A 144,179-nucleotide genomic window follows, 5' to 3' on the forward strand; every position below is an offset into this window, starting at 1 on the left:
TTCGGATCGGGAATCGGGTGAATCGGTCATAATAAAGCTTAAAAAAAATTGGAAAAAATTATTAAAATTCATTATAAATATTATTTTTTAGGAATTCAATAAGAAATGAGGGTACTCCATTAAGAATTTTCATGTTTTTGAATGAATATGCGAATATTGATATGTTATTTCCCTACATGAACCGTCATTTAGCATTTAATTTACATCACACAAAGGATAAACATATAATTATCATAGAATAAGTATATCAACATACATGGACTACAATAAAGCATAAAATTAGTAACATATGATCTAAAAATAAAATGATAGACGACGTTATTGTTCTTCTTGGTCACGCTGGTGCCATTGATTGAATTCGTTTAACAATTCATTGATTCGATCTAAAAACGAATTATCAATATTAGCAGGCGTCTAACGATTCCCAAATCCCTGAGTGTTAGTGTTTTGTTGTGTTCCCAATCTAAAATCCCCGAAGATTGTCCATCCTTCATGCTCACCTGCACTGTCGTGCTCATCCCTACACTGTTGCTGTTGGGACTCGATATGTGAATAATATGGCTGGGATAGGGTAGGCTCAGAATCATCATCTCTCTCATTTTCTCTTTGAATAATATGGATTAAAAAAAAAAAACAAAATTTCAAAAAAATCGATCATGGATTAAAAAAAAAAAATCACAAATTTTCAAAAAATTCTATCATGGATTACAAAAAAAAATTCAATCATGGATTAAAAAAAAAAATCACAAATTTTCAAAAAATTCTATCATGGATTACAAAAAAAAATTCGATCATGGATTAAAAAAAAAAAATCACAAATTTTCAAAAAATTCAATCATGGATTACAAAAAATTCGATCATGGATTACATAAAATTCGATCATGGATTACATAAATTCAATCATGGATTACAAAAAAAAACAAAAAATTAAATCGTGGATTAAAAAAACAGAAAAAAACAATTCGATCATGGATTACAAAAAATTCAATCATGGATTACAAAAAACTCTATCATGGGTTACAAAAAAAGTAAAAAACAAAAAATTCGATCATAGATTACAAAAAAAAAAACAAACATTTCGATCATGGATTACAAAAAAAAACAAACATTTCGATCATGTATTACAAAACATTCGATCATGGATTACAAAAAATTCTATCATGGGTTACAAAAAAAAAAAAAAACAAAAAATTCGATCATGGATTACAAGAAAAGAAAACAAACATTTGGATCATGGATTACAAAAAATTCAATCATGGATTACAAAAAATTCTATCATGGGTTACAAAAAAAAAAAAAAACAAAAAATTCGATCTTGGATTACAAAAAAAAAAAAAAACAATTCAATCATGGATTACAAAAAAATCGATCAAGTATTACAAAAAAATCTATCATGGATTACCACAAAAAAAAAAAAAAAAAAAAAAAAAAAAAAAAAAAAAAAAAAAAACCCTACGGGACTCGCCGATTCACTGTACGGGGCTCGCCGATTCCATACAGTGAATCGGTGAGTCACTGTACAGAATCGTCTGGTTCTCTCTAGAACCGAACGATTCTCGTTTTTTTTGCCGATTCGATCCGTCCATGGCGATTCTCGAGTCGAACAGGGCGAATCCGGTTCGACTCGGCGTTTTTTTGAACACTGGTTGCAACCATAAACAAGCCAATTAGGATGCACCTCAAAATTTAACCATATATGTAATTTTGGTATAAAAAATTATTATGATTATTTAAAAATTTATTTTTATTTTTAATTATAAAATTTGAAACGTTAAAAATAATTAAAATCAAATAGATCTATAAACTTATGAAAATCTTGAAAATAAACGGTGTAGATAATGTGTTTGCAAGATTTTAGAGATCATTTTTTTTTTTCATATTCATACATTTAGAATTAAAAAATTTGTTAACATTAAAATAATATTTTCCGATGGATTTTTGAGATGCATGTTTAATTCTACATTTTTAAAACTGCAACCTTATATAAACTTTTCCTCAGAAGGGTTTGTCCTAAACGAAACTAAAACCCATTTTTCAATGTTTAGCCAACTCTTTTGGAAGCTTAAGAAAGGAATGGGGTTCAGAGCTCGGACGTTTTAGAGAGAGAAAGGGTTGATGCCTTTGCCGCGGGACAGACAGAGAAGAACCTGCGGTCCTCACTAGAGGAGAGAGAATGTAAGGTGTAGCCCTAAGCAGATATAGAGAGAGAGAGAGAGAGAGAGAGAGAGAGAGAGGAATGGTGAGCAAGAATCAGAGATCAGCTCGTAAACGCTTCAGGGAAGCTCACCCGGAGCTTCCCCAAAAACCCACTGTTCCGACAGAACCCAAAACCAGTAAGAAGAAGAAGCAGATTCAGAAGAAGAAGAAGGAGAAAGTTCAGTCTGATAAAGGAGCAGATAATGGGTTGGGAAAGCCAAGAAAATCGAAGGTTTTGCGCAAGCACCCACTTAGAGTTCCTGGTATGAAACCAGGAGAAAGCTGCTTCATCTGCAAATCCCAAGATCACATAGCCAAGTTTTGCCCATCGAAGGCTCAATGGGAAAGGAAAAAGGTTAACTTTTATCTCCTTTTGAGTTTTCTGCTTAATTTGTGTTATTTGTATCTGTCACTGGTGATTCACAGTGGTTTTTGCCTTTTTTTTCGTTCTCTCTCTCTAAACTGTTTTCTCTTCTTTGAAGGGTTGAACTCCTCGTTTTTAAATTGTTTTATTATGTGGGTTCAATCTCTCTCTGCTCTCTCTTTCTCTCTCTCTCTCTCTCACTCTTTCCTTTAATTTATGTATTATGTATTATAGTCTAATATGAGTTTTTTTGTTATGCATTGTTATGCTGTATGCCATTTATTTGTTGATGCTTGTTAATTCTATATATAGTTCTAATTTCTAAATAATAACATTTGGTAATTGGATTTGGCAAAAGGGTTTGAGTTTGTGGGTTTTTTCTTGGAAGGAAAATAACAATGTTAAATCATGATGTAACAAGGAAAATAACAATTTTAAATCATGATGTAACAAAAAATAACAATTTTAAATCATGATGTAACAAAAATAGCAATGAATCGAAGTTTCAAGATGTTATACAGTTAGGTATTCTTTTTTTATTTTTTATGTTGTTTGAAATCATTTTTAGGAATGGTGGATGTATATTCGGGGTCGGTGGTTTATAAGAAGGACTCAGGTCGGGGCTTGCCAGGGTCCAGAACTCTGAGTTATGTCCAATACAGTTGGTCTAGTATTTCAGAGGCTCGGTTGCATCCTTAAAAAAAGTATTTGATTATTGGGAAGGCAGCCTGCCAGGTCCGAGTTACTCATACCCAGTTGGGGGTGGTGCTTGTTCGACCATTTCTAGAGGTTTCTCTTCAAGTTAGGAGCTCACTTCTACAATTTTCTTAAGATTTTCTTGGTCCTAAGTGGCAGTTATGATGCTTCTTCTATAAATGGCCGTGCATGTGATGTTTTATGCTGTCTAGATGTGGCAATGGTCATCAGTGTGTCATCAATATTTTGTGTTTACTACATTCTTCACAAGTACTGAACATGATATGGCACCCTATTGCCAGTGTCGGATCAAGCATGCAACTTTCATCCTCTTGTGACCTAATTCAAGCAAGTTGGGCAGCACTGATATTGATTTCTCTCCATTTCTTTGTTTCAACAGTGAACTGAAATTCACCATTGTATGTAACTGGCGAAATAGGCATTCACCATTGTAGGTAAACCTCTATATAATTTGTTTAATTGGTAGATAGGTACCCGAGATTTAATGTGATCATTTACATTCTCTGGAATTCGTAATCTGTTGAGCCTATGTGTTCATGTCAGCTTCTAAGTGCTCATGAATCGAGAGGTCCTTTATTCAATGTTTCATGATATTAACTATGAATAAAATAAGTTATTAGAAGATTGTTAAAGGGAAAACTGATTACTTGGGACTTGCACAACCCTATTTAACCATGAAAGCTAGCAAGTCATTCTTGGGATACCATATATTCAAAACCCATATCAGTTTCTTGAATGGGAATGGAATTGCAGTTCCTCATTTTTGTCAATAGTTTTTTTTTTTTGAATGAAGGTGGCATTGTATTAGATATCAACTACTATATGCAAAAGACTCACAAGGTGTGAGTAAAGCAGCGAACAGGTCCGGTGCTCACAAAAAGAAAACAAAGCAAAAGATAAATAAGAATTTGTCAATTGTTATGTGGTGCTTTTGAATATCTATTAAAATATTTGATGTCCTACTTTTGGGTTTCTCAAAATATCTACCAGTCTTGGATGCAGGCTCTCCTTGAATATTGGGGTTTCCATTGGGCAGACAGTAGTAGAGCTAAAGCTCTTGAATTAGGATAAAAAAAATGATTTTAGCATGATGCATGTTCATTAAGTGTTTCGTAGTAACACAATATCATGTTCCCAAAATTTTAGAAGTTACAAAGATCATGGGACATCATGCTTCACCATGGTCTCAACATGAAGAAGCGTTCCTTGATGGATCTACAGAATCCCCACCATGGGATCGTTCTATTATTTTGCAGTTATGGAAGTCAATGCTTGAAAGATTGAAACTGACATTCCAAAGGGTGTCACTTAGGAAGCCAGTTTCCCACCGATGGCAAATATTTATTTCTTCAAGGGTTAAAACTTTGAAACTGGCAATCTTCATAGTTTGACCCTAGTCCATGTCAAAAAAATGAATCCATCCTTGTAAAACAGATTGAACTAAAATGTTAATGTTATCCCACTAGTATCTATTATGATAGTTGAAGTCTTGGGGCTCCCAAAACTCCAATCTGGGAACAGTACTCTGCATTTGCATCATTGACTTATAACCAAGTATGTTGGATGCTTTCTTCTCATTTAAACTTAAGGGATCCTTGCCGATGGCTAGTTTTTTATTCTCAGGACGAATGCTCTCTTAACAATTTCTAATGTTTCATGAACTTTCACTCATTACTTATAAAAAAGAAACATGTCTTCACCCATTCTCGGTTCTTCTTCCAAATGGTTCCTAGGCATTTCTGGTAACTAAATGCCAATAGTTTAAATCAGTAACGTAATTATTGAATCATTCATATATCTGATGGGCATGGACTAATTGTGGTGTTTCGATTGTAGGTTCCACGTGCATGTTTTCAATAGGTGGAATGCTTATGAAGGCTAAAAATGTGAAGCAAAGCACTTGAATTCTTTCTCATTCTCATGTTTGACAATATTAATTCTTTAGACCATGGCCACAACTCTAAGCACGTTACGACAATTTTTCATTTCTTTTTGTTTCTTGTTGGTAAAAGTGTGAATCTAACTCACAAAAGATAGCAACCATGCTTGCAATGATATCATAATGCTAGGATTTTCTGGAGACAAATGATACCATTGTTGTTAGGACTGAATCAGTGTTTGCACCAGTGAAGGGACTGGCTGGTAGGACTTTGACTATCGGTCCAGACCCGTGAACCAAACCAGTTCATCGGTTGGACCTGTGAGGCATTAAAAATAAAAAAAATTACAAAAAATAAGGAAATTTCCATAATAGGAAATATGGAAAGTTATAGAAAAACTTTAAAATAAATTTTTTTACAAGCAAAACAAATATTTTAAAGAATCTACTTGGAGAAGCCCTTAAAATTTAACACCGAAAACGCAAAAACATAAAATAGTTTTTTTTGGCATTTTCGGATATATTTTAAGGACACTTACAAATTCAAAAACCCTGAAAATTCAAAACAAAAAAATAAAAAAAATTGCAAGCAATAAATTTTATTTATTTATTTATTTTCAGTTTTACTTTTAAGGGCTTTTACAAATTGTAAAAGCCCTGAAAATTTAAAACCTAAAATGCAAAAACAATTGCACAAAATACATTTATGTTTTTGTGTTTTTGCATTTTGAGGACTTTTACAAATTGCCAAAAATGCAAATAAATTGCAAATTTTTTTTTGTATTTTTAATTTTCACATTTCGTTTTCACGTTAATTCTCTTCAAGAAACAATAAATGAAACCTGAAATAGAAAATTTGCACAAATAATTTTTCTATAAAAGCTCTAAACTGAAAACCCAAAAAGTTTTTTTTTTCCTTCTTTAAATGCAAAAAAATAACTTAACATAAACCGCTCACACTTGGAGCTTGAAGAAGTCCTTCTTTTGGCCAGATTGATTGGAAAAGTGGCTGGCTTTTGCCCTCAGGTCCTTGGTTCTTTAGGTTGATTTTTGTGTGTGTGTGTGTGTGTGTGTGCACGTGTGTGCACGTGCGCACTTGTGTGTGTGTGTGTGTGAGAGAGAGAGAGAGAGAGAGAGAGAGAGAGAGAGACTCTCTCTTACCCCAAATAAAACCCTAATCCCTTTCTTTTGCCAAAACGGCAACATACAAAACTGAAAAGTTTGAAAGAAAACCCTCCTTAAACTATTTTTTGATAAAGAACAAAAAAAAGCAAAAATAACTTGACGTTTTTTGGGACCAGCCTGTTCGGTTATGGACTGGTTCAATGGTCCAGGTGGTCTAAGGACCCGACTGGACAGATAAGGGCCCTAGTTTGCCTGTTCATAGTTTGACCATAGTTCGCCCCTTCCTAGTTTGAATTGGCCGGTCCTGTCTGGTTCTTACATTATTGGAGCTACAGTTCATAATATGTCAATTATTTCATTTTTCCTCCTGGAGAATATTCTGTCATGATTGGCTAGCTGATGACAGATGTTGTACTTGAATTATTCACATATAATATCTGGCTCTCTGTGATTACTTATTCTCTTTTCAGAGAAGTGTGCATGTTGTGGCAATTATGCCTAGTTGGCAATTATGCCTAGTTGTTTGGTTTCTTCTACACAACCTTAGTTGCAATCTCATGTTTACGATTGTACATATGAATATGATACTAATTGGGTATTGTTCTTCTCTAGATATGTTTGCTTTGCCGACAACGCGGACATAGCCTTAAACATTGTCCAAACAATAGTGGAATTCATGAAAATAAATTTTGTTACAACTGTGGAGAAGTTGGGCATTCACTTTCGAAGTGCCCTAAACCTCTTCAAGATGGTACGTTCTAACCAATGTGATCAAGTGCTTAAAATTGCTTATTTTTTATCTCAATGCGAATTGGAGTCTATCTTTTAAATGTCAACTTATCCTTCTTCTCTTCTTCTCCCGCCTCACCTAGAAAGGCCTTTAATATCCAAAGAATGCTTCACATGATATTCAAACAATGGTTAATATAATCCACCCACTTTCCTAGAAAACTCACTAGGACATAAGATGGTCAGTGTCTTGCTCTTCTATTCAGTGAAGATTATGCATAGTTAGATTGATACCATTTTTTTTTTCCCCCTCATTCTTTTACCTTCTTTTGGTAATTGGTTTTGTTTGCTTATTGTTAGATGCTTGCTTTGTGGTGTTTATTGCTAGGATATCTAGCATGCTTTTGGTGGCCTTGTTTATTCAGAAGGGATGAAAGATAGAGGGACTTGGGAGTTAAAGAGAGCTGGTGATTTTGTGAATGCAATTGATTTATAGAGGGATAGAGGTGCGTCTTAGGAGTTTTAGAGGAGTAGGGTGGCCGTGGGGCTAAATGAGATAACAAGCGAGGAATAAGATGGTGGAGATAATAGGTTGGGTTATCTTGACGAATGGTTTCCCTTAAAAGTTTCTGACCTTTAATAATAAAAAACGGAATTCTGACTTCTAATGTATTTTTCTCACCTTTTATGTCATATCTAAGTATTGGATACATCTGTTGGGACCATTTTCCAAAAAATGCAAGTGGCTTCACATCTGGTGACATCCATACTCTAAATGGCCTTATGGCTTTTGCAAGTTTTGAGGCATGTATTTGGCTATCCATGTGAATCAACATCTTGCAAAAGATTTGGCTCACCGCACACATTAAAACCCTTATTTTGCATGAGAAACAAGAATTTGGCCTTGTGTTTGCAACATGATCAATTTTGCATGGAGTGACCTTGCGAACTGTAGTTTCCATCTTCTTCGAAGCTTATTAGGCTTCGATGTGCATGGGAACCATGAAAAGTGATCAACTTGGAAATTTTTTCTAGGTCGAGAAGTATGGACCTGAGAGTCGGGTTTGGTCGGGCTGGGACCTAATAGGGACAGTTTGTGTATATAAATTTATATTTGATATTATGACCTGACAAGTTGGGTCCAAGTCCAATCGGTATGGACCTGGCCTTGGCCTTATCCCAGACTCAACCCGGACTCGGATCTGACCTGTTTGTATCCTAGAGTAATGCAGTAATTTTTAAAAGATTTTAGATTAGAGAAAAAAAAGTTACCAGAGGCACTAGGCAAAGTAAAATAGAGAGGCAATCAAGTGAGTAGATGGGTTGATAAAATTGCTTGAACATGGGGAGTCTCAGTTTGGTTAGAGCTGCCTTCTGCTAATGCAAGCCTGGCTTAGTACCCAGGTGTTTTCCCTATCATAAACTTGTCTCTGTGATTCTCTCTTTGTAATTGTTTTTTCTTTTATTATCAATCAAAAGAAAGTGAAAAAAGGAGGGGTGGTTCTTGGATGACTTTTTACTGATTCTTGTATATTCAGTGCATGATAAAATTCCTGGAATGTCAGTGATAAAATAAATAATGCATTGATTTATTGAATCTTTCTATATTATGCTGTTTGTGGTAACCTTTGATGTGTTCTATTGTATGCAGGGGGCACTAAATTTGCAGAGTGCTTCCTATGTAATGGTCATGGGCACCTGAGCAAGAATTGCCCTAAAAACACACATGGAATTTATCCAAAGGTATATGAGAGTGTCCTGCTTGAAAGTCACTAAGAAGAAAAACACAGGGTCTTCTTTTTCTAAGGACTCCGATGTTAAAATGAAAAGAATCCCTTGATTTCTTTGAATGTCTAGCAACTTTAACATCATGTTAGGTGGTTCATGGTTGCTTCTAGTTCAAGTTTTAGAATTTATTTTTCATTTTTTCAGTTTTATCTGTTTCTATATTATCTTTTGGCTTCTTTAGATGAAACTGGCCAATTTTCATTTTGGTGCTCCAAACACTTTTTTGGTGCCAGGGTGGTTCCTGTAAATTATGTGGAGGCGTCACACATTTGGCTAAAGATTGTCTGAGTAAGCACGATAAGAAGCCAGTAGAAGTTGCAGAGACAGAGTACCCCAATGCGCGTAAGTTTATCATAACTGTCTTCACTATTTGAAAATTCGGCCGCCCGACCGCCTAGGCGAAAAAATTCAAAAAACGCCTAGTCCCTGTCTGGGTGGGGTCATTATGCGGCCTGTCTCTAGGCGGCCGCCTAGGCACTACTATCTGGGCTCCCGCCTAGGCGCCGCCCTGTGACACTTTGCGGACGGGCAGAAAAAAAACTTCGGTGAGGATCAAAAAATTTAATTTTTTAAGGGGAAAAGGGTTTTGGGGGGTATTCTGAACCTCCAAAACATAAACTGTGGCCTTTAGGGTGAGAACACCCTCCAAAAACCACTCTTTTGTGATTTAACGAAGGATCGATAAATTTTTTTATTTATTTTTATTTCTTTTATGAATAGTTGATTCCTTCTTTGTACAATATATCTTTTTGATTTCTTTTATGAATAGTTGATTCCTTCTTTGTACAATATATCATGTTTCGTTATTCTATTATTTTTGTTTTTCTTTATTTGATAATAATTGATTATGTATTTATGTGATATCTTAATGAATTAAGTCTTAATTCTTAAAGTGAAACTAAGATCTTATAGTTTCATTTATTGTAAAGTAATATTAAGTCATACTGTTTTGAAACTAAAATCTTAGTGATATCATATCATATATCTTAATTTTTAAATTCTTAAATTATATGATATCTTAATGAGTAAAGTCTTATTGTAAAACTAACATAGTGACGTCTTAATCTTATATATTCATTTAAAACTCATATCAAGGGGGAGAGGGGGGGTTTCAATTTTTTTGAGGATTGTGAGGGTACCCCAGCCAGACACCCAAAACGCCGAGGCGCCTTAATCCGTAGTTTTGAACATTGACTGCGATATGTTTTTGCCAAATATGCTGCTTGTACCATGTGTTGTTGCTTTGGAATATTGATTGGATACTTTCTTTTTGATAAGTAAAGAATTGTTTTGTATTGCTTATGCAAAATTGCTATCTTTAAGATCATGGATGTCTTAGTGAAACATACAAAAATATATCATTTAGTGAAATTAATGATACAGTTATACAGGAATTTATTCTTTTGGTGAATTTGCCTATTTTCTTTCCACTATTTAGATATGGAAAAAGTTTATATAAGTGCGAGGCTCTAAACAATCAAATTAGGGTGCAACTCAAAAAATTCACTAGAAAAAGTTGTTTGATGCCCAAATATCCTGAAATTGATCATCTCAACCTCAAGATGCATGGACATGAGAAAAAAATGGATTTCAAATTTTGGAAATAGTGTATCTTGTAATGCATTTTTAGACCGTGAATTTTCAGGTTTTTCAAGTTTTCATATATCTGCTCAATCTACATTATTTTTGAAGCTTTAAATTTTATAGTTAGTGATGAAAATATATTTTAAAACTATCACAAATATTTCCAGCATTGAAACCACATTTCTCGATACTATTTGAAGGTGCAATTTACTTTGATTGTTTAGAGCCTCGACCCTATACATTGTTTAGAACCTCGACCCTATACGAACCGCACCCGATAGATATTCATAGTTAAAATTGAATTAATGTACTATTTTGAGTCGAATTGAAAACCTGACCTCATTTACTTCAAAGGTAAATAGAATCTTGCTTTGCTATCCTATGTGATGACAACAAATGGTAATCCACCTTTTTAACTTTTTTGCTTTCCTTGTTTATACAGGCCAGCAAGGAAAAAGGAAAGCATTTGCAAGTGGGGATGATCTTGATGATGAGTTTGCTTTAGAAGAAGAGAAGACCAAACAGAAAAATAGTGATAAAAGTTCGGTTGTTGATACTGGTCCTTTGGGAATAAAAGTCGAAAAGAGCTCGAATGTGAAGCCTAAGAAAGATAGATCAAAAATTGTAAATTTTACTGGTTGATATTGACATTTACATAAAGGTTTTATGTGAACGAATACTTTTGGTAGTTTTTGTTTCTTTTGAAATTTAAGTTAGCAATCTCATATGCTCATTTAGATTTTATAAAGAAAATGTATATAATGAGATCATTTATTGTTGATACAGGGATGGCACAATCATCATTGACCGTTGGATTTGAAATCAGATGGTTAAGGATATGTCATTGTTTGAGCACAAATACCAAAATAAAATTTTTTGAATGTCGTGACACTTTCATCTATAGGATTTTGTATCCAATAAGCTAAAAAGGATTGTGGTGTCTTTGTACCAAAAATAAATGGTCATAGTATACAATCCCATTTACTATTTCGTGGTGCTTTATGTTTGTATTCCTTGGTTTCGGAGAATAAACATGCATTCACAAATATTTTCATGATCAATGTTGCATGAGAAACAAGGATTTGGCCTTGTGTTGCAAACATGATCAATGTTGCATGGAGCAACCATGCCAACTGTAGCTTTCCATCTTCTTCGAGGCTTATTAGGCTTCGATTTGCGTGGGAACCATGGAAGTGATCAACTTGTGAGTTGGGTCTGGGTCCAGAATTATGGACATGAGAGTCGGGTCTGGTCGGGCCAGGACCTAATAGGGTCTGATTGCGTGTATAAGCTTATATGTGATATTATGACCTGTAAGGTTGGGTCCAAGCCCAATCAATTTGGGTCTGACCAGTCTGAAACTAGCCTGGCCTTATAGCAGACCCAACCTAGACTCGGATCCGATTGTTTATATCCTAGAGTTATGCAATAATCTTTAAAAGACTTTGGATAGAAAAAGATAGTTATCAGAGGCACTAGGCAAAGTACAACAGAGAGGCAATCAGGTGAGCAGATGGGTTGATAAAATTGCTTGAACATGGGGAGTCTCAGGTTGGTTAGAGCTGCTTTTCTGCAAATGCAAGCCTGGCTTAGTATCTGGATGTTCTACCTATCTTATACTTGTCTCTGTGAATCTTTTTTTTTAATTTGTTTTTTCTTTTAACTTTTTACTGATTCATGTATATTCAGTGCAGGATAAAATTCTTGGATTGCAGAATTTATATAATTATTGAATCTTTCCATATTCTACTGTTCGTAGCAGCCCTTTGATTTGTTATGTTGTATATAATGGTCAATAAACACTCTGAAATAAAACATGTTACTCAGTATTTATGTATTTACAGTGAAATAATGGAAATACATAATGCAAGACCCCATTTTTGGAAACTTGAAAAAGCTAGACTTTTAATTTTTTTTTTTTTCAGTTTTTTGAGATTTATTCAAGGTCGGATTGGCTTGAGCTGGTTGATCCACTGATTTGGATCGTTGATTCATTGATCCAGAATGGTTTTCTAGATGACTGATACAACTAGCCAATCTAGGCTTTCAAACACTAGGTTCACCACTTCATATCAATTTAAAATGTAATTTAAAATGTAGGGCAAGGCATACTTTGTTTGCATATAGTGGGGGTGGAGCCATCTCAAAGAGATGAGATTGGTAAATAAGAAAGAAAAAATAATAGTAATAAATAAAATATCATCGGCTTATTATCCATATATGAAATGATGAAACCAATGGTTATCGAGATGTAGGAATATGAAAAGAACAAAAATATTTCGAGTTCTAAAATAGTTTATCTCGCCACACATTATCTGGATTGTCTATTTTTAAGATTTTAAAGGTTTATAGATCTATTTGATTTGAACCATATCTTGAGTTTACAATTTTGTAACTAGAGATAAAAATAGATTCCCAAGCCATCCTAAAAAGTTTTTGATACCAAAATTATATCTATGATAATTTTGAAGTGCGTCTTAATTTGATTGTTTAAGATTGCAACCTTATACAAACCACGGCTTTATGTGATTATTTGAAAATAACCACTTGTTTGCGACTAACATTTAATCTTAATTTTTCATTTTCTCTTTTCTTCTCCAGGTGGATAAGCCACCAGGCTACAACCCTTGTGCTTTAACCACTCAAGTCAAGAGAGGACTCTAAAAGAATATCAGTTCAAAAAATGGAAAGCAAATAAATAGGGAAGCATATTCTTTTTGCTCTCCCTAAAGGGGGACAAGGCATTTTATTCAAGAACTATACCAAGATTTTGGGATCCACTTAGGAAACATGAAAGGATGTAAGATGTCCATTTAAAATATGGGAAAAGTGTTGGTTTCCTTAATTTGGCTTGGAGACTTTTGGGTGCAAAATTTGTTATCATTGTGATCATTGAGCATGCAAAATATAGTGTTCATTTTTCCTTCCTTTTGTATTTCATTCACTTTTTATTTGCCATGTTTTTTTGTGAGCTGGGAAGATAAACTTTTGTTTTTAACAAGAACAAGTTCTTATTTTATACAAGCATATGCCATTCTATAAGAGAATGCTCTTTGCATGATTGGGAGTTTGGACATCTCCATAAAAGGGAAAACTTATCTAAAATATAGATGCTATAATAAACATAAAGTGCGTAAGCTTGAACACAAAAAAATTGGTATAAAAGTAACTACTTTTTTATTTTTTTGTGTGGAAATAAACAAAATTTAATATGCATATTTAAAAATTTTAATTCGTTTTATGTAAAATACGAAGTTAAGCTCATCATAGTTGATGCTTGTTGGGAGTCCACAAAATTATGCAATAAAGAAAAAAGGTTCCCAATTAAACTGTCTGGTTGAGGATTGCTTAGCCTCTAAATCTACTGGTTTTGAAGTAATGCCAAATTTTAATCAAAGAATAAAATGGGGGCTACTACCGTATTTTTGCAAAATACAAGAGGGTTGCAATATTTAAGGAGAATGTATGAATGAATGGTATCAAACAAACTAACCAACTTCACAAGAGTATGTGAATCGCAAAAACATACAAATGCGAATCCTATTTTTTCAAATAGTTTAAGAGTTAGTTTTTTTTTTTTAAAGTATTAGACGGTGGTGTCAGTGAGAATAGAAACCATAAAAACCATAACGCGGTGACTAGATTGTGGGGGTGCTACGACCACGACCCCAACCCCAATCCCAACCCTTTTTCCTAAACAAACTATAGTTACTTTTGTAGTATCGTATGTTACCTGCATAAGGTCATGTGTTAGCAGTCATTAATTTCATTTTGGTATATTAGACACCATTAATTTTGCAATGTCACACTTGTAAATATTAATTTCACTTTGGTATTTTGGGCACCACATATCTATACACCATTCAGAAAAAGGGGAGGGTTAGAGATTTTAAGTGACGACATTAGGTGGATTTATAGTATTAGTTCAAGAAAAAATATTTAAAAGTGTCTAAACTTCGAAAGTGTTTGACACAAATGTCATGTCTCGTACATACGCATGCTTTCATGTTGAATAGTGAATATGATAAACATTATAATAGTCAGTAATTTAAATGTCACAAGCAATACTATGTTCAGCTATGGAAGATCCCATAGATACATGCATTTTTTAGGGGTGGCAATGGGTTGGGTCGGGTCGGGCTAGGGTCTGGCCGGACCCAAACCCCGACCGGATAAACTATTATGGGACCCCAACCTGAAAATATAATGTGGGGCTCGGATCCGGACCTGAACCTGAATGGACTTGGTTGGACTCGACCAAAAAATTAAAATATCTATATATTTAAATTATTTAAATATATTTTCATAAATTGAAAAATGTGAGACCCAGACTTGGACTCATACCCAAATAGTTTAAGTCCAAGATTTAGACCCGGACCCGACTGCCAAGTCCAATTCTTTGACCCATACCCAGACTTGGGTCAGGTTTGGGTCCATTGCCACCTCCAGTATTGTCTTTAGGAAATTAGATTGTATACTACTAGACCATTTACATTTGATAAAATATGATCACAATCACCTTTTGCCTTTAGATGTGTGCATCAAAGGGTTTGAGAAATTTTTGTTACTTTGAACCGGCAGATTCTCCGTTGCTGGATTTCACACCTGTGTTACTGGTGATTGTGCATAAAAAGGAGATTACTGCCGCACAAAAGGAAGAGTGTATAATACACCATAGAATTATATCTCCTTTTCTTTATAGAAAAAGTTTATATAAAGATGCTACTTTATAGTGTAGAACACGGATGCCCTAAAAAATTCATTGGAAAAGGTAGTTTTAATGCTGAAAACCATTTGGTTGATCATCTCAATATCGAGATGTATGATTATGAAAAATAAAAAGATTTTAAGTATCAGAAATAGTGCATTTTACAATATATTATCTACACCGTCCATTTTCAAAATTTTTATATGTTTATAGATCTACTTGATTTTAACCATTTTTTAAATTTAAAATTTTATAATTAGATATACAAATAGATTTTGAGATAATCCTAATAACATTTTACATCAAAATTATATACCATGATAAAATTTGATGGGCACCGTACCTCTACACATACGGAGGCATCTGTATGGAAACTACACCTTTTCTTTATTAGTCCATTATTATTATATATTCTTGAATGTGGCTGTATTGGATAAATATAATAGGCAAAAAATTTTATAGAACGGAGGCTCTAAACAATTAAATTAAAACCCACATCAAGAATTTTACTAGAAGATGTTGTTTTGATGCCCAAATATCTTTAAATTGATCAGCTCAACATCAAGATGTATGAACATGAGAAAAAAAATGGATTTCAAGTTTTGAAAATGATGCATCTTGTGATGCATTTTTGGATCGTCAATTTTCAAGATTTTCAAGTTATCATATATCTGCTCGATCTAACTATTTTTGAAGCTTTATATTTTATAATTAAATATGAAAATATATTTTACGGCTATCATAAAGATTTCTAGTATTGAAACCACATTTCTCGATACTATTTGAAGGTGCGCTTTACTTTGATTGTTTAGAGCCTCGGCTCTATACAAACCGTACCCAATATAATATGATCCGTATCCGCATTATATAAGAAGAGATTTTTCTATATTACTATTATAAATGTCTTGATATTTTCATGATGACTACCAAACGAGAACATGCATCCATTACCTTCAATTTTACAAGAAAATAACAAATTGAAGCACTGAAAGCAATACCCTTTACGTTTTATTCTATTGTAGAAAGGCAATTGAATCACTCAAAATTCTACCTCTGCCCTTCATTTTATAATAAAATATATAACTTGAAGCACAATGCTTTTGGACAATGAAAGGTTGTGGTCCTCAAAACGTTGAATAGGGGGATAATTAAAAAATAAACAAATAAAAACGTAATCTAGAAGTACTGGGACTGGAGGGAATTAGTGGGGATGACTGGATTTCCTTGAAAAAGTAAAAAAACAAAAAGAAAAGGAATAAAATGTTCTTGAAGAACTTGGATTAAAAGCGTTTGTGGGGTTGAGGGATATCTATTACAAACACAACCTGCATTTTTCACCAGGGGCCCTAAAATTTGCTTATGATATAAGCATTGCCATGAGCAAAGTGGGCCTAGAAGAAACTATTTTTTGAGGGAATCGATGGAATCATAATCATCCTTAGTTGTTCGATGAAACTGGGCAATTACAGATGTGCTATTGATTGATGTTAAACCCCAAGAAATTTTTATGGACCCTGGAACAACTTCTCATAAATTAGTTTATAAAGATGTTCAATTTCTCTTTTTTTGGGTTAGCAACTTGGAACAAGTAGGATATTTACATCTTTTGATTGGAGTGACTGGGATTGAATCGCCTAAATTCCCCTGTTCAATCGGGTTTCAAACCTATAACAAGATTTTTTAATGGAAAAAACATGTTTTCAATTTGGTAACTGAATCAAGCAGTTCATGTGGATCAAGCGACTTAAGTGGCTCAAATTGATACAATGCCCTTACGTATTTAGGGCTACAAACACAACACAACGGCAATTTGGGCATTTCTAATAAATTATTTGAGAAGGTACCTAAATAAAGCGATTTTAAATACAACCACTTTGTTGGTAAATTTTTTTGTTTAACCACTTCATTGATTTTTTAAAGTGGTTTGATCAATATAATAATATTTTCCCAAAAAATAATTGAAGTTTTTGACAATCTATAATTTGCAAAGAGACTCTACTACAATGAAGAAGGTCTATTTAGACAAATTTTCACATGATTGATTAGTTTCCAAGTAATTTAGATATTTCAATGAAGTTCTAAGAATTAAAGATAGTGGGGTAGGAAAGTGTTTTTTGTGATAGACTGCCTTTGAATTAACATTCTCCAAGTTGGGACAAAATGTCTTCCATGGAGGTTAAGCTAGTGATTCAACCTAGGTTTTTGCAACCTCTTTGATCAAGGAAAAGCATGAAATTTCTATCCTTGTTTGTAAGTGTTGCCTGGCTTTACTCCTTTGTAGATTATTTTTCTTTACATTTACTTGTCCCCTTTGAAGTTACAATTAAGTGGTTGATCATGTAATTGCATAAAGCAAGGTAAAATCTCAAAACAAGCCATGTAGGAAGACCAAATAAAATCTTACTAAAGTTGCAAACTTATAGCTAAACCTAGCCCAATCACCTCTCAAACAAACCAGCTTAGATATTTACAGATGTTGCAAGATCCTTTTCATAGATGTGTAAGTCCCTAGAACTGCAATAATGGAGCTCATGATCATAATCCCCACTATGATCCCCATCTCCACCTTTCCATGCTTTGAATTCTTTGTGATCTTCAAGTAAAAAAGGCATGGCAAGAGGAAATTCAAAGTACTATTAAGAGCTGATCCACCCAAGGCAACCAAATACCCAAAGAATGGAACTGTGAGAGCCACTATCACAGTGCTAGCCACCAACATTGTTCTAAACAGAAGGCTCATGACTATTCTCTTGCAAATGGGGACTGCATCTTCTACTGCAACTACAATTGGGGTCACAACTATTGCATATTTCACAATGGGAATTGTGATGATGGTGTATATAGCTATCTTGGAGCTGATCTTTCCTTTTGGAAGATTCAAAGTGATTTGAGACTTTACATTTTGTCCATACATTAGGTACCCAGATACTGCCATTATTGAATAGGTCAAAGCAGCAGTTGCAAAACAAACAATGATCATCTGCATCAATAAAAGGAAAGTTTGTTTATGATGTATTTTCTCTTTTCTCGCACTTAAATACGAAACCAAAAACTTAAATGTTGAGTTCATGTAAGCTTACTTTCATGGCCTTGCTCCTGTCTTTCATTGAGGAGGTAATGGTGGGCAGAACTCCATGTCCTGATAAGCAAAATGCAAAAATACTAGCAGTTGTGGGCAAACCTTTGTAACTAAAAAGCCTTTTACTTGGATGGAAAGCAACCCCATCAAACAAGCCAACCCAAACAACTGATCCCACTATAAGAATAGGGGCCAAAACCCCACAAGCTGAGACATAAGCTAGAGGCCCCAAACCTCTTAGCCAAACAGTGGGTAATATTATCGAGGAAGATATGAAGACAAAAGCTTTTCTCCCTTCTATTTTAAACCCTCCAAGTCTTAAACTCATATTGGGAAACATTTTTTCCAAATTGTCACCTTCTATTATCAGTTGCTCCACTGCAATCATGTACATTGAGAGGCATAGAGCTACTGATACAAAGATTTTTCCTTTACGACCAAAGGCTAAGTTGGCGATTTCGGGGTACGCTCGAATTTTTGGATCCGTTTGCATGCATCGGATGAGAAGTGAAGCAGTATAGCAAGCTACGATCGCCACAAGAATGAGCAACAGTAAGCTCATCCACCCAGTTTCTGATACTGCATATGAAACTGCTACTATCCCAATTCCTGATTAAGCAAATAGAGTTATGATATTAGAGCCTCATCAAAAAATTGCAATGAAAGAGATACGAAACACACACACACATATGGGATTGTATACAATGTGACCATTTACCATTAGTACAAGGAGGTCACATTTACTTAATGACCATCCGATGTGAAATCTGATAGCCTGTGGGTGTCATAAAATTCAAGAAAATTTCTTTTGAACCTTAGACTTGGTCAATGAAATAAATGCAACCACCTAATTCCATATCCAATGGTTAAGATTAATTGTGACCACCTTGTACCAAAGGTAAATGGTCACAGTGCATGCTTTTCCTATATGTATATATGATGCATATTTTTCTTTCTCTTTCAAGTATTATAGATTTTATATAAGATTGTAACCTTACTTGTAGAAGTAAGGTTGTAGTAATATGCACCGTCTATTTTATTTGGATTGTTTAGATTTGATACTATCTTAAAAGATATGTTACTTTTTGACCGTCTTCAAAGACATATCAAATCTATACCATATTAAATGGACGGTGTAGAATAACGCAACCTTACTTTTGAAAGTGAAGTTACAATCTTAAAAAAACCACACTCTTCAGATAATAACTTAACAAGAAATAAGAGAGTTTTCATAAGTCTAGACTAAAAATTATGGTCAAAAGATTATCTGATCCACTAGAGCATATCAGTCATTCACTCCCTTTAGTAAAACCGTACTTTTCAATTATTTCTTGGGCTTCAAATTTTGGGGATGTAACCTAAACAAATTAACCAAACCCCAGTCAAAAGGAAAAAAAAAGAAAAAAAGAAAAATCCATACTCCCTGGTGCTTGAAAAAATAACGTCCTACGTTTGAACTAAGGTTGTCTATATTTCACTAGTCAGAACCAAGTATTCAGGCTCTTAAAATTCAACTTTTTCTGTGAAAAAGCTATTTACATGGCGATTCTCATCCAAAACTCTATATGTAAAAAAATTCATCATGAGATACTCTAACTGTACAGTGTGCTCTCATGGGAGTAGGGCTGCCATCCCGGTAAGGCCCAGAAATGCTCAGGAAAGGAGGCCCGCACAGAAGGACCTTATTGGGCTGGGATTCCGCCAGGCCCATTAAGAAGCCTTCTTAAATTTTTTTCTCCGTGAGCACAGACAATTACGTCTTGGATTCCCACTAACAAAAAAAAAAAGGCAAAAAATAAAAAGGAGAAAGCAATAACATTAAAAAAAATAATAAAAAGGAAAAATCAATGGGAGAGATATAGAAATTATCACGAATATGCGGTGTTCGAGCCATCAAAGGGAGTCAACATAACAAGTCATGGTCGCCATCAATGTATCAAGTAAAATGTCGACAAAGGCCTTAAGAAATGGAGAATCCATCGTTCATCCTCCTCCACGGACGATGAAGATGAAGCCTTCAGTTCAATTAGAAGCTGTTACGGTCTGTTACAAAACCAACGCTTCATATCCATCGTACATTCGGGAGATTACAGACAGTGAATGCCCCTTCATGAATAGTAGACTATGAGCCATGTTAATTTGCTTTCTGTTGCAAAATGAAGGCTAGCAAATGTCGGCGTGGCGTGGCGGCGCGGCGGGTCGGGTTGGGTCTGGGTTCGGGTCAGCAGACACATACTGTAGGGGTGGCGACAGGTGGGGTCGGGTCCAATTAGAGTGCACCTCAAAAATTTCACTAGAAGAGGTTGTTTTGAAAGCCCAAATATCTTCAAATTGATACATCCGGATAGATGGACATAAGACAAAAATAGATTTCAAGCTTTGGAAATAGTGCATCTTATGATGCATTTTTGTACTGTCAATATTCATGATTTTTAAGTTTTCATAAATCCACTCGATCTGCACAATTTTTGAAAGTTTAAATTTTATAATTAAAGATAAAAATATATTTTAAAACTATCACAAAGATTTCCAGTACTGAAACCACATTTCTTGCCCTCTACTTTGATTGTATAGAGCCTTGGCTTTATACCAACTACACCCATACTTAAATATTATAGCTGAAAATACATATTTATATTTAAATAAAATTTAATATTATATATTAAATATTATTAAATAATAGCATGTCGGGTCGGGGTCAGGGTCCAACTCAAATAGTATTTGGGTCCAATATTTAAACCCTAGCCCGATCCTGCGGGTACCAATTTTTGAACCCATACCCAGCCCCAAGTCGGATCCGGTTCCATTGCCATCCCTAGCTAGCACCATATTTTGAGAGAGCACCTGAACACACACACAGACTAGAGAGAGGCGATTGGGATCAAGATCTTTTATGTTCATGTTGGAGAGAGAGAAAGGGAGAGATAGAGAGAGAGAGAGAGAGGTTTTCGAGCATCAATGAGAAAAAGCTGGAATTGCAAAATTGAAAAGACAAAAGAAACATTTGACAGGACACGAGAGAATTCCAATCCATAAGAGAAGAGAGAGTTGAAAGAACCTGACAAAACGTTTAACAGATTGAAACAAGCCTTGGCGAAGGTTATGCCGCCATTCGCATCAGACTGAGAATGCTGGGACTCCTTCTCACCTCTCTCGGCATCCATGGCTCCTGCTTGGTTTTTATGAATGCCTTGCTTTGCTTCCTATCTCATGCTTGATATATGAAGAAGGGCATGCCTTTTGAAAGCTACAGGCTCTCTCTCTCTCTCTGGTTCTTAAGTACCATGCTGAAAAAACAATTCAACAAAGCTAACTGTTTTTTTAATTTCGTTTCATGAATTTCTTAAGGAGGGCATGGCTAATTAGGTAGACGCGTTTATTGAAAGCTAATGGAGTCTCTCTGGAGGCAGTAGGTCAATGGGCGACAGGATCCCTTTGTCTCTCTCTTTCTTAACTCTTTGGTACAGTTTCTCTCTCTAAAAGTCTTTCTATATAGCCATTGACGTACAGTCTCTCTCTCTCTCTTTTTCTTGGTTTCTCTGGAACCTCACTGCCCTGTGCATCACAAAAATTAAGATCACAATGCTGCAAAAGAAATTTAAGAAAAAGATTCTTTCAGAAAAATATTCTTTCTTCTTTGATTGTTCCCTATTCCCATTGAAACCTAACTTTCGTCATTACTACGAAAGAAAAGTATATTGAGAGACCATTAACATTTTAACTTTCGTCATTACTACGAACGAAATTAAAGTATATTAAAAAACCATTTACATTTTGTACAAGGCGGTTATAATTAATCTTGACTATTGGATGTGAAATTAAGTGACTATATTTATTTTATTGGTCAAGCTTAAAGTTCATTTTTTTTTTTTCATACTTTGTAACATCTCCAAGCTTTCAAATTTTACGTCAGATGGTTATAAATAATTATGACATTGTAAATGATCTCATTGTATACAATCTCTACCACAAAATTAAAATTGTCTTCTTTAATTTTTATTTTGAGAAGATTGCATATGAATCTTATTTGTTTTTGTAAAAATTTAAAACTCATCTCGTATATTTAATTTTTTTTGTAAGGAGTCTCATTTTTTGTATATAATATATTTTATTTTATTATTATTTTTATATAATAGATTAAGCTCGAATTTGGTATGTTCATACTTCTCAACATTAAGTATTTATAAAAATATTGAAAAATAATTTAAAGCAAATAAAATTATCTAAATACCACTAAATGGTCATTTATTATTTTTGAATTATATTTTAAATAATTTGTAAAAGTATAGGATAAAAATATGGACTTATTAAATTTGTGCTTAATCCAATTCATAGGGAAAAAAAAAAGGTAAAAAATTCAAATAGGTTTTATGCTCTCAGAAAGTGGGACTATACGAAACATATAAAACAATTTATATGTATTGAAAATGAAATAGGATTTTTCTAAAAATTTTCCTTTTATTTTGAGCACAAATGGCCATTTTGCCTGTAGCTTTCAAAGTTGGAAAGAAGATTTCAAATATTTTCATATGTGTCAAAATCATGGTCAGATTAATTTCTCATGCCGAGGGTCAGATTAATCTCTCATGCTAAAAAGTACCCCAAGGCATTCAAAGGATGTTTCCCCTATTTTAAAGATCTAATATATAAAGCGCATGAAGGGAATGCTCTCTATGATTCCACTACAACATAAAATTTATATACTCTGAATGGAGGGCTAATATTGTCCCAATCTGAATGGAGGGCTACATTGTTTTATTTTTAATCATTTTTATATAAATTATTTTAGCACCAAATTTTGGGCGTCCAATCCTCTAATAAACATGCACACTTAAAAACTATTAAAAAGTGTTTCCAATAAAATAAAATGATAAAAAACCCCTACAATTTTCAGTGGCATTTTGGTTATTATATTTTATTGATATTTTTTACAAGTGTGCTCCAATGAGAAGATGGCACGTACCAAATTTTATATTTATATAATTTGTATAAAAAATTAAAAATAAATACTCTGAAGCGTTTGATCTAAGATCAAACGGTGTGTGGCTCACTTGATCAAAATTGGGCGTTTGGATAGTAGGGAAAGCATAGATCTTCTATGTTGTAGGGGAAGTATAGAACTTTTTCCATATATAAATTAAAGAAAAATAGAGAATGAGATCATTTACCTTTGGTACAAGGTAGTCACATTAATCTTGACCATTGAGTGTAAAATTGGATGGCTGCAATTATTCCATTGACCAAGTTCAAACTTCAAAAGAAATTTTTTCAAACTCTTGAAACATCCAAGCTATCAAATTTAACATCGGATGGTTGTAAATAATTGTGACCACCTTGTATCAAAGGTAAATGGTCTCACTGTATATAATCCCATAAATTAATTTGGAGAGCGTTTATATAAAAGGTGCGGTTTGCATAAGGTTGCAACCTTAAACAATCTAATTAAGGTGCACCTCTAAATTTTGCTGTAAATATAATTTTGATATCAAAATTTTTTAGGATGGCTTGAGAATCTATTTTCATCTCTGATTATAAGATTTTAGACTTAAAAAATTGTTCGAATCAAGTAGATTTATAAGCATATGAAAATCTTGAAAATGGACAATCGAGATAATGTGTTGTAAGATACACTATTTCGTAGATCCGAAATATTTTTTCTTTTTATATTCATATATCTTGATGTCAAGATGATCAATTAGAGAGTTTTCCAACATCGAAACAACCTTTTATGATGAATTTTTGATGTGCACTTTTAATTCTACATTTTAAGGTTGCAACCTTCTATATAAACTTTTTCCTTATATAAATACTGAGATTTATGATAAAAAATAAAGCTGCACCTCAAAACTCTACCAAAAAATTGCAGTTTCAATGTCATAAAACCCGCAAATTAATTATATCAACATCAATAAATGTAGATTTGGAAAACTAACGAATTTCAAGCCTTAAGAATAATATATTTTATAGCATATTATTTATTTCATCAATTGTTCACAAATCCACAAGGGCTCCACTATTTGTGGAGCTTCAAATTTTGTAATCAAGATCTAAAGTAAATTTTCTCGGCATCATAAGAATTTCAAACATAGGAACTGCTTGTTTTCTTTTTTGTGTGTGTGTTTTTAAGGTGGGACTTTTCCTTTTTAATATAAAGCCTAGGCCCCTTGTAAGAAGCACCAAATCAAATCACACAGAGTCTCAAAGTAATGTCTTATGAAAGACAATGCTTTCATGAAAGATTGATGTAATCCTTTTTTGACTTTAAATTGTACGGAGGTGATCATATTTTAAGGAAAAAATATGAATGATGTGAATTGGAATCCTTGCAGGAGCCATTGAAGAAAGTCCATGCCAACTCAACTAACCAAGAATATTTTATTTTGTGCAAGCCATTAACCTCTTTAGGGATATGATGAAGGAAAAAGTTTTTATAAGGTTGCGACCTTGGAAATGTAGAATTAAAGACGCACATTAAAATTCATTATAAAAGGTTGTTTGGATGTTGTAAACCCCTCTAATTGATCCTCTCGACTTTGAGATATGTGAATATAAAAAGGAAAAGATACTTCGAGTCTACAATATATTCTATCTACAACATATTCTATCTTACAACACATTATGTGGACGGTCCATTTTCGAAATTTTCATGTGTTTATAGATCTTCTTAATTTAAAGCATTTTTAGAGTTCAAAATTTTATAATTAGAGATGAAAATAGATTCTCAAGCTATCTTAAGAATTTTTTATATCAAAATTATATTTATGATAAAATTTAGAGGTGCGCTTTAATTGGATTGCTTAAGGTCGCAACCTAATGCAAACCACACCTTAAGATGAAAATACAATTCATTGTCCTACATAGAAGGGTAAGTATAACCATAGGGCACATTAACAATGTTATCTCGGAGGGAAGCATAGATTCTAGTGATCAACAAAACAATCCAATCATCTTAAAAAATCATTGAGGTAGTTAAGATAATTAATTTTGTAGCAAAACGGTTATTTTTTTATATTCATTTCAATTAGGTATCTCTTCAATTACTTTGTCAGTAAATGCCCAAATTGCTCTGCTCTGGGTTTGGAACCTAAACGAGGCATTTTAGTACTATTCCATTTAAGTTACTTTAGCTAGATGGTCTAAGTGCCTTTGGTTGTTCCAGGTTTGAAACTTGGAACAAAAATAGTATCGAAAGATATTGCTTCAAATACTGGGAATTTTTGTGATAGCTTGAGAATTTATTTTCATCTCTAATTATAAAATTTAAAGCTTAAAAAATAGCGTAGATTGAGAGGATCTATGAACACTTAAAATCTTGAAAATTGACAGTCCGAAAATTCATTACAAGATGTACTATTTTCAAAACATGAAATCCATTTTATCTCATGTCCATATATCTTGAGGTCAAGATGATCAATTTGAGGATTTTTGGATATCGAAACAACCTCTTCTAGTGACTTTTCAAAGTGCACCTTAATTTGATTGTTTAAGGCCTCACCCTTATATAAACTTTTTTCCTTTATTAAAATGCAATCCCTCATTCAAAGATTTTTAAGCAAAATCCATGAGGAGTTATGTATATGAAAATTTTAAAGAGTAAGCATTATGTTGATAAAATTGTTAGAGTTGTTGCTTTGTTGATGTGGTTTGACAGTTCTGATGATGTCTTTGCTACATCCTCCATCATCTCTCACGGATGAAAGGATCAAGAATATCTAGCGTTTGTCAAAGGACCTGGTTTCTATGCGGCCCAGCCCGTATATGTAGAAACGAAGCCTCTTAATAAGTATATTTTTGAGATGGATTTTAAGACCTAATTTTTAAGGTTATGTAATATCTAACATGGAGATCATGAATATGAAAAAATAAATAATTTTTAAAATTGAAAATAATAATTCTAGTAAAAAAGCATTTGGACAGCTAGTTTCCATTGTTTTTAGATGAAACACCTACTTGCATCAATATTTAAGATGGATGACTTACACTTTCTGGACCGCATAAGTAGAAATGCGGTCCAACCCGCATGAAACAATTTTCCTTTATCAAAAGAAAAGAAAGAAAGAAAGAAAATGAATAATTGCCCAATATTATTAGGAACTCTAGATGGATGTAGTTTTGGGTTTGAACAATAAAGTTTATTGTTGAAAAACTTGAATTAGGCCTTGAATCGCTAGTGGTTCATTTCCTATTCACCTCGCAATTCCCAAATAAAATTGGGCTACAATTAAAAAATAAACTGAAAATAAAAGACACCACTTTCCCTTATCTCTCTCATGCATATCTCCATAGTTCCTCTTTCACGCTTATCTCCTTATTTCCTCTCCCCTATCTCTTTATTTTCTCTAATGGGATTCTATCCACTCGCAATTTCTTTCTAAAAAATATTTTTTAATCTATTTTTCAAAATCCTTCCACTTAGCAACTCACGCACCAAAATCCTCCCTCCTCCCTCTTACTTTATCTTAGCGCAATTCTTATTTTCTTAAAAAATAACAAATTACAATTTTAAATTTGTTCTAAGACTAATAAACTGAATTAAGAGTTATAATCCTAGTTATACGAGTGAGCAACCTTATGATAAAAGGAAAAAAAAAAAGAAAAAATTGTGCAAATGAAGGTTTCATCATGCTTAACAAATCAGAAAAATGTATCTATTCTTTCCATACGATTGATATAGTGATTGTTTCCAATTATTACAAATAAGTTATTTCAAAAGAATGGTACAGCCTATTCTGCCTAAGAAAATATTAACCAAGGAAATAGAATGAATTTTTAAGCTTTAAAATATATAACTAAAGATAAAATTATAAATTAAGGCTATCACAAAACCTTTTAGTATTGAAACCAAAATTTTTTCTTGAGACTATTTGAAGGTAGGCTATAATTTGATTGTTTAGAGCCTTGGCTCTATACAAACTTCACCCAACAATAAATAGACTTCAAGTCTTAAAAATAGTGCAAATGTATTATCTAAATCGTCAATTTTTGATATTTTCAAATGTTCATAAATATGTTTGATTTACATTATTTTAAAACTTTTAATTTTATAATTAGAGAGTACTTTTAAACTTCAACATACAAGGCTTCCATGCGGTTGCTTTTCTCTTTCGGTTTTTGGAAGTTTCTCAACCTCTGATTTTCTAAAGGAAAATTGTTTCATGCTAACTGGACAGTATTTCTACAATAAGAGGTTAAGACGTATAAATCATCCATTCTAAACATGAATGTAAATAGGTGGTCCATCTAAACACAAATGTAATTAATGGTCCGAATTTTTTTAATATAAATATTATTTTTAACTTTCAATATTTTTTTTTTTGATCTCCGTGTTAAAGATTATATACTGTCTATATATTAGGATCAAGTTATATTTAAAAAATATATTTATTGCTAAACTCGCTTTCCTACAATATGAGGGCTGGCCATATAGAAACCGTATACTTCTCTAAATAATAAGTACTTTTCCATGGTTCCCACCCCAAACTAAATAATTATTTATGTTTGCTTTTATATGGAAAAACAAGAAATATAAGGCACTTATTGGTTAATGGAAAAAAAAAAAAAAAAATTCCGAAAACCAGCACATTAAGTCCCTTTCCTTGTTCTAATATCCGAGAAACATAGGAGTGTCTTGTTAAAAAAAGTTTATATAAAGCCCAGGCTCTAAACAATCAAATTAGAGCTTACCTCAAAAATTTCACTAGAAGAAGTTGTTTTGATGCTCAAATCGATCGTCTCGATTGATTTTTGGACCGTCAATTTTCAAGATTTTTAAGTTTTCATAGATCTGTCGATCTAAACTAATGTTAAAGCATTAAACTTTATAAATAAAAATAAAAATAAAAATATATTTTAAGACTATCATAAATATTTTTAATAATAAAACCATGTTTCTCGATACTATTTAAAAGTAGGCTCTAATTTGATTGGTTAGGGCCTAAGCTCTATCCAAACCGCACCCTAGATTCACAACAACTACACAGGAGACAAAGAAGGGGTGGGCCAGTAAGAAGAAACTTTGAATAGCGTAGAGAGAGAAAGAGAGAAGAGAGAGATGGTGAAAGTGAGAGGAGTGGAAAAATGAGGCGACCAAATCATTAGGCCAAGAAGCCCTTACCGTTTCTACGAGGCATCGAAGCCTCACCACAAATTCATGACTCCGCTAATTCCACGCTCCAATCACTCCGTGATTCGAACATGGATGCCATCCAAGACTTTGACCCAAAAAGTGTGTGGGATCACAAGTTGAAAGAGTGAGGTTTGCTTTTAAAATTAAAAAAAATAAAAATTATTTATTTATTTATTTATTTTGCCTTTTTAGTTAGGAAAAGTTTTTTCCCTTGGTCTCACTTTAGAGATTATTTAGTAAATTCTAGAACATACTACTGTTCAAAAAGTCGCCCAAGTTCGGTCTTTGTCGAGCCCCGAGTGGTCTCGGTTTCGAGGACCAACTTGGGGATGTTAATAAAAACGGAAAGTATTTTGACTGTGTTGTTTCAATTTTTTTAAAAATTGAAAATACCCCCAACCCAAACTCATTTTTCAAAATTTATTTTCTTGCTATTTTTTTTTAATGATAATTAGTTGTGTTTTATTAAATTTTACTTTGAATATTTTCCAATATTTTTGTATTTTTATTTTTTAATAGTTTTTAGCTGCTATGGGCCGAGTAGTAGGATTGAGTCGACTTTTCGAACATTGGAACATACTATTGTGAAAATCAAATGTACAAAATTGAAACAAACTATACTATTTATTTTTGCCGGCAACTGGAGGCGTGGTAGTAGTACCTCCACACCCTAGTGACTACGTTGTGGGTTTCATTCCCACCACTAACACCACCCCGCTAATTCTTTCAAAAAACTAACTCGTTCCTCATTGAGTTAAGAAAAAAAAAACCAACCAACACAAATTTGACGGCATAGTTGATAACTTGGTATCATCTCGTTTGCACTTTCTTTACCAAAACTCTATAAAAAAGCAACAAGTTCATTTTTGAAAACGCTGACTTTAACTCGAGACTCACACGAGTTCGAATAGGGTGAAAACTCATGTTTCGGGCCCGAGAGAGAGAGTGAAAAAAGGATCAAGAGAATTTCATTTCCTTTAATAATGCACAATATGCATGACGGGTGAAAATGTTTTTTTAATCATTTTGACAAAGATTTGAAAATGTTTTAGCATTTTTCATCTTTATTAGAAAATTTCTAAAATACCCTTAAACACAAAAGACTTTTTAAAATCTATTTTCCATTAATATTCAACTTCATTAGGATGTGTTTTGTTTAATCATTATTTAAATATACTTTTCATGTTTTATTAGATTTTATTTTATATTTTTTAACACTTTTTTGACTGCCCAGGACTTGCCCCGTTAGGCCAGTTGAACCGACCGATTTACCGGTTAGTCCGGTTAAACCGCTTCCAGCATCATGTCCAGTTAAAATAGGACTTTTGAGTTCCATCGTATTATTCCAAAAGCTGATATATTTTTGGTCAGTTTGGTTTTAATTTGGGTTTAACATTCAATGTTATTTATTTTGTTTTATTATTATTATATATTTGTAGACACCCATTTTAAATTTGACAAATTCAGTGGTCTTTTGAACCCTTAGGATCACACTTAACCTAATAAACCCATTTTTTTGGATAATATGTGTAGGTTATGTGAGTATATCCTCCCCAGCGGATTTTGATCCCTATAAACCCTCTTTTCGTGGACATTTAGAAAAAGGACGAAGATAGACGAAACCCTAGGAGAGAGGAGACCTTAGAAACTGCTTCTTGAACCCAAGCCTCATGAGAGAAAACCTAAGTATGTGAAAACCTAGACCTAGGGCACAACCGCCCTAGATCTACCCTTAGGGGAGAGAGCAGATAGAGATCTGAGAGAAAAAACTAGAGATAGTTACACAAAAGAAGATAAAACCTTAGAAACTGTTTTAGGAACCCAAGCCTCTTGAGAGAAAACCTAAGTCTAGGAAAACCTAGACCTAGGGCACAACCACCCTAGATCTACCCTTAGGGCACAACCACCCCTCTTCAACCAGAGACTTGTTGGTGAATATCCGACTCAGCCCAAGTCCATACCCAGGTCCGAACCTAGGCCTCCTTTTGGTCCTAAACAAACCTTGATCTAGTCCGGGTCCACCCGATCTGATCTTTAGAACCCTCTTGGTCCAAGCCCAGGCTTGCACCCAGCTCAGTCCAGGTCCGAACCAGACTCACATCCAGGTCCGAACCTAGACCCACTCTTGGTTCGAGCCAAGACTCGTACCTATCTAGTCTAGATCTCAATCTAGGTCTTAGCATAGGTCTTAGCTTAGAATTGCTTCTAGAGCTAGACTAGGCTTACCCTAGTTTAGGGTCAAAACTGAAACCCACCGAGTTTAATCAATTTCATTCAGTTTAGGTTCTAGCCTAGGTCTTAGTTAGGGTTTTGCCCCTAGAATCAGACTAGGTCTACCTTGAGGCGTCGAGTCTAGATCTCACTGAGTTTAGAAATCATAACGCAGGATCATAGCAGAGCAAGGTCCAACCCTATGCCCCCAGCTCAGTTTAGATCCAGAGAACCTAGTCAGTCCGAGAGATACCGTCACAGTGCTCCCTCACAAATCATTCATAGCACTCGTGTCAATGAGCCGACTCTCGAACCACATGGAACCAAACCTTCAAGGCTACCAAAAAAGAAGTTACGAGCCAACAAGTTGATAAGGTTAGTAACACCTTGAACAATCAAGGGGTCAAGTTGGGGGCAATCCTCCAAGACATAGGGGTTAAACGCAAATCCAGTCATCACGACAAGAATAAGGCCCTGGCCCAAATCTTTGAGTCAGCTAATCTCAACCGTATGAATCTTGATAGTCAATTAGCAGCCCAACATTCCAATCTTGACAATTAGCCAGTTAATTGGTGATTGGGTTCACATACAATTAGGGAAAGTCTATGTAAGCAACCCATCACCAGTAAAGATCAGGGTTTTGACCTAACCCGATATAAAGACAATCCTACGGTGCATGCTTACTTTCAAGACCTCCTCAATAGAAGATACACCATCCAACACACTCAATCTAGGAAAGTCAGATCACAAGCTCAAGCCATAAGCCAAGACCAACATTCTGACTCAAACCAAAATAATCCTAAGGCTGTTAGCTGCCAATCCAACCCAATATGGGCTAGGGGTCTAGTTCTAATCATCACTCGAGCCCAAGACTACATAGAGGGTAGACTCCCTCTGGCAGTAGTTATGGCATTCCTTCACTCTTTTAGTCCAGTGCTGAGGCAAGAGAGTAGCCTAACCCTAGGGATAAATAATCCAATCAAAGTTAGGGTCAAGTAGACCTAGCCACCTAAGGTCAGAGGTCTAGTCGTCATAGCAACTTGAATCGTCTATCCCAGTTAAGTGGTGATTCTATAATGAAGGCCTCCTTATATGGCCAAGTTGTGCAACCTCCGAATGGGTATTGTCACACCCTGAGATGTGACAGACAAGACATATATATATCACACCCTGAGATGTGACAGACAAGACATATATATATATATATCTATTGATAGGACAAATTTACAGTGGCGAGGTCTTACAAAGTAACAAAAGAAGGTTTAAGCAAAACTACAATATCTTCCCAAAGTTGATCTTGACGAGGAACAAATGAAACCGCAGTTATCCTGAAAAATGTTTACCATAGTTTGATGAGTTTGGCTACTCAGTAAGTGATCATCATAATCCTAAAAATAATCATGATTGAAAGATATCAATATTTTTCAAAATGAGATCTATTAACAGAAATGCATCAACAGTTTCACTTTCAATAAATGCATAATTAAGTCTAAAAATGCATAATTAAGTACAATTCGAATAATTGAAATGCTTATAACACTTTTAACGGCAGTACATAATTCAAAGGATTTCACAAAATACCCTACTGGCGTCCCAAGTAGGTCACCTATATACCCCATCAGCGTCCTGATGGGTCCACTTAATCCCTATCGGTGTCCCAGATAGGTCCACTTAATCCCTGCAGGTCCACTTATACCTCACCGGCGTACCGGATGAGTCTACTTAATCCCTACCGGCGTCCCAGATAGGTCCACTTATACCTCACCGGCGAACCGGATGAGTCCACTTGCATACTTAAATTATTTCTAAATCTCTTTAAGCATTCGAAAGCAGCAATATCATGTACTCAACATATCACTGAAATCATTAATATGAATTTCACTTAAACCATTAATAACAGTCACTTTCTATAACATTTCAAAAATAACCAATCAAATATTTTGGGCTCAAATTTAGAAAGGTACAGTTTGTAAAGGCATTCTAGCATAATTGCCAATTTAATATGTATAGAAAAACTCTTATAGAAATTCAAGAATACGGAATTATCACAATTTATGGGATATCAATCCACAAATAAACATTTCACAATAATACTATAATCAATTGCAAAAATGTCAATTTTTAAATAATAAGGCAGTCATTTGCACATGAATTTTACAATGTCTAAATATTCAAAACAGTAGAAAGAAATATCACAATTTTTATTAAAAAGATTATTTTTCAAGATAATGAGGTCACGTGCGCATAAAATTTATCGCGCCTAAAATTCATGATAATAAGCAGAAATAATTATTTCATTTTATTTTTAAAAAGAATGGATTATTTTTCGAGACAATGAGGTCACTTACACACAAAACTGATAAAATAAAGATCCTAGACGGAAATATCACTATTTATTAAAAATAGACTATTTTTCAGAAAGACGTTGTCACTTACCCACAAATACTTAAGAAGGAGCTTCCGATAAAAATTCGGCTAGAGAGAGGAGTTCACTGTGTTTCGACCAGAGAGAAAAATCTCATAAGTTTTCTAAGGTAGGAGTTCTCATCTCTCTGAATTTAAATTCTACTAATATATTATTTTATTCTTTTATTACGTTACAGGTGTGAGCGTTAGGTTACGCTTTAAACGACTAAAGCCCACATCCTGTAGTGGACGTGGCAAGCGCAAAGAAGCATTAACGCCTAATGTGTAACATGAAGTACTCCATTAATGGGAAAGCCGTGATGACCCTATCCATCCATACAAAAGGCTAAGGGATTTGGAAACTGTGAGTGATTTTTAGTCTCAAAATCAAGGTTCAAGTGGAGCAGTTTAAAAGAAAAGTTCAACAGAAATTCAACAACCATTGTCAAAGAGATTTTGGATGCCAACCTAGGTTAAGGGAAATTAGAGGAAGATCGATATTAGGACCTCCCTGCCACTTGGAGGAGGGAAAGATGATTAAATTCTTACATGATCTTAAGATGAATTGCTAAAAAAAAAAAAGGGGGGGCACATTTGACTCTTCTCCTCTTCCTTTGTCATTGTTCTCTTCTTAAAAAAAAAAAAATTCGCTGGGCTGAAAATTGAAAAGGAACCCCAAGAGTTGGAAAAAGACTATCGGGCTGAAAACCCTAAAGGGACCTCGGAGCGATGAATATATATATATATATATATATATATATATCCGTTAAGCTGAAAATCCGAAAGGAACCCCAAGCATTGAAAAATAGGCTACCAGGCTGAACACCCGAAAGGGACCCTGGGGCGACGAAAAAAGTAGAAGTTCTCTCATTCCTTTTAATCTCCAAATTCTTTTCTCTCTAAACATCTTCTTTTTCTCCCACGAGTCAAATTGGTGTTCAAAGAAAAATCAATAATATTAGCTTGACGGAACCTAGATCGTCTGAAACTTCGAAAGGTGGGTGGTGGAGGAACGAAATCGAAAATCCAAAGAGATTATGAACACCTGGGGGCAGTATCATGTATTTTCAAGACTCTGTTTCGCTCAAACCTCCAGAAAATTCTATTTGAATTCCAACACAAGAGCTGGGGTTGGAAGATAAATAAATACTTGATGATTCTTCTTCCCGAAGATTCAAGCAAGGACCTAATACGCTCACATGGGTCCACCAAAAGGGTCACAAGTGGTTAAACTATAAGACCTACACTAAAAGAAAACCACCCGCCAATAGGGGCAACAAAAAAAAAAAAACTCCATGGTCATATGAGTATAACTGCCAACTACATCGTTCATCGCTGCATGACGTTAAACTGCTTAGAGGGCCTTATGGTTGCTGGAGTTTAAACTGCTAACCAACCTTATTTTTCGAAATATCTTTCACTTTTCAAAATTTTCACTATATGTCTTGTGTTTTCAAAAACTTTAATTTCTTTGTTAAAATCGTAACTTGTCCCTGCTCTGGGTTCTATTCAAATCTCCCCCAATCTTCAAAATTTCTAAAACATTTTTTAAAACGAAGGAGCTTGGACACCCGTACATGATGAGTATCGTGCACGATTGTTGCGTTGCTGCCTTGTCTCTTCCTTCGGATTCGGTCAGACAAGTCTCTTCTTATAAAAAGCCTTTCCTATAGACAGCCTTAGGAAACCCTAAGGAGATCAAAGAAGATGTCATGGTTAAAAATTTTCGAACTGTAAAACCCCTGAAGTTAAGTGGCATGATCAAAAAATCCAACTCGGGTTTCAAGCTTGTGTAACTCATCGACATCTCATGCCAAAAATCCTAAGAGGAAAAATGCCCTAGGTGGGTGAGCTCGATGAGCACAATGACTTGGAGGGATAGTTGGTGAGCCATTTGACCACGTGACCTCAGGAAGAAATCTTTGACGTTCACCTGCCCCTCGAAGGACAGGGAACGCTAGAGTGTCTACTTATTTGCCACTCACCTATCCCTCGAAGGAAGAGGAGTGTCAAAGAGGGGCAACTGTAGACACCCCATTTTAAATCTGATAAATTCTGTGGTTTCCTGAACCTTTAGGATCACACTTAACCTAGTAAACCCATTTGTTTAGATAAGTACATGTAGGTTATGTGAGTATATCCTTCCCAGTGGATTTTGACCCCTATAAACCATTTTTTTCTGATCATTTGAAAAAACGACAGAGAGAGACAAAACCCTAAGAGAGAGGAGATAGAGGTCAAAATTCTAAGAGACCAAAACTCTAGGGGAGAGAATAGATAGAGAAAACCTAGAAATTGTTTCAAGAACCCAAGCCTCCTGAGAGAAAACCTAAGTCTGGGAAAACCTAGACCTAGGGCGCAACCACTCTAGATCTATTATTAGGGCACAACCACATTTCTTTAACCAGAGACTTGCTGATGAACATCAGACTCAGAGAGACAAAAAAGGATCGGTTCTGATACGGGCGAGCCCTAGAAGGCTCGGGAGTTCCGGGCAATCTGGTCCGATTTGGTATCGTTTCTTACTCTTTTATTATTCATTTTCTGCTTTTATTTCTTTTTAATTAGATTATATTAGTTTTTATTTCTTTTTATTTCGTGTTTCATATTTGGATCAATGCTGGTGCTGCCACTGATCTGAAAACAGATCTGCTCGTTTCTCGACGGATCTAGCCTTAGATCAGAATTCGATTTTCCACACATTCTCTATCATGTTCTTTTAAAATCAGTTTGTGGTGTTCAGATCTGAGGGATCTTCCTCTGAAGATCTATCTGATTTTGCACAATAAACAATATTAACCACAAAATTTCATTGCAATAAAGAGAACTATAGATAGAATACAATTATATCAAAGATGAAATCACCAAAGATAATTGGTGAACCCCTTTTTAGCTAAGGCATTGGCCTCAAGGTTACCCTCTCTGTAACAATGCAACATATCAAAAGAGCAAATAAGTGACAGAGAGTGAATTTTCATCAAATAGACTCCTTAATCTCCATTATGGCTTCACCTCCTCTCCTGCCCATGCAATAACATTTAAAGAATTCTTTTCAATTGTCTTATATCCGTCTATTTCAATTAGTAGTTTTATAACCCCTGGTAAGCCTCTCGATTCAACGTCATTTACTATAATTGTGTTATCACACGTGCTTGAAAAAGTCTTTAACACACGCCCATTTTCTCTGATTATCCCTCCGAAGCCAGCTGGTCGTCCTAGATTTCCAATAAGGCTACCATCAATGTCAAGTTTAAGGCCTTCCTTCCAATGGTGGTGGTTTCCATATAGCATACAGAAAGGTCTTAACTTTGCCACCTGTAAAGGATTCTAGATGTTATTTACTTTGTTGTTCCTTATTGTTTGATTGAAATTGAATTATTTGGCCTAATTCAGTGAAAATTGTATTAATTTCATCGACATAGAAACATATGTTTTCATGTCAAATTTGGTGGGAGATTTGGCCTTTGAATTTTTTTTGTTTTTGTTTTTATTTTATTTTTTTGACAAAAGATTTGTCCCTTTAAGTTTTTATGGAAAACTCTAGTGATGCGTCATTGTTCACGGAGAGTGAGTTGCACCTCACTTACCATTGTTGAAAACTTGTTACATTTACATTTATAAACTACAATATGCATCAATGCGTTTGATTGTATTTAGGAATGTGCCATTGACCTGGGTTCATTGCCATCGATTCATAATGCATTTCAAGAGCTCCATCGTCTAGAGCGAATTATGTCTGGTGATCAGGCGACCATCATCCATTGCCTTGGCTCGATCAGGATTTACCATGTTGTTCCTGTGACACATTGACGGCGTGTCAGGATTGGACCTCACCATCACCCAAAGCGAACTACATTAGAGAGGGAGGCAGGCTTTCATCTGCTGCAATGGTTGGGCCATATAACGTCGGGGACGCGACCGCTAACACCTAGTAGTAAGCAACTTATTCAAAACAGAAGAAGCGTTCGCATAAGCCAAACCACAAGCATCGATAGCCCTAATCAGGTGGAATACATGACATATAACATGGATATGCTCTAAGGCCCAGCCATGCAAGACAATTAAAACTAGAGAACTAAAAATCAGAAAACAAATAATTAGAACACCTTGGGAGCTAATTGTAGTAGCTCTTAAACTAGAGAACTAAAAATCAGAACATAAATCATTAGAATACCTTGGGAGCTAATAGTAGCAGCATTATAGTTTTTTAAGAGCTGATGATACTATCTTAGTGAAATTCAAATGTCTTAATTCCCAGCGATCGAACCTATATATATATATATATATATATATGAAAAATTCTTCCCATCGCCTATAAGCGAAAATAAACATTGATTTCGCCTACCCTCATCACTGTCCAAAGTTTCACCATTTATAATAATTTGTAAATTTAGAATGAAAGTAGGCGAATTATTCTAATTTATTCTAATTCATTTTAAAGTTACAAATTATTCTAATTTATTCTAAATTTTCAGATTATTCTAATTTTAGATCCGGTACGATCGAGAACCCCTATGGGTCAAGTTCCGACTTAATCAGGCACTCCCAGACAAAGTTATGGGTAAAATACTGAAAATGGGTAGGCTGCACACTATTCCTGTGTGGCCATCTTGCATCAAAACACCATTAAAGGTGGTTGTTTTCACCATTAAAGGTGAGCGTGTTCGTCTCATCAAGACGAGCGTTTTGATATGTGGTATGCCACGTGACAACCAGCGTTTTGATATATGGTATGCCCCGTGACGACGAGCGTTTTGATATGTGGTATGCCCCGTGACAACACCCGAGCAGGGAGAAGAATTAGAGGGAAGTTGTTGATCCATGAAGGAAGTTGTAGAAAATTTAGCAGCAGCAAGCCCCACTCCCGTGGCCGAATCATGATGCTCACATACCCGATTGACATGAAACCAATTGCACTATGTGTGTGAGGTCTGTGGCTATCTTTGGTTTGAACCCCGAGTACAATGAACGGTTGGATTTCACACACGGAGGCGTCTAAGCTGCTGTAAATTTCGGTCGTTGGATTTCGAGATTCCGGCCAACAACTCAAGACAATGAAATCCTCATCCAGACACGAAATCAAGCTGTATTTGTTGCAATGTGATCGTGACAGCATGCTCAGTGTGATTCAATGAAGAAATCACGAAGACATATTAAGGAACGAGCACACAATCGATCCAAAGTTTTCAAGATTTATTCAAAATTCAAGTCTCATGATCATGGCTCAAAAGAATGATTCATGGCTCGAAGTTGGTATCAAAATGATCGCCATGTTGGGCCTTACAAGAAAAAATAATCTTTCGATCAAACGGTCATCAGAATAACCTCGGGTCAGTCATAGAAGATCACACAAGTTCTCGAGCAACAGTAAGGACTGTTAGAATTTTACACATTGTTAGGCAGGGGAAAAACAATCATTTTGCGTCCATTTTTAGAATTTATTTTAATTCAATTAAATTGTAATTATCTTCATTTTTAGGTAGGTTTTGGGAGTACACCCATGTTTTAGCCTAATTCTATATAAACAGGCAAAGCCTCATTGTACAAAGGACTCCGATTCATTCTTCAATATCGAATAAAGATTTCAATTTTTGCTTGAGTTTGTGGGTACGTATTGGAGAGAGAGAGAGGAGAGAAGAAAATGGTGGTACCCTTCGAGAATGTAACTTTCTCTCTCCTCCCCTCTTTTTGTATCCTCCCCTCTTTCTCTCTCCTCCCCTCTTTCTCATCTCCATCTCTCTTTCTATCTCTTCTTCTCGTCTCTATCTCTTTCTCTCTCTTATTCTCATCTCTATCTATCTCTTTCTCTCTCTTATTCTCATCTCTATCTCTCTTTCTCTCTCTTCTTCTCGTATCTATCTCTTTCTCTTTCTTCTTCTCATCTTTATCTCTCTCTTCTTATCATCTTTATCCCTTTCTCTCTCTTCTTCTCATCACTATCTATCTCTTTCTCTCTCTTCTTCTCATCTCTATCTCCCTTCCGTTCTTCGTCTAATACAGTCGCGAAGCCCATCGCCGGCTAGGTTTCTCTCTCTCATTCTTCTGTTACAACCGACGCAAGCCTAATGTCAGTTATATTTCTCTCTCTTTCTTCTCTTCTGTCACAACCGGCACAAGCCTAACGCCGACTGGGTTTTTCTCTCTTTCTTCTATCACAACCGGCGCAAGCCTAGCACCGACTGGATTTCTCTCTCTTTCTTCTGTCACAACCGGTGCAAGCCTAACGCCGGTTAGGTTTTTCTCTCTCTCTCTCTTTCTTTTGTCACAACTGACGCAAGCCTAGTGTCGGCTGGGTTGCTCTCCTTTCTTCTCTTTTGACACAGTCGGCGAAGCCTAGCACCGACTTATCTCCTCTCTCTTCTCTATCTAATACAGTCAGTGAAGCCTAACACTGACTGCATCTCCTCTCTCTTCTCTATCTAATACAGTCAGTGAAGCCTAGCGCCGACTGGATCTTCTCTGTCTAACACAGTAGGCGAAGCTTAGTGGCGACTGCATTTTCTCTCTCTTCCTTCTAACACAGTCGGCAATGCCTAGTGCTGACTGCGTCTTTCTCCTTCCTCTCTCCCTTATTCTCTCGTCTCTCACACTCTTATCTTCCTTTCTTCCCCGTCCTTCCTTCGGTTCCTGTAACAATCCTAAACTTTTGAAAAAAAAAAAAAGAAAAAAAAAGAAGAAAATAAACTTTTAATACATGATGATTCGTTTGAACATGATGGTCCTTAGGGACCATCTCTACTTTTCAAAGCTTTTCGTTTAAAAGCTTTGTTGCTTCTTTGCGCTTGCCACGTCCACTACAGGACGTGGGCTTTAGTCGTTTAAAGCGTAACCTAACGCTCACACCTGTAACGTAATAAAAAAATAAAATAATATATTAGTAGAATTTAAATTCAGAGAGATGAGAACTCCTACCTTAGAAAACTTATGAGATTTTTCTCTCTGGTCGAAACACAGTGAACTCCTCTCTCTAGCCGAATTTTTATCGGAAGCTCCTTCTCAAGTATTTGTGGGTAAGTGACAACGTCTTTCTGAAAAATAGTCTATTTTTAATAAATAGTGATATTTCCGTCTAGGATCTTTATTTTATCAGTTTTGTGTGTAAGTGACCTCATTGTCTCGAAAAATAATCCATTCTTTTTAAAAATAAAATGAAATAATTATTTCTGCTTATTATCATGAATTTTAGGCGCGATAAATTTTATGCGCACGTGACCTCATTATCTTGAAAAATAATCTTTTTAATAAAAATTGTGATATTTCTTTCTACTGTTTTGAATATTTAGACATTGTAAAATTCATGTGCAAATAACTGTCTTATTATTTAAAAATTGACATTTTTGCAATTGATTATAGTATTATTGTGAAATGTTTATTTGTGGATTGATATCCCATAAATTGTGATAATTCCGTATTCTTGAATTTCTATAAGAGTTTTTCTATACATATTAAATTGGCAATTATGCTAGAATGCCTTTACAAACTGCTACCTTTCTAAATTTGAGCCCAAAATATTTGATTGGTTATTTTTGAAATGTTATAGAAAGTGACTGTTATTAATGGTTTAAGTGAAATTCATATTAATGATTTCAATGATATGTTGAGTACATGATATTGTTGCTTTCGAATGCTTAAAGAGATTTAGAAATAATTTAAGTATGCAAGTGGACTCATCCGGTTTGCCGGTGAGGTATAAGTGGACCTATCTGGGACGCCGGTAGGGATTAAGTAGACTCATCCGGTACGCCGGTGAGGTATAAGTGGACCTGCAGGGATTAAGTGGACCTATCTGGGACGCCGATAGGGATTAAGTGGACCCATCAGGACGCTGATGGGGTATATAGGTGATCTACTTGGGACGCCAGTAGGGTATTTTGTGAAATCCTTTGAATTATGTACTGCCGTTAAAAGTGTTATAAGCATTTCAATTATTCGAATTGTACTTAATTATGCATTTTTAGACTTAATTATGCATTTATTGAAAGTGAAACTGTTGATGCATTTCTGTTAATAGATCTCATTTTGGAAAATATTGATATCTTTCAATCATGATTATTTTTAGGATTATGATGATCACTTACTGAGTAGCCAAACTCATCAAACTATGGTAAATATTTTTCAGGATAACTGCGGTTTCATTTGTGTCCTCGTCAAGATCAACTTTGGGAAGATATTGTAGTTTTGCTTAAACATTCTTTTGTTACTTTGTAAGACCTCGCCACTGTAAATTTGTCCTATCAATAGATATATATATATATGTCTTGTCTGTCACATCTCAAGGTGTGATATATATATGTCTTGTCTGTCACATCTCAGGGTGTGACAGTTCCCTTCTTCTCTTATTTCATTTCTTATTCTTTCCTTATGGCCTTCATTACGTTATTCTTTCATTCGATTAAGAGGGATCGACGTTAGCCTATCATGGTAATCCTGATGTCTAGCCGTAATATTGTTGTGCCAGAATTACTGTGCTCGCTTTATTGCCACGACAGACTAACCATCGTGCCTAGCTACTCGGTATTGGTAATGACGTCCAGTAGTAATCCAGTGAGCCGGTCTGAGTTACCGAGCCCGTTTTGCTACCATGTTAGGCCAGTTATTCACCAGCTTAGTCACTGTGTTGATCTTCCCTCTCAGTCGAATTCTTCTCTCCCCCATCTTTCTTCTCTTATTCCTCCCTTCTTCTTTTGAATGTGCATGCTCGTGTACGTTCACCAAAGAGAAAATGGTGAGGTCTGACCCACCTGTCTTATAACCTTTTCCATATGTGTGTGATTGTAGAAAACAGGAGAATACAAGCCAAGGGAGACGATTCTGAACCAGTTTTATTACTGGGGGGCTTTCTTCGTGATTTAATAGGGCGCCCACACGAGCTAGCTCGCGTAAGTCCCAAACCCACCTTAAATTCCTCTCTCATGGATTGGTAATACCTACCCCCGTTCTCGAATGAGGTTCCCGAGAGAGCGATCTCAAAAAAGTCTCGGGTCTTCCTTCGAAACCCGAGACGCGTGCTTCTCGATTGTCAAAAGATCCAGAGGACGAGATCGAGGCACCTAACCATAGCCGTTTTGTAGTATATATATATATATATATATATATAGCATCGTGTATTGAGGGATGGGTACGCCAACAGACATGATAAAACCTATCCAAAATGGGCGGCTCGCATTTCTCCCACTGCCCCAATAGAATTCCTAAAAACCCTCTCCCTCTCCATTGATCTCGCCCACACAAAGATAGAAGCCCACACAAAGATAGAAGCCCTCTCCCTCTCCATTGATCTCGCCATTAGCATCTCAGCCATAGCCGTACTAGAGAGAGTCATAGCTATACGAGAGAGAGAGAGAGAGATTAGCTAGAACTAAAAAAACGAGTAGAGAGAGAAAGGGAAGAGTTTAACAGTCACATAAAAGATGCAGAAAATAAGAAAGAAAGTGTCCAGTTAAAGAGAGAGAAAGAGAGAGAGAGAGAGTGTGTGTCCTATTAGAAATAAAGATGCACTTAAAAAATCTATCAGAAAAGGTTATTTTAATGCTGAAAATCCCTCTAATTGATCATCTCGACATCTTGAAACACGTTATCTAGAAGGTCCATTTTCAAGATTTTCGTATGTTTATAGATCTACTTGATTTTAACTATTTTTTGAGTTTAAAATTTTATAATTAGAATCAAAAATAGATTTTCAGATGATCCTAAGAATTTTTTACACCAAAATTGCATGTTATGATAAAATTTGGAGGTGCGCCTTAATTTGATTCTTTAAGTAATATATGGAAAGGTTGTTAGCCCACTAGCTCACAACTATATATGAGCCCAACGACTCAGATTGAATTTGGGCCGATTTGATGGTCACAACCACATTTCATATTTAAATTTTATTTTATTTTATTTTTATGAATCCAAATCACTTGAAATTTTGAGCAAGTATTCTTTAAAATTAGAAGAATCTAATAAAAACCTCAACAAAAATAATTTGTAAAACTCAAATTGACCAAAATACCTCAAAATATTTTAGGGGTATTTTGATCAATTTATTTTTGTAAATTATTTTTGTAATATTTTAGTAGGTGCGTCTTGATGAGAAGAATGTGCGTCTAAAATTTCAAGTGATTTGGATTCGTACAAATAAAAAATTAAAAGTAAAATACAATATTACAACCCTTCAAAATGTAAAAGTTAATTCTAGAATGGGTTGTGAATTGTGGATTTACTAACTGCATAATTTTTTTTTTTTTAAATTACTTTTTATAATATTTCGCTCATCAAGTAAGAGTATATTTGTAGATACTATTAAAGGACAAGAGGTACTTTTGTTATCTTCACTAGGGGCAATGATGAATTTTTTTACTCAAAGGCAATAATATTTATAAATAATGTCTTAGGATACTAACTGCCAAAACGTCATTATATTTTTTAAAGTTTGCCCTAATTTACTACGTATCCCTGTTTGAGAATGGAGTAAAGCATGGAAACACATAGCCCTCATTGCTTCGTATTTCCATGTTTTCTCACAATTTTGGAGCAAACTGCACAGTGCACCCTTTGCCGATATCTTAGGAAAAGGGGAAATGCGAGAACCGTACCATCCCCTTTTATTTCTCTAACCTGACGATCTCTCTCCCCTCTCAATCTCTCTTTGACCAAGCTCTAGCTTGAGTTTTATCAGATTTTTTCATATACAAGTTTCCAAACAAGGGTTTTCAGCTTCCATCCCTAGTTTTCTACTTATATCATTTTTTCAGGCTTCCAGGTTCTTCAATATTCTCTAGAACTTCTCAGTTACCAAACAGAGCCTTATTTTTATTTATAAATCTATTTAGTTTCCTTGTTTACTTTTTTCCTTGTTTAAAATTCGTGTGGTGCCACTTTATGGTTTTTGTTTTTTTTTGTAGAATTATTTATCTTGGAAATCATACTCACATTGCTCCAAGTACAAAAAATTACGTAAATGTATAGTATCAATATAGAAAAATTATATATGAAATTTGGATGTATTTCACAATGATTTGTGAGTTTTTACTTTTATAAGCCCTATTCTATATAATTTTTTTGGATTTTCCTGAATCCATATTTTCATTATTAGTTTTAGCTTATTTCTATTTCTTGTGTTAATATTTTGTTTTGTTTCAATTTTGAAGTTCATATTTTATTTTTTAGCGTCTTTTTTGAGTTTTTTTTTTAGGCTCCATACATAAGCCCTATTCTATTATTTGTTTTTTGGATTTTTCTGAATCCATATTTTCTCCATTAGTTTTAGGTTATTTCGATTTCTTGTGTTAGTATTTCGTTTGGTCTCAATTTTGAAGTTTGTATTTTATTTTTTAGCTTTTGTTTGTTTTGTCTTCACATTTATCATGTCATATTACAGTCCGAAGACCCAATTCAGAGGAAAGACTTATGTAAATCTAAAGTCAGAACAATTCCAAAACACCAAGTCCACAGCAAAGTGGACTACATATATATCCCACAACCACCGACCTCCTAAGTCAACAAATAACGCTATCAACACTTGGATGGAGGCGCCGAAGAAAAATGACAAAACATTGACCTGTCAAATTTCACACTAGAAACGACTCCCATAAGAACAAGCATGCCTGTCGTATTTTCAAAATTGATGTAATCAAGACAGTTGATGAGATTGACATTTTAGCATCCTCGGTGCCTTTTTTCAATATCATAAATTCATCTTTGAAAAAGGGCGGGGTTGAGATCGTGATGGTAGCACCCCCACACTCTAATCACCTCATTTTTTGATGAAATGAACACGCAAAAGAAAAATGTTCATTTTAGCATCCTCGGTTTCAATATCATAAATTCATCTTTGAAAAAGGGCCGGAGTTGAGATCGTGATGGTAGCACCCCCACAATCTAATCATCTCATTTTTTTATGCAATGAATACGCAAAAGAAAAATGTCAAAACAATGACTTTGACCAATTCCACACTACAAAGGACTTCGATAAGAACGATGATGTCGTATTTCAAAATTGATGCGATCAAGACTTTTAATGAAAATGTCATTTTAGCATCCTCAATGGGCCCCAAGAAAACAAGTACAATTTGATGGATATGGTTAAATTCATGTAGTCCGCCCTTCTTTCTCCAAGAATCTACAAATTTGAAATACAATCATAATAACAAATGCACTTCTTCAAATATTGTGAAGTTTTTCATGCCATGAGAATGGAAGTGGAAGTGAGATCTGCATCCCTTATCTTCATCTTCCCATTGATTTTAGGTCTTTTGATTCAATCCTCTGGTTACTCAAAGGTTGAATTAGAAGATGAAGATGAAGCTGAAGCGTTGCTGAACTGGAAAGCCAGGCTAACACACCACACTTTGGGTTCTTGGCTTCTCGAAACCAACAACTCGACCTGTCATTGCAGCTGGATTGGGATCAAATGCAACGATGGCGGCAGTGTAATTGAGTTGAACATCTCAAATTTCAGTTTGAAAGGTACTCTAAATCAATTGAATTTCTTCGCGTTGCCTAGTTTGACCCATCTCGATCTCAGCTATAACAATCTTGAAGGAAAAATCCCGAGCAGTATCGGCTCACTATCAAACCTCAGTTTCTTGGATTTGGGACAAAATTACTTCACAGGATCAGTGCCTGAGGAGATTGGCAATCTCACCGAGCTTCACTTCGTTTCTCTGCGGCGGAACTTCCTCACGGGCTCCCTACCTTATCAGTTGGGTCTTCTACAAAAGGTACAATACTTGGAACTTGGTAAAAACCACTTGAACTTTGCTGACTCGTCGAGATTTCCAGGCATGGAGTCTCTTGTTCACCTCTCCCTGTATGCCAACTCCTTAAAAGATTTCCCAATGTTTGTTTTCCAAAGCAAAAAATTGGCATACCTGGATTTGTCACAAAATGCATTAACTGGTGCAATCCCAATTCAAATGGTTTCCAGTCTAAAAAACCTACAGTTCCTCAACCTGAGTAAGAATTCATTTCAAGGGCCCATTCCAACTGAACTTCAAAATCTAAAAAGCCTTCTAGAACTTCAACTTCATGAGAACAACCTCACAGGTTCTATTCCTCATGAGATCGGCCTCATTTTAGGCCTCCGAAAACTTTCCCTAGGTGTAAACCCATTACTTGGTGGATCCATCCCTAGATCACTTGGGCAACTTCGGGCTCTTGAAGAACTCAACCTCCGCAAATGTGGATTGAACTCTAGCATCCCAGCACACTTATTTACCTATTGGACTAATCTCACTTTTTTGGACCTCAGTAATAACTTTCTCATAGGATCAATCCCCTCTGAAATCAGCCTTCTCAAAAAGCTTGAGCATTTGGACCTTTATAATAACATGCTTGTTGGTTGGGTCCCCACCTCAATTGGAAATCTTTTCATGCTCGAATATTTAGACCTATCCAATAACCATCTCACCGGATCCCTCCCTTCCTCCATTGGAAACCTTCCCGTGCTAAGGTATTTATACCTATCTGATAACTCTTTCATGGGATTGCTTCCTCCAGAGACATGGAACATTGGGACCTTGAAGTACTTGGTTTTGAGTTCAAATAGATTTCAAGGCCCTTTAATAGCCAAAGGCCTTGAAGTTTTCTACAGCTATGGTAACTTTTCTGGGAATGCTACGGTAGATTTGGGACAAAGACAAACAATGGACGGTTCTTCGACTGATCTACGCCGACAGATTTGTGAAGGCATGAAATTAGTGCCAAGATTCTTGGAACATTGTATCAGCACAGTGACAATTCGAGTGGAAACTGAGAGTAAATGCCATGCTAATGTCAAGCTTCCTAATTTGCAAGTCTTAGATGTCTCGAACAATCAATTTTCTGATTGTATTCCAGAGAACATAGGAGAAGTCATGCCGATACTGTTCTACTTGCGTGCTTCGAATAACAGTATTTCTGGAACAATTCCCACCTCCATGGGAGACATGAGAGGCTTGCACGTTCTAGATCTTTCTAAAAATAAATTCATGGGTCATATTCCTGCCACCTTGGGAAATTTGAATGTTCTGAAATCTTTGTTCCTGGGACGGAATACATTATCAGGCGTGATCTCATCATCGTTAAGAAGGTGCACCAGTCTAGAGCTTTTGGATCTCAGTGAAAATCAATTCTCAGGGTATATCCCATCATGGATCGGCACAAGTCTCACCTCTCTTCGTGCAATTTGTGTAAGATCTAACAAGCTTGAAGGGACAATTCCTAAGACTATGTCAAGTCTATACTCTCTTCAAGTTTTGGATTTAGCAGAAAATTACTTCTCGGGTGATATCCCCGACATTTTCAGAAACTACACAGCAATGACAATTACAGAGAAGATGTCTTACAATAACTATGATGGCTTCGACTATCCAAGAATTGATATAGTGGCAAAAGGGGCATTGAGAGATTACACCGAATTTCTTTTTCTTGTAATTTGCATAGATCTTTCAAGCAATAATCTCTCAGGATTGATTCCCGAATCACTGATGAAGCTGATTGGCTTGCGTGTGTTGAACTTATCCAGCAACCACTTGATTGGGGAGATACCTCTGAATATTAATAGATTGAGAGAGTTAGAGTCAATGGATTTATCAGAAAATCGCTTCTCCGGTGGCATTCCTATGAGCATGTCAGCTATGGCATCTTTGGGAGTTTTGAACTTGTCCTACAACAAATTTTCAGGACCAATTCCCTATGCTGGCCATATGACTACATTCGAGGCTCCTACATATTATGGAAACCAAGATCTTTGTGGTCCTCCTCTTTCTAAAGAGTGTGATGGTGATGACAAAGATCCAGTATTAAATGTTGATGTGCATTTGAGAAGTAGTTTGCTGGAGTTTCCGCCGTTTTGGATGGGCATGAGCTTGGGGTTTGGGATGGGATTTGGAGGCTTGTTCTCAGCTCTAGCCATTAAAAGGAAATGGAGAAGTGCATTCCTCATGGTCATGGACCTCATAGCTGAGACTTTGATCACAAAATTGCAACGTTTGTTTGGAAGAAGAAGGCATCAATTAATTTATAAAACCATTTGATGAAGATTAGAGCGCGAAGATACAAATAATAACTGTACTGGGCGAGAAATTGTATTGCGTGCTTGTTTGTTTGGAGGTAAGTTTGCTATCCGATATGCTCATGCAATTTTTGTCGAGTGTAATTCATATGTGAAACATGTTTAATTTAATATTTTTTATGCTTTGGTGTGGAGAGAGAGAGTGTGTGTTTTTTTTAAAAAGCATTTGGAAGCTTCACTCTCTAAAGTCTACAATTTGAATCAATGGCAAAACTCTCTCTCTCTCTTTTGAATCAATGGCAAAATTCTCTCTCTCTCTCTGCAATTGGAGTCATAGCAGATTCTTAACTCTTATGTTATTGCTTTGCTGAGCTCAGATGTAACAGCCTCGGTGTTCCATTATGCTTTGACAAGTTTGATATGTGACAGACATCATACGCCAGAGGGCATGGGCTGGAGGGGGCAGGGAAAGCCACAAAAGATCAATATGGAACCAGTATTATCTTGAAGACGAACTTGAAGATACCTTATTTTAATTGGTATTTTAGAAGTTGTCGACAAAAAGTCTTAAAACTATTGAACTGTGTTTTCTAGAAATCATATTATTTTTTTTTTTTTTTTTTTGAGTAATGTAGTGAGGTTATATTTGTAATTAATGGAAAATTATGGAACTAATACATGGTTAGTAGTTATTGCTTTGAGGGTAGTTATTTTCTTAAATTTGTTTGTAAAAACCTCTATTTAAAGAAATGTATGTAATGGTAAAGTGAGTCTTATATATCAAATTTGTAATGCTTTTGTGTAGATTTCTCATCTAGCTCACATTGGTTATTCATTTTCTATCTCTTTGGTGGTGAGTCTTGGGCTAATGTGACGTTGTTAAAGTAATTAAGAAGTCAATTGTTTCGGTATTGTAGCATGCGTCTTTCTCCACATGGTATCAGATAAGGATGGGGATATTGGTTTGACAACCTTAGTGAAGAAGATCGATTCTTTTTTTCTTTTTTTTGTTATTATTTTAAAGATGGATTCAAATGAAAGCTTAATTAAACTTAAGGTGATCTTTGTATGAAGAATATTTGTTTGGAGATCTCTATTCTTGATCTGGAAGAACTCATTTTTGAGACACGAATGAAGCGACACATCATTTATGGGTTAAAGTGGGAGTATATTCCCCGTATTACTCCTAGTGAAGGGTGGGTTATGCAGCCATCCTTGGTGGCATTTCAGAATCTTCTTACTTTACAAGAAGCTTTGGAGATGGAGTTTTATTGCATTTACTAGTTTTTCTTTTCTTGATGTTGCAATTTTTTTTTTTTTGATAAGTCACATAGAAATGGAACTTGAGATGTTGTGCTATGAAAACTCAGCCTCTACCGTCTTCCCCCAAGCCTGATTCCTAAAATGAACTAACTTCGTAGCCACAAGAAATTCATTCAATTCCCTTACAAGAGTGAATCCATTTAAGAGTTCACATGGAAGATGCGATGAGGATTTTTTTTGAAAGTTCCAAATATATCATCTCATTTTTAATAGCATCAATAAAAAGCTGTCCGGAAACCCCACTCCCACTCCCATTTCCATGAAAAGCATGACTTCAAGATTGGCATGCAGCAAAAAAGCATGAATTTCACACCCAATTACTCTAATGATGTTTTGTTAACCATAAAGTCAGGACTCATGAGAAAGTGATTAGCTTAGAGAGATAGATGATTAGCTCTAAAAAAGATGAAAGATATTAAAATTGTTACTCTTCAACCAAATCAATTGTCCATCAATAACTTAGAATGATAAAGCACACAAGCTGCGAACATTTTTTAACTCTTTTTTGCACCAACATTTTCTCCCTTTTCACATTATATCCATGGATCACGCACAAGCATTTCACACTGCACTGCCAATTCCACAATATGAAGTCTTGCAAATTCATGTCAGGAAATGAGACTTCCCGTGCTGCTTACTTTCAACTTTCAAAGACTGAAGTCCCACAAAGAAAAGAGAGAAAGGGTATTCTCAAAATTATTTGACAAAAAACCACAAGCTTGTGGCTTACATGTAAATTTCTCATTGAAAAGATTGATAAGGATTAATTTGAAGTCACCGTTGATTTCACCCAAGAAAACAACTACAATTTGATTGCCATTATTAAATTCCACACTTCCTCCTCCAGGAATCTATAAATTCGAAATCCAATCGTAATAGCAAATGCACAAGCAAATATTGTGAATGTTTGCAGGCCATGAGAATGGAAGTGGTGCTGAGATCTCCATTCCTTATGTTCATCTTCCCATTCAATTTAGGTCTTTTGATTCAAACATTTGGTTACTCAAAGGTTGAATTAGAGGATGAAGCTGAAGCGTTGCTGAACTGGAAAATCACTCTAAAATACCACTCTTTGGGTTCTTGGTTTCTTAAAACTGACAACTCGACCTGCCATTGCAGCTGGATTGGAGTCAAATTGCAATTGAGATGAACCTCTCAAATTTCTGGTAGGCACTCTAAATCAATTGAATTTCTTCATGTTGCCTAGTTTGACCCATCTCAATCTCAGCTATAACGATCTTGAAGGAAAAATCCCAAGGAGTATCGGCTCACTTTCAAACCTCAGTTTCTTGGATCTGGGAGCGAATCACTTCACAGGACCAATGCCTGAGGAGATTGGCAACCTCACCGAGCTTCGCTTTGTTTCTCTGCTGTCAAACTTCCTCACCCGCTCCATCCCCTATCAGTTGGGTGATTTACAAAAGGTACAATTCTTAGAACTTGGTGGAAATTGCTTGGACCCTACTGACTCGTCGAGGTTTCCAGGCATGGAGTCTCTTGTTCACCTCTCCCTACATGACAACTCCTTAAAAGATTTCCCAACCTTTGTTTTCCAATGTAAAAAATTGGTATACTTGGATTTGTAACAAAATGCATTAACCGGTGAAATCCCAATTCAAATGGTTTCCGGTCTCAAAAATGTACAGTTCCTCAACCTGGGTGGGAATTCATTTCAAGGGCCCATTCCTACTGAACTTGAAAATCTAGAGAGTCTTCGAGAACTTTGACTTGATTGGAACAATCTGACAGGTTCTATTCCTCGTGAGATCGGCTTCATCTTAGGCCTCCGAAAAGTTTCCCTGGATGAAAACCCATTACTTGGCGGACCCATCCCGTGACCTGTTGGGCAACTTTGGGCTCGTGAGGAACTCAGCCTCCACAAATGTGGATTGACCTCTACCAACCCAGCACACTTATTTACCAATTGGACTAATATCACTTATTTGGACCTCAGTAGTAAGTTCTCATAGGACCAATCCCCTCTGAAATCAGCCTTCTCAAAAAGCTTGACCTTTCTAGTAACTGGCTTGTTGGTTGGCTCCCCACCTCAGTTAGAAACCTTTCCATGCTTGAATACATGGATGTATCCGCCAACCATTTCACAGGTTCCATCCCTTCCAGTATCGAAAAACTTTCCATGGTTCGTGTTTTGGACCTATCCGTTAACTCTTTCATGGGACTGCTTCCTCCAGAGACATGGAACATTGTGAACTTATGGTACTTGGACTTGAGTTCAAATAGATTTCATGGCCCCTTAATATGCAATAGTTCTTATACCAAGGGCCTTAAAAGTATTTTATAGCTATGGTAACTCTTCCGGGAATGCTACGGTAGATTTGGGACAAACAATGGACAGTTCTTCGACTGATCTACGACAACAGATTTGTGAAGGCATAAAATTAGTGCGGAGATTCTTGGAACATTGTGTTTGTTAGCACAATGACATTCCGAGTGGAAACTGAGAATAAATGCCATGGTAATGTCAAGCTTTCTAGTTTGGAACACTTGGATGTCTCGAACAATCAATTTTCTGGTTGTATTCCAGAGAACATTGGAGAAGTGATGCCAATACTGTCTTTCTTGAGTGCTTCTAATAACAGTATTTCAGGAACAATTCCTACCTCCATAGGAGACATGACAAGCTTGCAAGTTCTAGATCTTTCTACAAATAAATTCATGGGTCATATTCCTGCAACCTTGGGAAATTTGAATGATCTTATATCATTACGCCTGAGAAAGAATACATCATGGATTGACAAAAATCTCACCTCGCTTCTCTTTATTTGTCTAAGATCGAACAAGCTTGAAGGGACAATTCCTAAGACTATGTCAATTCTAAACTCTCTTCAAGTTTTCGATGCAGCGGGAAACTTACATTTCGGGTGATATCCCTGACATTTTCAGAAACTTCGCTGCAATGACAATTACAGAGAAGATGTCTTACTCCACCTATGATCACTATGCCCCCTTCGACTATTCAAGAATTGATATAGTTGAAAAAGGGGCATTGAGAGATTACACCAAGTTTCTTTTTCTTGTAACTTGCATAGTCCTTTCAAGCAATAGTCTCACAGTAAAGATTCCTGAATCACTGACGAAGCTGATTGGCTTGCGCGTGTTGAATTTATCCAGAAACCACTTGATCCGGGAGATTCCTCTGAATATTAATAGATTGAGAGAGTTAGAGTCGATGGATCTATCAAACAGTCTCCTTTCCGGTGGCATTCCTATGAGCATGCCAGATGTGGCATCTTTGGGAGCTTTGAACTTGTCCTACAACAATTTTTCAGGACCAATTCCATATTCTGGCCATATGAGGCTTCTTCATATTATGGAAATCAAGATCTTTGTGGTCCGTCCTCCTCTTCCTAAAAAGTGCGATGGTGATAACAAAGTTCCAATATTGAATGGTGAAGGGCATTTGAGAAGTAGTTCGCCATTTCCATCGTTTTGGATGGGCATGAGCATGAGCATGAGCATGGGGTTTCGAATGGGATTCGGATGTTTGTTCTCAGTTCTAGCAATTAAAAGGAAATGGAAAAATGCAGTCCTCATGGTAATGGACCTCATAGCTGAGACTTTGATCACAAGATTGCAACGTTTGTTTGGAAAAAGAAAGCATCGATGATTTTATAAAACCAGTTGATGAAGATTAGAGAGTGCAGATATGAATAGCAACAGTATTGGGCGTGAAATTTTATCGCCTGCCTGCATGTTTGTTTGGAGGTAAGCTTGCTATCCGATATGCTCATGCAATTTCTGTTTTGAGTGTAATTCTTATGTGAAACTTGTTTAGTTTAATATCTTTTAAGCATTGGTGTGGAAAGAGAGAGAGAGAGTTTTCAAAACATTTGGAAGCTTTACTCTCTAAACTCTTCAATTTGAATCAATGGCAAAACTCTCTCTTTTGAATCAATGGCAAAACACACACACTCTTTCTCTCTCTCGCTGTGCAGTTGGAGTCATAGCAGATTCATAATTGTTACATTATTGCTTTGCTGAGCTCAGATGTAACAGCCATGATGTCCCATTATACTTTGACAAGTTTGATATGTGACATGCATCATACGCCGCAGGACATGGGCTGGTGGGGCAGGGAAAGCCTCAAAATTTCAACATGGAATGAGTATTATCTTGAGGATGAACTAGTAAATACCTTATTTTTATTGCCATTTTAGGAGTTACCAATTGAAAGTGTTTAAACTATTGAAATGTATTTTCTAGAATTCATATTAGCATTGTTTTTTTTTATTGTATTTCGAGTGATGTAGTAAGGTTATATTTATAATTAATGGAAAGTCATGGAACTAATACGTCGTTAGTAATTATTATTATGACAGTTGTTATTATAGTAAATTTGTTTGTAAAAACCCTATTTAAAGAGTGTGTGGTGGTAGAGTGAGTTTCATGTAGAGTGAGTTTCATGTATCAAATTTAAAGAGTGTGTGGTGGTAGAGTGAGTTTCATGTTTTTGAGTATCTTTTTTTCTTCGAACTCACCTTTATTATTCATCTTTTATCTCTTTAAATGGTGAGTCTTCGGCTAATGTGATATTGTTAAACTAAGTAAAAAGGATATTGTTTCGGTATTGTAGTGTGCGTCTTTCTCCACATGGTATCAGACAAGGGTGGTGATGATATTTTTTGACTCCTTTGGTGAAGAAGATCGATTAGTTTTTCTTAAAAAAAGATAGATTCGAATGAGAGTTTTGGCTAACTGATCTTTGTAGCAAGAATACTTGTTCGGAGATCTCTATTCTTGATCTGGAAGAATTCATTTCGGTGCCACGAATGAAGTGACACATCATTTATGGGTTAAAGAGGGAGTATATTCCCTATATTACTTCTAGTTAAGGGTAGGTTATACAGCCATCCTTGGTGGCATTTGAGAATCTTCTTATTTCACAAGAATCTTTGACCTGTCAAAGGGCTAGATTTTCAATTTGGAGAAGTGACGGAGATAATCGCATCACACTTAATAGCTAAGCTTTTTCTCGCTTTCAGAAAATTACTTTTAAGGGGGAGTATTAAAATGATTAATAGTTTTTATTTTATTTTCAGTGATGCAGGTGATTATTGTACAATAGGAAATTATGGAACTAATAGGTGATTATTGTACAATAGGAAATTATAATTGTACAATAAGAAATTATGGAACTAATAGGTGATTATTAGTTATTGTTGTAAAAAAATAATTATTGTTGTAAGTTGGTTGTTATTGTAGTTAGTTAGGTTGTAAAAACCACTATTTAAATATATGTGTGTGGTGAGAAAAGTGAGTCTTATGTATCAAGTTTATAATGCTTTTTTTTTACGATACAAATCGGAGAGATCGTTATATGAAGATCCCTCAGATCCGTAGTACAAATTGATTTTAAAAGTGATAGAAATTGGGGAAAATCAAATTCTTATATGAAGCTAGATCTATTAAAAAACAAATAGATCCGCTCTCAAGTCCTTGCCGAGCCCGAGTTGTCTCTGGTTAGAGGTCCAACTTGGGGATCTTAACAAACATAGAAAGTATTTTGGCCATGAATATTTTGGCCATGAATATTTATATATATATATATAAAATTTTTTTTTTTGTTTGAAAAACCTGTTGGTATAAGACTTGGGCAAGTACTCAGCTGGGGCATGGGCCAAGTTTCCGCTAGCAACTGGGGTCATGGTGGTAGCACTTCCATATGCTAGTTACCACATTGTGTTTCCATTCCCAACATTAACACAATGCTAACTCTTAATTTACTTGAAAAACATGCTAGTCACCGCATTGTGTTTCCATTCCCAACATTAACACAATGCTAACTCTTAATTTACTTGAAAAAAACGGACAAAAGCTTGTCTTCCCTACTAAATTGCCAAAAAAAATTTAAAAAGAAAAAAACAACCAACAACCGTCTTCCCTACTAAATTGAAAAAAAGAAAAAAAAAAGAAAAAGGAAAAAAAAAAACCAACACCAATATGACGGTGATAGTTGATAACTTGGCATCATCTTGTTTGCACCTCCTTGACTAAAATTCTATAAAAACCAAGAAATTCTTTTTGAAAACATAGACTCTCACTTGAGGCTCACCCGAGTCGATCAGGGTGACGACTCAATGGCATAGTATAAAATTATCGACGAACAATATCCCCCAAACATAATTGCATTTTAGAGAGATAAATAAAAATCATGAAGGAAATCATAAGAAAAAAGAACAAACACGTGGATACAAGTATTTCGGCACAAGCCGACAAACAAAGAAGAAGAAAAAACAACCACAAAGAGCTCGCTCTCTCTACAAAATAACTTTCTTTTTCATTTAATCAAAATCAATCCTATTACAACCCACGTGCTCCTTTTTAAAGGAGTTTTGCTTTCACAAACTTATAGATAATTACTAAAAAAAAATATCTTCTAAAAGATTTTTACTTATTCCAAAACTAATGCAACTCGTACCACGTTACTTTTCAAAAAATAAACCTTACCTTTCTATAAATAAAAGATAACTACCTTGTCATAAGATTTTCCATTATCTCACATCCTTCTGAGCTTCCTTCAATTAAGGGGCTCGCATTCTAAACCTCCTAAAATATCTCCCTACTAAATAACTAAAATAATATAAAACAAAACTATCTTATATGCTTCTATTCATCTAAAGGCGCCACCTCTTTGTAAAGAAGGAACCTACCAAGTACTAACTAATATCTCCAAAGAAAAAATATGTATATCTTTTTATTTTAAAAAGAGGCTCCAAAAGAAAGACCAACTTTCTAAATAAATCCCCACCTAAAAAATATAGATACTTCCTTAAAATATAACTTTATAAAAAAAATCCCTATTAATCCTATTTCTAAAAATTGATCCTAATAAAATAAAGATAAAAACACCAATAAATTCTCAAAATAAAATTAACAAAATAAAAATAAAATTTTGTAGGAATCAGATCTAAAATCAAATAGAGGTGCATGGGAAGTTAAGTATAAAGAGAATTTCATTTCTTTTAATAATGCACAATATGCATGACGGATGCAAAGAGAGAGAAGGTGGAGAAGGTTGGGGGTGTGGGTGTTCTATATTAAAGTAGGACTTTTGAGTTCCATTGTAATAGTTCAAAAGTTGATATTTTTTTGGTCAGAGTTTGGTTTTAATTTGGGCCTAACGTTCGAATTTTATTTACTTTTTTATTTTTTTAATATTAACCAACCACAATTTGATTGCAACGTGTCCTTAAAAATTAAGTTAAAAAATCTATCTCAAAAATAGATTTATTAATAGACCCTGGCTGCATAGAAATGGGTCCAAAAGAATTACAGAGAGAGAATACAATTGCATGAAAGATGAAATCAAAAGTCAGCTTCGAGCATTATTGGGTGGTCCATCCCTGAATCATTAGGTCAGCTTCGAGCTCTTGAGGATCTGAGACTCCGCGATTGTGTGTTGAATTCTAGTTTCTATGTACACTTCTTTCCCAAATGGACAGGTCTCACTTATTTGGATCTCAATAGGAACTTAGTCAGAGGACATAGCCCCTATGAAATTGCACTTCTCAAAAAGCTTCAGTTTCAGTGGCTACAACTTGATTCAAATCATATTCCCGGATTCTCCCTTCTCAAAAATGGAATCTGTCTTCTATCGATCTTTCTAGAAAAAAAATCATGGGATCATTCCCACTTCCTTAGGATATTTGAAAGATCTACGATCATTGTTCATGAGAGACAATCGATTATCTGGCGAGATCCCATCATCATTAAAAAATTATTCCTGCTCAGAGATTATAGATCTTAGTGAGAATCAAATGTCTGGGTATATCACGTCATGGATCGGCCGATGTCTTACCTCAGTTCATGTTCTTTGTCCGAGAACTAACAATCTCACGGGGACCAGTTCTGTTCTCTCTTCAAGTTTTAGATGCTGCTGAAAATTGCCTTTTAAGCACTATTCCTGACATTTTCAGAAACTTCACAACAATAACTACGATTGAGAAGATGGCTAACTATAATTATGATCGCAATCAGAGCTTCGACTATGTGGTGAGCATTGTTATAGTTGAAAGTGTCAATAATGGATCACATCAACTTTCTTTCTCGTGTGACATGCATAGATCTTTCAATAAATAATTTCTCGGAAAGTATTCCAGAATCATTGACCAAAGCAATAGGGTTTCATGGGTTAAACCTAGCGAAAACCAAATGATTAGGAAGATCCCTCAAAAGATTAATCAATTGCAAAGCTAGAATCAATGGACGTCTCAAACAAATCTACTTTTTGGTGGCATTCTTCTTAGCATGTCATCATTAAATTCCGTGGTGGCATCGAACTTGTCCTACAACAATTTGTCTGTAGGAATTCCTTATGGTGGCCACATGATCACATTCAATGTCTCAACATATTGTGGAAACCAAGATCTTTGTGGTCCTCCTCTTCCCAACAAGTGTGATGGTTATGAGCTAGTGCCAAGATTTAACAATGTTGGGATTTGAGTAGTGGGCCACTAGAGGTCCCATAGTTTTGGATGAGTGTGGGCTTGGGGTTGGGGATTGGATCTGGAGGATGGTTCTATGTTCTAGCCATTAAAAGGGAATGCAACCCTTAAGGTCATGATCTTCATCTCTGAGATTATGATCATGAGATCGCAACATTTGTTTGGCAAAAGAAAGTGACGATGAGTTTATAAAATCTTATCATGTGTTTGTATTGTTTGGAGATGAGTCTATCTGTCCAATATATCCATGCCATCTTTGTTTTGGATGTATAAGGTTGACACCTTATACAAAGTACAAACCTCACCCTTTTTGTTATATATGTTCAGTGTAAGTTTTTTCTTCACATGGAGAGAGATAGAGAGATGCACTGAGAAATTTGAAATTCATAAGAATAGCATTCTAAGATAAAAGAAAATCATCTACTAGAATGTAGGTTTTTAGTTTTGGCCAAGCTTTCTGATCTACAACATAAGACTTATATACTTCCCTTTATCCAATCGTCCATCCTGAATGGACCGCTGGGATGGCCCCAATTACAATGTCACGTCTTTACACTATTTTATTTTCAATTTTTTAACAAAAATTATTTGAGGGTGCCCACTCCTCTCTTAAACTCACACCTATAAAAAAAATATAAAGAACAATATTTCCAATAAAATAAAATAATTAAAATACTTCTGAAATGCACGTTTCCCTTCGGTTTTTCATGGTCCAAATGCACGTTTGAGTACGAGGGACTGAAATTTCTTATTGTCTTTTCTAGGAATAAGAATTTCAAAATATTTTTGTAAGTTCTTGTGCTTTTTGCTGGTACGTGTTCATAGATCATCACATCAAAGCAGCTCGACTTAGTATAAGATTGTTTATGAAGATAGGTAGCCACTGGATGGTGATATTTTTCCTGCATGTCTAAACAAACCTTTCTTTGTAACATTTCCTGAAACACTGAAAAGAGATTTGCCATTCATTCCAATATTTAAGAAAGGGAAGGGTTGCCATTCCATTCAAACTCTTGGTTATAAAACCTAAAATTCTCTCTCTCCAACACAGAGGCAGAGTTTAGAGGTCAATGCCTCTTTCTATTTATTAAGAGACATTTGTTGGTTTACTTCTTCTTTATGCATATACCTCTTCATTAGAAGAGAGAGTTCCTTCAAGAAGAAGAGGAGAGAGAAATGTGGGAGAGAAGCCCTAACTCTTCTTAAGCCTTATCTTTGTGTTGGATGGTCAGAGAGAGAGAGACAGAGGCCTTATCTTTGTGTGGGAAGGTGAGAGAGAGAGAGAGAGAGATTCTATGGGTAGATCTAGATCCTTAGAGAATAGAGAGAGAAAAACATCTAAAAAAAATCGTAGAGATTTGCAGCCAAGGGAAAGCTTGCCTCTTGGAAGAAACTGACCTCCATTAGAGTAGATCATTTATGGGGATGATTAGGAAGAAACTGACCTCCATTAGAGTAGATCATTTATGGGGAAAAAATCATCAATGGAGTTGTGCAGCCCCCACTTGCATGCATGTATGCTGAGGTGTTTGTTTTTTCTTTTTATTTTTTGAGAGGGTAACATAGGAATGGAATTTGAGACATGGTGCTTTCGAGGTCTTTGGTTTTTTTTAAAAGAGAAGCATAAGAATGGAACTTGAGACATGATGTTATAAAAACCTAGCTGCTACCTCTTGGACCCAGGTCTGATTCAAAACTAACGAAGACAACCCAGGAAAAACACACAAATGACAAACATAATTTTAATTTAATATTGTGCAAGTACTTTCAAATCGGGGTTCGGTCGATCCTCTTAGACTAAGGGTGGCAACTATACTGAGCCTTAGCCTTGACCCTGCCTTTGTTCCCTTAGAGTCGGGTCGGGCCAAGCCAAAAGCAAAAGAAAAAAGAATAAAAGAAAAACAATAAAAAAAAAAAGAGGGCCTAACCGGTTTGGATTTACTAAAAATTGGCTTGAGCTACCAAAAATTGATCATTTTAGAAGGGCCAAAAAAACTTCGAAAAATTTCATGCACTCACCAAACAATCTCCTTAATAATTTTGCAAAAATAAAATAATTTAACCTTTTAATTAAGAAAAATATCTTGATAGAGGGCTGTAACCCTATCCCAATAAAGAAAGCCTCAAATTCAAAACCCACTGAAAAATGCCACTTCTAAAACTTCATCTTAATGGAAAAAGTTTCCACAGTAAGAGTCCTCCTCGCTAAAAGCCTACACCGTGCACTACAACAACCAGTGAGTACAACCAAAATCCACCGTCCTTTCTTTCAGGTGGTGGAGATGGCTACCTGTCACCTGCTAACTCAAAGCGGTTTTAAAAGTAAAAGATGATGCATCTTTGCCGTCCATAAATAAGTACGGACGGTGGAAACTGGATGTTCGCATCACGAGTATTCTCGCACCTACCTCCCTCCCTCCCTCCCTCTCTAAACGCATTCTCTTGCATATTCTCTTCCATTGCCGCAGGTTTTTAAATAACTCCCTTTCTCTCTCTCTAAAGAGCCTCGATAGCAATGGTTGCAGGCGCAGAAGCTCAGCTGCAGCACGGGTACGCCATTTTCACTTTATTCCTATTTCTCAAAATTGTGATTTTGGATTTCTCTAGGTCACCTTTTTTTTTTGTTTTCTTCCGTCTCTAACATATACATATGTTGCGGTTGTGTTTCTTCATAGCTTCAAATTCCGCCGTATTTACTTTGTCATGCGTTTTATTTTGAATTTTAGCGCCATTTTCTTTTGAAGAGCATGGTTCATATGATTTTCACTGTAAAGAGTTGAAATTAATCCATTTTCGAAAGGTTTATTCGTTTGTCAAATACCGTTATTTCTTACGGTGTTCATATTTATAGTAACTGAAGATTAGGCTTTTATGGATCGTGTAACAGTCAGATTCTGTAATTTGTAATGCACTGATTTCACGGTTATATTTTCTGGTATATTTAATTTCCTATTTGTCTTTAATCTGTTGATGTGTAGTTGAAGTTAGGGTTTGTATTTCGCATATCGTAGGAGTTCTCTCTTCATGATCTATTCTGATGGAGGGATGAAATTGGGGGTTTCATTTTCTGTGAAGTTCTGGTTCTTTATGCAGTCATATAAGAAGGTTTCATTACTTGGGTTTTATTTTCGTAATTGGAGAATAGTATTTTCTTATCTTCTATTGATTGGTAAATTTAATTTTCTCTTATTATTAATCCAGTGGTAATCTGTTGCTTGACCAGATGGCAATTTAAATTCAATTCTTATTCGAAGTGATTTTGGGTTTTTATCATTGAATATTATGATCCCTTTAGGTCTCGTATATGCGTAAAAAATTTGCCTAAATATGTGACTGAGGATCGGCTTCGAGAGTTATTTTCTCAGAAAGGGGAGATCACAGATGCCAAATTAATGCGTACCAAGTTAGTATTTTCTTTGTTCAATGATTTTTCTTTTGCTTATACTTTTCTTTCTGCACTCTCTTCCATATATCTCGTAAAAGTGACAAGTTTTTCCCGATAAGTATGCGGTTTTAGTTATTTTGGTGTTATGTAGAGATGGTAAAAGCCGGCAATTTGCTTTCATTGGTTTTCGCACTGAGGAAGAAGCAAAAGAAGCAATAAAATACTTCCACAATTCATATTTGGACACCAGCAGAATAACATGTGAGGTTGATTTCGTATTTCTATTGTTTTTCTGGAAAATTCATTTCAAATTTCTATTCTTCTGCAAACTTACTGTTTTGTATGCGTATATCAAGAAGATATATTATTCAGATGAGTTGTATTTGCTGGTCATATCTTCTGTTTATGTTTGGTTTCATGTATCTCCACGTACTTGGAGCCCTTGATTCATATGTGATAGTGAACCTGTCCGTTATGTTTTGTTAGATCTTTATTTGTTATGCGATAATTGTAAGAAATAATTGAATGCATGGCTCATTATAATTTTTATATGTTAGGCTTTGTGGTTTTTCATATTCAAGCTAGTGCTTGAGTATCCTCGTAATATGGGCTTTGTGTCTTTCATATTCAAGTGGGTGTAGTTTTATGTTTTAGGATGAACGATTAATGCTGTTTAACATGTACCTACTTTGTGGGTACCTTCACTCATGTATAATGAATATCTACCTGCATAAGAAAGGAAACAAATAGGCACATGCATATCTGCATACATCCATTTAGTCACTGAAACATGCATATATGAAAAAGGGAAACATGCATTCATAGACAAACACATACCTGTCTATCTAGATATGCTTGCATGCATCACACTTGAATTCTTTTTTTTTCTTTGCAAGTAATAGAAAGGATGCAAAAGTTACATGTACCTTTCAGGAGCCCCTATAGTGGAAATCCCGTATCTTTTAGTTATCCAGCTCGATATCCAACATAGCCATCTCATATATCATCACTTTCCTTCCTCAGTTAATTAACAATATTTATCCATGAATATTCATAAGACATATATATATCTGAGAAGATTGTGTGCTGTCTTCGAGGAAATAGATTATTTGTTTAGAGCCATTTAATTCTGTTTTTGAGGATCACTAATTTCCCTAGTCAAAATCAGAAGACTTTCTAGCTCCATGTGCAGTGCTACATGGACACTGACACTGGTGTCAGTAAGATAGTAAACAGGTGTCAAGGGTGTCCAATCCTGAAAGTTAAAATAACGTGACCATCGGATCGAGTGATATCTCTCAGAGTGTAGCTATTGAAGTTGAAATTGACCTTATACTATGTGAACCTTCCCTTGTGATTGGCTGGAGATTTAGATTTTTAGGACATCAGCATGATTTGTAATATACATCTACATTTTATTGAATAACTAATTAAGACGAGATCAAATCATTGCAGGATTGAGTTGGGAATTTGGTTCTTTTTCTTAACAATGAGAGCGATACATGGCTAATTATTCCAAAAGGAAATAGAAGCTAGAAAGAGATGCATGAATGTCTTAGACCTGCATTTTGGAACCACATTGAAGTTTCCATTAACTAACAAAAAGTGAAGTTTCCAGTAACTAACAAAAAGTGAAATAGACAGAGTCCAAGTGACTGCATTACTTTTTCCTATAAGTACCTAACTAACCAGTTTTTTATGAACAGAAGTCTAAAGAAAGTGACTGAGGCATATATGTTTATGTCCATGAATTTATAATCTTCTTCTGTTTTTTTCTTTCTTATTGTTTCTTTTGGGTAGGTCACTTTGGGTTTTGAACCTTGGATGTAAGGTTGTCACTTGCAAGACCTAAGTAATAAAGCCAAGCCAGAAAGAGATAAATTTTATGTTTAATATATATATACATCAATGTTCAAAAATTCGCCACCCAGGTGGCCAGGCAGAAAATTTTCAAAAATGCCTAGGCACTAGGTAGGTGGGACTACCCAAAAACCTCTCTTTTGTGATTTATCGAAAGATTGATAAATTTTTTATTTTTTTGATTTCTTCCCAAAACAAAGGCAATAGTTCATGGTGTTTTTGGAGCTTCTAGTAGTCCATTTTGAGGACTTTTGGCGACCCTATAAGACGAGGTTTGCACCGACATCAATTTGATTTTGATATTTTTAAAGTATTATCATATTTGAAAAAAGGGTTTTGATATGATTTTGCTATAACGTATTATGTTGTGAATCATTTGTTCTTTCTTTTATTTTTATTTTTCTTTTACGATATATTTAAATGTTTGTAGTTAAAAATTGAATTATTTTGTGATTAATTGAATTTTTTCACATTTGGAGCATGAAATTGGGCATATATCGTATTCTTTTATGAATAGTTGATTCATGTTTTGATATTCTATTATTTTTGTTTTACTTTATTTGATAAATTAATAATTATGTGATATGTTAATGAGTTAAGTCTTATGTGAAACTAAGATCTTATATATTTATTTAAGTCTTACTGTAAAATTAAATCTTACTGTTTTAAAACTAACATCTTAATGATGATACTTATATATCTTAATTATGTGAGGGTACCCTGTGCTGGGCGGGTGCCTGAGCGCCTAGGCGGCCAGGCCCCCAAAACACCTTGGCGGGCGCCTGCGCTTTCCTGAACATTGATATACTTATTCACTATACACAGTGATTCATTCACATATACTGATAGGAGGAAAACTCATATGCCTATACTAGCCTTTCTATTTGTGATCCTTGTTAGTTAAATAAGATGGGTTCTTTCGAATTTCTATTTATTTAATGACTTAATTTTTTTAATATAAATGCTAACTACAAAAATGTCCTTTTTCTCCTTCATTTTCAAAGAGTACTACCATCAAGTTCACTAACCAATTGGTTTCCATCCTGTAAACTGTTAGGTTGCTCGTAAAATTGGTGATCCTGATATTCCACGGCCATGGAGTCAACATTCTGCTAACAAAAAAGGCTCAAATGCAGGAGACAATGGCAAAAATTCAAGCAGTAAGAGTTCAGAAGGCAAACATGAAAAGATTAAATCTGCTAAACACAGTGAAGAGAACAGAGAGACCAGGGATCCTCAGCTTCAAGAATTTCTTGAAGTTATGCAGCCACGGAGCAAGTCAAAACTATGGGCAAATGATACCATCATATCTGATGAACATCATACATCTAATAGAAAAGAAATTCATCCAAGTAAGGGAAAGAGTAAGGAAACGAATAAAATGGAGGATGAGGTTGGAGCTGAAATAATTGATGGAGAGAAATTACCAAATGAGGGGAGTTTATCAAGGTCTTTGCCAAGAGAGTCTAATGATGTGGCTGGAAACCCTGCTGTCTCTGACATGGATTATTTCAAAAGTAGAGTGAGAAAGGATTGGTCTGATTCTGAAGCAGATGAGAGAGAGAGTTCAGATAAATGTCCTAGTGATAATGAAGATACTGGGATTGATAGTGAGCTTTACGAGGGTGAGAATCTCTCTTCCAAAGCTGGGGAATTGCATGAGAAAACTGGGGAGGACAACCTCCCTGAAGTTCCAGATGGCGAGGTTTTTGAAGATGGTGACAACCCATCATCTTCTCTGATTTCAGATGAACAAGCACAGGTCCTTGAGACTGGGCGTCTCTTTGTACGCAATCTTCCATACACTGCAACGTATGTGCAGTCTTTGTTCGTTTTCCTCTTTCATCTCCCTTAAAGTATGCAGTCTTTGAATGAATCATTGTGAATGGCGCCGCAACCTAAATGTTCCATCCATTCACACTAAAGGATGGCCAAATATTAATTGTATCAGAGTGAATGTTTCCGTGGGGCTCAACTCCAGTCAGCCATCCGTCTTTGGAAATAGATGGCCAATGTAGCCTCGGATTGTCATGTACCATAGTTGAGTGCACTATGGCATGATTTCCTTGTTCTCCTCCTTTCTTTTTGTCTTGTTCTAGTTTATTGAGCACAAATATTTGATATTCATGAAGCCAGATAAATGAGTTGCTCCTTTAGCTTGGCAGTGAGGCATGTTTCATGTCTACTCTTAAATGACTTCCTTTGTAATTTCGTTTATTACCACATCAGGGAAGATGAACTAGCTGAGCTCTTCAAGAAGTATGGTGACATCTCACAAGTCCATCTTGTGGTTGATAAGGATACTAGACGCTCGAAAGGATTTGGTTATGTGCTTTATACACTCCCAGAATCTGCAGTGAGGTAATAATTTCCTTGAACAAATTTTTTGTTTATTTTATTGAAGTCTTTTGCTATAGTAATCTTTCCTTAATGGTATACCCAGTTTGATATCTAGAGTGTTTCTAACTTAATAAACATTTTATGAAGAATTTAAGTGTGATTATTGTGTGCTTGTGTATGCAAGTGCTGGATATAACAAGATAATTTGGTGGTTTTATTTTTTAATTGACGCCCACCGCATAATAGTGTGCTGTGCTTCTAGTATAGTGCTTGTCTCAGATAGTTCAGATTCCTGATGTGGAAGCATTGATGTACTCCCTGTGAAGAACTGATGACCTTATGTGCTTTGATTGCATTATTATAACATACAGGCAGTTACTCGTCTGATTTAAGTTTGAACGCTTCCTTTATGTACTCATAAGTCATATTGTTGAATTTTAAAGATGAGACTTTTAACCAGCACAGAAAGCATTAGGTGGGCCCTAAGTGGATTAGCCTAGTCCAGCTTATAGATTCTTTTCAAGAACTGACAACATATCTAAATTGACTGGAATTTTATAAAATACAGGCAATTTTAGGTATTTTAAGTTTGATCATTTTCTTTACCTTCTCATAAATTGTAATATATTATTGGACTTTAAAATTCAAACTATTAACCAGAGACATAGAAAGCTCAGGTGGGCCCCAAGTGGAATAGTCTAGTGCTAGCAATAGTTGCTGGGTGACTAGGCAACTTCATGTGTGTGTCTATCTCCTGAGACAAGCATGAGTGAGATCTGCTTGCCTTGGCTGGCTTTCTAGTGAGTGTTTATGTACAGGTGGGCCCCAAGTGGAATAGTCTAGTGCTAACAATAGTTGCTGGGTGACTAGGCAAGTTCATGTGTGTGTCTATCTCCTGAGACAAGCATGAGTGAGATCTGCTTGCCTTAGCTGGCTTTCTAGTTATGAGTGTTTATGTACATATGTTTGCCGTATAAATAAGAGTCATATTTTGTACTGATATGCTTAATACTGCTCCATTGTTGTATGCCTCTCTACACATTACGCCCATATACTAATGCGAAATATTGTCAGCTTTACGTCAAATTTCAAGGGAAAACCACCGGCAGGGCTCTTGTCTTGTTCTATGTTAATAGAAAACGTTATTGTACTTTCTGCCATGTAACTGGATTTGTACTTGTGTACATTGACTTATAAGGAAAAAGAGAAGTTTACTGTTTCTGTAATTTTTTGTGACTTATGTTGCAAGTAGGATTTCTATTTTTTCTCTCTGTTTTGGTTATTTACAGGGCCCTAAAAGAACTGGACAAATCAATTTTCCAGGGAAGACTATTACATGTTCTACCAGCAAAGCAACAGAATGCCCCTGAGAAACCTCAGTAAGCTCTTCTAACCTGCTAGAGTTTACGTTTTTATTAGTTATAAGGTCACATATATATCCTTGGTACTATATAGTAATAAGGAGTATGTGTACTAGCTATTGTGTTGTTATTATGTGAGTCATTATAATCATGATTTTTTCTATTTTCTCCAGGCATGATCTTCCCATGATCCAGGGTTCAAACAAATTTAAACAGAAAAGGGAAGAGCAGAGAAAAGCTTCTGAAGGTAGTGGAGACACAAGGGCATGGAATGCTTTGTTCATGCACTCAGATACTGTACGTTACAAATTTTTAACTTTGATTGACCTTTTGTGCTTTATATTGATAACAAAATGTTTTTCGCAAGTTATAAAGAAGTCACATCATAATGTGTTTTATTCCTATTTTGTGGTCTATTAGGTTGCTGAAAATATTGCGAGGAAGTATGGGGTCAGCAAAAGTGAGCTGCTCAATCCAGAAGCTGATGATCTTGCAGTCCGTTTGGCCTTAGGAGAAACCCAAGTAATTGCAGAGACAAAGAAAGCTTTCACAAGTGCAGGGGTCAATATAACTGTTCTAGAGGAATTGGCTTCTGGAAGGGTTGAAAATGTGAAAAGAAGCAACCATGTCCTCCTGGTCAAGAACTTGCCATATGGTTCATCTGAAGCAGATCTTACAAAAATGTTCAGTAAATTTGGAAGTTTGGATAAAATCATCCTTCCACCAACAAAAGCTATGGCATTGGTATGCATGCCTGTATTTACCTTTGCGAAATAGTTTTATTCTTTATTTCTATTTTCATTTCATTTTTATGTTTTGTTTATGCTTTCCTTTTTACTATTGCTATGTAGTTTACTTGTTTTCTATTCTGTGGTTTTTGGGATTTGCCTTGTTTGTTGGAATTCACTCTTCACTACTGCTATATCCATTTTCTTTGATACTGAAGTCAATGTTGTAAGACACCTTGCAATCCATGGTGGCTTGCCGATTCTTGAGTCATATTACTGATCCAGGGTGATCCAACTCAAAATGATGAAATGAATATCGTAAAGATTTTTTAGAAGTGGGTAGAAGCTTGTGAAAAAAAAATCCACTTGTACAGAACTAGTTACAACCTGCAAATCAGAGAGATTGGAGTTCAAAATAAACAAAAAATTGATTCTGCAAAAATAGGGCTTCAATTTGAAAAATGGAGCTTTAGATCTTCCTCATCTCACAAAAGTGACTATATTGAAGAAATTCTGCAAATAAAATGGCTCAAAATGAGCCAAAGATTTGAGAAAAGATGGAAAATGCCTTTTTTCGAAGAAAATAAGTCTTCACATGGGAACATTGTCAGTTTTGGGTGATTTTAAAAAAATCGTTGAAAAATCAGGAATAGCCTGAGCCCGACGATCGAATCACCCTGTTCATTGCTGTGAACTGTGCGATTCGTGTTGCATCAGGGACGAATCTCTGGTTCGTAGGTGTCTGTAACTAGAGGACCCCCAGTGCAATTCTGATTGGTCAATTGTGATCAGAATCGGAGATTTTCTCTGCGCTGCTGAAAAGGTCATTATGTTGTGTCTTCTTTCTAGCCTTCACAGCTATGCTTTTTCGTCTTAGAAATATTCCCTGGTAAGTAATTGGCATGTTCCATTTGCATGTTTTTTTCTTTTCTGGAATGAGATAGGTCACTTGCACCAATATCTCGTTGTATAGAATTTGTGTTATAAATGTTGTCCTTTGTTTGAGAAAACTGATTTCCTTTTGGTTTCTTCAGGTTAGCTACCTTGAAGCTGCTGAAGCTCGTGCAGCTTTTAAAGGCTTGGCATATAAGCGATACAAGTAAGTTGACTCCAAGTTGGGTTTGTATAGAAGATTTATTTGTGTGCAAATTTTTATCATTATTTGGAAACTATCATGTATGAGAGTTTCTTTACTAATGGATGCCTTGTAACAATTGCTATGAACTTATACAATCTCTCTCCTCAAAAAGAGAACATTCCTTTTGCAAGTTGGAAGTGGATTACCGAATGAGGTTTCATACGTCACTTAATTGACTTAGGGTTTGTTATATTTGATTAAGATCTTTGCATGTTTCTGCTAACATAGCAAGACATTTCTAGAGTATAAGTGTAGAATATGTTCTTCTTCTTTCTAATACAAAGCTATTCATGCAATGATTAAAGGATGTTCAATCATGCTGACCTCAAAATAAAGACTTTAGAGATATGTACAATGGTTTTGAAGGCAAAGCATACAGAAAAGCTGAAGATGTAAGTTAAACTTGGAGATGGGTGTAAGATTTGGCTGTAGAAAGGCATACATTTATTTCGTCTCCCTGTTTGGCGAGCCTATCAGCCATCCATTTGCCAGCAAAAGAGCGTTGACTGAGTATACCTCTACTATTGCAGCCTGTAATAGAAGATATTGGATAACAAGAGACGATTAATACGTTAGAGATTGGCCATATACATTGTAAGGGAAGCGAGTCAAGTGGCGGATGGAATGGCAAACAGAGGGATTGCTGTGAAAAAAGATCAGCTAGTGGGATAAAACTGACTGAGCTCATAATATTTTTACTTTCATAATAGTACTTTACTTTTTTGTCTTAAGGGATTGTATACAATGAGACCATTTCACAATTATTTACAGTCATCCGATGTGAAATCTGATAGCTTGGGTATGTCACGAAGTTCGAAATTTTTTTTTTTAAGTTTGAGCTTAGTCAATAGAATAAATGCAGCCATCTAATTTCATATCTAATGGTCAAGATTAATTGTGACCACCTTGTACCAAAGATAAATGGTCTCATTGTATACTTTTTCTTTTCTCAACCATGTTTGCTGTTCGTTTGTTTTGTTTGGGGTCTAATTACAGTGAAGACCTTAACCTGTCCCAAGCCCCCGGTTAAAGGAGGTGGGTTGCGTTATGTAGGCAGGCAACATAAAAGTTTGCCACATCTTATGATGAATCCTGAACTTGTGTTATAGTTTTGGTCTTATTAGGGTATGACCCTTGATAGATAAGAATGGAGGACCATGATTCATGTAGCCACAGTTAACAACTTCAAAAAAAAAAACAGAAGATTCATGTAGCCGACTTCAAATAATTGGGATAAGACTTGGAGGATGATGATGATGATGATGTTTGCTGTTCTTTTTTCTTTAGAGACTGAAATTTCTTTCTTGGTGTTTCTCCTAAGGATCATCAGTAGCAAATGCTTTGAAATTATGTTGAGAATAGTCAACTGTCATTCCAACTTTCCGTATTTGAGTGATTAAGCTTGACCTGACCTTTGCTCCTCTTTGGCAGAGATCTTCCATTGTATTTGGAATGGGCCCCAGACAACATTTTCAGGTCGATTTCTTCATTGGATACCAAGCCACAACATGATGCTATTGCTGGTACAAAAGATGCTACGACAGTGGTGTTGGAGCAGTCAGCGATAGAAAGTGATGAGGATGTGGATCCCGATAGGGTTGAGGTTTGTCAATATAACCCATTTGCCAAATTATAATATGTCTATGATTTTAGTAAACATATTATCAGTTTTGGGAAGCATTAGCTTGTAGGGTGGAAGGCTAAAAAAAGGCAAGGGTTGGGTTCAAAAGGACCTGGTTGGAAGTAGTGAGAAAAAATGCGGGGACTTGTGGTGTCACTGAGGGTATGGCCCTTAATAGAGCAGAATGGCGGACTAGGATTCATGTAGCTGACCCGAATTAGTTGGGAAAAAGCTCTAATGATGATGATTAGCTTGTGGCGAGTATTATAATATTAGGAACTATGGCCTCAGCTCATTCACATCCCGATGAAATCCCAGAATTGGAGTCATGTCCAGTTTTGGCGTGTCCATTCTCTCTCCGTCATTGTTCCATATTCATCAGACAGTAATGGACATAATGGAACATGAGAGTGTCACAGTCCACCTTTCGGTAGTTATAAACAGTGTTAAGATGTGAGCTTCGCATGAATAGTTTGGGGTTGTAGGAGGGAGGGGTTAACTAAGGATATCGAAATGCTAAAATATCTGAAAAAGCGATAAAGAAGCCCCGCTAAACAAACCATGACGTTTCCTGCTACTTAGCATACTCATGTGGGTTTTAGGTAGCTGGCTGAGAGTCCCTCCATACTTGAGTTACTCTGGCAGGCCCTTTGAGTGATATCACATTATTCCATTGGCCATTAAAGCAAGGGAAAAGTTTATACAGAGCTGAGGCTCTAAACAATCAAATTAGAGCCCATCTAAAAAATTTCACTAGAAGAGATTGTTTTGATGCCCAACTATCCTCAAATTAATCATCTCAACATCAAGATGCATGGACATGAGAAAAAAATGGTTTTCAAGTTTTGGAAATAGTGTATTTTGTAACGCATTTTTGGATCGTCTATTTTCAAGATTTTCAAGTTTTCATAGATCTGGCGATGTACACTATTTTTGAAGCTTTAAAATTTATAAATAAAGATGAAAATATATTTTAAGGCTATCACAAATATTTCCAGTATTGAAACCACATTTCTTGACACTATTTGAAGGTAGGCTTTAATTTGATTGTTTAGAGCGTAGGCTTTATACAAACCGCACCCAGTAAGTAATGACATTATTCCATTATTTATTCTGTTTCTGAAATTTCTATGGCTATTGAATTAATTGCAGTCTAGATCGGTATTTGTTAAGAATCTGAATTTCAAGACCACTGAGGAGTCTTTACGACGGCATTTTCTTGAAAATCTCAAGGGAGGAAGCATCAGAAGTATAAAGGTAAATTTATACAGAATTTTTCTTGAAGCAGATTAGTTCTCTCTTCCAGAAAATGAAATGAATGTGCACACGCACATGAGAGAGAGAGAGACAGAACGACAGAGAGAGAGGGGCAGGCAAATAAATATCCTTGGTTTATGATTTTAATTTACATGTATAGGTCAAGAAGCACGTGAAGAATGGGAAGAATCTTTCCATGGGATTTGGTTTCATTGAATTCGATTCTGTGGAGACAGCAAGAAATACTTGCAAGCAATTACAGGTCCTGCTCTCACCGAGCATTACTCTTCAGGTTTATGTCTTGGCGAAGTGGGCAATCATCCAATGATTATCGTTTCCTAGTCCCTTGACATTGACTGAGAGAGAGAGAGAGAGATAGCGATAGAGACCTTCAAATACATCATGTCCTGTTCTGGTGGAGAGAGAGACCCAAATACATTATATCCTGTTCTGGTGGAGAGAGAGACGCAATACATCATGTCCCTAGAGAAAGAGAAACCCAAATACATCATGTCCTGTTCTGGTGGAGAGAGAGAGACCCAAATACATCATGTCTTGTTCTGGTGGAGAGAGAGACCCACATAGATCATGTCCTGTTCTGGTGGAGAAAGAGAGACCCAATACATCATGTCCCATTCTGGTGGGCCCCACTTTCGCTCGATTACCATCCATCATTTCATGCTATGATCCTGAAAACAATGGATTCTGGTTTTCCTTAGTTCATAGGAGCATGGTATCTTTCATTCAGTATATGTTTTTACCTTTCAGTGGTTATGTTAAAATTAAAATAAATAATCTGTAATTTGTTCATTTTGGTATTGAATTAAATTTCATCCCCCATACTTTTATTGCAGGGAACTGTTCTGGAAGGGCATGCTCTCATTTTGCAGCTTTGTCACTCCAAGAAGAATGCAAGTGATGAGATTGTGCGAAATAAGGTGGAAAAGGAAAAGAGCTCAACAAAGCTAATTGTGAGAAATGTAGCATTTGAGGCTACAAAGAAAGATTTGAAGCAGCTCTTTAGTGCATTCGGGCAGGTACTTGTTCTTTACCCCTTCCTTCTATGGTTCCTGAGTTACTCTAGCTCCAGAGGCTTGCCTACGGTTGCTGTTATTGAATTCACCGAACTTATGCAAAGCATTGTCTGAAGCTCAGTGATTTTCTGAAGATTCACAAGGCTGTCAGTACTCGCCTTGTCTGACAAAATTTGCAGATAACAAAAGGAAGGGCTGGGGGTTGAGGGAGTGGAAAAACAGCCCTTTTTCTTGTTGTTTTCTCAATCTGACAACCAAGCTCCAATTTTTTCTGAAACTTAGGTTTAAAGGTCATTTCTGCATCCACTAGCTATGGGAAGGTTAGATTGGAGAGAAAAATAATCAAATTTCTCATATTTGTGAATTGTGATTTTTGAACTAAGCTTTGCTTGAAGTTTGAAAGCTTGCAAATTCATTGAATCCACAGAAATTTGTTACCCAAGCCTATTTTTTATTTCTATGGAATCATAGGTTTATTTTCCACAGAGAAGCATTCAAAATCTAGGATTTGAACATCGAAATACTATTTGGCTGAAGATTTCAAGAACTCTGATCAACTAGATCTGAACTTGAAATCCAACAACTAGATTTTTCATTTTTCATTTTGTATATAGTTTTTATAAATTGTTATGTTTTTTATTTTTCCTCTTTTTTTCTTTTATTCACTGATATTGCCATGTGACTGAAGGCCCCATTTATATCAATTCATTTGATTTTCAGATAAAGAGCTTAAGGCTTCCAAAGAAGTTTGATGGGAATCACAGGGGCTTTGCATTTGTTGAGTTTGTAACAAAACAAGAAGCACAGAATGCATTTGATGCCCTCTCAAGTTCTCATCTCTACGGTCGCCATCTGGTAAGGTGTTATTTTACATGAATGTGAATGGAACAAAAGGTCCCCACGATTTCAAGGCATGCTTCTTTCAAAGTTAATATCGTTCACTGTTGCATGCACGCATGTGGGTGAGTGTGTGTGTGAGAGAGAGAGAACAGGACAGGACAGGATGGTGTTCCAGGCAGGACAGGTTACCGGGCAATTTAGTGATTCTGGTTCTAACTTTATTGTGTTCCATAGGTTCTGGAGCGAGCAAAGGAGGGAGAGACCTTGGAAGAGCTCCGGGCTCGAACTGCTTCTCATTTTGTGGATGAGCAAAGCGGTTTTCAAAACCCTTCAAAACTATCAAAGAAAAGGAAACGCTTCTCAGTTGTTGACGAAGGGTCCGTAAAATTTGAGAGAATTACAGGGTAGTACGCCTACAAATAGTTTTGTAGTTCAGTCATTTTGGTTTCTAATTTTTATTTGTTTTTTTTTACATAAATTATGTTTTAAAATTTTCCATCCCTGCTTTAGACTTTAGCCTGATAATCATTGTCAAAGTTTTTTCCCAATTAATTGGGGTCGGCAACTTCTATGCTGATGTGTTCATAAAAAGTGAAAATGCATCGAGTTGTTTCCATAACTTTGTACAGTTTGAGCGGTTGCAAGATTGGGATCTTTTGAAATTTTGAGTGCTACATTATAGTAATTTTTTTGGTCGTGATAGAAAGGATGTTGTGTCGAAATTGTCCTAGACATTCCTACATGCCATCCTCTGCACCTTCTTTTACTTGCCTTGGATCCTTTCTCGGATTTTCTTAGTTCGCCTATTTTTTGAGAGCTTTGAAGTTTTTTTATGAAATAAACTTAAATAGTAATATGTTTCCTTATAGTCAATAATGGAGGGATTTTCTACATATAGTAAGTTTAGAATTCAAGACGTCGTGATCTGACACTCCACCACATTAACCATCTAGTCTTGAGCATATTCCTATAAAGCCGTAGTTTAGAGTAATACATCGTTGTTCAATTATATTATATTCTGTTTGCAAGAGACCTTGAGGTTGGGAGTCATCGTCAAAGTTTTTTCTCCAATTACTTGGGTCGGCTATCCAAATCATGGTTTGTTATTTTGCTCTATTAAGTGTCATACTTTCAATGAGGTTATGAGGTCATAAGTTTCTATATGTTTTTTTACTACTTCAATGGTCTTTTGGGTTGAGCTTGTGCTGCATGATCAGTCTATTTGAGTTTACTATCTCTCATTTTATCATTCAGTGGTCCCACACTAATTTTTTTTTAATATATTCATTTGAATTTTATACCTTCTTGTCTTGTCACGCTTCCATCTAAACATCTTCATCTCCGTTACATTCATTCTATAGGTATGTTATTTTATCACTCAATATTCTATCTCATAGAGCACAGTTGGTTTAACAATTGTCTTATAAAAATTTTCTTTGAAGCTCTATTAGTTGCAGCGATCACATAAAATTTTGGTTGTATCTTTTTACTTTGTCCACTCAGTTCTAATTTTATGCACATTTTTTTCAATCTTTCCATTTTTTTGGATTATTGGTCAAGATATTGAAAGTGCATTTTTTTTGTATTTGCTGACCGTCAATCTTAGCTACTTCGTCATCTCTATTCCTATTATTATTAAACTTGTATTTTATATATTTTATCTTAATCTAGTTAATTTTAAAATCTTTAAACCTTGAAGTATGGAAGACTAAGATTATGAAAGGCTAAGGATTAAGAAATCCAATTTGAAGAGAAGAAAAATGAGAGCTCATGGAGAGATCGGTGACATGGGAGAATGCTAGTAAAGTTTTTACAAATACAAATGCATACCATAATGTTAAATGAGAGACAGAGAGGTTCGTGAGTAATTGGAAAATAGAGAATTTAAGAGAGAGAAAGATGTCCGAAACTGTCAAATTTTATATGTTTTTGAAATGAATGTAATCGTAATATAATCTTTGCAGAAGGTGCAGTTTGTAAGGTGTAAATTAACTAATCAAAATACACTTCCAAACTATGCAGAAAAATACATATTTGGTGCCGAAGAGCTTGTGAACTCTTAGAGAGAAAAAAAAATGACATAAACCAAGTATATTTATAAATACTTGAAAATAGATAATCCTTGATAAATGATAAATGCGTTGTAAGGCGCACTGTTTTCATTATTTGACTTTTTTTTTCTTTTTTCTTTTTTTTTTTTTTAAAAATTCATTTCAAGATCGAAATGAAATGGATGGTGTTATAGCATCAAAACACCCTTTTTTTTTTTTTCCCTTGATTTTAAAGGCGTCATACTTCCTTTATATGTAGTCATGCCTTTTTTAAAACTGTTTTTTTTTTTTTGGGTAATTCAGGAGAAGACAGGCCCTTGAAATTAAGCAACGCCTAAAAGGAATTAAATTTTGAAACTCAATACCAATAAGAAATAAAATTTAAACAATTTTCAAATTAAGCAACGTCTAAAACGAATTAATTTTTTCGAATTCATAAGATCTCAAATTATTAAAATCCATAAGACCTTTAACAATTTGAGCACAAAAATTTTGTAAAATAGAGGTCATTATCGTCAAAGCTTTTTTCCCACTAATCAAAATCGACTATACGAATCATGATTTATAACAAACCAAACCATACCCTAAGTGAAATTATAAACCCCCGTATCTTTTCTCACTATTTTCATATCCTTTTGGACTTGTCGCTACTCTTTTTCAACTTTTTACTTGAACGAACTTACACCACTTAAAATAAGACTTATCGCTGCTATTTTTCAACCTTTCACTTGAACTAACTTACACCACTTAAATAAGTGTTTTGAGTACACAACCAGCCCACCTAAATTTTACACTCTTATTGCCTACCGGAGCCACTTAAATTTTCCTAAAAAATTTTCTCAAATACAAATACATCTAATGGAAATACCTGCCTTCACCGATGTTTCCTAGTGGATTCAAGATTTGATGGGGAAAAGATTCATATTAGTTATAACCTTTTTATTTTCCTAGTGGATTCAAGATTTGATGGGGAAAAGATTCATATTAGTTATAACCTTTTTAAGTAAACAGTAGCCCAAAAACCCATGAGCAAACCCTCCACTTAAAAAGGACTTAAAATTACTGAATGATTATCCTCTGGGTATAAATCGGATGTAAATTCTTGGAAGATAATCATTCAACGATTCTTGAATTTCTTTACCCGAGTTTTGAAATCTTCTTTCAAATTTCGTAACGGAATCATTCAATGACTCCTGGATTTCTTTTAATTAAAATCTAGGTTGGAGTTGTTTACTTTCGATTTTTACCCGAAAGCAACGACTATAATCCCACAAGTATATTCCAACATGAGCATGATATCTATAGCTATTGCTAAAGCACTTTCATGATTCATTCTCAAAAGTAGTCTTAACACGTTTTGTTTTTCTAAATCTCCTTTTTTAACTCTTAAAAGACGATATAAAATGAACATTTACTACTAATACAACGAAATCACAACCAATATTGTCCATGTAGACAATATCTTAAAAAAAACCATTTACTTTTTGTACAAAAAGACTCAATTATTCATGTTCTTTAGATTTCAATTATTCATGTTCTTTAGATTTCATGCCCAACAAAGTTTTTGAAGACATACTTTATAATCATCATTAAATCATCCTATTTGACATCTAATGGCTAATGACTTAATCATAAAATCATCCTATTTGGCATCCAATGGCTAACGATGGCATCCAATGGCTAACGACTAAAAGTGATCGTGACCTCCATAGCCTCACAATTTACAATCTCTTTTTTTTTTTTTTTCACATATCTTGAGAAAGGAAAACAGAAGAGTAGGATTGAAAACAAGGCAACTCCATGCATCAATAACACGCGAAGCAATAAATACTTCCAAAGCCCCATAAAAAAACCACACAGCAGGTAGCTTCACATTGGAAATACAAAACATACGCATTAACATCAAACTGAAAACCATTCATCATCACACAACAACAACCACGTCCAAACTCCACTGTCAAATTCAGTTTTCCTGGATCCTCCTCTCACCCACCACCTCCTCTAGACCACTTCTCATTGTGCCTGCAAAGACAACATCACCAAAACAATGAAATAGGCACAAGTAGGGCAGTTTGCTCACGACCTTAACCCAGACCCAAGCATGGCTTCGGACCCCAACCTGACCAGTTGGTCTGGGTCTGGGTCTGGCATCAGGCTCAGACCAGGATATGCAAAGTCAATACAATCCAAACCAAAAACGGTCTAAGACCGGACCACCCCGGTCAAGTCTTGAGTCGATCCAATCCAAACCAAAAATGTTTTGGACCGAACCACCCCGGTCAAGTCTTGAGTCGGCTTGAACCTGATTGCATGGACCCACTCCCCTTTCAAAAGATCACAAATGGGATTAACACATATTTACTCATAAATCAGCTCAAATGAACTGCATAAAAATCACCCTCATAAATCAGCTCAAATCCACTAATGGAACTCCGTAAAATCACCCTCAGCCTCAATGAAGATGATTAGGACCTCTTTCCCATGACAAACTACCTAGTAATGGGCCATATAGAGGATCACATCGATGAAAAGACAAAACCCCAAAAGTACCATAACACTCCTAATATTTCAACTATTTACACAAACAAAAAACACAACTCATCAACTTGTAACGGTTAATCATCAGCAACTCATTGTATATCAATTATTTAATTCACTAAATCATCAAAACATGCCAAAATTATCAACTATTCTAAGTTTCTAACTCAGCCTTCTTCAGATGGGATTTCGGGAATTAAAAAAAAAGTTTGTGAGATGTTATTCATCTGTCATCTTTTTTGATAAATTCCTCCAAAAAAGAAAATTGGAGCTCAACTAGTTTCAAAACTATGGCCTCAATCCACAGTTGCAAAATGCAAAATTCCTAACTGCACAGAAAAAATAAAATAAAAACAAAACGGATAACAAAGATAGAAAATGCGGTTACATACCTTGATCATTATGGTCATGAGAAACCGGCATTGCGACGTCAAATCCTGTTGCTTCTTTCAGAGATTTCATTCGGACGTCAAATCCTGTTGCTTCCTTCAGAGATTTCGTTCCGACATCAGATTCTGTTGTTTCCTTGGAAGATTTCATGTCTCTACTCCCAAACAACGAAGTAACCGCCCCTTTAACCTTCCCTACCATCCCACTCCCTCTGTTATCTCCACTGTTACCTGATACCGTTACATTTCGTCCACTCCCATCCCCCTTATGTATGACTTCCGTTATAACCTCAGATAACGCCCTATCCTCGTCTCCTGGCTTGAGCTTCTCCATAACGTAATCCTTTATCGAAACCCCCTTATCAGTGCCCTTCTCTCTCTTATCCGACTCTGCGGAAAGATTCTCAGACTCACCTAAGGACTTCTCAGACACGCCTGGTAATTTTTGTGGCAAACATCCATTCTTTGCCCCTGTTATTTTCTCCGTTACTGTACCCGTAACTGATCGATTGCCAGATTCAGACATCGTGACATCCGATTCTGGCTTGGTAGCCTCGGACTCCGATGGGTTTTGGGCGTAACCGAGCTTGGATGCGAGAAGGTTCTTTGCTGATGTGGCCTTGTCATAGATAAGAGAAGTGTAGCTTTGGGGTTGGGGATGGGCTGCTTGGTCATTTCGACTTTGTTCCGTAACCGTGTTATCGGGCTCGGGATTTGGTTTGGTGGTGGTGTTAGAAGGTCTGGTACGCTTGGGATTTTCTGGGGCAAACTGGTTGTGAGTACCTGACGATACTTCCTGACGACGTTTCGAGTCTGTACCATCACTGAGTTTCATCGCTGAAAGTGACTCTAGAACAGTCGTCCCACCAATTTCCTCACCACCTGTAATACAGGACAGGATCAGTAAAAAATCGCAAAGCTGAATTGATGACATAGTTCAATCATGATCATAACTAATTTCTATATATGAAAATTAGAAAATTTAAGTGCTCGGCTAAGGTAATTAGGCAATTACTCAGGTAATCTCTGATAAATAATAAAACACCAAATTCACACTAGTGCAATGTCCAACTCAAAAGTAGAGACTTGAGCATTTTCTCATCAAACCAAGGATAATTTTTTTGTTCTTCACATTTTTGTTCTTTGTATTTTGCCTTTTTTTACACCATTTAGACTAAGTTCCAGAAATCGGCAAGCTGATTAGGGAATCGGCCAGCATATTCAGATAGGTGAGTGCACGTGTGAACATCCTACCCCCTGTTACTTCGAACTTTTAAACCCTCTTTTCTACTTTTAAACACTCATGAGAATGACTAAGAAGCACAAAAATATTATGTTCTTTTTTAACTTATGAACACCGGTGAAAATGACCAAGTAAAAAGATATCATGATCCAAGACCCAGCTTGCCCAAGTTTTTTAAGAAGATGCATCATGCAGTCAATACCCTATTGTAGAATTAGAGTAGAAGTGTTCAAGTGGGTGCTTTCTGTTTTATTTATTTATTAGTGTGTGTGTGTGTTACATACCTGCATTTGTCGGATCCTTGACTTTGGATTGATAATTTCCACTTGAAACCTTTCCGGGGCCATCCTTTGGAGCATCTGGGTCCTCAAGGAACGGTCCAGATTCTCCTAGTGAGACACCCGGTTCCTTACTAAATGGCTGCGATTCACCGTAATGAACCCCAGATTGCCCTTGAGTCTCCATTGGTATCCTGCTCACATCGCCTTGCTGATTTTGACTAATAGCAGCCGATTCATACACTGCAATTTCAAGAAGAAAATACCAAGTTCATAATAAAAACAAATGATGAAGGATATGCAAAATATATTTGCTAAGTGTACATCAATTATTCTCAAAAACCAAGGGATGGAACCTTTGAATTTGTCTACATATATAGGGAAGTTGGACATAGAGAGGGAGAGCTATAAACTTAGAGGTCAAAACTTCACTAAATTGAAGGAATGATATTGCTTATAAATCTTAGAGAACCTAGCTCTTATAAATCTAATTGAGAAAAAAAGTAGGGCATAAATAGATCAATAAAAAGAATAAAAAATATTATGAAATAAAGAAAATATCAAAATACTCCTGAAATATTAGAGGCATTTAGTCATTGTTTTTGTCCCTAATACTTCTTTATTATATTTTGGTGCATCCTATTAATCTATGTGATTCTTTAGTAATCGGGCTTGGGCGTAAGTTGATTGGTAGTTGACATTAGTGACACCACTATCCCAAATTCAGTTCTTACCACCGGACTATCCAGAAGAAAATTCCCTAATTGAAGATATTTTTTATATAAAAATAAAAAATAAAACTAAATATAATTCCTGGGCATGTGATCGACCCTTGTTCACTCTTGCAACAGGACTATCCAAAAAGAAAATTCCCAAACAAATAAAATTATTCAAAAAATAAATCATAAAACAATTAATTTTTTGGGCAATCCTTAACAACGGGATACTTTCCCTAAAGTGAATACATATGTGGTAAAAATATGAACTACACCATGGTAAAATCCCTGGCAAAATTTAAGTAACACTCAAAAAGCAATAACAGATACAAGCCATAGAGTATTCTTCATAAAACGGGTCAACATGGACAATATTGGTAAGGAAAAGTATAAAATGAGACCATTTCCCCTTTGTACAAAGTTACATTTATTCCATTGACCAAGCACAAAGTTCAAAAGAAATTTTCTTGACACACTCGAGGTATCAAATTCCACATCAAATGGTCATAAGCAATTGTTCAGATGGTCATAAGCAATTGTGACATTCTTGTATAAGTACAATAGGTAAATGGTCTCATTGCATACAATCCTTATTTCAACCATCCCATAAAGATCTGATGACGTGTCTATAGCATTTTCAATTTAACGGGCATATATCGCACAGTCAAAGAATGCTTGTAACATTTCTGATTTAACTAAGCTTGGGAAATAGTAATTCTTCACAGAATGGCCGACTTTCTTAACCATATGTAACTATTTGGTCTCGTGCGTGTATGTGTGAGAGAGAGATACATCAAGATACATATTGAGATTTTTACAAGTCAACAAATTGTAAAAGGAAAAATCACAAAAGAACACTTACCAAGTGCTCCATGAATCTCAGGGTCATCCTCAATTTCATCTCCTTCCTCTACTTCCTCCTCCCCTTCATGGTTGTGTTTCTTTATGCCAAGAGTGTTCTGTAATTTCTTAGCCTTGTCCTTAACCTTCTTCAATACTGATTTCTTGTCATGTGACTCTTCTTCCCCATCATGACCCACGATGGGTCCTGATGGGGAAGGCCATGCACTTATCTCCTGACCATGTCCTTTGAAGCCCAAAAAAGAAAGAAAAAAAATTGCTTCAAGATATCGAAAAAAAAAGAACGAGATATCAAGAGCTACATAGGACATTGCAGTGTTTCCAAAATCGGTCGAACTGGCTAGAATCACCCACCCAAATCCAAAAATCGTCGGTTTGAACAAATGGGGAAGCTGGTGATTCCAGGCCAAAAAAACCCAAATTAGCCAGAATCACCCTGATTCCCCTGTTTCCCGATACAATCGGAATTTTTTGATAAATACAGCTCAGTTGACACCAACATGCCCAAATCCAACTTAGGGAACTCAGGATCAAACCGTTGCCTGAGTCAGAGACCTATACCAGTTTTCGAAACACTGGGTCATTGGACTCTTTTAACCCAAATGACCAAGCTTACATAAGTAATAATGTACCATAAATAAATAGTATATGATATTTACTGCATAACAGCCCATTTGATGATGCACCTCTAAGAAGCGAACCTTGATTTTAAGCAAATTTTTTATATTACCTTTAATGCCTTAAACTACCCCATAATTTATTCTACAATCTACAGACAGTGGGATATACCAACAAAAATCATTTCTATAGAATAAATCTTGATTTAAAATGCAAATAATCAAGGAGCAAGAAAAATCAAAACTAAATTTTTTTCCCTGGGAGCTCTCATTTGGCTTACCATCAAACGATTAAGATGTAAAATGGTGGTCCTCAATAATTAAAAAAAAAAAAAAAGGGTGTATAAAATTTCTTCAAAATATTACCAAATTTGGTTTTTAAAATTTATTTTCCTTTACATATTAATGATCATATCTTCCATTAACTTGACTATAACTTCCCTACTCTCTCTCTCGATAAGGAGGTCTTTCATTAACTTCTTTTTTTTTTTTTGAACTTAAGATCTTCCATTAACTTGACTATAACTTCCCTACTCTCATTAACTTGACTATAACTTCTCTACTCTCTCTCTCCATAGGGCTATCTTCCATTAACTTGACTATAATTCCTTACACTCTCTACACCCATGGAAAAAAAAACAATAAAAAGTTGTATAACAAAATAAAGCATAATTTTCCTACCACTTTGAAGCCCTACGGCTCCAGGATTCTCCACATAGTGCAATCCATCCACAGGCGCCATCTGACTCTCCATCTCTCTCTACCAGTCACACTGAAAACTTCGCGAAATCTTCAAAATTCTGCTCTCCCTGAATTTCGCCACACCCTGAAATACAACTTTCTCACCCCGTTTAACGCCTGAAAATTTCGGCGAATTTCGTGTCCCCTCCCGCAATGAACACGAAGAGGAAAGGAGAGAGAAGTATTTAAGAGTGAGAAAGAAGAGAACGAAGGACACCGCCACCTTTGCAAAATCTCGCCCTCAAATAAGGCGACACGTTCATGGCTCTCGTGTCGCCTTTGATACACGTAGCATGCAATACTCTGTTCTTACACGTGTTTGATTTTCATTTTCGATACATAGGCCACCTAATGTGGAGTACGATGCCAAAAGATTACATGCTCCACTCTGATAACTCAAGTTTGTTGTTATCGAGAAGTTTATTTACCCTAAAAAAACCTGAACCTGCAAGTTTTTTCTCCCTGTCTGACAAGTTGTTATCGAGAAGTTTACTTACCCAAAAAAACGAGAAGTGGAAGTCTTTTCTCCGTGTGAAACTCGATGTACTTGTACGAAAATATGGTGTTGGGTAACATGCCTGATATTTAAGGGGACCCAGAAAATTCTTCAAAATTTATGAAAAAATTACCAATTATGCATGCTTTTAAAATTTATCAATTAAAAAAAATAGAAATGATTAAGATATATTTTTAAAATAATTATACATACTATTGTAATAATTAATAAATACAACAACAACAAACGTTTTTTATAAATATCATTCTACATGGGTGTGGTTTCTATAAGGTTGCAACCTTAAACAATCCAATTAAGATGCACATCCAAATTTTATCATAACATGCAATTTTGGTAAAATTATTCTTAGGAATATCTTAAAATCTATTTTCATATGTAATTATAAGATTTTAAACTCCAAAAATGGTTAAAATCAAGTAGATCTATAAATATATGAAATCTTGAAAATGGACGGTCCAGATAATATATTGCAAGATGCACTATTTTTGGGACTCAAAATAGTTTGTTTTTTCATATATATATTCCTATATCTCGATGTCGAGATGATCAGTTAGAGGTTATTTCAACATTAAAACAACCTTCTCCAATGGATTTTTGAGGTGCATATGTAATTCTACATTTTAAGGTTGCAACCTTATATAAACTTTTTCCTTCTACAAGACAATGAAATGAAATTATATCATCAAAAAAATTTGAGACAAATAATATAGATTAAAAAAATCAAAATCCCTAACAAAGTTTCACATTATAAAATCAAAAAATATATTTTCAAATAAGTGAGCATTCTTTTTCCTAAAAAGGACAACTGAACCAAGAAAAATCAAGATATTTATAAAACAAAAGAAAAAAATATCATTCTAAATTGTTTTTGCCAATTTTGAATAATATTTCTAAAAAATGACTTCTTTTTTTTGGGAAAACCCAAAATCCAATTAGCTTTGGGCCTAGATCTATACAATAATCGGTTTGTATCCATCGAATTGGATCGGCAACAATTTAAAGTGATAAATGAAGATTGTTGTGTGCGGAAGCTCTAAACCCGATGGGTTAATATTTGTCAAATAAATTATGAGAAATAAAGCATGAAACACATACAACAAGAACACAAAGATTTACGTGATTCACCCTAAAAAGGCTACATTCACCGGCACGACAAACAGAAATCCACTATACGAATGAAAGTTACATCAAAGATTTTGGAACAAATATCGATAAAAACACAGTCGAACAAACCATTTTAAACCACTCTCCTTGCATTCTCTTTACTTCTGGTAATCATTACCGACAACACCAGATAGAGACGCTAAAGCAACGAAAAACTGATTTTCTCTCTGACCAAAAGGGAAATAACCCAAAATATCCATAGGAACCACTTCTCTATAAGAAACAATTCTCTCAACCTTTGAGAGTCTAAAAGAGGCACCATCACAATGTTTCTGTCTAAAGGAAACTCTTTTCTCTCTAAGAGGAAACCTTGCATCTTATGCACTGGAGCCCTTGCCCCCCTCTCTCTAGATGAACCATCATTCCCATATGGTGACTCAAATAGGGTACACAAATTCTCTGCACTTTCATCCTATATATATAGAAGATTAGGTATCCATACTAAATAGGAAAGTTTCTATTGATGTTAAATATATCTCAAAAGATCAAGAGATACTTGGATTTCTATTTCCTTCAGGAAACTTATCAATATCAATCTTAATCCCACATAATATGGATCAATCTCAATCTCATTTAGTATGGATCAATCTCAATCCCACATAATATGGGATTTTCTTATGTGAGTGATTTTGGATAGCACCAAATCCAATAATCTACATATTGATATTAAAATCACCTGCTCCCCAGGCCAACATCCATTGTCATCAAACTTGTTATCTCTATCAAACATCAAGCCCACATCTGATGTACCTTTTAGGTAACGCAGAATCCATTTTACCGCATGCCAATGCTTCTTTTCTGAATTAGTCATATATTTACTAACAACACTAATAACATAAGAAATATCTGGACGAGTGCAAACCATTGAATACATAAGGCTTCCAACTGCACTCACATAGGAAACATGTGACATGTATTCCTTTTCAGCATCTGAACTTGGAAATAATGATGTCGACAATCTGAAATATGTAGCAAGAGGAGTACACATGGGCTTTGAATTTTCCATCCCAAATCTAGCAATGACCTTCTCATTGTACTTCTTCTGAGATAGTCACAATTTACCCGACTTTCGATCTCTACGTATCTCCATGCCCAAAATTTTCCTTGCTAAACCTAAATATTTCATTTCAAATTCTCTGACAAGCCGAGTCTTCAATTTATTAATTTTTAAAGAATTCTTTGCAGCAATAAGCATATCATCTGAATAAAGCAATAAATAAATGCACGAATCATCAGTAAATCTCTTAAAATAGACACAATTATCATGTTTACTTATGACATACACGTGTCCAATCATGAATGTATCAAAACGTTGTACTACTGCCTAGGATACTGCTTTAGGCCGTACAATGAATACTTCAATTTGTAAACATGGTCCTCATTTCCTTTAACAACAAAACCTTCCAGCTGAGTCATATAAATATGTTATTATAACTCTCCATGAAGGAATGCAGTATTGACATCAATTTGCTCTAACTCTAAATCAAACAATGCAACCATGGCTAGTAAACCCGAATAGAAGTGTGTTTCACAACTAAAGAGAAAACCTCAACATAGTCAACACCTTCTTTTTGTGCATAGTCTTTTATAACTAAACGTGCCTTAAATCGATCACCACTAGTCTCAGGTGACTAATCTTTCTTCTTATAAACTCATTTAAAACCAATAGCTCTCTTGCCTTTAGGCAACTTCACGATATCCCAAGTACGATTTTTTTGAAGAGATAATATTTCTTCATCCACGGTTTCACTCCACCTACTACTGTCACTATCTTGTGTAGCTTCCTTAAGAGTAGATGGATCTTGGCTTGTGGCAGCCAATGCATAAGCCACCATGTCCTCAAAACTATATCGCACGACTGGCTTTTTTATCTTTTTTCCCTTTCCAAACTGACGCTCTTCCTCAAATGGAGTAGACTCAATGACTTCCTCATGGTCAACATCTTCCTCTACTTTCTCGCACGAAATTTCTAGCACATAATTTGGAGTTGTCAACGCCACCTCAACTGCATTGCTACTACTGCAAGTTTACTTTTCTGTATTATTCTGAATGTGCTTTAACATGGCAGACTCATCAAATTTAACATCACAACTACCAATAAACTTAGGCGATTTAAGATTTGGGCACCACATTCTATAGTCCTTAACCCCATATGCATAACTAAGGAAATTATACTTATTTGATCTTTTACTCAACTTATCATCTTTCACATGAACACAAGCAGGACAACAAAAATTTTTAAATGAGAATACGCAACAAGTTTACAGGACGATACCTCGTGTGGTGTTTCGCAAGCGATTGTTGTAGATGGTAACCTGTTGACGAAGTAACACACTGTATTGACTGCCTCAGCCCAAAAGTCATTTGACAAACCAGCATTACTCCACATGATGCGAGCCTTCTCTAGAAGTGTCATGTTCATGCGCTCAGCAACTCCACTCTGTTGCGGTGTCTTCGGAGTGGTGAAGTGAAGAACAATTCCTTCGCTCTTGTAAAAATTCACAAGCTCTGTTGAAGTGTACTCTCCACCATTATCAGTCCTCAAGCACTTGATCTTCTTTCTAGTCTGTCTTTCAACTATAACTTTTCACTGTTTGAATGTGTTAAATATATCTGTCTTTTTTTTCAATGTGTTAATCCACACCTTCTTAGAGAAATCATTTGTGTAGGAAACAAAGTATAGAGATTCGCCTTTTTAGACAACCGATGCAGGGAACCAAACATCTGAATGAAAATAGTCAAGAATACCTTTTATAGTATGTTCTGACGTGCGAAACTGCACCCTACACTGATTTCATTGTTCAAACTCAATGTAGAAATCATCAATGGATTTTCAATAAGCATAATATTATATGAAATCCGAGCAAAACTTCAAAGTAAATAATATAAATAAAAAATTATTAAATACCCAGTGCAAATAAATCAGGCTCCTTGTAGATGGAAACCCCCATTGACTTTGTAAAATACACAAAAGAAATTTATATTTGGCAGATTTCAGAAATGCATGGAAAAACTAAATCTTTTCAAGTTAGATCCACAAAAAAAGGGTAATAATCAGTCAAATTGAGCCAATAATATTGTAAGAGGCTCGATTAAGATCATTTAGAGACAAATTTGAGGAAATTTGGTTAAAAAATGAAGGAGAATGATGCACTTTGGCGGATTTCTAAAAAAATCGCAAAAAAACTCATTTTCCATGTTGAGAATTGATGCCTTGTATTCTGAAGAAACAGATATGTCAAGGTAGAGTCAAAAGGACAACTCAGGAGGGTATACATGGGATTCGATATATCTGAGACTTAATATATATCCGTACATGGGTATTTCGATAGTTTGTATCATCTATTTGGGACTCGATATATATTGTTACGATTGGCGGTTCATCTAAGATTAAGAGAAAAATGCAGATTGTTTTGTAACCAGAGAGAACAGAGAGGCGTGAGGAAGATATCTATTGTAACACTATTCTCCATTGCCAGTAAAGAAGCCCTCATCTCTCATGGACATAGATACGTTACCGAACCACGTATATCTTTGCGTTGTGGTTGATTGTCTATTTCTTTTGTGTTTGTTTCTTTTTTCTTGTTTTTGTGGATTGCTTTTCGTTTCTACAAATTGGTATCAGAGTCTACTAAGTTATTCCATGTTCTGGGGTTTGCTACCACGATGACAGGAAATGGCTCAAGTACCAAGTATGACAATGAGAGGTTCAGTGGAAATAACAACTTCACTCTTTTAACGACGAATGATGAAGGATGTTTTGATACAACAAGGTCTGGCTAAAGCTTTGCTAAGAAAATTGAAGAAACCAGCAAAGATAAACGATGAAGACTGGCAAGAGATAGAGGAAAAGGCGATAAGCACGATTCGTCTAAATCTATCAGATGACACCTATGTGGTGGACCTCGAAACTGCTTCGGAGGTTTGGAAAAAACTCGAGAGTATCTACATGACGAAATCTCTGACGAACAAGTTGTTCTTGAAAAAGTAGTTGTATTATTTTTCAGATGGAAGAAGGCACGGATCTGCTTGAACATCTTAGCGAGTTCAGCCAGATCATAAGCCAGTTAGCAAGTCTTAAATTCGAAATCGAGGATGAAGACAAGTCCTTACTTATGTTGGTTTCGCTTCCAAGATCATACAATCACTTGGTTACGACTCTACTATACGATAATGAGATTCTTGAGACGGACGAAGTCACTACTACTCTTAACATAAAGAGAGTCATGAAAGGGGCAGATCAAATCAAATGAGGTCTGGAAGCAGAAGTCGGTTAAAATTGAAGGGGAATGACAAGTTTATTTGCTATTACTACAAAAAGGAAGGACATATGAAGAGAGGGTGCACGAAAAGAAATGATGATATAAAGAAGATAGAAACAACAAAAATATATGATGAAGCTAGCGTGGCAGATAGCTCTGATGGAGATGATGGAGATCTTCTCTCTATATCTTCAGGTAAGAATCAATTTACTGATTCTTAATTTTATATCCTGGATTTCCTTTTTATATATGTCGAAATTAAAACTTGTTTGAAACCTATAAATCATATACTGGGGGGTCTATTTTAATGGAGAATGATCCGGTATGCAAGACCATTGGAATATGAACTATCAAAATCAAGATATTTGATGTGATAGTACGAATCTTATCAAATGTGAGGCATGTCCCACACTTAAAGAAAAACTTAATATCCTTGGGGGCCCTTGACTCGAATGGTTGCAAGTATATAGTAACAGGTGGAGTCCTTTGGGTTAGTAAGGGATCTATGGTTGTCATGAAAGGTCAGATGGCTCGGAACCTATATAGGTTGAGATGGAATACAATTACAGGTGGAGCTTATATAACCACAGATGTAGAGTCTAGCATAGATGACACAAAATTATGGCGTATGCGTTTAGGGCATATGAGTGAACGAGGTATGATAGAACTTCATAAAAGAAATCACTGAAGGGTGTCAGAGCCTGTAAACTGGATTTCTGTAAATACTATGTTTTCGGTAAATAGTGTAAGATTAGATTCAGAACTGTAGTTTATACGAGCAAGGATATACTAGACTATATACACACTGATATATAGGGGTATTCACCAATCAAATCTAAGGGTGGGGCTGAATATTTCATTACCTTCATTGACGATTACTCAAGAAATGTCTGGGTCTACTTCATGAAACACAAAAGTAATGCATTTACAAAGTTTAAACAATAGAAGGCAGAGGTAAAATGGAAGATAGGAAACAAACTGAAATGCTTGAGATCACATAATGGAGGGGAGTACAAGTTTAGATAATTTCAATAATTCTGTAAAGAAAATGGGATTGTACGTCACTTTACTACACCAGAAACTCCTCAGCAAAATGGTATGGCTGAGAGGATGAACATGACTCTTTTGAAAAGAGCTCACAATATGAAATTGAATGCAGATTTGAAGAAAAGTTTCTAAGTAGAAGCAGTTAACATGACATATTTCATCGTTAACAGGTCATCATCTACAACGATTGATTGTAAAATTCTAGAGGAGACATGGACAAGAAAGTCGGTAGATTATTCTATGCTGAGGATCTTTGGATGTTCAGCCTATGTCCATGTGCAAAGTGGGCAATGTTCTAAATTAGACTCTAAGTCTAAGCAATGCATCTTTCTTGGTTTTGAGAAGGGAGTGAAGGGATTTAAGCTTTGGAATCCTACTTCACATAAAGTTGTACTTAGCAGGGATGTTGTGTTTGATGAATCTCACATGGTAAAGTCAATCAACATGCAAGATGACAAAATGCAAGTAGATGAAAGTGACGGAGAAATAACGACAGTCCAAGTGGAGCTAAAAAAGTCTGAAACACCAGAAGAGGAAGAATCATCTAGCAACATACCATAACAACAACAATCACATGGTGAACCCTATAGTCTAGCAAAAGGCAGAAAGAAACGTGTTCACAAAGCCCCTGGGAGATACGACTTTGATGACATGGTAGTCTTTGCTCTAACTGTTGGTACTGGAGAAATCGACTCCTTCGAAGATGCTATACGTGATACACAGAGTGATAAATGGATGACAATCATGATGCAAGAGATGGAGTTTATGAAAAAGAACAAGACTTGGGAGCTTGTCAAGAAACCTAAGGGAAGGAAAGTGATTGGGTGCAAGTTGGTATTTCGGAAGAAAGACGTAGCAACAGAAAAGAAACGTGAAAGACTCAAGGCTAGGTTATAACAAAGGGCTATGCTCAGAAAAAGGGAGTGGACTACAATAAAATATTATCTCTGGTTATTAAGCACACTTCAATAAGGCTATTACTTGTTTTAGTAATCATGTTTGATTTGGAGCTAGAACAGCTTGACATGAAGACAACGTTTCTTCATGGTGATTTGGATCAAAAATCTTTATGGAGCAACCTAAAAGTTTTAACGTGCATGAAAAGGAAGATCAAGTTTGCTTGCTTAAGAGATTGCTTTATGGTCTTAAGATATCTCCCAAGCAGTGGCACAAGCGCTTCGACTCTCTTATGGTGCGGATTGGCTATTCAAGAAGTAAGTATGATTGTTGCGTTTATTTTAAAGTTCTTAATGATAATTCTCTTATCCTTCTAATGCTTTATGTTGATGACATGCTCATCGCTGGTAAGAATGCATATGACATAACATATCTCAATTCTATATTAAGTTTTGAGTTAGATAGGAAAGATCTGGGGACTGCTAATAGGATCCTTGGTATGAAGATTCATAGAGATAGAAGTGCAGGTAAACTCTGGGTAACCCAGAAAAGGTATCTTGAAAAGGTGCTGGAGCATTTCAACATGAAAAATACCAAGTCAGTTAGCACTCTATTGACGAGTTATTTCAAGTTATCTGAACGGCAGTGTCCCACTACGGATGAGGAGATAGAGCAGATGTCTCTAGTGTTATATGCTAGTGCAGTCGAAAGCCTCATGTATACTATGGTTTGTAGCAAAGCGGATTTATTTCATGCTGTCAGTGTTGTTAGTCGATATATGAGCATTCCTGACAGGGGCATTGTCATGTAATCAAGTGGATTTTTAGATATCTGAGCGGGACGTTAAATCTCGAAATTATGTTTAACAAGAAGAGAAGCTCTACAGAATTAGTGGGATATGTCGATTTTGACTATGCTGGTGATTTAGACAAGCTGCGGTGTACTATAGGGTATGTCTTTACACTAGCAGGTGGACCTATTTCATGGAAGGTAATGCTTCAACACATGATTGCCTTGTCTACAACAGAGGCACAGTACATGGCAGCAGTTGCGACTGCAAAGGAGGTGATATGATCGACTGGTTTGGCTCGTGAGTTAGGAATGGAGCAAGAAGGTATTGTATTTGCATTGTGATAATTAGAGTATTATAAATCTTGCAAAGAATCAAGTGTTTCATACAAGGTCAAAATACATTGATGTGAGATATGACAAGATCATGGAGCATGCGTCCGAAAAAATTATTCGCTTGAAGAAAATTCATACGAATGACAACCCTGCAGATATGCTTACAAAGTCGATCACTACAGAGAAGTTCAAGCTTTGCTTGGACTTGCTTAATGTCACTCATTGTTGAAAGTGAGGGAAGCACCCCAAGGGAGGTGGGGATGCAGTCTTGTATCTTTATGGAGGTACGGGGAGGAAGACATCTTCAAGGTGGCTCGACAAAATTCTAGCTAAGGTGGAGATTGTTGAGGATTGATGTGTCTTGTATTATGATGAAATAGATCTGTCAAGGTAGAGTCAAAAGGACAACTCCGGAGGGCGTACATAGGATTCGATATATCTGGGACTTGATATATATCCGTACAAGGGTATTTTAATAATTTATACCATTTATCTGGGACTAGATATATATTGTTATGATTGGGGGTTCATTCAGGGTTAATGAAAAAATGCAGATTGCTTTGCAATCAGAGAGAACAAAGAGACATGAGAAAGATAGCTATTGTAACACTATTCTCCATTGCTAGTAAATGAGCTCTAATCTCTTGTGGATATAGGCATGTTGTCAAACCACGTATATCTTTGCGTTGTAGTTGATTGTCTATTTCTTTTGTGTTTGTTTCTTCTTTCTTGTTTTTGTGGATTGCTTTTAGTTTCTACATTTCAATTTAAAAAAATTTTAAGTAAAAAAATCAAGAAAAAATGATAAAGATGAATTTATCATCCAATTTAAGGCATCTTATATCCCTTAAATCAATTATTCCATTGATTTATTGATGCACAAAAGCTGTAGAAAAATCATGCAAATGAGGTTAAACCACACACATTATCTCTAAAACATATATTTCGGCAAGATAAAGTAATTGGCAGAAGGTTAGAGAGAAAGAGAGCTCTCGAGGAGATAGGTAGCGATGAATTGAAGACCAGGGATGTAATTTGTTTTTATGAGAGAGGCTGTGGTTTTGAGAGGGGGTTAGCGAGAAAAAAAAAAAAAAAAAAACGAAAGTGCAACTCTCCATGGGGTAGGGTGGAGTCCTGCGGTCTCCCCACTGCTCAAACGTCACCCCTAACCGAACTTAGAATTGGGCGGAGAGATTGGAACTTCTAATTGGCAATCTGGCCTTAAATTGTAGGGGATTAACTTCCTCAACCCTGTCATTAAACTTAAAAAAGGAAATATTATTGTCTGAAATTGTGCTAAAAATGAACAGAGGATTTCTAATTTTTGAATTTTTAAAGAGTAAGAATAAAATGCAAGCAAATAATGCAAACCGCATTATTACGGGGCTAGCTGGAACAAAGTTTTTATTCGATACAGGGGGAGCTGGTAGCTTTCGAGCCTAAGCCCGGAGAATGCTCATAGTCCCAGCACGAGGAATCTGAATCCCTTCCAAGACCTCCAGAATCCAACCGTTGTTGGACATACGACGATCTCCACGCCTTTGTTGAGGAGGAGGAGCCTGGCCAAGTAGCCCTCACCTTGTCCCAGACAAGTCGACCCTAAGTAGCAGGCTCACATAAGAGGGGCTCTCCGCCTCTAAGGTAGGTCTCGTCTCACCGCATGGGAATGGTATGGTTTCGAGAAGAGACCTTCGAAAGATCCCGGAATCAGCAACCCACCTTAGACTGAGGTTCGGCTCAAGGTGTCAGCCCACCAGCTTTGGCAGGACCAGTCGTCAGTCGGGTTGACGACAAAAATCCATGGCGCCCATCCAATCAGCATCGACATGCACGAGTTTGCCGAAAAAACAAGGCCTGCAAACCAAAACCCATTTCCGATGCAAGGGGCGACCAAAATGTCACAAGAGGTGACGGTTTCCATGCTTTTGAAGACTAGGTACCAGTATGGTGTCTATAGATTTTGACATATGATAGATTTTGACATATGCCAAAAATCATAAATACGGTTTCCAAGATACATAGCTCCTTAATAATCAAAACCTGCCTCTTGCAATAGTATACAGTAGAAAGTTTTTGCTTTTTATTTTTCATGCAATAAATGGTGCTAAAAACAAGCTTTGAACGCACACCCCAAGTTGTCAGATTTTTTTATTATGTGACACCATCAGAGATGTCGGATTTTACTTGCGAATGCTAGAAGTAATAATGACATATTTATACTACACTACATAACCTTTATAATATACAATTTCTTTTAAGGATAGGGCTTCGGCCCTATTAAAATAAGTAAAGCCTTACCTCATAACTCATCAAAAATTACAATTCAAGCATTAGAAAATCTTTACATTAATAATTTTAGCTTGAATATTATGGTTGTGAAAAAAATAGGATTTAAGCTCTAAAAATAATGTATATTGTAACAAATTATCTAAAAAGTCCATTTCGCCCTAAAAAAAAGTATTTATAGACCCATATCAGTTGTATTATTTTTTGAGTTTCGAATTTCATTGTCAGTGTTGGAAACTAATTTTAGAGCCATCATGGATATTTTCGTTGTTGAAAGTGCTTTCGTGGCATAGATATCATTGAGTTAGTAAAAATTGACAGTTTTAATAAGGCTCTACTAAACTTGTTGGTTCACCTCCCAAGTTTAATTTAGAGTAAAGAAGTGTATGTCCATTTCTAAAGCCTTGAGTGACCATTTTAAGAAGCCATTTAAGACCTGAAATCTTTTACAATGTATTGAGATTTTTCTATTGCATAACAAAGGTGAAGACTTTAAACTTTCTTTTGACCCGTCTCAAGCTTGGGTAAAAAAGCTGGGTGCATTTGGTAGGAAGCTAACATAAAATTTTGTAACATCTTATTATGAATTCTAAACTTATGTTATATGGTTCATGCAGGACCTCCAATCACTAGAATAAGGCTTGGATAATAATCACGATTGAGATTCACCTTGAAATTATTTTTAAAACATAAATTTTTTAAACTCTTAAAAATCTAAGTATCATCATCTCACAAATGGACGATCCCGATGCATAGTTAAAACAAGAGCCTTATTCTTCCAATACTGTAGAAAAGGGCATCATGGAAAACTTGCCACTTACATTCAACACAAAATGAAATTTTCGGATAAAAGTGGGAGTGAAGCTCGAAACGAAAGGCACCGCAACCGCAATTTAACCGAAATCTGTGCATTGAACCAAAATTTCGGAGCTAGATTTGCTTAACGGTACATGTTTTTTCGGCGGGTGAAGTAGGTGCCTACACTTAAAAAAGAAATGGTGCCCGCCTGATCAACGGTAAGCATACTGCCTAGTAAGGCCACATCATGCAATCTGGCCGTCCATTTCTCTCATATATAAATGCATTCGATCACTGGTAGTTTCCAATTTGAAAGTGGAGAGAGAGAGAGATAGAGAGGCAGAGCCCATCAAGCTGTAATTAACCAGAGAGAGAGAGAGAGAGGCAGAGCCCATCAAGCTGTAATTAACCAGAGAGAGAGAGAGAGAGAGAGACCATCAAGCTGTAATTAACCAGAGAGAGAGAGCGCTTCAATCTCAGAAGGGAGAGAGAGAGAGAGAGAGCTCTTCAAACTCAGAAGAGCTCATCAAAATCTAACAAACCCTAAGCGACTGTAAAAGCTATCCGAAAAAACTATAAGTAGCCTAAAAAACAGAATTGAAGGCCATGCGGACTCGCTTTCTAGTCCTTGATTTCTTTAACCACAGCTCCGATACATCTGGTTTCACATCTTTACCAGTCCCTAAGCTTCCTCCTTTGAAGGCTTCAGTTTTTTTGAATCATTCTGAAACGGAAGGGGAATTCTGCTTCTTTGACTGTGTCTTCAGCCTTAGCCATGGGCTACAAGCTCTATCTTTCGATAAAGCCTTATCTGCCTTCCTTTCATATGTTATTCCTGAGAATTTGGCTTTGCAAAGAGACGATTCTCTGGAAAAGCGTACGAGTGGAGGAAATCAACCCAAATTGAAAAGGATTGAATTCAATCAGGTGAGTATGGTGCTTTCCTTGGTGGATTATGGAAGTTAGGGGTTTATTTTGTTTTGGAGTGTTTTATTTCTCACAGCTTTGAGTCTCAGAGCGGTTATCTTCTAGGAACAAGGATGAATAAGAAGTGATTTGAGGAAAAGAGAAGGAAAATGAGGTGAACAAGTTGAGAATTATATTACTATAGAGAATAATTTGAATGATTTTTTTTTTTCTCAGAGAGTGGAGTTGCAAAGGGCAAGGGATTTCGATTTGGTTAAGACTGGGGGAAATGGGGCTCAAGAGAAGCAAAGCAAAGCTAATGAAGTACGTTTTTTTTTCTCAAAAGGCATGTGGCGATATATATTTATTATCATGAACTTCCCATATTTTGCAGAATACTTTATTGGAGGAGGGAAAGAACGGTGCACTTTACAGGGTTGTTCATTTTGAGACACCGGAGGTTGATCTCCCTCAGGTGAATGGGTTATATGTGTTTTTCTTTTCTTTATTTTAGTTTAGAATATGTGAATTGCCTCAACTTCAAAACGTTTTCAATATTCAGTAATTGCAGGAGTTATTTCTCTTCTGAAAATTATTAATTTTGTAATTTTTGCTTATTTTTATGGATGTGGTTTGTATAGAGCCGAGGCTCTAAACAATCAAAGTAAAGCACACCTTCAAATAGTGTCGAGAAATGTGGTTTCAATACCGAAAATCTTTGTGATAGCCTTAAAATATATTTTAGAAAAAAGTTTATATAAGGTTGCAACCTCAAAATGTAGAATTACAGATGCACCCCAAGAATCCATTGGAAAAAGTTGTTTTAATGTTGATCATCTCGACAACTAGATGTATGAATGTGAAAAAAAAAAGATTTTGAGTCCCAAAAATAATGCATCTTGCAACACATTATGTAGACCGTTCATTTTCAATATTTCCATATGTTTATAGATCAGCTTGATTTTAACCATTTTTGAAATTTAAAATTTTATAATTAGATATGAAAATAGATTTTGAGATAATCCTAATAATTTTTTACATCAAAATTACATGTTATGATAAATTTCAGAGGTGCGCCTTAATTGGATTGTTTAAGGTTGCAACCTTATAGAAACCAAACCCTATATTTTAATCTCTAATTATAAAATTTTAAACTTAAAAAATAGTGTAGATCTTGCAGATTTATGAAAACTTGCAAATTTTGAAAATTGATGGTCCAAAAATGTGTTACAAGATGCACTATTTACAAAACTTGAAATCCATTTTTCTCTCATGTCCATGCATCTTGATGTCGAGATGATCAATTTAAGGATATTTGGGCATCATAACAACCTCTTCCAGTGAAATTTTTGAGGTGGGCTCTAATTTGATTGTTTAGAGCCTCGGCTCTATATAAACTTTTTCCTATTTTTATTGAAGATTTTCCAATAACATAGCTATTCCTTTTGAAATTATGATTTACTTAACTTTCAATGTATTGCTTGTTTTCCTTCCTCCACGTTTGCTTGAATGCTTATTATTCATCAGCAATGAGGTAGCCTTTTAAATATGGGTGTGGTTTGCATAAGGTTGCAACCTTAAAACAATAAAATTAACGTGCACCACCAAGTTTTATCATAAGATGTAATTTTGGTGTCAAAATTTCTAAAGATGGCCTGGGAAACCGTTTTCATCTCTAATTATAAAATTTTAGACTCAAAAAATGGTTCAAATTAAGTAAATCTATAAACACATGAAAATAGATGGTAAAGATAATGTGATGCAAGATGCACTATTTTTGAGACGTAATATCTTTTTTTTCTTCTACATCTTGACGTCGAGTTGATCAATTAGAGGGTTTACCAACTCCAAAACAGTTTGTTACGATGGATTTTTTTGGTACATCTTAATTCTCCATTGTAACCTTATATAAATTTTTTCCTTGAAATATAATGAATTTGACATATTGTGTTATGAACTATCTCGGGTTCAGTGTTGCCTTGATCTGAGTTGTCTCTTTGTGCCTTTTAATGTTCAGAAGTTTGCCTGGTTTAAGGAATTTTATATATCCTATAAAGCATCTTGAATTTGGTTGTGGTAAATTGCGTAAATCTATCGAGTTCTAGGTGTTCTCTTGGGATACATGCATTGTAAATCCATCATAGTCTACTTATTCCATAAGGGCAATAATTTGTGCAAAACAAGCTCATATATGTTGAAGCATATTTTTATGTAATTTGGTGCTCCTGCTTGATGAAAGATGGTTATTACTCTATCTATTCTATAACGTAAGTGCATGTCATTGTGAGGATCAGTTTCTAACTCATTTCAGCCATTGATGTCAATTTCTTGTATTTATAATAGGAGGTCACAACCCTTATGTTGGATATGACAATGCAAGAACTTGACACTCAAGAATTTAATTCTTTCTCTTGCTTCACACAGGTTGGCGTTGATTATCATGTTTTGAATGATTTTCCCTGGTTTCTTTCTATTCGTAAAATAGTTAGGCACTTGTGGAAGGCTCCTATCTTCATGTTGGAAAATATAAGATGAAACTAACCTTTATCTTGAAAGCTAGGGTATTATTTCATTGATTGATTTCCACTCATTTGGTAGAATGCTGTTGGTCACTTGGGACAGCCAAATTAATAATCTAGCTTCCACCTATCTGGATGCATACACATACATTCATATATGTCCGTATATAGTATGTACTATGTAATATGAATGTTTGCATGTGAATATACCCATAATTCTGTAGGTTTGTATATGATTATAAGCAAAAATGTTATATGTAGTGTTATCAGGATCGGTCCAGCCACCGAACCGGTAAGGGATCTGATCTAGTCAAAATCGATTTGATCACCGGTCAAACTGGTTTGATCAGATCATACAAATATTAAAAAAAAATACAAATAATAGTGTAAAAGTAAGTAATATATTAGAAAAAATTTGCCCACTTTGTTTAGCCGGTGGAATCAGACAAGTAGTTTAAACTGGCTGGTTAGACTAGCTCGAACCGGTTAAACACTCTTTTGGACAAGTTTTTATCAAACCTGCTTTTTACTTTGCACTAGACCAGCCAAGGTATGGGTTGGTCCAGTCTTGATAACTATGGTTATATGAAAGTTGGGGTTGACAATGAGGTGAAAGTAACTTGTAAGATGCCACTTAGCAGAAATATAACCTTCCATTTTCTTTAGGAGTCTTTTAAGCACCGAGAAGAAATGCTGTTTGCTTTGAGACAGAATGCTATCACATCATAGAAATATGCCTGGCAGCATAGTGTTAGGCATCCCAACTTAGTTCAAAGAGGTTTCATGGTGCTCAGCAGCAGCACAGGATAATATTTGAATACAAAACATATCTTTAGTAAAGGAAGGATTTCCATTCATCCGTGATTCAACTTAGAGCTTAGTTCTGCTTTTCTCTTTTCTATATGTTTAGTTAACAGAAAGGTTGTTGGGGGGGGGGAGAGGGGGTTGCACACAGGATTCAAGCCTCTATTTTTTCATACTCAGTCCCCATTTATGTGCACTGGACTACACCAATCTCCAAGTGGTTGTTTCCATGTATAACTAGTGAATCTCACATACATTTCATTAATGAAAAGATTATAATCTGATCTAGCTGCTGTAACCAGCATCTTTGCCTCTTAGCTGTCTGCTCAGTTTTTGGTATCATGTTCTTAGGGACTTCATCATAATTTTCATTCTAGGAAAATTCAATTTTATCTGTTCCAACTTGGAATTTTTTTCTCTTAAAGTATGATTTCTTTGGCTTGCCAATTCAACTTTTGATTTAAAATGCAAAATTTTCAGTTTGTGTAATATGTTGTCGTTGGGAAGAAAATGCAGACGCTGTTGTTTCCAAATGTGGGAATGGAATAGTAAATAGCATCATTTTAAAATTAATTCCATTTGCTTTGAGGCTATTAATCATCTTGATAAATCATATATGCTGCTTTATGTATGTATGAATTTTGTTGCATTTTGGATTGGTTTTTGCAGGACATATTTGACTTCAATCATGGAGACATGGGCTTGCATTGTCATGATTTTCCAAGATCAATAATCGAACCCATGCCTGCCAAGGCTTTTTCAGAGAAAGAAATCCATGAAGTTGAAAATGCAAATATAGATGCTGACATGACACATCAATTCTCAGGTGACCTTACTCATTTTGAGGTTTGTGAGATTGGCCATGAGGCATACGATGCACAATTTGGAGATGAAACGTTCCATTCTCTGGTTGCCAGTGAAATAAATAGTCATTTCTATGAAAATGACATAGAGTTCGATTTTGAAGAACTTCTAAGGTCAAGGACCAATAGCATGTGGAAGACTTTGTTGGAACTTGATTCCTTTGAGCAGTGCAAAGAACCTCATTCTACATGCCTTGTACAGCTATTAGATATGGAGTATAAGTGTCCTGACAATGACTTCTTCACCAATACGATGTGTTCGAGAATTGATATGAAGATCTTAGATGGTGATTCTTATTCTTTGGTTCATTATATCAATTTTGATAAGTATCAATTCCTGGACTGGTCTTATTGTCAAGCATTCCATCTAGCTGATTTAGAGTTGGTCACTGAAACTAATTTATTGGAGGTACTGCTCAAAGAAGACTTAAATTCAGTTAAGACCTTCAATGAATGCATTGTTGGTCCAGAATTAGCATTGGCAGATGAGACATTTCATTCATTGCCTATACCTGCCCTGCCTGACTATAAAGAGTTGTGTTCATTATGTGAACTTCTTGATCGAATTCTTGATGATTTAAAGCCTCACTCGGCATCTGCCTGTGATTGGATTTACCTGGATTGGCATCTTTCTCAAGAAGATAAATGCAACCGTAATATTTGTTTAACTCTCAAGAGCAAGACAGAGAAGGTGGATTCTATCAATACATCTTCTAAACTGGATTCCACTAAAGAAATGGTGGAACTGGACTTCCTATTTTTGGTTGATGATGAGCTTCCAGATGCATCAAACACAGTATGGTTCAGTAAAGCAACCACTCATGACTTTCCTGGCACTCTGACTTCAGCCTCAGTGCCTCTAACTAGAAGCAATCCATCTGTTCTGCGTGAAACAAATAGCAGAAACATACCTCAAGCTCTAAAAACCACAATTAAGACGAACTCTGAGAATCTCTCTTCACTCTATGAGTCTATGTCCATATCCAATGATCTGAGTTTCTTCATACATGCTCGAAAAGGCACGACCGTGGGAAATGTTGAAAATCTAAGCCAGGAGAATGTTGCTAGAACCAGTCTTCTTGGTATTTCCTCTAGGAACTCAACTGAGGCCTCTATTCTCACACAGAGTACAAGTCATAAGTGGAACGTGAAGATACATTGGATTAATCTTTGTGACCCTATTATGAATATTTTTCATGAAATCCAAAAGAGCTGTGTAGCCATCTTGGAGAATATTGCTCTCTTACAAAGTAAAGGTACACTGAGTGTTGTCGACTATGCTCTGCATTTTTCAAAGTTGAAGCTTATGGATCTAATAAAACACTCCGGCAAATGTCTGTCCACTTTGGAGTGTGAAGATGAAAATTTCATGAATTTTATTGCTCTGTATGCCCTGAAGCAGATGGCCTATTACTTGTGTTATTCTGGAATCTACACAACTCATCTATATGTGATGAATTTAGTTCAGAGTGTGAAATTTCTCAAAATGAGATTGTCCTTACTACAGTCTTCAATTGAAGATGCACACAGTAAAGCAGAGAAGGGGCTTATGGAATCACATCCTTCCCTTCCTATTATGGAAAGGATCATTACTTTGAGCTCTTCTCGAAATGGTAAAAAAACACTAATTGTGGCAGACAGGATATTCTGGTTGCCATTGAAAAAGAAGCTGGCTACCATGGGTATGCTCTATTATGAATGGGGCATTGATCGTATGCATTTGAGTCGGCAGAATACTTTTGAAGACAAAGAGGAACCAACCCTCTCTATTTTAGAGGCACTTCTGAATTTTGATTGCTTGATTATTTCACCTGAGTGAGTTTACTCTCTCTCTCTTTCTCTTTCTCTCTCTCTCTCTCTCTCTCTCTCTCTCTCTCACACACACACACACACACACACACACACACACATACACACAAAAAAAATAAAAATCACATGCACACACACAACACAGGCGGACACGCACACACACATGCATGTTTTTTGTGTAATGTTATTGTGTATGTATGCATATCTCTATATAAATGTATGTGTGTATTTGCGTACATTAAATGTCATTCTTATGTTATGCATGTATTTGTCTCATATCCACTCATGTGTACGTGTGTGTATTAAATGTTGATTTAATCATCTGTTTTGTGGTCTATGGCGAATATGAAGTTGTTGATATGTATCACTATTTTTGTTACTTTGTTCTTTTGTATCATAAGTGTAATCTTGTTATTCACCCTCAACCCGTGGATCCTTCATTCTCTGCTAGAATGATGTATATGAGCACTATCCATAAGGTTTTGGAATACCTCAATGACCTTTACTTCATGGGCAATGATGCTCCATCTTTCAATTGGAAACATAGAAAAGAAAAAAAAAAGGAAAAAAACTATGGCTGTGCATATGGCTGGTGACCCTAATTTAAAATTTTGTATCATGATCATAGAATCATTATTTGATGCTTACAAATGGGTTTGAATGCAATGTGTTTCACATTCTCCCGAGTTTGGTGAAAACCTTCAACTGACCCAAAAAATGAAAACTTGGTGGGAGCAAATCCTAGCTTCTGCCGCTAGTTCAATATCATGACCAATATTGAAATAAAGAAGTGGAAAATATATTCATATGTCAAGAATCTCATGATTCTATCGGATCAGAATGTGTTCGTTACTAAAAAGACTTAAGTAATGAGTAAAATATCCCCTACAATTTCTAGAATAAAAGGATTTACAAATTAGTAGAGACTAATATGTAAAAAGAGGATCTGGAAAGGTACAACACTAAAAAGAGGATTTAATAAGATCCTTGAAATTAGTGCAAGCAGAATGTATTGTGGATACTAGAAATCAGTAAATCCAAAAGTATTGATAAGCTTGAAATGTTGAAAAAAATACTAGATACTAGATATACAGAGAGCAATAAACAAAAAGCCATTCTTGGGACAAACAAAAGTGATTCCTGTACCATATTATGTATGTAGGGCCTAAACTCCTCAATGATTTGCCCTGACGAAGGAGAATTCTTCTACATGTTATATAGGAAAGTTCCCATAAAACCCACTTGCAATTTTTTTTCCCTGGGAGTTGGTGAGTGTTGAAGGTCCCTGCCTGTCGTATGGCTTTTATAAGCAAGTAACAAATGTCATGATCTGTCTGCCTAATGTTTGATTTTGGGTTTCATGCTCCAAAGCCAGTCTCTCTTATTGTCACTAAACCTTATCATGGGCGATGCTCTGAAATTATCAGATTTGATCATCCATTTGAAGTTAGACAAAATTTTGAAGGTTTTATAACCAATCATCTTCATATGGAAGACATGTTTATACTTGTTGCATCAAACACCAATCTCATTATCGAGCTAATTATTTCTTGCTTAGCTTCATATTGTGATACATATTCCACTTTTTGGTGAATCATCCCATTTGTTTGCATCATTACAATTCTGAAGCATGCACACATACTTTTAAGGGCTGTACTATTTGTATTCAAGGTAGTTTTCGAAGTGCAATTTTACATTTAATGTAAAACTGATAATGGATTTCTTTTATTTGGAAGGAACGTTTGGTCATCATTTCCCTTTAATGAGTTCAGCATCATCCTTGAATATGGGGGTCTATATGATTCATCTAGGGTATCTGTTATCTCCACAACATTTGTTGGTCTACCTTGCATTGATTTTCTCAAGGTTAATCTGGATGATCTTGATGTCTCTGGCACACTATGGGATAGCTCTGATGCTCTTGAGCATCCTGAAGTTGTAAAGGTGATTTTTAGGTTCTATGTATCTTGCTTAAGTGTGTTGTTATATTATTTGTATAGTCAGCATATATTCTGTATTTGAAGTGTAGTAAGCCATCTGCTAGGTTGAATTTTGTTTGTTATTTCATAACCAAATTTATGATTGTGAATCAGTTATGGTCGTGCTAGAATGTTTAGTGTCAAGTTATTGCAGGAAATAAACTATGCATGAATAGTAGACTGAAAGAACCCAATGTTGGTGAGCCACTGCTCAGTTTTCTCATAATTACCCATAGCATGTACACTTCAGAGTGAGCTACTACTGATTCAAGCCCTCTCCGGGAACACAAAGACTTCTATTGAGCTTTTGATCTACTATCTGCATCAGAAGTGATTAGTCAAATGTATCCACGCCTCTACTTTTTGGTACTTTGTTAGAAAATAAATCTTACGTTAGCTTGTGATAGTGTCAAATGAGGTCCTTGGGAATATCTTATTCTTATCCACCTAACATGTTTATATACACTGTCTCACATGGAGGTAGTGGCATATATGAACTTACAACTTCTAAATATCTTGTTGATCCTTTCATTTTGCATGACTATCTTTTCTTACACTTGGGATTGCGGACATCTAGCCTGTGTTGTTAATTAAAATAAGTTTTGGATGACTGCTTTCCACTAATGACTTGCCTTCATGAATTTTGTTGCAGTCAACTTGATTAATTATACATACAGAAATTTTAGAATAGTTATGCGAAAGCTCGCTTTATATTGGTTTAGATTGGAACTGAATTTTCGGACCTGCATAATGAGAAGCTTTCATGCTCGAGTGTGTGTGCTCATATATGCATGTGCAAAAAGCCCTTGATGCAGGCGAATAACTACTGCCTATTATATTACTACACTTTTATCTCTTTCTTTACTTGACAAGTTTATGGACATTTTAAATTTTGTGTTAATTTTACTCAATATGTTGCATTTATATTTAGTATTAAATTGATATATAACTGGGATTATATTAGGACAAAAATCCAAGGATAAGGTGTTATCCACAAAGGGCTTCACATTTTGGATGGTCATAAGTGTGGCACTGTGACCTGCCAAGGTCACTCTTGGTTCACAAAGGTAATTGTGGCCCCAATGTGACAGTATCATAAGAAGCATGGTGTGGCAGCATTGAAACTACCCTTGAAAATGAGGCACTGTGCAGTTAATGCCGAGTTTCTTGATATTCTTTCTATATTATTTCCTGAGATGGATTGTTGGATATTCCTTGATTTTGTACAACAATTGATGTAAAGTAAACTTGACTTATAGTTGTTTCCAGGAAGGTTCTAATCAAACTTTCCGTACCTCACATGAGGACTTTAACTGCTGCCAATGGGTTAAACTGTTAAACTATATTCCGCCATCAGAAAAGGGTGCTCATAGCACAACTTCTAAAGCTTCAGAAGTAGAAGAAGCCAGCTCTCTGATTGAAGCAGAATCACATGATCCTATGAAGCTTGGGACTCAATTTACTTCACGTCCCAATTTAGTTATCATTGTGAACACGCAGAATCTTGATAGAGAACTGCTTATATCTCGGAGAAGCTCATACCAAAGGATTCTTGCAATGGAGAAAGAAGGTGTGCAAGTTGTGGAGAGAGAGATGCCTGTGCCAGTGGACCTAGTGTTCAGTGCTACAATGTGCTTGTTATGGTATACTGCTAGGAAGCTTGGTATGAATGCTCCGATAAGGGCAGAAAGCTCTTCATGCATGCCTCTGTGCATAGAGAATATAGCTTCTGAACTGTTGATGTCTCTAAGCTTCACATTCAGTGATTGTATACTGGTATGTTCTTTGAATATCTTGAGACAAGTTACTGAGTTGCTTTAAATTTAGAGCCTGATAATGCTATTTTCTGTACCATACGTATGGCTTGTCCATGTTTTCTAATTCTTTTTCCAAAGTTCCTTTTAAGGTGAATATAAACCTGTCCCTCTCTGGTACCTTTAGAATTTACTCACGTTTGATTTTGGTTTTTCATAAATATTCGTTGCCAGTAATGTTAAAAAAAAAAAAGTAGTTACAGAACCCACCGAGAAAATACTAATTATATACAGTGTCAGCCCCAGTCCATGACTATACACATTGCCGAAAGTTTTTCCTTAAGAAACCTGTCATATCTTCTAATGACTGTATCCACATATTTCTGTTTGTTACATATGTGTACCGCTGAATTTTTCATTCATCTCTCATTGATATGTTGAATTAAGATCTAATCTTTACCTTTTTTTGTTCACTGTCACCTTTTTATGGATTTCTTCATATTTATTTCACATGTTCTGTGACTTACATATTATATCTAAATAGAAGTCTCGTGATTCTCATCAGCTGTACTAATCAGTACACTTAACTGTTCTCCCAGATTTTCGAAGGGGACAGTATCTTTCTTGGAGCAGTTATGGAGTCATCAGATGGACTTTATGCTGCAGCAGCTAGCCTGAATATGAATTTGCAGCTGTTTTTTTCCAGCTCATCTGATTTAACTGACGACATAATCGAGAGCACCATTAGACATTCGGCAAGATTGAATAAATGTTTATACCCTGCAATGCTTGAATCTGAAACCTTAGCAGAGTCATTTCTTACAAGCTTCCCTTCTATCAACCCACTCTTAGCTCATGCAGTCCTATCATGTGGTATCACGCTTAGGGAGTTCCTAGAATGGACACATGAACAGAGAGTTATGGCTTTAAGGGATTATAATGTTTCTGAAGAAAGTGTTCTTCTGTTTAGTGCTTTATGCAAGTATGGAGATTTGGGAGAATCAAAATCAGGAACGACTGATTGTTCCTCACTATCTTCTGCAATGGATACAGATAGCAGTTACACTAACAGGCAGTCTCATCAGAGGCCAGAAATTCAGTCAATTGACATTTTAGAGGTTGACCACATGCATGTCATGCCGTCAAAGAAGTACAAAGCAGGTGAACCAAGTGTTTCCCTGTTGTATCAGTCAAATGAGGGTTCTAATGTGAATGAACTGCATAAAAAAATCTTGGAAGGTAGAGAGACAAAGAAACAAAGTTATGGATTAGTGGAACCACAGAGGGATCCAAGGCATGGTTTGGGTACTACTCTATTCAAAGAAATTGATTGGGGTGATCTGAATAGTGCTGAGGATGCTACTAAAGGTTCAGATGTTTATAGAGTGCATCAAACATTATCGGAAGGTAGAGGGAGAAAGAGCCAAAATTATGAAGTACTGAAATCACATCTGGGTGTGAAGCAGGGCTTGGGTTCTACTCTATTGAAAGAGATAGATGACCGTGCTAGAACTGAGAATGCAAATAGAGGTTCACACATTAATGAATTCCATCGAAAATCAGTGGAAGGAGGAGAGAGAAAGGAAAAAAGGCATGAATTTGTGAAACCCCATCTGGGTCCAAAGCAGGGGTTGGCTACTACATCATCAAAAGAAATAGAATGGATTGACCTCGATAGAACTGACGATGCACATGAGGCCATTAGAACTGAAGTAATTGACCTTGAGACTGATTTCTTTAGTGATAACATCTTTTCTCCCATGAAAACTGTGGAAGTTTTCACTAGAAATAATGTAGTAAAAGAATCTCCATCTGGGAACTCTAATGATATCAGCAAATTGATGTTTGACCCAAGCAATCTTCATGGATTTCCGACCTCTGCAGAGATCACCTGTGATTCAGACACATGGATACCATTCACAGACTCCAAAAATTTATTTGAAGAGAAAAATTACAAAAAACCAAAAATAAAAGCTGTCGTGGATGGTTTGATTAACCAACATGAAGTAGGGATCTTGCCAGATAGCAAGATGGAGCAAACATTTCTAAAAGTTCCCTTTAAATTGCCACTCCAAGAAGAAGGAAGTTCTTCTAGTTACATCAAGAATTCATTTTTGAAGGCTTCGCAATTGCCAAGACCGCAACAAGGGTCACCCTGGACTATTGAATTCCTCAACCGAATCAAGGAGAAGTCCAAAATGCATAAAACACTTCCTCTCTGTAACACATATATGAACAGCCCTGGGGGTTCAAGGAGAATAGACAAAGGCTTCACCAGGAAAAGTCCATCCATTCTTGAAGGCTATCGTTACAAAGGTGGAAACCAAGCAAAAAAGGCATCCAAACAGAAGTTTCAGAAACGATTTCAATCTCCTTTGGATTTATCACCGAGGGAGCAGAAGCAGGGAAATGTTTCATCTTACTTGGCTCCAGCATGGACCCCACTCGACAAAAGAGCTCGACAGGTTTGAAATCCAAACAAATTTTAATTGTTTCCTGAATAGCTCTAAGAATACGGTTATTCAACTTTTAGGTAAACTCCAGGTTCTATCTTTCACAAGGAATGGAGATGAAACTCAAAGTCGACTAATCTGGAGCGATGGGGCCATTAACAACCTCAGAAATAAGTTTCAAAGAGGTTCTTGAGCTGGCAGGTACTTCCATGGGGACTTTGTATATCTCCTCATGGTTATAAATTGCCTTGACTTTTCATATCAGATTGGTTCCATTTTTTATTTATTTTTAACTTGTGTTAGCTATAGCTTTCCTAACTTGGGTTACAACTATTCCAACTTCAAGGCTTGCTTAATTGTTGAGAAGTTGGTATTGATGATCCCCTAAGAATATGCACACAACATAAGGCTTGAAACGGCACTTCCCTTTCTTTCTTTTCCTTTCCCTTTCCATTTTTTTATTTTTTCCATTACAATATAATGCAGACAATGATGCCTGCTTATAAAAGAATTACTTGTATACACAGGATACTTTTCTTATAAAAAAGCTCTATCAGCTCGTATTCCTTTTGAAACTGCTACCTATCCTCCTCTAACTTCATCTATACACCACATGTGATTTTCAATAATCAGTTTTTCTTAGAATTCTTGAGATTTCGGACAGTCATCACTAGCTGTTGCCTCTCTCCTTCTACTTCTGCAAACTTGAGGCTTATCTCGGAGTATCTTCCTTGCATTTCTTTAAGCTCATCTTCCATGGATTTGTTCTTCATTTTCAGGAATTCTAATTCATTCATCAATTCAATAAAACTGGCCCGATCATCTATTAAGTCAAGACTGAGTTTCTGTTCCATGGTTGAGTCATTCTTCACGATCCTGTGAGAACATTAGCAATTTAGGCCAATGAAAAAGAGATAACGCTACATGTAGCTGGTCATAGAAGTTGTGCTATTCAACACACACACACACACACACACACTAAGGGGTGGAGGAGGTTCTTGTATTTACCTTTCTACTTGTTCTACATAATTCCTCTTTGGGTCCGGTATCTGACTTGCAGCTTCCATAACAGAATCAGGTGACTCAACTACAATGGTATTTTTATGTATTGATTTCACCTCAGTTACCCCTTGGGCATTCATCTTCTCATATCCCTGCTTTTATATAGATGTCATTAGTGTGTCTTTCTTTTCATTATTTGACCAAGCACTTTTTCTTTATTTTAATTTTTTGTGTGCATGAGCAATTCCAGGTGAAAAATACTTAAAAGAGTTTCTGTGCAAGGAATCAAATAAGAAGATATGGAGGGAAAAGTTGCACCTGCAGTTTCTTAACTGAAGAGTTGTCTACAGTGGCTTCAAGTATCTCAGGGACATCTTTTTCATCCCTCAAAGTCTCACCATTTTGGTTGTTGAAAGAATTTATCTGCAAATTATAAATTCATTATAAGAAATTCAGTTGTGTTAGTGTATTAGCTGAAAGGATACATCCACATTTCATTGGACTTCTTTCATACTATCAAATAGCTACATACATTTACCTGATATTCATCTGTACATGAATTTGGGTTTTCCTGTGCAAGCTCTCTGACACCCTTTTCCAGTTCCTTGATTCTTTCATGAAGATCCTTCTCTCTCTTCACAAACTCTTTCTTTGAGTTTTCCAATGCAGCTTCCTTCAATTTCACTTCTCCCTGTAAAATTCGGACTAGTTATGAATCAGAAAAAGTGAAATCAGAACATCTTTACAGTGGAAGGATCATGCTAACGTGATAAAGGAGAAAGGAGGATTATAAATGATTGTTTCTTATTATGATAGATTTACCTCAAGAAGTTTGACTCTCTCTCTTAAGCTAGTGGCCTCCTTAAGTCCACGAGGGGCAGACTTGTTTTTCTCTCTCACGAAGCCCAGCTTTGAAGCTGGAACAGAGTTTGCCACCCTTGAACTGCAATCCTTGAGCTTTTTCTCCATTGTGTTCACAGAGTCTTCCTTCTTCTTAAGGTCCCCCTTGAGATGGAATAACTGTTTTCTTAGGTTCTCTTTCTCTACTTCATCTTCATACAACGCATGCTTGAGCTCATTGTACTGAGATGTAGAGGATTCCAGCTCTGACTTCAGAAACTGAACCATCGCTTCCCTTTCTTCTTCTGCAGACTTCAATGTGTATAACACTTCCTGTGCCTTTTTGACTTCCTCCCCCCTTAAAACAGCCTCTCGCTCTAAAATGGTTATTTCCATTTCCTTCTCTCGCAAAATTGTCTCTCTCTCTTCAATTAGCATTTTCATTTGTTTTATTTTGGCCATCAGTTGCTCTTTTTCTTCTCTATCTTCAGCTGGTACTGCATGTAAGTTCTCTACTGCTCTTCCTGCTTTGCCTCTTGCTGTAGCAGCAGCCTCTGTTTCTAATTTGCTTATTTCAATGTTTTTCTGCTGCAACATTGCATCTTTCTCTTCGATTAGAATTTTCATTTGCTCCATCTCAACCCTCAATTTCTCTTTTTCTTGTTTCTCTTTGGCAAAGGTGTCTCTCTCTCCCCCAAGTGTTTCAATCTCCATTTTAAGTGTTGAAATCTCAGATGAAACCTCATCAATTTTTGCTTGCTCCGATGCCTTTCGGCTTTCAAGCTCCACAGATAGTTGCTCGAGTCTCAACTGAAGCTTTTCGTTCTCTTCTTTGTTGTACTCCAACTGGTTTGTGAGCTCGAGTACTCTACTTTCATATTGATCTTTCATGGCCTCAAGATCTTTATAGACTTTATCCAAGGACTCTTGCAAATGGGTTTTAACCAGCCGAAGCTCGCTAGCCTCAGTTAATGCATCCATAGACAGCTTCTCGTTGGCTTCAAATGTAGAATTCACTTGTTGAGAGAGAAACTTGAATTCATCCTGAAGCTTCTCAGCCATACTGGCATTATTCCATTTGGTTTTCTTCAAGGTTTCTTCTGCCCATATTGCTCGTTTTTCCTGCTCAACCTTAGCAATTGTGAGTGCAGCCAAATCAGCTTCGAAAGCCTCAGCTTGTTTCTCTATTTCTTTCTCTAGATTTTCAACTTGTGTCTCAAGGTCACTAATCATTGCCAAATTTAGCGAACATTCATATTGTATCTTAAGCTGCTCCTGGAGCTGGGTTTGCTCTAGCTTCAAGGTAAGATTATGATTTGCCTGCTTCAAAATCTCGTAATCAAGAGCGAGCTGTTCCATTTGTGTCTCCAAATTTTCATGATCTTTCTTATAAGCTTCAATCTCTTCATTGAGCTCTGCTATCTTTTGCTCTAATGAGTATGCCATGTCTGTGCTTTTGTGATCTTTGACTAAGGCTTCAAGTGCGCTGTCTTCCTCTGTTTCTTGTCCAAGAGCCTGATTTTGAGCTTCATGATAATTTTTTCTCTGGTCAACATTGGGAGCTTCAATTCTTTGCTTGCAAGAGATACAATGGTGTCCTCTCTCATCAGTATATGGTATTTCAGGTCTTTGGTTGCGAGACGTGCAAGAACTCTCTCTCTCAGCAGTTGCATGTGTCTCTCTGTTTTTTTGCTCCAAAAGTTCATCCAAGTCTCGAACAGCTAAAATTAACTCCGTATTAGACTCTTGTGTCTTCTGTAGTTGCAAACGTAGATTGGTGTTCATTTCTTTCTCATACTCAAGCTCTTGTTTGATCTCCTCGAAAATGCATGTAGAATCTAGATCTTCACGCCTTAAACTGTCTAAAATTTTGACATTCTCATTTTTCTTAGGAGAATTTTTTACCAATTCGAGCTCCTTTTTCAAGGTTTCTCTCTCCTCCCTCAAAACATGGATTTCCTTTGAAAGATCATTCCCCCTTCTGCTTTCCTTCATGATCTGCTTTCTAAGAGTTTGTACCTCAAGATCTGATACTTCTGCTTGTCTTGCCAAAATGGCAATCTCGTTATTTAGCTTCTCAATCGAGCTCTCAGATTCATGCAATTTCTCTCTCAACATCTTTGCTTCTCCAGTTAAAGATCCATACAGTTTCTCTCTCAAAAGTTTCCCTTCATAGTCTGATTCATGGAGTTTCTCTCTCAAAGTTCTTGCTTCTCTGGTCTCGGATCCATCCAGTATCTCTCTCGACGTCTTTGTTTCTAAAATATGTGATTCTTGTTTCTCTCGCAACACCTTTGTTGTTTCTTTCTCAACATTTTTTTGAAGCTTTGTGTTGCTGCTTAGAAATGATAAGAAGCTTGCAGTGTCCTGGTGCATACTGTTATTCCTTAGTTCAACTCCATGAGGGAATTCATGCCCTGAAACACTATCCGAACTTGATGCTGATGAACTATTGGATGCTCTAAGATTGCTATCCATGTTAGAGAGAGAAAATGCTGGCTCCTGTACTGATCCTGCATTAGGTGAAAACTCCTGAGGAAAAAAGCAAACACTAATGTGATCATGGAATGACGACACCAGAATATCAAAATCAAGAAAGAGTAAGATGAAACTCTTTGTTCTTTTCCCACTTCTAAAATTTTGCACTGGTTCTAGTGAGAGAATTCAAAAGAGAGAACTATACTTCAACAGCGTATGTGCTTTCGGAAGCTTTTGAGTACACATCTGCATCACAGTCACTGATCTGCCTCCTGATGCTCTTACTGTAGACTTCTGTATAGCTCTTGCTTTTTTCACATTCACTGGAAAAAAACAGAAGAAAAGAAAACCAAAGCTGCAAAATTTAGGGAAAAAAATTTCTCAACACAAATTCGGAAAATGTTGTATAAAGTAATCATCATCATCATCTTATTGTAATTAATCTTTTTTTCCGTTGTCATTGTTATGTTATTGACTTATCGTTATCACTCTTATTGTTCAAAAATTTAAGAGCACTGAGAATATATTCACCTGTTGTCACCAGAAAGCAGCCTCTGGATGGTTACCTGTTGCAGTAATCCAAACGAGAAATACGTTGGAGACGAAAATTCAACATTTTATAAAGTTGAACTTATATATTAAAAAAAAAGTACAACAAAAAAAAAACAAAAACATTTTAGAGATCAAGAATTTTCCACAGGAAATTATTATTTTCTTTGGGAATGCTCTTTTTGCAGCTGTACTTTCCAATTCCCTAAAATTCTGAGAAATAAAATAAAATTGAACCCTCGCATAAAATGAGACTCACATGTAAAATTGTGCCAGAGTTTGAAGCCTTCAGTGGAGAAGACAGTGATGAAGGCTTGAGCGCCTCAGCATATACTGCAAAGTTGAATGTAATTTCCCCAAGCAAATTACCCTTTGATGACCCCTGCTTTGGTTTTACCAAAAAAACAGGGCAGAGAGAGAGAGAGATTCAATCATATGAGAAACCAGTAAATTAGGGCAATAGAGAGAGAGAGGTTCTTACAGGTGAAACGATGAACTGGTAATTTTTCTCTTCGAATTTTCCAGATTTTGGGTCTTTCGTGAGTTTCACAGTTTCATAGATTGGATCTTCCCATGTACAGGTCCCGTTGTTGACTGGCACCCTCTCTGTTTTTGCAGTGGGTTTTCCAATGTCCAAAGGAATGAGAAAAACGGATAGATTATCCCATCCTCCTGGCACCTGCAAATGAAATGAGAGAGAGAGAGAGAGAGAGTACACACCGGTGCATAGTTTGACGAGAGAATTGAAAAGATAAAGGAGAGAAACACTGGACATTGTTTCAGTTCAAGTTTTTAGAACGAGAGATAAGTGCTTGAAGTTGTTCTCTGATCAGCAAAACTTCAAGTACATTCTAAATACAAACCGATATGCACAATCACTCCCCACCAGAGAGAGAGAGAGCAATGCCAGAAATTTCTTATAATTCATTTTCAACTAGATCAGGCAAGATCACTCCTGAAAATCCAGGATATATAGCACTTTGTAGTCGACCCATCATTCAGAACAATCAGAAGACAGAGAAACAAAATTCTAATCGACTCATTTCCGGGAATTAAAACATGGCGTTTGAATTCAGTTTCTATAAATTTTTTGTGGAAATTCTAGGGAGAGAACTAGCTTTAGAAAAATTCATCTGAAACAGAGAGTTCACTTAGAAATACCTGTGTTGCCTGAAACTGTAGTTTGAATATGGCTCTAATCTTGGCCTTCTCGCTCCTCCATCTAGCCGCTTTAAACATTTTCTCTCTCTCTCTTCTGCTCTCAATGCAAAACGTATCATATCACATTTGCATTTGCATTGGATCCTAAAAATAAGATGTACATATCATCTTCTGCAAAATGCTGATATCAGTTTGCCATTTGTATTGGTCTTTACAAGAGAAAACCCCAAAAAAAAAATCCACAGTTTTAGAGAGAGAAAGTGAACATTCAGAGAACCCACCTTTAATGGCTTCATCTAGTTGAGTCTTGTCCGCTTTTCCATTTCTACCAAATTTGATCTCAATGTCATTATTGATAGAGACCAAAAACTCTAGAGAGATTTCCCCGGACTCAAAAATGAGAGAGAGAGAGAGAGAGAGAGGGGATAAAAAAATTGATATTTTTCCACTTTGATTTCGGATCACTCTCTTCTCCTATATATTTTCCTTGTAGATAGGCTCCCATTGATCTTATTAATCTCCAAAAACCATAGAGAGAGAATATAACCGCGTCATTTCATTTGAATTGAATTGCCCTGTGTCCTACTGCTACTTCTGATATCGCCTTGTACCATTCTCGATATTCACCCACAAACAGATAAGAGGGAGAGAAACTAAATTCTGGCAATCAGAATTTAGAGAGAGGAAGTAAGAGACTAAAATGAACCAACCAGAAATTAGAGAGAGAGAGACTTGTTGGGACGCCGGATGGGAGAACTTCTTCTCTTCTTCCCCTGCCATGTAGTCGCCACTACAATTGTAGTGGAAATTAAAAAAGGAAAAACAACAGCAATAATAAAATACTAAAGTATGAAAAAAAAAAAAAAGGTGGGTCTAAAAAAAGAAAAAAAGAACGAAAAGTTTGAAAAAGGCTCGGTGTCTGATTACGTGAAGATCACAAAAGACTAGAAGAAGGGGAATCCACTGAAAACAGGGTTAAAAGTTGGAACTTAAAGTAAAAAGGGTCAATTTTAAAAAAGAAATCATTTATATAAATGGAAAAAAAGTATAAAATAATAATTAAAAAAATACAAGAGATGGTAAACGCAACGGTTGGGGGTTTCCATACATGTGTTGCTGTCTCCTGCCACATCATCACAAAATTTTCTTTGATTCATAAATTCCTTAAATTTATTTCTATTGGCCAACCAATCTGAATTTCTAAACATGATAAAGAATAAAATTGAATTATCGTAATTTAATTTGTTAATGTAATATATTTAATCTGTTTAATTCAAGTAACCATATTTGATTATGCATGGATATATTATGATTCTATGTGCATATAAACAATGATTTACAGTGTTTTTGTATGCATGTATGCCTACTTTGTTGTTCTTTTGTTTATATTTTTGTCTATCTCCATTTGTCGGGTTATTTATTTGGTTGGGATTCGATTTTATTTTTCGCTATTTTTATTGTGCTCGTCCACACTAAATTAGTTGTCTTTCTCTTCAAGGAACGTATCTTTCGCACCAAGGGGAATATTCAAATACATCTCATTTTCAATTATTTAACATTTTATACTTTTTCTACTATTCCAACTTAAAATCATGTGTATTTTGTGGGGCATTTCGAATGCAAATCAAAACGTATAGATAAGACACTAAATAGTTAATACTTTAGGTGTATTTTGACAAATTCCCCCTTATAAAATGCATCACGCATAAATGCATTTACACGTATATGCGGTGGCACTACTGGAAATAGATATACATATACAAAAGCACATTTATGTATAGAGCAGTGATTTAAACAATGCCTGGTTGTCAGGGAATCGCCCGGTCTGATCCAGGAATTGGTCACGTCGTTCTGGTTTTGCATGTATACAGGAAAACACTTAAGTCTAGAAGGGAACTGGCGGTTCTGCACAGTGAAACGGCGACCTGGACCACTGATTCACCAATCCAGACTTATTATTGTCCAATCCACTATTTTTTATATGTTTTCTTGCCACTTCATTGTTTTTTCCGCATAGTAAAACAGTGATGTGGGCCATTGATTCACCAATCCGGACTAGTTTTTGGGTACTCGATCCGAGTCACTGATCCGTTTTTTAAATAGATGGTATAAAGTATATATAAACTAGGTATCCATACGAGTTAAAAGATATGTTGCTCCCACAAGAGTGTAATATCCATCTTGCTCCAATTTGATACATCATCTTGAACCTAGCAACCAATTTTTAAAAGAAAATATTCAAATCGCATGCTTAAAAAAAAGTTAGGTCTCAAGACAGGCGTTTGAAATTTTGCAAGGAAAAATCTAAGCTCTCCATGGGTTTTTTTGGTATATTAGTGGGTAAAGGGCTCCTACATGGGGTAGGAATGGAGATGTCAAGTTATCTTGACATCCACTACAATGAGCAGCTATGCCTTGAGTCAATTCCTAAAACAAAATTTAGTAATTTACTATGCCTTGAGTCAATTCCTAAAACAAAATTTAGTAATTTAATGAGGAAGATAGGCCTTTACCCGATTTTGAATTAGTTAGTGGTTTTTGAAACTCTCAATAGGAATGGAAGCCACAAGTGAGGTATGGGGTGTACCATTACCACAATTTCAACTCCTTTTTTAAAAAAATAAAAATAAAAATCCTGTTTAAGAACTCAAAATCCAACTTTTTCTTTTCCAAAATAACCATTTAGTAGTTCTTAAATGGATTCCAAAATGTCAAATAAGAAACTCTTTTCCCAAATAACTCTTTTTTTGGGGCATTACTGCACTGTGTTCTCCGTGAAGGTTAACAAGCCAAAAGGTTATATGCTCACGGGGGACCAAATTTTATTGTACATCAGTCATTCAGGTAAAGTCCTATGCAAGATATTTCGAGGACCCTACATTTCGCGTGATATAACCTCTTCAACCAAAAATCAAACCTCGAATTTATTATTGAAACATTTCTCAGCCATAATATGGTCCTCAAATCTTGAACCTAATATTATAACGAATTTTATTTATTATTTCTTTCAACTGAAACGGCTGGATTTCATTTGGTACTCGAGTCATGAGTCAAAGCCCGAAAGGAAAAGACCACGAGCTCCATTCCATTATTTAATAACTTTAATTAAGTCGCATTAACTTTAAAAGTAAATCTGACTTTGGCACTCAAACTAATCTTAAATGTGTCTCAAGTTGGGACTAAATAATCTACATGCTATCTCGGAATCGTTCAAGTTGGCTCAAACTGGTGTGGTCTATGGCTCGGATTGGTCCTAAATTAGGGTATCACCTAAACAATTATCGGATTGTAGGGCGATCTATGATTCTCGGGGTGAATTTTTTCTTTTTTGATTAATTTTTTTCATCTTCGAGCGATCACAATCGAGGAATTTGCGGTCCAACTCATATTACGAAGTGCCCGACATGGTATCCATTTTTTTTTTTTTTTTTTTTCTTTCTTTTTTAAACACTTGTATCCGAAATACCAATTTAATTGCCGGATTTTTCACCCACATAACAATATGGTACAACAAATCGGCGACTATTTGGCCGAGATCCAATAACCCGGCCAAGCTACCATTTACCTACTTTTTTTATCATGTTCGAAACAACCAAAAGAACGTGAATAATTATTGTATTCCGTATAACAAATATAAATTATTATTCAAAAAGATTTAAAATTTGTTAGTTTTTTTTTTGAGACAAGTATTTTTTATTTGGGAATAGAGTTTCTCACGTGCCCGATGCGTGATACAATTATGCGTGTGTGTAGCGGCAGCAAAGGATTAAGAATCACAGGCTTTGTCCAGCTATATTTGACACTTGAGAATGAGATGTCGCCACGTGGCCGACCCAATGGTTTGACGTACTGTTTTACTCTAGTGTTTATAGCATACTCTTTTGGGAGCACACTATACATTTGCTCTTTCAAGACCTATTTTGAATTTTCTTTTTTCGATTTTAAAATTATCATTTCACTTATAATTGCTAAGAATATCTCAAAAAAAATTGTAATTTAAATTTCTAAAGGTCTCACCTCATTACTTATCAAAAATTACAATTCGAATATTGAAAAAAGTTTGCATCGATGCTTGAACATTACGGTTGTGAAAAATAATAGGATTTCAAGCGACTTAAACTATTGTATATTATAACCAATTATTTAGGCCATCCATTTTGCTTAAAAACAAGTGTTCATAGATTTACAAGTTATGTACCATTTTTTTAGTTTCAAATTTTATTGTTGACGTTAGAAATTGATTTTTGAGCCTTGTCGAAAGTACTTTCCAATGAGGATTTTAGGTGATGCTTTATTTTGTTTCTATAAAGCCTAGGCGTTATAGAAACGTCATCCATTTCTAAATACTTCGAAATCCAAAATTTGGATGACCCCCATTTATTATTAGAAAATTATTTATTAAAATATGTCAAAAAGCTGCATATACTTTTTAATTTTTGGGGCTGATCGCTAGGCTGAGGAGGTTAAATCCCTCTTGGAACCTAAAAAGAGATGACAGTTTTCCTAGAGGGAGTGATTGCATGTATTCACCCTCGGGAGCATATAATGTTTTGGCATTTATTATGTTATTAATTTTGGCGCGTTGAATTTGAAACCTCTTTAAGATTTAAGGAAATTATTTGCCGTGTAAAGAGAAGCACCCGGATTTAGCTAAAACGAGGTCAAGAAAAACTCGAACAACTCTCCAGCTTCGGTCAAAGTGCCCCTGAAAATTCCAGAATATATGAAATTTTTTCCAAACATTACTTTTATGCCCCTACCAAAATATGGTCACGTCTTTTTAATACGAATTTTTGGTGAGTCTTCCCATTGGCCTTGGCCGTGATTTTCAAGGGGTTTAGGACTAAAAAAAACATCAAATGATTGCAAATCCATGAATTTGGAGCTCGAAAAATATTCAGATGTGATGGTTATTTAATAATTAAATGGGTGGTTGATAAATATAGTGTAAGATAGGCCAATTTTAAAATTTCATAATATTTCTTTTTTCTTCTTTTTTCATAAATGGGAAAAGGTTTGATGACGATGATAACTCGGGCCTTACCAAATGGAAATAGGAGGATTGCATGTTTGTGTTAGGGATGGCAACAAGTCTGGTCTGGGTTATGAATGATATTGGGTTCCAGGTTTTGAACCTGGACTCGGCCTTTCGAGTAAAAAATTTGGATCCATACCTAGATCGGAGGTCAAGTCTACCTGTTGGATCTTGGGCCTGGTCGGGTTCATTATCACCCTATGGCTATGAGATTCTTTTTTGTTTTTTGTTTTTTTGCCTTTTTTTTTACCATCATACATACACCCATATTATTGGCAGCATTTACGGTGTTGCACAATATTTACGAATACTCATATTCCTTACTATTTTAATTAATAACTAGAAATTCTTAAGAAACAAACGATTGGCAGCATTTATGAGTACCCACATACCTAGGGTCGGGTCCTGCTAGACCTGGATCTGACCCGAACTGATATTCGGGTCCAAGTTTTGGACATAGACCTGACCTTTTGGGTCCAAAATTTGGACCCACATCCAGACTTGAGGTCAGGTCTACCCGTTGGGTCCATTGCCACCTCTACCTAGTGCTTGAGTAGGCACCCTTTTAAAAAAATAAAAGAAACACTTGTATGCATAACATTGAAAGGAAAATTGTTTCATGCGGGCTGGACCGCATTTCTACAATTTACGGTCAAGATGTATGAAGCATCCATCTTAAAAATCGACGCAAATAAGTGATCCATCTAAAAACAATTGTTACTAACTATCCGAATGTTTTTTTAATAAAGCTATTATTTTTAGTTTTCAATTTATTGTTCATGTTCATGATTAAAAATTATATATTCTCAAAAAACTAAAATCAAATTATATTTAAAAAATATATTTATTGCCAAGCCCGCATTTATATACTATGCGGGCTGGGCGCATAAAAAGCGTGTCCTTATTGGTAAGCCAAAGTAGGGGAAATTGAGAGTGTAAAAGAAAAGGGCAGTGTCTTGTCTAAGGAAGAGTAGGGAGTTTTGAGTAAATTAGGGTTTGGTAGCCCAACAAAGATGGGATCCTTTCCCTCAAAGCCAGGGGTCAGGTGGGAATACTGACGTGGCACCACCTTCTTTCTTTTACTTGGCTTTAAAGGCGTTCATGCCTCAGGCGTGACGGCCCTTAACCCTGGTTACCCAGCTAACCACCTGGGTTAGTTAGGCCGTCGTTGTACTTTTTAGCTCCTGGGGGGATAACCGCCTTTGGGCCCCACCTCGCTTGAGCTGGACGGCTGAGATGGAGGAGCCTCTCACATTGGGGTTGTATCAGCCGTTCATGAGCTTGGCTAGTAATGAGTGGAGGTTGATTTCTCCATGCGATGACATGGGCTGGTCTTAGCCGTCTGATGGAATCCGAGAAGATCAATGGAGAAATTCTCGGTGGGCCACGTGGCACCTGTTCCCAATAAAAGGGAAAGGCAAAAGAAGCCACATTTGCCAGGCTTGGAAGGCCCGATCTTCTTCTTTTTGGCTTCCATTGCTGTCTTCTTTCCAATAATACTATTTACTTCGTATAATGGAGGAGAGAAAGAGGGTTCCTTATTATTAATTTTAGAAAGACAGCAGCTAAACGTTCAATCACCTTTGTCGGCTTGAAGGTGGTCACTCTATTTTCATTATTGTCATCGAAGTCTCTTCCCAATTATTTGGGACCAGTTATATGAATCTTGATCCGCCATCCTATTCTATCCACGACCATACCTTTAATGAGGGAGAGTCTCTAGACTCTGATCGTCACAAATCATGAAATTACTTAAATTGTCTAAAATTGAACAATTCAATGAAGTAAATTGCTCACTTCAAATGTGACATTTGAATTTCATGTTATTCTTACATAATTTTTCTTATCTTCCAAATGTTCATGAATCGCGAAATTGTATGTTTAGAATGGAACAATCCAATGTCATGAACTTCTCAATTCACTACAGATTTTCAAATCTCATGTTATTTTTGTTGGGAATTTATCAAAATAAGTTTGACATTTTACCTACTTTCAATTATTCTAAATGAATACGTTGTGATGAGGTTTTTGAAATTAAATCAAAACAAATAAGTAAATAAAATTAAATTAAGTACTTGAACTCTTAGGTGCATATCGATAAATTTCCCCACTTTTTTCATAATTTTTCTTGTTTTCCATTGTTTAGTTCGCCTAGAATCGGTGAAGCTAATTTGAATCAGCAAGGAGTCTTCACCCAATTCTAGTTTACAGTAGATAGGTAGAGGAAGAAAAACATATGGGTGTGGATTGCGAGGTTGAAACATTAAACAATCAAAGTAAGGTGCACCCCCAAACTTTGTCATGAGATGCAATTTCGGCGTCGAAAATCTTTAGGATGGTACAAGAATATATAAATGCATGAAAATCTTGAATATTGGATGATCCACATAATGTGTTACAAGTTGCATTACCCAAAAATTTCTCTTTCCACAGCGGTGTATCTCGATATCGAGATGATCAATTAGATGTTTTTCCAACATCAAAATAACTGTAAAGTGTGAACCTCATATAAACTCTTTCCAATATAATTAGTTGGAGAAGAAGGATTGAGAGGTAGTTTATTAAATGTTGATCGAGAGAGAGCGAATATCCCTTACTATTTATTTGGTTTCTATAAAGTGCAGCGTTCTATTGATGGTACCTGTTATTAATAAGAGAAGTGAATTTAATCATTTGGAATGAATAATGACAAATGACATTATTATATTTTAATCAGTTTGATGAAGTATTCAAAAAGTTTGGAGGATAATCACTAATAATGTGTTACTTATTTCAAACTTTTAGCAAATATTGTAACAATGATTAGACATTAGATCATCAAATGAACAAGTACATTCAACAAGGAGGTGGTTAGGGAATGATCTTTAGATTTTGGAGACCATCACTCCAAGAACAAATGGACTCTCTTTCTCTCTCTTATTTTTCTGCATTGGAATGAGTGATACACCCTTTTTCACTCATGTTTTTGCCTTTTGGGACCATATGAATTATGACCAGTGCAAATGCAATCAAAGTGTCGAATAATGATCCTTCACTTTGAAACATCCTGACCCATCAAAGTTTTGGATAACACCATCAACGGTAAAAAGTACACTCATTTGTCATGAAAGATAATTTATGGATTCAAAATTCTAAGAAATTTATTTGAGATTTTGGCACTTCCTTGGGCCGGAGCAAGTCGGGAGACATTTTTATTGTTTAGATCAGAAATGTGCTATCAACAATGTTATACATTAATTATATTTCAAAAAAAATATCTTGCATTGATTAGTTACATTGTCATTAACTCAATTCTAACCATATAATCAAGATCTATATAGATCTCAATTCACTTATAAAATATAGAAAAACCCCTCCTCTCTGTAATTCGAAACCCTCAAGTCCATAGAAAACTCATGAACCCCTTATGTTAAAAGAAAATGAGATTCGACTCCCTCTATACTTTTTTCAATGTCCAATTATAATATTTGCCATTTATATTACCCGTCATCAAACCCTAGAAAAACTCTCTCTTTTTCTCTCTTCCTCACCTGTGAGCATCTCTCTCCCCCCCCCCCCCCCCCACATCTCTCATTTCAGTCCTCATCTCCTTCGCTCCTTTTGTGAACTCACAAACAAGTTAAAGGGTGCGGCTTGTATAGAGCCTAGGCTTTAAACAAACAAATTAGAGCTTACTTTCAAATAGTGTCGAGAAATGTGGTTTAATATTGAAAATCTTTATGATCGTCTTAAAATATATTTTCATATTCATTTATAAAGTTAAAGTTTAAAAATTAATGTAGATCGACAGATCTATGAAAATTTGAAAATCTTGAAAATTGACGGTCCAAAAATGCGTTACAAGATGCACTATTTCCATAACTTAAAATCCATTTTTTTTTCGCATATCCATGCATCTTGATGTCGATATGATCAATTTGAATATATTTGAGCATAAAAACAATCTCTTCTAGTGAAATTTTTGAGGTAGGCTCAAATTTGATTGTTTAGAGCCTCAGCTTTATATAAACTTCTACCAAGGTTAAAAGACACAATTCAAATTCTTTTTATATGATGGACTTATTAAAATAAGGGTTAAGTGTTGTAATTAGAAAATGAGGTTGAACACCATTTTCTTTTAATTTGAAGGAAGTCCATGAGCTTTCATGACCCAAGGTTACTTGGGGTTATAATTATAAAGAGGAAAATACATATCTTATTCCCTAATTACATTTATGAGTAAGGATCCTATGAGACCCTCCTACACCCATATGTGTAGAGCCCTAAAGGATCACTATTAAATTTGACATAGATATCTAGAAAAGTCAAGTTTTACACCTATATGATAATTTTTCTAGAGATTTGTATTAAATTTAATAGTAATCTTTTGGGGTCCGATACACATGGGTGTGGGAGGGTCTCATAGGATAATTACTCCTATATTTATAAATGGAAATTGGGTGGTTGTATTTATTTCATTGATCGAGCTCAAAGTTTAAAAAAAATTTATTGAACTTTGTGACACACCTAAACTATCAGATTTCATATTGAATGATGATAAGTAATTGTGTATACATAAAAAGGCTTTCCAAAACAAAAAGATTCCAAAAAATTATGGGTCATGGAGATCTTAACAAGTGAGAATTATCCACTCCGTTTTTGGTTTTTGGAACGTTAAGAGGTAATTGACCACTGATTTGGGAGCTTTTGGAAAGAAGAAAAAGGAAATAAATAGGTCCCTCTTATGGTAGGCCATATACCCGTTGGTGGTCTTTTTTAAATGGGAAGAAAGAAGGGTCTCTTTTAGATAAAACACCAATACTTGTCGGTGGCCATTAGATAAAAAAAGAAAATGCATTAGTTTTGTTTTTTATCCTTCTGAAATATCTATTTCTGATAAGTATGACCCAAGTAGAAAGCTTTTTGGCCTTTCATCTCTCGCTGCTCTCCTTTTCAATCATTCTTAAGGATCATAAACTCTCTCTACTCTTCTTCAAGAATTATACAAATTCAGTAATTATATAAAGGATCAATAAAACTCTCTCTCACCCCCTCTGAGGATTTTAAGAGATATTATAATAGGTAAATATTAAAAAAATAAAAGAAAAGAGAAAACATCATAATAATTAAAAAGGGAATTGTGTTTCTTCAAGAAAAAAAGAAAACGATCAATCGTAAGGTGCTATATATATATATATATATAGGAAAATTTATATGTGGAGCCTAGGCTCTAAACAATCAAATTAGAGCCTACCTCATAAATTGCACAAAAAGATGTTGTTTCGATGTCTAGATTTTCTCAAAATGATCATCTCGACATCAAGATGCATGGGCATGAAAAAAAAAATGGATTTCAAGTTTTGGAAATAGTACATCTTGTAATGTATTTTTGGACCGTCAATTTTCAAGATTTTCAAATTTTCATAGATCTGCTCGATCTAAATTATTTTTTAAACTTTAAATTTTATAATTAAAGATAAAAATATATTTTAAAGCTATCACAAATATTTCCAATATTGAAACTACATTTCTCGACACTATTTGAAAGCGAGCTCTAATTTGATTGTTTAGAGCCTTGGCTCTATACAAACTGCATCTATATATATATATATATATATATTGACTTCATGTAATGGTTGTAAAGTAATATAATGAAATGATCTTCAAAAGCTATATTATGCCTATTCTTTTTACCGTAATTTTTATAAATATACTATTTTTATTTTAATAAACAATCACAAAAAATAAAAATTTAAAAACATACCCTATAAAGTCTTATTTTATCCCAAGTAATATAGGACATCAAATTGGTAAAGTATTTAGATCTAGGCCTTACAAAGATTTTTTTTTTTCTAATTTTTTAGATGAATTTATTATTATTAAATAAATAATGTTAAAAAAAAAAAAAGACTTTGAGTTCGTAAATACCTAGGTCTTTAAACTTATCAAATAGATAGCCTAGATTCATTGTTAGCAGGGGACTCATTGTGACTATATTTAAAGCGTACATTGAATTTTGCTTTGTTGGGATTAATTATTGGGATAAAAAAAAAACGTGTGCAACTTTTGAGGTTATACAAATGTCACAAATATAATTTTTTAAAAGTGTGATTCATTATATTACAATGATACAGTGACATGAAGTCTATGTCTTTACCCCCTCTCTCTTTCATATATAAATATACATATATTGCCTAAAAGATGAACAGTGGGGTGGGTAGCAAGAGTGAGTAGTGGTGCAGCTAGAGCGCAGTAGCGGTATTGAATGGTCCACAATCATTTACTCACTGGTGCTCCACATGCTACCTCTGAGCTCACATGCAAGCATTATGGGTGTCTCCTTTTGCAGCTGATCGGACCTTATTTTCAGATGATAGGAAATCAGGAAGCATTGACAGAGAAGGATTAGTGGATCGGATGCAAGGCCCACGACAAAGCAATGTAAACCCCTTTCCTATTGGTCCATTACTCGGTGTGGGTCGGCCCAAATACTCTAGGGCCGGGCTCAGTTTCTGGAATGGTTTAACTGCATGTCATTGGCCACGGTTTGGGCCCCGGCTGGCTTTTTTTTAATTTTTTTTTTTGAACTTTAACCATGAGCCCGAGCAACCGGCTTGGCATTGGGCCGATTTTCTTTAGTTCCGGCCTAGCTCAGACGTTCCATATTGAGCTTAGGGCCAGCCCTAAAACTAAAATTTCAGGCTTGCGCCAAGACTAGGCCGATCCTATACTGTTTCGTACTGGACACGAGCAAGGGCGGGCCTAGTCCGAACCTGGTTCAGTAAGAGTTCCCTGCCAAATAAAGTTTAAAAATATCCCAGTTACCCCTTAACAAGCTCCAACTTTATTTTTCCCAACCATACTTATTATTAAAAACTATCGACACTAGAAACCCTAACATCTGAAGTAACAAAATTGCAGAAGGATAAAAATCGTGGGAAATAGTTCATAGTATCTCTCAAAATAAATAAATAAATAAATAAATATATATATATATATATATATATATATATATATTTTGAAGACTTTAGGTCCAAAGCAACCGTCAACCGAAGGAATGACATGCATTCACTAAAAATAACAGAATAAATTTCACTATTTTTCTTGTGGAGTTCAATATGTTTTTTAGAAAAATTTATCAAAATATACCTAACATTTTAACAATGAAACAACTTACAACTATTTCAATTATTCCAACTCATGGTCATATATACGTCGGTGGATATTTTGAAGTTAAGTCAAAAGATATGGGTAAATATAAAATAGTTGAACTCTCTTTGTTTTGAACATTACCAAAATATATAAGATAGTTCAACTCTTATATAGTTCAACTCTTATATGCATTTTGATAAATTTCCATAGATTTACCTAGAGAAGAACTATATGTGTGTAAAAGTTGGATGTCAACAAAGTTTTATTTTTCAAATCTGTGCGCTAGGGTTGGCAATGGGTCGGGTTAACCTTGGCCCTAGCCCGGCCCTTATTCTACTAGGTGATGGACCGGGGATAATAAGCTAAAATCAAAGAAAACCAAAGCAAAAAAGATAAAAAAAAAAGTAAGAGCCGGTCTGGGCCGAACTAGGATGGGCCTCTTTTTCCTTAGCTCAGGCCTGGCCCTTGGCCCACATTTTGTAGCCCATGGCTAGTTTCTTAGGACCAGGCCTACTAGGCCACTTGGCCCATGCCACCCATATGGTGCACACATATGGGTACGGTATGTATAAGGCATTGACCTTGAACAATTAAAGTAAGACATGTATCTAAACTGTGCTAAAAGATGCAATTCTGGTATTGGAAATTGTTCTAATTGCTGAAAATCTATTTTCATTCTTAATCATAAAAGTTTAAGTTCTAAAAATGATGCGGATCGAATAGATCTATGAACACTTAAAATCACTGAGATAGATAGTCCAAAAAATGCATTACCGTATTCGTTATTTCCAATACTTAAAATCTTTTCTTTCTTATATACATACATCTCAAGATTGAGATCAATTTGGTGAGTTTTCTAAATTCAATCAACTTCTACCGGTAGGTTTTTGAAGTTCACCTTGCTTTTATAGTATAAGATTGTCACCCTTATATATTTTGACACCGTACATGAGTGCGGTTTCTATAAAACAACAACTGTACTTATAGAAGTAAGGTCATCATGTTTTGTACCATCCCTTTTTCGTTAAATGATACGGATTTAACACATCCTTTAAGATAGTATAAAAAATAACACTTTTTTTTAAGATGGTATCAAACCTACACCATTAGACGGCCCCCATCGATCCAGCTATCTCTCCATGTGTAGAAGCTTGGGGTTGTAGTGAGATTGTCCCAGTTGTCTCCCACTGGGTGACAATAAAATTTGTATGTTCCTTGCCTGACCTATGCTTGTGCTGATGCTGCCGCATACTAACCAATGAATGATAAAAGAATGAAGGGAGACTTCAATTACATTTGGGTGCGGTTTGTATCGAGCCGACGCTCTAAACAATCAAAGTAAAGCACACCTTCAAATAGTGTCAAAAAATGTGGTTTCAATAATAAAAATCTTTGTGATAGCCTTAAAATATATTTTGATATTTAATTATAAAATTTAAAGCTTCAAAAATAGTGTAGATCAAACATATCTATGAAAACTTGAAAATCTTGAAAATTGATGGTCCAAAACTGCATTACAAGATGCACTATTTCCAAAACTTGAAATCTATTTTTTTCTCATGTTCATGCATCTTGATGTCAAGATAATCAATTTGTGAATATTTGGGCATCAAAACAACCTCTTCTAGTGAAAATTTTGAGGTGGGCTCTAATTTAATTGTTTAGAGCCTCGGATCTATATAAAATTTTTCCATTACATTTTCTCAAAAGATAAAATGATCAGTCTAGGCCCCTTTTTAACCATGAGTTATCATGACTTTTTATAGGGAGCAAATTAGATATCCTGGTTCAGAGATAATTGTTATGCTAGAAACATAAACGAATTAGCGAGCAACCATAGATGATTAGATATAAAAAGTTGAAAGATAAATGTCACTTAAATTGTCAAATGATCTTATAAAATCAAGGAAAATAGTTTGATAGGGCTACAGTCAAGTAAAGCCTCATCTCATAACTCATCGAAAATTGTAGTTCAACTATTGGAAAACCTTTACGGCTATCATCTTGACTTGAATTGTAGTTCAACTATTGAAAAACCTTTATGGCTATCATCTTGACTTGAACATTACGGTTGTAGAAATAATTTAGGATTTCAAGCTCTAAAAATAGTGTATATTGTAACAAATTATTTAGACAATCCATTTCACCCTAAAAACAAGTGCTCTGAAAGATTTTTATCGTTTTTTTAGTTTCAAATTTCATTGTTGGTGTTGGAAATTGATTTTAGAGCCATCATGGAGATGTTCATTGCCGAAAATGCTTTTCGGATGAAGATTTGAGGTGAGGCTTTATTTTGTTTTTATAAAACCTTGGCCATATAGAAACCTCATCCCAAAATCAATGAGTTGGTCAACATCCCATTCAACATTAAAAACTATTATTATTACTATTTTTACGTTTCATTTTTACTCAGGTAACCATCTTATGGGAAAAAAATATTTAATTGCATCTTTTTAAAAAAATTTATAACAAACATTAATTGAGGAATATACCGTAGTTGTTCAAGGTTAGAAGCATGGAACCAGTTGTTTGAATTAGCAACGTAAAACTCAAATTTTCATTATAAACTCATATATCTCTTAACCCTGAATAATTAAAGATATTATTATTAATTGGCATAACCAATGAATTAAGCCAAATCACCAAAATGCAATTGCCAGATATAACCCTGAACAACTAGGGATATTATTGTCAATTGGCATAGGCAATGAATTGATCCAAATCACCAAAATGCGATTGCCTGATTAAGTTCCCAATTCTAAACATAAACAATTTGGTTCTTTTTAAATATATTATTTTAAGGAGGTATATAAGATAAATGAAACTTTATATGTAACCATCTTAATTTTAAATTGGATGATTTCACCACTTTAACGATTTTGTGAGGTGGTCTTTCCCAAATTTGAGTTCAATTCCAATGCTAATAAAGTAACAAAAATCACCCCACCCCAAAATAGCTAGGGGTGGCAACGAGTCGAGTCAAGTCCGGGTCTGGGTCCAGGTTTAACCTGTTCGGACCTAAACCAAAATTAAAATATCTATACATTTGCTATATTTAAATATATTTTATATATTAGGACCTGAAAAATACTACCTCGACTCGGACCTGGTCCTTGACCCAAATAGTGTTTGGGTTAAAGATTTGGACCCTGACCCAACCTGCCCGGTCCAATTTTTTACCCATACCCAGATCTAGATCGGGGCTACCCCTCGGGCCCCAGGTCAGGTTTGGGTCCATTGCCACCCTTGAAAATAGGCACTTGACCACCAGCTGGACGTCCGTCTGCCGAAGCAAATTTTTGCGTCATGGACCCCCTTTTCTTAAAATTGAATCGGAATCCATATTAAACTTGGTTATTTATCTTCTTCCTAAGTTGCTTTGAAAAACATTCTCTGCTCAACCTCCAACATTATCATTAACCCTTTTATAATTATAGCTTTGAACCTAATATTTGTAGGGTTAATGTGCACTCAACCGGTCGATGTTAAGAATGGATGGGCTTCATGTGACTTGGTACCATCTCATGTTAATCTCTCTCTCTCTCTCTCTCTCTCTCTCAAAATAAGCCTAATCACTCTCTTTGGCCTCACAAGTCTCTTATTGGCATTTCAAAAATTTGAGGGAGAAATCCCTAATTGCCAATTTTTAGAAGAAAAAAAGATTTTGATAGTTCCCCACGTGAGTAGATTGTACATTGAGCCTTAGGGGCAAAAGGAACATTTGTTTGATCCCAAAACCTCCAAATCACCCCTCAGAGGAGTTTCACTTGCTACAGTAGTATACAATCTACTGGAATACGTATAGGGTGTGGTTTCTATAAAGTTGCAATCTTAAACAATCCAATTAAGGCGCACCTCTAAATTTTATTATAACATGTAAATTTGGTGTAAAAATATCTTAGGATTATTTGAAAATCTATTATCACACCTAATTATAAAATTTTAAATTTCAAATTTTGTTAAAATCAAGTAGATCTATAACATATGGAAATCTTGAAAATGGACGGTCTAGATAATATGTTGCAAGATGCATTATTTCTATGACTCAAAATATATATATTTTTTCCCATATTCATAAATCTTGATGTCGAGATGATCAATTACAGTGTTTTTCAATATTAAAACAATTGTTTTCAATGGAGTTTTGAGGTGCATATTTAATTTTACATTTTAAGGTTGCAACCTTATATGAACGTTTTCCATACATATATGCTTCCGAAATAAAAAGACAGCTAATATGATAAAAGGTGACGTTTGCATAGGGTGACATCCTTGCATTATAGAAGTAAGGTGCACCTCTAAAATTTGCTTGTAGATGTAGTTTTGGTGTTGTATATCTTATGATGGCTTGAAAATCTATTTTCATCTCTGATTATGAAATTTAAAGTTTCATGAATACTATAGATTGAACATGTTTATAAAGTACTCGAAAATAAACTGTCCATATAGTTGGTTAAAAGGCTACTTTTAGGATTTGAAATTCTTTTTTTTTTTTCATTTTTCCACATCTTGAGGTTCAGATGATCAATTTGAGAGTTCTCCAACGTTGAAACAATCTCTTCTAGAAGATTTTTCAGCTGCACTTTACTTTCAATAATAAAAGCTTGCGACTGTATAAACTTTTTCCTATGATAGTGAAATATAATAAGAAGGTTGACATGGTCTTGGGAAGTTATTGTTTGACGAGATTGCTGATGCCCATGGCTCTGAGCACGAATTCGCATCATACGCCAAGCCTCAAATTAGCCCGATCCGTCGCCAAAAAGGAAAGAATGTGGCAATCGAGTCTGGTTTAAGTCTCAAACTCACCAGATCCGTCGCCAAAAAGGAAAGAATGTGGCAAACGAGCCTGGTTTAAGTCTCAAACTCACCAGATCCGTTGCCAAAAAGGAAAGAATGTGGCAAACGAGTCTGTTTTGAATCTCAAAGTCGCCCGACTTGGACTTGATGGAGTTGGAACAATTTAGACCCTAACATGCTAGCATCCAGGTCAATCAGACCCGGCTAGGATTTCTATAGGTTCAAGTTGGACTAGGACCTGAACCCAACCTGCTAGGTGTAGATCCAAACCGGGGTTAGATTGACCCAATTCAATTTGCACCCTAAAGAGAAACTAGACACACACACTGCTAAAAGAAAGTCTTATTCTTTTTCTTTTTGTTTTTTTAACATTTACAAAGGAAGGGTATATGACTCAACCCACACGAATTTAAGTGTTGCTTGCGTATAAATCTTTTTTAAGATAATCTCATTCAGCATGTATACAGGATTTGATGCATAACTAGGTTTTTTCAAATATCAAGCCCCATACGACCCATAAAATTATAAAATGATTTATAAAGACTTTTGATTAAGAAAACTTGGGGAGAGAAGAGTACACTCAAAGAAACACCAACTAGATTCAGCTCCATCCAAATGCTACCTACTTTTGAATTCGATGATGTTTAGGTTTTGCATCCTTTGCTTACTTATCATAAATTTATCATTAAAAGGGTAAGTATAAATACCACTTGTGGTTTATATTTGTATGTACAAATATATCTTTCTTCTGGCTATAATAGAGCAGAACGGCAGATGAGGATTTATATAGCCGACTTCAATTAGTAGAGAAAAAACTCTAACGATAATGATGGTGAAAAAGATCTTTCTCCATTCACTTTTTTACGAAGAACAATTAATCTCAGCTGGATAATCTCCTTGTCCATTATTGACAATGCACAATGGATACCTCATGTCTGTAAAGTTATGTACAGCATATTACATGTATTATGCTTCACGATTTACTAAAAAGTTACAAAAGAATAAAATGTAAAGATGGAGAGAAAGAACTAAGAAGATGGAACAAAGTGGAAAGGGATCCTAACATGTGTCAAAGGTTCCTGGTTCGATTCTCAGGTGCTTTTAGCACGTGCTCCTAATTTATGATGGAGGAAAGTGATTAGTTTGTTTTATTTTTTAATTAATCACTTGTGCTACAAGATAAAAAGTGGTCGTTGCACATTAACTTCCATGTGGATGGTAGCACCAAAAGAAAAGCTCTCATGTTATAAATATTCAGAGAGAGAGAGAGAGAGAGAGAGAGAGGGAGAGAGACTAAAGAAGAAGAAAGAAAAGCTCCCTTGCTATCTTTCTATTTATCAGCATAAAAATTCAATAAAATTTATCTTTCTTTACAAGCAAGTTGTTGCCTAATTTCAGGTTTTCTGCCCAAAACTCTAGGGAATAGTAATATAAAAAAAAATAAAAAATATACCCTTTAAATTTTTTATTCTGGTTATGCCAAATTTTGGGTGAAATGAAGTGGCCTTCCTCACCTTATCGCTCGTTCAAACTTGTTGTCAACATGGTACTGGAAAGGGGTTCTGTCAAATTATGGATCTACATAAAATCGACAAAAAATGACTTAATGATGGGGAAAGTTCGAAAAAGGTTTATAAATAGAATTTAAAGTGAACTAAATAAAAATAAATAAATAAAAAAACCAAAATAACGAGAAGAGGGTGATGTGGCCTAATTGTAAGCCCCCACTAACCCCGCACCTAGAGTTGGGTGCTTGAGTCAAAGATGTTGGCAGTAGAATGTTCTGATCATCAATAGAGTGTCGAGCCAGAGGTGCTCAATTTGTGCAGATTGATAAGAGTAAGAGAATTATCTTTGAGGTGAGAGTGGGTTCGACGACTAGGTCCAAGGCAGCAGAGTTTCAGTGCAGGTTGACCAAACCCGCCCACCTCTCTGATTTGAAGGTGAGGGGACTTTTTTACATTTCAAGGTCCCACATAACTAATATGGGCACTGGATTTGAAGAGGGGGTTTTAAAGTGTATTGACGGAGGTTTTTTTGGGGGTTTTACGTGGCTATTAAGACCTGTTAAATAATTTCGATTTTATTTTTATTCTCATGAGTCAACTAGGATTTTAAGGCTACCCAAAGGTGATTGAGGCCCTAATCTAGGCTGCAAGGTTCCTAATCTAGGGTTTATCACAGAAACAGTAGATGTTACGGGTGGTTCTAGCCCATTTTGACAAGTTAAAGACGGTTGTCCTAATTAAGCATGCGGGTAGGTAGGTTTTAAGATTCTCTAAGTGTGTTTTGGGTTAAATGAGGTGGTGTTATGCCTAATCAACTAAAAGTTTGACTAATTATGGGCCTAATGGGGTGTATAGAGTATGGACTATGGTGCACTTTGGTGTACTATACTAGTATGGTCCCTAGTACAATTTAGGCCATAAATGATGCCTTTGGATGGGGCAAAAACTAGGATTTTTATCTAGAATGGGTTTAGGAATGCTCCGGGTCAAGGCCCTATGGTATTACAGAAATCTCTTAGCCAGAGTAGAGTGTCTACAGGTGATTATATTTCAATGATTTTGATTACGATCGAAGTTGCTTTCACTTGGTAGACACTTTCTCCCCTTTTTTGAGCTCATTGCTAGCCAAGGCTCCGAAAGTGTTTCTTTACCTCGATTTTGAGTACAAAATCCAATCTTTAAAATGTGCACCTACAATATGATCATAATATGGTAAATGATCAATTAGAGGGTTTTTTAACATTAAAACAACTTTTTTCTGATAAATTTTTAAAGTGCATCTTAATTTTTCATTTTAAGGTTGCAACCTCATATAAACTTTTTCCTTTCTTATTTCCATTATTGCTACTAGTTGTCTACTTGTAGACACCACATTTTGGTTAGTTGAATTTCGAGACATTTCAAGTCTTAAATCTAACCCTAAACCTAAGAAGTACCTTGGACCTATTTTTGGCCTACCCTTCAAAATATTTTCTTGAATATGGAACCTAATTTTAGCTTGCAAACTATGATATGACCACAATATGGCAAATGGTCCATGGGTCACCATGATTTGACATCCCATTCTCTAAAACCATGATACATGGCATGGAAATGACTTGGCATGGCATAGGCCACGTGGAGCGGCACGGGCTGGGATTGAAGGAGTGTTGGCCCCACAATCCTTTTTTAGAAGCATTGGGAACAAGTCCTAAACCAATTTGATTCTAAAAGTTGTTGTTTTCTAATTCCAATTTGCAATCACCATTCAAATTTAGCAAATTTTGTATGAATTCCCTATCTTTTTACATCCAAAATATATCAGATTGAAATCAATTGATATTATGATTATCAAGTACACTTAAATTCAAATTTTAAGAAGATTTGGATAAAGAGTATTTTAAACTCCAATTCACAGAAAATTGACCCCATGGCATCCTCTCCATGGATCACGAGCTGCATTCACAATTTAAAAAATCCTTAATGAAAATAAAACTTAAGGTGGATCAAATGAAATTAAGAACAAAAATAACATAAATCATCATTATCTTCATCTATTACCATTCGAGCTTTATCTCAACTATTTAGGGTCGACTATACGAATCTTGTTCTGTCATTCCGCTCCATCAAAGGCCAACCCTCAGCTAGATTATAGATAAACATATTTCTTCTCGCTACTTTTACCCATGTCCTTTATAGCCTTCTTTTTACTTTTTTAGAGCCTTCCAATAAATATATATATATATATATATATAAAGAGAGGAGAATTTACAAAGTCAAGCCTATATATAGGCTTAGCACTCGAAGTTGGAGCCTAGATCAGATTAATGGGATTAAAATTGGTTCTATCCTACTTGAAAAGATCTTGAACTGGACCTTGCATAAATAATTAATAATACTGATTTGAGATTAGATGGAATGGAAGACCGAGAGGTCTAGGTTTCATCTAGGTTCGAGATTGGATCAAGATTTCTAGGGGTTAGACTTGGTTAAGGGGCTTAAAAGTTAGGGTGTCCAAGGCCTAAAGGCCAAGCTATGGTTCGTGGGAAACAAGGGATGACTAGGGTCTTTCATAAAATTAGGGTTTCTCTTTTATGGAAGAACTACATGGCGCCCGTACCATCGCACATGGTGCTTGCACCTTACACATAACGCACACACCATGACACACACCCACACAGGATCACGGAGTGTATGATCAAGTTGATCTTTGGACCATATGGATTATATTGGGGTTTAATATGATCTAGAGGCGAAATGGGCCAAGTTAAAGTAACTTTTAGAGCATATGGCCGGAAAGGTTATTTGCAAGGTCTTTTGGATATTTTTTTAAAATAAGTTACCATGAATTTCATTCACCTATGAACGATTACAAAGATGTTCAAAAAGAAAAGGATGCAATCACCAACGAATGACGGTACACACCATCATTTACTAAAACATCATATTCTGTATTAGCTTCCCTAAAACAATGACATAACTCATAAGAACCACTACTTAAAATGAAAAGTCCATTGGATACTTGATTGGTGTTTAGTAGAATACTCTATGGGTACAGGTTTATGATACTTGTGGCAAGGTATTTCCAAGGATTTGGGTTTGGAAAATCTATAAGCTCAACCGGTCAAAATGGGACATCTACATGCATAAATGTCTCTATGTTTTCTAAGAGAGACTTGATAAATTGGAACTCGAAAACTGACCTATTCTAAATATAAATGTATTGTATATTATGAAACTATTTACTTTTGATATAAGAAGGTCACAATTATTTTTAACCATTAGATGAGAAATCTAATAGATTGAATTGTGTCAAAAAATTCGAAAAAATTTATTTAGACATTGTGCTCAACCAATGACACATCTTCAACCACCCGATTTCAAATCACTAATATAAATGCCTCTTTTGACACCTGATTCATAAGAGGCCGGAAGACTGGAGCCAGAGATCTAGACAAGCCCTAATTCCCTAATATTCTTTCTAGGAGACCCTAGCACAATGCCTAAAGCTCCAATTAAGTTTGAAGGCTGAGAAACTCTAGCCTTAGCCTTAACCTTAGATTGAAACCTAGCTTTTCAATACTCCCTATTCTTTCAGGGACCAGTGTCTATGCGGCTAAGCGGCATAAGTAGAAATACGGGCCTATTAATAAATCTATTTTTGAGATGGATTTTTGGGCTTACTTTTTAAGGACATATAATCTCTAACATGGAGATTATGAATATAAAAATAATAATTAAATTTTAAAAACTCGAAATAATAATTCTAGTAATAAAACATTTGGACCGTGAGTTTCAGATGGAACACCTACTTACATCCATCTTTAAAATGGATGCTTTACACATTTTGGACCGCATATATAGCCACATGTTCCAGCCCGCATGAAACAATTTTCCTTCTTTCAGTTCTAAATCAACGCCAAACCTTCAATTCTTCAATATTCGACATTGATTTCAAGTTTATTTTCAACTAGAGGAGGACCTTCAATTCTTCAATATTCGACATTGATTTCAAGTTTATTTACAACTAGAGGAGGACCAAATTTCTTCTGATCAGTTTGGTCCGAGCCCTAGCTCCAAGACCCATACGTATGGGCTTGGATATGTTAGTTTTTCCCTTTGTTTTTCTAATTTCATTATTTTAGATGATTTTTAATATTATTTCAATCCGTTTCATTTCATATTTATTTGAAAATAATATATATATATATATATATATATATATATATATCGCAACCTTAAATGTAGATTTACAGATGCATATCAAAAATTAATTGAAAAAGGTTGTTTTAATTTTGAAAAACCATCTAATTGCTTATCTCGATATCCAGATGTATAAATATGAAAAAAAATAAAAAGATTTTGAGTCCCAATAATGGTGCATCTTGTAAAGCACTATCTACACTATCTATTTTCAAGATTTTCATATGTTTATAGATCTATTTGATTTTCGCCATATTTTGAAGTTTAAATTTTTCTAATTAAATATGAAAATATATTTGAAGATAATCCTAATAAATTTTCACATCAAAATTACATGTTCAGATGAAATTTGGAGGTGCGCCTTAATTGGATTGTTTAAGGTTGCATCCTTATAGAACTTTTTCAGTCTAAAAAATAGTGCATCTTGCAACACATTATCTACACCGTCCATTTTCAAGATTTTCATATGTCTATAAATATGCTTGATTTTATTCATTTTTGGAGTTTAAAAATTTATAATTAGGTATGAAAATATATGTTCATCTAATCCTAAGAATTTTTTACACCAAAATTACATGTTATAATAAAATTTGAAGGTGCGTCTTAATTGAATTGTTTAAGGTTAAATCACATCCATTAGTTTTTGGGTGAAATCATGCCATCGCAACAGGTAATTCACACCAGAAAATAAAATAAAAATAAAAACACAAGGCCAATTGTATGAGGATTTACCTGAATATTTTAATGTTTTTTAATACTAATATTCTCTCAGCTTGCAAGAAAAATTTGAGAAGAAGAAATCATGCATTCTTTTGCTAATTTGTGTGTGTAGACTACCCCTATTACCATACCATTATGCTTCTAACTATGCTATCTATTGATTGAAAATGCGTCCCAATTTATTATTTTCTATTTGGCCCTAAGGCGAGACCAATGTCGGTATGAACTCAAAGCCATGGGGTTGAGACAAAGATCACTCTAACCCTATAGGGTGGAGACCCCCTTCCCAATCCCTAACAAAAATTGAGCCTTTGTATGACTATCTCAAAAAGAACCAGCCTTTCAATGATACTCTCTCTCACACACACACAAATAAAGAGCCTTGCAATGACAAAACACACACATACACACACACTCTCTCTCTCTCAAAATCAAAGTGTTTCAACCCTAGTAATTGAGAAGGAAGCGGTTAGCATGCGGCCAAGCCCGCACATGTACAAATGCGGGCTTGGCAATAAATATATTTTTAAAATATAGTTTGATCCTAATTTTTAGATTATATATAATTTTTAACATTGAGATCATGAATATGAATAATAAAAAAAATTAAAAATTAATAATAATAATATTATTAAAAAAACATTTGAACTATTAGTTACAATTGGTTTTAGATGGACCACCTATTTGCATCCATCTTTAAGATGGATGCTTTATACCTATGGACTGTATATTGTACAAATGCGATCCAGCCCGCATGAAACACTTGTTCAATTGAGAATAGGTGAGGCAACCTCACCATCCCTTCCCTACATAAATCTTGAATAAATAAGATTATGTTTTTGACAATCTCTCTCCCTCTAGCCTACATAAATATTAGATAAATAAGATTATGTTTTTTATTCTCTCTCTCTCTACCCTACATAAAAAATTTTAAAAAATATTATGTTTTTTACTCTCTCTCCCTCTCTCAAAATCAAAGTGTTTCCACCCTAGTAATTGAGAATGGGTGAGGCAACGTCACCCATCCCTACCCTACATAAATATTAAATAAAGGAAAAGGTTTATATAGAGCCGAGGCTCTAACAATCAAATTTGAGCTTACCTCAAAAAATTTACCAGAAGAGGTTGTTTTGATGCCCAAATATCTTCAAATTGATCATCCCGACATCAAGATGCATGGACATGAGAAAAAAATTGATTTCATATTTTGAAAATAATTTATTTTGTAACATATTTTTGGACCATCAATTTTCAATATTTTCAAGTTTTCATAGATATGTTGATCTACACTATTTTTTAAGCATTCAACTTTATAAATAAATATGACAATATATTTTAAGTCTACAACAAAGATTTCCAATAGTGAAACCACATTTCTCGATACTATTTGAAAGTAGGCTCTAATTTGATTGTTTAGAGCCTAGGCTCTATACAAACCACACCCTTGAATAAATGAGATCGTGTTTTTGACCATCTCTCTCTACCCTACATAAATATTAAATAAATAAGATTACGTTTATTTACTCTTTCTATCTAGCCAACATAAATATTAAATAAAGGGTGACATTTGTATAAGGTTTCAGCCTTAGACTATGGAATTAAGATGTACCTCAAAACTATCCCAAAAATACAATTTGGGTGCCACAAAGCCTATATAAAAATATATTGTTGTCCCCATATGAAATTTATAAATTCCAGAAATGGTGACGATCAAGTAGATCTATAAATTCTTGAAAATCTTGAAAATGGATGGTTCAGATAATGTGTTAGAAGATGAAATATTTTTAATACTAGAAATCCCCTTTTTTTCATGTCTATGAATCACGATGTCGGGACAACCAATTTGAGAGTTTTCCAGCAAAAGAAAGACCTTCTTTAGTGGTGTGCCTTACTCGTACAGTATAAGATTGACAGTTTATATAAATTTTTTCCTTACAATAAATAAGATTATGTTTTTTACTCTCTCTCTCAAAATCAAAAAGATTCCACCCTAATAATTGAGAATAACTGTGGCAACGTCACCTACCCCTACCCTACATAAATAAATAAGAGTACCAAAAACATCTCAAGCTAAGAAGCTTCTTATAAGGGCCATTTTTGCCTGGTCCTTTAACCAGGGCTAGTATTTTCTTTTTTCTCTTTTGTATTCAGCCATTAATAAATGCATATGCCTTAATAAAGATATATTTTGCCATAGTCAAAGATAGAAAATTGTCACAAAAAACCTGACTAAGATAACCCTACATTATATATGCCTTTAATTACTAGTTGCAACCCCACACCCCCTTTTGCTTCTTATTTGAATGGGTGGCTTCCTAACTTCCAAAATAGTAAATGACATCTCTATTGTCTCATTAAATAAAGTGGGTCACTTCATCTCTTCTCTTTGCATGCAATTTTCCATATGCTTCAAACATTAGGCAAATTTTACAAAATGTTCTTAAATGTTACCTAGGGATAATAATTTAAAGGGTGCAGCTTTTGTAATGCGTGGGCTCTATATATTTGATGATGTCACAAATCAAAACCCGACCAATGGATGTAATTTTGAGGCAGAAACCATGGCCATGGCCTGATTACGAAATTTTAAGTTCTAAAATTTAGAGCAAATCGGTAGAAAGCAGCGTTATAGAAATCGACTCGAGATAGGTGCTCACCAGCGGCCTCAGTCGAGTTACTCGAGTGAGTCCAATGGAATTGCGCTCGATTGTGTGGCCATTGTAGAAACTCAGGCAATTATTGAAGGGTGCGGTTTGTATAGAGTTGAGGCTCTAAGCAATCAAAGTGGAATACACTTTCTAATAGAATCAAGAAATGTGGTTTCAATACCGGAAATTTTTGTGAAAGCCTTCAAATATAATTTAATCTCTAATTATAAAATTTAAAGCTTAAAAAATAGTGTAGATCGAGCATATCTATGAAAATCGTCCAAATTGACGGTCCAAATATGCATTACAAGATGAATTATTTCCAAAACTTGAAATTCATTTTTTTCTCATGTTCATGCATATGGATGTCGAGATGATCAATTTGATGATACTTGAGCTTCAAAACAACCTCTTCTAATGAAATTTTTGATGTGCGCTCTAATTTGATCGTTTAGAACCTCAACTCTATATAAACTTTTTCCATCATTGAATCTCACACCAATTAGTCTCTTCTTTTTTTGTGTTTTTATTCCTCACTAGATAGATGAGAAAGAGAGATGATCTAATAAATATTAGTTTTCAACATTTTATGGAGAGTGAGATAGAGAGATGCTCTAATAATTCGTATATTTGGAACAATGTTTCTTTTATGCCTAGAGAGAGATGTTCCAAGTAAATATTCTTTTCTTTTTTTTAACGTTTTATGTGCAGATTGTGTAGGTGCTTGGAGGCGGCCTAAGCCGAGATCCTCCAAGTTTTCTACATTATTTGGACGAATCACTGATTGCATTTTTATACTAAATTCCAGTCGTTACACAAAATCGATGGGCCGTGAGATTTGAGTAGAAGAATCAAGAAACACATCGACATCTACTAATTAAATTTAATGACAAAAGAAATATTCAAAGAAACCAATTAATAATAATATACTGAGGTCCTCTATCGATTATTAATTTTAGTGCTACATTTCTAACAACAAGGATGATTAAATAGGAATAGCCAAGGAAATGCCCTAAAGCGGAGAAATATTTCGAAAACACCATTCTAATAAGACCGTGGTTTTTATAGAGGAGCACCTCAAATCAAATCTTGCAAGCAAAAAATGTGAATCGATCATCTTGAATTCTATGAATAAAAAAAGGATTGATTCGAGGTAATCAAGTGTTCACGGATCTACACTATATTTGGAGCTTAGAATACCTGGTAGAAGTAGATTTGCTCTCACCATTCTTTTGGATTAGAGGATCACAATTTTTAATGGGATCATGAAGTGTGAATATACCAAATTTTTAAAAGGATTCACAAAAAGATTTGGTGACCGTTCTTTTGGATGCCAGAAATGGCTTGAGTCCATAGTGCCGACTCAGCCTGGCCCAGATGGGGCTGAAGGGGTCTAGTCCATGCAAGGTTGGGCCTAATGGATTTTTTCAAAAAATAAGAAAATACTCGGCGGCCGGGCTCAGATCAGGACCCAAAAATATAATGTGGATCCTCTATACATTTAAATATAATCTATAAATTAGGATAAAAATATAATGTGGGATCCAGACCGGACCCAAATAGTGAGGCTTGGCTTAAACTCAAAGTTGAAAAAGATTGAGGGTAACATTGTAATTCCATAGAAGAGAAAGGTATTTGAAGTTATAAAAGTGCATTAATGAATTGTAAGGAAGAATTGGCCGGCCTTTGCAGGCAGGCAGGCAGGCAGGCCGGCCGGCCACATATCCCCTTTAACTTCCAACTTCACTCGTTTCATATAAATGTAAATGTGTCGTCGTCTCCATTGGGATTCTTGAGCACCGTCTGTGGCGTCATGAGGCAATCAAATAGAGAAGTTGGGATGATCTCAGTGAAGGGTGTACCTCATGCCCTCCCCTTAGCACGGATAAAAAAGATCATGAAAAGGTCGGGTGAAGACGTGAGAATGATTTCAGGTGAGGCTCCCATTGTTTTTGCAAAGGCTTGCGAGCTCTTCATTGAAGACATTGCTCAGAAGTCCTGGAATCTCACTCTAAGAGGAAAGAGAAGAACTCTCCACAAAGATGATGTTGCCAAAGCTATTAATGCCACTGATGTTTTCGACTTCCTCATTGACATGGTTTCATCTCATCAATCCAACACTCATCCACAACCCACTTCAAATGTGTTGCAGAGATAGACTATCCATCATTTATTGCTTTTAGGACTCTCCCTCTTGCTTTTAGGAGGGAATAAGGGATTTTATTGCTTTCAGGAGGGATTGGAGGCCTCCCCCCCCTCCTCCTCTGTCTAGATTTATTGCTTTTAGAAGGCATTGGAAGCCTCTCTCTCTCTCTCTCTCTCTCTCTCTCTCTAGATGAATATAGAAATTAATTCTTGCCAAGTACCAAAGGACTTGCAAGATTTAGGCATACTGCTCCTATCTCTTACGGTGCTATTGGCTTCATAGCCATGCATATTCCCTAGTACAATATGGATTGAAATATTCAATAACTCTCTCTCTCTCTCTCTCTCTCCTCTCTCTCTCAAATTGCATATAGGCCCGAAAACTTTACTTAAAATACAAAACCGGGAAAATTTTGGACGAAAATTACGCGAAGGTCTGTGAACCTGCTTTTTTTTTAAAAAAAAATTCAAGATTATCCTTCAGTTTGAGAATTTCATTATCAGCCTGAGGATTCTAACCTCAAACGGACTGGGCACTGTCCCTAAAGCTTTCGCCATTGCCCTACTAATGAAAAAAAGAAAAAAAATAAAATTAATTTGATGATGGACTGAGGGGTAATTTTGAAAAAATAAAATTTTTTTTGTTTATTTCCTCCTATAATCAAATCTTTTTGTATTTTTAAGTAATTATTTTGGATCTATACGTAATTTACCCTGTCTTTGTTTGTCATAATTGCTGAGAAATAATCTATATCATCTCTCACATGCATAGAAATTTCTACATCCCTATTTCTCTCTCTCTCTCTCTCTCTCTCTCTCTCTCTCTCTCTCTCTCTCTCTCTCTCTCTCTCTCTCTCTCTCTCTCTCTCTCTCTCTCTCAAGTCTATCGATTTTTAGAGAATGTTACGAGAATATTCAGTCACAAATTTTCCTGTTTTTATATATCTAAACCCTGATTTATTTTATGTTATTTTTTTGTCAAAACGAAAAAAAAATAAAATAATAGATTTGCCGATGAAATAATCCAATAAATCGTTTCGACTTCTCAAGTTATTAAACTATTTGATTTAGAATAAATAGTCAAAGCGAAGCCTAACTCAAACTCTTCTCCTAAAATATTTGTTAACGCTAAAAAAAAAAATACATTCATTTACTTGTGTTTTTATTTATGCGTTATATAAACTGGTAGTGATGTAACTGAGCTTCGTAACGGGCTCATCGCGTAGTGACGATTGAGTTTACATGTCCACTGCCGTGAAAAATGAGGAAAGTTTCATAAACTACTTGGTCAACGATTTGGCTGTCACAAATTGGCTTTTTTTATGTCGTGAATTTTTGGGGGTCTATGTGTAATGGATGCACGAATCTAACTTTCAACATATCAAAGACACGATATTTGTGCTTGGCACTTTCGGTCCCTGTACATTTTTATTTAACTTTTTTTATTGAGTAATTTATACATGGATACCAAAAAAAATAAAAAAAGCAAAACATGAAATAGACTAATTTTTGTTTTTGGCAAGAATTACATAGAAAATCAATCAACGTGCATTTATTTATTTATTTTTTCAAAAATGCCCCTCGTCCATCCTTGGACTGCTTTTTACCCTGGCTCAGTCCAAAAAGCGGTCGGGACCTTCTGCATAATATTTGTCAAAATTTGACATATTTTGTATTTTTTCTTCTCCTTCTTTATTTTTTTTTATTTTTTATTTTTTTATAAATTCCTCTTTCTTCTTTGAAATCTCACAATAAAAAGTACCTAATAACACCTCAATTCTTACTCAGACACTTTTCAAATGATGTATAGACATGTTATATCGGACAGACTAATTTTTATATTGGTATGTCTAACATGCATATCTATATAGAACCATGACACATGCACACATATTGAAACTGATGTTGTCATTCTTGGCACAATGACTTTGATGCAAAAGCACACACTTTCTCTAGACACTCTCTCAGTCCAAGACACATGCCACTACAGCAGGTCCTCCCTTTCAGCCCATGCATTTATAGATGCTGGTGGAAAGATGTACTTGTACATGGTGTTTTCTCTTATGGGATTGTAACATGGTCTTTTCTCTTATGGGATTGTATATTATTAGACCCACAA

General features: G+C 35.5%; 8 protein-coding genes across 27 annotated transcripts; 5 read left to right on the forward strand and 3 right to left on the reverse strand.

Annotated features, from left to right (window-relative positions):
* The first annotated feature begins 2,093 nt into the window (after positions 1–2,093).
* On the forward strand, positions 2,094–11,254 carry LOC18422897 (VASCULAR-RELATED NAC-DOMAIN 6). The gene is made up of 5 exons (XM_006827618.4): positions 2,094–2,551; positions 6,894–7,032; positions 8,662–8,753; positions 9,032–9,140; positions 10,825–11,254. Exons 1-5 carry the CDS (start codon positions 2,237–2,239, stop codon positions 11,022–11,024), a joined length of 855 nt encoding a protein of 284 aa, XP_006827681.2. The 5' UTR covers positions 2,094–2,236; the 3' UTR covers positions 11,025–11,254.
* A 6,216-nt stretch (positions 11,255–17,470) lies between these two features.
* On the reverse strand, positions 17,471–21,855 carry LOC18423050 (amino acid transporter AVT1I). 4 transcript variants are annotated; one of them, XM_088871455.1, is made up of 5 exons: positions 21,228–21,317; positions 20,950–21,013; positions 18,527–18,778; positions 18,171–18,229; positions 17,471–18,070 (listed from the first exon to the last, which is right to left on the reverse strand). In XM_088871455.1, exons 2-5 carry the CDS (start codon positions 20,996–20,998, stop codon positions 17,558–17,560), a joined length of 873 nt encoding a protein of 290 aa, XP_088727581.1. In that variant the 5' UTR covers positions 20,999–21,013; positions 21,228–21,317; the 3' UTR covers positions 17,471–17,557. The 4 variants fall into 4 exon arrangements, with proteins under 4 accessions (XP_088727581.1, XP_088727580.1, XP_020524852.1 ...); XM_088871454.1 differs by lacking the exon at positions 20,950–21,013 and having other exon boundaries at positions 21,228–21,758; XM_020669193.2 differs by having other exon boundaries at positions 18,171–18,778.
* Positions 21,856–44,763: 22,908 nt separating this feature from the next.
* Positions 44,764–48,694, forward strand: LOC110007539 (uncharacterized). Of its 2 annotated transcripts, none has more exons than XM_020669022.2 (2): positions 44,764–47,990; positions 48,270–48,694. In XM_020669022.2, the coding sequence occupies exon 1, from the start codon at positions 45,050–45,052 to the stop codon at positions 47,912–47,914; it is 2,865 nt and encodes a 954-aa protein (XP_020524681.1). In that variant the 5' UTR covers positions 44,764–45,049; the 3' UTR covers positions 47,915–47,990; positions 48,270–48,694. The 2 variants fall into 2 exon arrangements, with proteins under 2 accessions (XP_020524681.1, XP_020524683.1); XM_020669024.2 differs by having other exon boundaries at positions 48,322–48,694.
* A 1,437-nt stretch (positions 48,695–50,131) lies between these two features.
* On the forward strand, positions 50,132–52,924 carry LOC18422900 (uncharacterized). Its single transcript, XM_088871076.1, is given in 6 exon segments — positions 50,132–50,291; positions 50,386–50,639; positions 50,862–51,036; positions 51,177–51,432; positions 51,651–52,086; positions 52,088–52,924. Coding segments are annotated over 6 exon segments (2,037 nt in total). The 3' UTR covers positions 52,844–52,924.
* Positions 52,925–60,181: 7,257 nt separating this feature from the next.
* LOC18423051 (nucleotide/nucleic acid binding protein) lies at positions 60,182–73,906 on the forward strand. 2 transcript variants are annotated; one of them, XM_088871456.1, is made up of 16 exons: positions 60,182–60,230; positions 60,659–60,785; positions 60,976–61,083; positions 61,217–61,331; positions 63,983–64,737; positions 65,155–65,286; positions 66,555–66,644; positions 66,800–66,923; positions 67,047–67,370; positions 68,389–68,453; positions 69,924–70,095; positions 71,266–71,370; positions 71,531–71,632; positions 72,225–72,407; positions 73,125–73,259; positions 73,479–73,906. In XM_088871456.1, the coding sequence occupies exons 3-16, from the start codon at positions 61,073–61,075 to the stop codon at positions 73,650–73,652; spliced, it is 2,487 nt and encodes an 828-aa protein (XP_088727582.1). In that variant the 5' UTR covers positions 60,182–60,230; positions 60,659–60,785; positions 60,976–61,072; the 3' UTR covers positions 73,653–73,906. The 2 variants fall into 2 exon arrangements, with proteins under 2 accessions (XP_088727582.1, XP_006827686.4); XM_006827623.4 differs by lacking the exon at positions 60,659–60,785.
* A 3,170-nt stretch (positions 73,907–77,076) lies between these two features.
* Positions 77,077–82,989, reverse strand: LOC18422902 (low-temperature-induced 65 kDa protein). Its single transcript, XM_020669447.2, has 5 exons — positions 82,619–82,989; positions 81,322–81,546; positions 79,750–79,986; positions 78,226–79,104; positions 77,077–77,317 (listed from the first exon to the last, which is right to left on the reverse strand). The coding sequence occupies exons 1-5, from the start codon at positions 82,689–82,691 to the stop codon at positions 77,259–77,261; spliced, it is 1,473 nt and encodes a 490-aa protein (XP_020525106.2). The 5' UTR covers positions 82,692–82,989; the 3' UTR covers positions 77,077–77,258.
* A 12,301-nt stretch (positions 82,990–95,290) lies between these two features.
* SHOC1 (shortage in chiasmata 1) lies at positions 95,291–115,940 on the forward strand. Of its 8 annotated transcripts, none has more exons than XR_016058996.1 (10): positions 95,291–95,701; positions 95,918–96,004; positions 96,075–96,155; positions 98,024–98,104; positions 99,673–101,681; positions 103,412–103,619; positions 104,924–105,430; positions 106,008–107,873; positions 107,970–108,062; positions 115,763–115,940. XR_016058996.1 is itself a non-coding variant. In XM_020671875.2 (10 exons), the coding sequence occupies exons 1-9, from the start codon at positions 95,381–95,383 to the stop codon at positions 108,052–108,054; spliced, it is 5,262 nt and encodes a 1,753-aa protein (XP_020527534.1). In that variant the 5' UTR covers positions 95,291–95,380; the 3' UTR covers positions 108,055–108,062; positions 115,704–115,940. The 8 variants fall into 8 exon arrangements, 6 of the variants coding, with proteins under 6 accessions (XP_020527534.1, XP_020527530.1, XP_020527519.1 ...); XR_016058995.1 differs by lacking the exon at positions 115,763–115,940 and adding an exon at positions 109,114–109,407; XM_020671875.2 differs by having other exon boundaries at positions 107,953–108,062; positions 115,704–115,940.
* Positions 108,268–114,836, reverse strand: LOC18423052 (uncharacterized). Of its 8 annotated transcripts, none has more exons than XM_020671909.2 (11): positions 114,173–114,836; positions 113,892–114,062; positions 113,212–113,409; positions 112,990–113,112; positions 112,713–112,747; positions 112,387–112,504; positions 109,686–112,235; positions 109,402–109,554; positions 109,182–109,286; positions 108,870–109,015; positions 108,268–108,737 (listed from the first exon to the last, which is right to left on the reverse strand). In XM_020671909.2, the coding sequence occupies exons 2-11, from the start codon at positions 113,967–113,969 to the stop codon at positions 108,491–108,493; spliced, it is 3,753 nt and encodes a 1,250-aa protein (XP_020527568.1). In that variant the 5' UTR covers positions 113,970–114,062; positions 114,173–114,836; the 3' UTR covers positions 108,268–108,490. The 8 variants fall into 8 exon arrangements, with proteins under 8 accessions (XP_020527568.1, XP_020527560.1, XP_088727588.1 ...); XM_020671901.2 differs by having other exon boundaries at positions 112,990–113,115; XM_088871462.1 differs by having other exon boundaries at positions 113,892–114,035; positions 114,173–114,762.
* Positions 115,941–144,179: the final 28,239 nt, after the last annotated feature.

The sequence above is a fragment of the Amborella trichopoda genome, chromosome 7 (genome assembly GCF_054954075.1).
Source record: "Amborella trichopoda isolate Santa Cruz 75 chromosome 7, AtrichopodaSantaCruz75HAP2 v2.0, whole genome shotgun sequence".
Taxonomy (NCBI): domain Eukaryota; kingdom Viridiplantae; phylum Streptophyta; class Magnoliopsida; order Amborellales; family Amborellaceae; genus Amborella; species Amborella trichopoda.

Excerpts from the sequence above, each read along its gene's own strand:
- LOC18422897 (XM_006827618.4), top strand. The coding sequence starts at position 2,237 with ATGGTGAGCAAGAATCAGAGATCAGCTCGTAAACGCTTCAGGGAAGCT. Across the intron at positions 7,033-8,661 it reads CCCTAAACCTCTTCAAGATG|GGGGCACTAAATTTGCAGAG; the intron begins GTACGTTCTAAC and ends TATTGTATGCAG. Across the intron at positions 8,754-9,031 it reads CACATGGAATTTATCCAAAG|GGTGGTTCCTGTAAATTATG; the intron begins GTATATGAGAGT and ends TTTTGGTGCCAG.
- LOC18423050 (XM_006827619.4), bottom strand. The coding sequence starts at position 21,333 with ATGGATGCCGAGAGAGGTGAGAAGGAGTCCCAGCATTCTCAGTCTGAT. Across the intron at positions 18,779-21,227 it reads TCTGTTAAACGTTTTGTCAG|GAATTGGGATAGTAGCAGTT; the intron begins GTTCTTTCAACT and ends TTGCTTAATCAG. Across the intron at positions 18,071-18,170 it reads ACAGGAGCAAGGCCATGAAA|ATGATCATTGTTTGTTTTGC; the intron begins GTAAGCTTACAT and ends TTATTGATGCAG.
- LOC110007539 (XM_020669022.2), top strand. The coding sequence starts at position 45,050 with ATGCACTTCTTCAAATATTGTGAAGTTTTTCATGCCATGAGAATGGAA.
- LOC18423051 (XM_006827623.4), top strand. The coding sequence starts at position 60,196 with ATGGTTGCAGGCGCAGAAGCTCAGCTGCAGCACGG. Across the intron at positions 64,738-65,154 it reads AATCTTCCATACACTGCAAC|GGAAGATGAACTAGCTGAGC; the intron begins GTATGTGCAGTC and ends TTACCACATCAG. Across the intron at positions 70,096-71,265 it reads TGGATCCCGATAGGGTTGAG|TCTAGATCGGTATTTGTTAA; the intron begins GTTTGTCAATAT and ends AATTAATTGCAG.
- LOC18422902 (XM_020669447.2), bottom strand. The coding sequence starts at position 82,691 with ATGGAGAGTCAGATGGCGCCTGTGGATGGATTGCACTATGTGGAGAAT. Across the intron at positions 81,547-82,618 it reads AGCCGTAGGGCTTCAAAGTG|GACATGGTCAGGAGATAAGT; the intron begins GTAGGAAAATTA and ends TGGGCTTCAAAG. Across the intron at positions 79,105-79,749 it reads CAAGGATCCGACAAATGCAG|GTGGTGAGGAAATTGGTGGG; the intron begins GTATGTAACACA and ends CCTGTATTACAG.
- SHOC1 (XM_020671875.2), top strand. The coding sequence starts at position 95,381 with ATGCGGACTCGCTTTCTAGTCCTTGATTTCTTTAACCACAGCTCCGAT. Across the intron at positions 96,005-96,074 it reads AGCAAAGCAAAGCTAATGAA|AATACTTTATTGGAGGAGGG; the intron begins GTACGTTTTTTT and ends CATATTTTGCAG. Across the intron at positions 103,620-104,923 it reads AGCATCCTGAAGTTGTAAAG|GAAGGTTCTAATCAAACTTT; the intron begins GTGATTTTTAGG and ends AGTTGTTTCCAG.
- LOC18423052 (XM_088871459.1), bottom strand. The coding sequence starts at position 113,505 with ATGTCCAGTGTTTCTCTCCTTTATCTTTTCAATTCTCTCGTCAAACTA. Across the intron at positions 112,748-112,989 it reads ACTCTGGCACAATTTTACAT|GTAACCATCCAGAGGCTGCT; the intron begins GTGAGTCTCATT and ends TTACTGCAACAG. Across the intron at positions 112,236-112,386 it reads AAAGCACATACGCTGTTGAA|GAGTTTTCACCTAATGCAGG; the intron begins GTATAGTTCTCT and ends TTTTTTCCTCAG.